The following is a 144,179-nucleotide window of genomic DNA, read 5'->3' as shown; positions in this document are numbered from 1 at the left end:
AGAAGAAATGGGCAGGACACATGATGCGACTCAACGAGAACCGGTGGACACACATCCTTACGGCATGGGACCCAAGGATTGGCAAACGCAACGCTGGAAGTCAGAAGACAGGTGGGCAGACGAACTTAGATCAAGATTCGGCCATCTGTGGTCAAGAACAGCGAAAGTCCGACAACAATGGAAGCTCAGCACAAAGTGACTTGCAACCCAAACAGTGGACCCTTCAATGTTAACCCAGACAGCATCCCGAACTATTACATGCAAAAGTGACCATCATTCCAGGAGTGGCTAATCGGGAATTGCTTGACAAGCCATCCTGCATAATCGGGAGGCCCTTGCACTTCGCGGGATTTCGTGGCTAATTCTTAGTTCTTATTCTTAACTTAAATTAAAAGAGACTATGTTTTTTTTTTACCAAACTAGCTTGAAACTGCTTGCGATGACTTTGTAGTAGTTTTTGTCTTCTAGGGCAGGCATTTCTTCAAAGCACTGTCGAATTTTACTTTCATCTGATGCTTTGATGATCGGTCCAATTCATCGGAGTCTTCTTTATTTAATTTTGCCTATAGTGTCTGACTCATATATTTGGAAAACTTCATTTTTTAACATTCTTCCTTCTTGTGTTAGAGGATCTTTAATGCTCCAGAAATATTTTTTAATATTTTTCTTTCAAATATTTCAAGCTTTTGACTCACGAACTTAAGTTAAGGTTGGCATGACTGATGATTTGATAAGTATAATTTACTTTTAGTAGCTCAATTTGCAAAATGCTAACTTACGACAAGCGCAGACCTGAGTTCAAATTTCGGAGATGGCGGAGTTACTGTATTTGTGTGTATTTTCCAGTTCTACCGTTTTTACTTCGTCACAAAAAATAGGATACCACTTATGTTTACGTGACGCCGAATCGATCGCCGGCCATGTAGGATGTTTCTCGGAGTTTATCAAGAGACTGATAGATGGTAGAGGTAATGGATTCTAGACAACTCATAAATCTGCATAACAATCAATACTATTGACATCTACCAATTTTTGAACAAATTGAAAGAGGCATACACCAGCGCCAAGCAAACACAAATGGTGCCATATTTTTTCAGGCGTTAGTAGTCAAGAGAGAGTTGTGGAGAATGTTTCTGGAATGACGGATGAAAAAGGGAGAATTTTCGAGAAAAACTCCCACAACCGTAAGTAAGAGCTCCTACATCTGCTCTATCAAGGCGATTTGTTATCAGGATTGCTTAGACAAGGAAAACTTGTCTTCATTATTACGGTACATGCACCTTTTATTACCATACAAATGCAGCGGAAAGTACTTTTCAACAACTCTAAAAGAAAGTACTTCAGGTGGCAGTAATTTTGGAACTCCCGGTATATATACACTAAGAAAACAATGAAATTTAATTTAAATTACACTGTAAGTGTTCTGGAAGCTATTTCGTTTGCTATTTATATTACGAATTGGTCACAACTTCATGCTCAAATTCTTCTTGTTCCAAGCTTCACAGACTACAATTTTGTCATTTGTCATTAAGTGTGGGAAATGCTGCATCCACCGATGGAATAAGGGTATTTTCGTACTTTCTTCTTTACGAACTGAACGATGGCAATGAAATACACAAAGTATTATTTTCCTCTCCATAGGGGGCTGTCTTGATAAAACATGCTAAATTCTGTTTTCGACTGGAGACAAATTTGCGTTAACGCTTATCAACCGTCCATAATAATGGTCGCGTGAAACGTTTACAATTTACTAAATACTGTACAGACAGAGCCAAAAATATTCCTAGACCCGTTACAGTAAATACAAGAAATTCCTCTTAGCGAAGCAGTATTTCTTGGTTCTATAACACTTTAAATTTGAATTTAATTACCAATGAAAGGTAGGCTATGAGCACAATATTATTTTAGTTGTATGTTCAGTGAAAAAGTATTGTATCGAAAACACGAAGTCTAGCAATTATCGCCGAACAACAAGAATTTTGCTCTGACTTAAAACAATGTGTCCCTTATGGTTTGATGTGCACTTAATCCGAAAATGTATGTCTTTTCTTTGTATCACATAATGTTTTTAAAATCTACTATGATTTCACTTCTCAATAAGCGCTCCTCCACGAAACATCTGGTGCGGGTTGGGGATTGTAAACCAAAACAAAAGCTAATGCATTTTATGAATTTATGATTTATTTCCAATTTCTTATGATTGTTGGCATGTTATTTTGTATTTCTAATAAATAAACAGATATTGGTCCCTTCTACAGTATTCAATACATTTCATAACAGTTTAAAGTGAGGTCTACGCAATGAACAAACAAGGGCGTGGTTTTCAATATTTAAAAGAAAAGTTTACCAGTTTGAGTGAAGGCAGATTAAAAGAGGGCATTTTCATCGGTCCACAAATTAACAAAGTTATGGCTGACTCTTGGTTTGAGGAAAACCTTTCCGTTGCTGAAAAAAATGGCATGGCGCGCCTTCAAAGATGTTTGCTCAAATTTCCTTGGAAAGTCTAGAGAAAATGGGATGTAATATGTCTCTCAAAATACATTTTTACATTTTCATTTGGATTTCTTTTCTCCTAAACTTCGAGCGGTAAACGACGAGCATGGGGAAAGATTTCATCAAGAGATATCTGAAATGGAAAGGCGTTATAAAGGAAGATTATCATCCAGCATGCTTGCAGACTATTGTTGGTTCCTTGCAAAATACAGTCCCGGGTCTAGTTATAAACAGAAGTCATTCAGAAAATTCCTTTAAATGGTAGTTCAAATTCCGGGATTTCTCTCATTATACGCATGAAATAGTTTTATTTTTGTTGTGTTTTAAACAATGTAACATAAGTTTTGCATCCAGTACACATTTTTCCAGTATTATGAGGCAATTTGAATCCATAGTGTGTTGTAATTTTATCAGTAACAGTGAAAAATTAAAACAAAAATATTTTCTTTCATAAACAATTAAATTCATTTTCCCTGGAAAATGGTACGTGATGGGGCAATTTGGGTTTTTAATTAAGATTTAGGGCACACATATTAGTATTATTCACCTATTTTTATTTCGGAGCAAGACAAAAAGTAAGAATTTGTTGTTCAATGTTATTAGTGAAGGACCACAGTTTAAAAATTGAAGTAAATAAAACGTGAACATCACTGAGGAACAAATCTATTAAATAATTTATTTCATTTTCTACAACCCTACCCACATTATAACTTAGTAACACATGATCGCCACGGTGGCTTAGTGCTAGAGTGCTGGGTGCTTAAGCCAGGGGCCCCAGTCAAATCCTAGTTTATCTCTCTTGAATTTATAACTTGTATTGGGCAAACCAGTGGTCCAGGCTATACAGGTATTTTCACCGGGTACTCCGGTTCTCCTGTGATATCCCAATAATTCTTCACCATCATTATCAAGACCATTATTCATTACCATGTGTAATGCAGATACAACGTCTATCTATAGTGCACTCTACGTAATGTCTGACAAACTAAGTGGTCTATGCTTCTCAGAACAATTTTATTATTTATTTTATTGGGTTATTTTACGACGCTGTATCAACAACTAGGTTATTTAGCGTCTGAATGATACGAAGGTGATAATGCCGGTGAAATGAGTCCGGGGTCCAGCACCGAAAGTTACCCAGCATTTGCTCGTATTGGGTTGAGGAAAAACCCCGGAAAAAACCTCAACCAGGTAACTTGCCCCGACCGGGATTCGAACCCGGGCCACCTAGTTTCGCAGCCAGACGCGCTGACCGTTACTCCACAGGTGTGGACCTTCTCAGAACAAGAGACATCTCTGAGCCATGCTCGTAGATCCGTGGCGAATATCGGAAATTTAAGGACCCTACCACGGGGGGGGGGGGAAAGGTACAGGCTGAACCGTGAGTAATGTCATAATTTCAGGGGTTTATTCTTTGATATATAATAATAATAATAATAATAATAATAATAATAATAATAATAATAATAATAATAATAATAATAAATTTTAGCTGACAGAGTTAAGGCCGTAGTTACTTATGAATTAAGCCGTAAAATACTATGAACTATTAATTAAACAATGAAATACAAACTGTGAAGCAGAATTAAACTAAAATACATGGAGACAACGCTCAAGTATACAAACATGCCAGAGGAAGATGCAAAGAAAAATACTGGGCACCACGCTACGAGACAGAATGACAAACGAAACACTACAAAGACTGACGAACACTACTGACGCAGCAGAACGAGCCACGGCAACAAAGTGGACCTGGGGGGGGGGGGGGACATGCGGCGAGACTACATCAGACAAGATGGACCCATGCAGTCACGATGTGGGACCCCTATGTCGGAAAGAGAGGACAGGGAAGACCACGGCTCAGATGGTCTGACATGTTTACCAAAGAGGCGGGGAAACAATGGTCGAGGACAGCAAAGAACAGAGTTTTGTGTAAAGAACTAGGGAAGGTCACTGTAAATAGATAACGTAATCAGTGTTAAGATATTGTAAATAGTAAAGTCAGTATTAGTGAAAGTGTAAGATAAGTTTTCTAAATAGTAAAGTCAGTGTTGAGAAAGTGTCAGGTAAATAGTGTAAATAGCAATCAGTGTTTGTCAAAGTGCCGATGTCAGTATAATGTGTGTAGTGCAAAAAAAAATGAACAAAGAACAGAGTGCTGAGACTAGTTAAAGTTGAACAGGGTTATTAACCATGTCACAAAAGTAGTATACACGACAAGCTCGCCTGGATTGGCTCACCAAGCGAGTACACTTCAGCCATCCCTATCGAGGGGGTTCTAACCCCATCACAGCAGGCCTGTGCCCGACATGGGTCATCATGGCTAACATTCATTCATTCATTCATTCATTCTTCATTCATCCTTCCATTCATTCATTCATTCATTCATTCATTCATTCATTCATTCATTCACATAGAATGTTAAGATATTTCAAATAATGTTGGATAATAGGAAGAGATTATTGAAAGACAATTTTGAAAATACAGGATGCATGTCTAAAGAAAGAAGTTGCCATATAGTCAGTGACCGTTAAGTCAGTAATAATTAGACTGAATTGTTAAGAAGGTTATCCTTTAAGCTATTTTTAAAAGTGATTATTGTCTTGTCGCGAGGTGGATACTGTAAAAGATGATGAATAACAAGATGTTCTATGAAGAGATATTATTATTATTATTATTATTATTATTATTATTATTATTATTATTATATTGGGTTATTTTACGACGCTGTATCAACATCTAGGTTATTTAGCGTCTAAATGAAATGAAGGTGATAATGTCGGTGAAATGAGTCCGGGGTTCCAGCGCCGAAAGTTACCCAGCATTTGCTCGTATTGGGTTGAGGTAAAACCCCGAAAAAAACCTTAACCAGGTAACTTTCCCCGACCGGAATTCGAACCCGGGCCACCTGGTTTCGCGGCCAGACGCGCTGACCGTTACTCCACAGGTGTGGACATGAAGAGATATACTTAGCGTGCCACAGTTAAGTGATCTGGTATTTACGTCGTGGTTAGAGTATATTGTAGATAAGAGACATTTCAAACAAACAAACAAATTGATAAAATTTTGCTCGTTTTTGCTTTTGTTATTATGATAACACATGCCTGAAAGAATTTTAGTTTTGTCCTTTAAATGTGCAGAAATTTTATCCGAACAAATGTAACTTTTTGTCATGCAAAGAAATTTTTCAATACTACATTTGTTCGGGTCAAATTTCAAAGCAAAAACGAGCCAAATTATATTAAACATTTTCGTTTGAAATATCTCTAATAATATCCCCCAGAAATTAATGATATTACTTACGGTTTACCCTGTATATTATGTCTACTGAAATATAATATAATCTAACACTTTACACTTATAGGGGAGAGTCGGGTAGTATCGGACATCGGGTAATATCGGATAGTGAGTTTCTTTCATCTACCACACGACGATAGTACCTGATTGACATGGTTACGTTTCTGTGTTGTCGCATAGAAAAACGTAACCATGTCATTTAGGTATTACCATATGGTGGTAGATGAAAGAAATGCACTGTCCGATATTACCCGATGTCCGATACTACCCGACTCTCCCCTAAGTATACGTAACTAATTAATCAGCCCAAATGGGATTGGAAACCAAGCCCGACATAGCCTTTATCAGGAGAAAAGATTCTTATCCCTGAGCAGTGTCGGTGGTCTCGATAGTGGTAGTGGTGGCAATGGTGGTGGTGAAGATGGCGACGAAAATGACAATCGTTTGATAACTGGATAATTGAAAGATAACGTTAACTTTATTTATAATGGTATAGGCCTACCACAGTTTCTAACAACAAACATAACTAACCCAGATAAATTTCATCACGCAAATCTCAAGTAACTTTCCACTGTATATTTACACAGGCCTATTATTCATAAAACAGTGACTTTACGGAAATTCGCACCCAGCGAGTTGAGTGAAGGTTAATTAAAATTGTAGCTCGCATGAAGTACGGTCTTGGCTCTAGAGCGTGGAGAAGACTTAAGTTGGCTAATTTGTATGAATTTTTCATAACTGTACTTTAGGTAATACCTCACGATTTTCAACTTGAAGATTGTTTCTTTATTACTGTGAACTACAAAGGGAAAGTAGTGAAGCTATCTCAAGAGATCAGGTTTTCATGGTGTAATTTACACGATTTCTAAAGATCCTACGTTGTTTTACTGTTTAATTTATTGGGGCCTTCAAGTGCAAAGATTATCCAGTAAGAAAATTCAACGTGGGCGAAAATAGTTGACAAGTTATTCTTGAAGTCCTCTATCAGGAACATGGTTCTTGAACGGATCTGTCAGCATCAGGTCCTCACGGAGGAAGCCATGGATGGATGGATTTGGAGTAGAGGATAGGTATTAGAGATGAACAACGATCGAGAAATCAAGACTAACAGCGCCCGCAAAGCCGAAAACCCGCACGACAATGTTGTATACGTCGCGTCGTTGACGTAAAGACTGCTTGTGACTGTTTCGAGACGTCGAGATTGATCACTCTAGAAGTCCCGAACGTCAAGCAGCCTTGAATCGTCACAGTTCTTTATAACTGACTGAACATTTAGCCTATCTACTTTGGCAACTGTTATATATGTATAAACAATCAAGTAGCCTGCAAATCTGGCTTTTAGGTAGAAGCTCACTGTGAAGCAGGCTTGAATAATTTCAAGGGACAAAAATTGTTCCGGAGCAGAGTATCGATCCCGGGACCCTTCGCTTAGCGCACTAATGCTCTACCGACTGAGTTACCCGAGGAACTATACACGACACCGTCACAATTCTTCATTTTATATCCACACAACCCAAATGGACTGACAAGATGCCAGAAACCCAACTCTGAGTGCACACAATTCTGTGCGACTTAAATTGTCGCTTTCTGTTAACGTACCTACAGTAACGAATATATCATGTAAATCTGGCTTTCAGGTAGAAGCTCCCTGTGAAGCATTTCATTTGAGAAATCTTATAGTAACCTGCGTCTTCGGGTAGAGTTACTCGCTATGTGGACACCACAGCAGAAAGTATTTTGTGTGCTATCATCAGCAGAACAAAAATCTGTGATTCGTGTGTAGCGTCAGTACAACCTTAGAGCGAGGGAAGCCGTTCCCACGTACGTATTGGTATCAATAATGAAATGGAATAGGCAACTCAGGGAAACGGTAAGTTTGTTATCCAAAGGAGGTAAACATTCCAAGCGTAAAGTGTCTGAGAAAAATGTCGAGCGCATTCCTGAGGCATTTCAGAGAAGCCCACGGTATCCATACGACGGTAGTGTCCAGCTGAACATCCCACAACAGTGCATACAGTGCTCCACAAAAGATTGCGTTTGCGAGCGTACAAGCTCCAACTTCACCAGAACTTTACGCAGAATGATAGACGGGAACGAAAACGCTTTGCGGAAACAATGTTGGCACAAGTGGAAGATGACGATACATTCCTAACTCGAATGCGCTTCTCAGATAAGGCAACCTTCCAAGTTAATGGAAAAGTAAACAGACACAATTGTCGCATCTGGTGGTCGGAAAATCCGCGTGTCGCAATTGAATACGAACGGGATTCCCCTAAATGAAATTTTTGGTGTGGGATCATGTGTGACAGAATCATCGGTCTCTATTTTTTTGTTGAGAAGACGGTCACTGTAAACACATACGTGGATATATTGCAACTGTATGCTGTGCCTCAACTCCCTGGTGGAACAATTTTTCAGCAAGATGTTGCTTCACCTCACTTTGCCAAAGTAGTTCGCACATTCTTAGATGAACACTTCCCTGCAAGATGGATCGGAAGAGGATCGTATGGCCTGCCAGATCACCAGACCTAACACCACCTGATATTTTCCTGTGAGGACTTGTTAAGGACTAGGTCTACAGGACACCAGTATGCGATTTGGCAAACTTACAGGAAAGAATTTATGCTGCTGTCAACATTGTCACACCGCAGATGCTTCATAACACATGGCTCGAGGTAGAATACCGATTGACATTTTCCATGCCACTAATGGAAGCCAGTCAATAATTCGTATTGGTTCAGAAGTTATAGCTATCTCTTTTATTATACTTATAAGCGGCTTCTGCTTATCACTTGTCTTTTCAACTTGTGCAATCTCAAATTATTAGTACAAATTCAGTATTTCAATAAAAATCTTGAGCATCGTATTAAACAGTTATAGGTCATGACTTTGATATAAAAATAAACAACCCAACATACAATTTAATGAATTAATTCAATATTATGTTTTTTACGCATAAAGTAATACTATTTCTATACTATTACTCATTCATAGAATTTGACTCTTTTCTAAACGTATATTTTTACTGAAAAAAAAAATGATTACTCCCGTATCTACGCAGTTTGTAGAAGTAAAAATACAACAGAAATCATTGCTATTCTACCTGTGCCTTCTTGTGTAACGCAACTGAATCGATTACATAAGAAATGCTTATATAACAAAATGGCTCCTCGTGATGAATTGATTCGGTGCGCGCGTTTGATTATTCATCGACTCGAGCTAACTGCCATGACGCCAGCTGTTCTATTCGTATATTTGATGACTCGTGGCAAGGACTTCACACTTTTCGTTATCTTTATTATGGTTGCCAGATGATTTTTGTAAAATCTAGATAAGTTTCAGAGTTTTTTAAAATAAACATTTCATTTTAGATATTTTAAATTTATCACATTATTTATTCAACCGAATAAGGTTATTCATAAAATTAATGTCCTACAAAATGAAAAGAAAAACTAAATTATTATGAAACTTAATGCTAGGTTTCATAAAGAAAGATTATTTTCAAATTTAGCTATCTGAGGATCCAGTATCTCTCAACCGTAACATATCATTCTTCACAACATAAAAATCTTAGTTACGAAAGTCAGCTTTAACGGCTGGGAGGATCGTCGTGCTAACCGCACAATAACTCCATCCTGATGGATTATCGTCCACCTCTGCTTCGGCATGTTTCCGTGAGGCCAGCAGTCGGTTGATCGGTCTGGGTCCTTAATGGGCTATAGGTAATGATGATGATGATGATGATAATAATAATAATAATAATAATAATAATAATAATAGTAGTCACCATCATCATCCAAACAAGTACAGTCTAAGGCCCATGACCTATTACGGACTCAGCGTATTATTTCTCGGTCCACCTTTTTTTTGGACTACCCAAAGATTTCTTCCCTGGGAACGGTATTGAAGGATGGCTTTTGGAAGTCTATTACGATTCCTTCGTTGGACATCGTTTTTCCACTGCATCTGGCACTTGTTTATAAAATATGAGACTAGTTGTAATTGAAGATTTCAGAACCATAGTGGGCCAAGCGCCATTTACTAAATCAGTAGAAAACAAGGGTTAAAATGAAGTTGTTACCATAATTCAATGGAAATATATAACAAGTAATATAAAGTATATACATTAAAACTAAATGATCTGTCAATCTTCATTAAACTATGGTATTCACTTAATTTTAACCCTTGCTTTCTTCGTTTTTAATAAATGGCGCTTGGCCACTATGGCTCTGAACCCTTCAATTGGAGTTCTTGCATGATATCTTCATTTCTTTTGTGGTCCAAGCAACTATATCTTAGTGTTGTTCTCATAAATTTCATTTCAAAAGCTGTTATTCTGCTGATATCAGCACTTCTCGTTGTCCATGCTTCGCTTCCGTAACATACTGTAATACAGGCCTAGCTAAGGTTTCATACAAACGTATACTTGTGTGTCGCTGTAATAGGAAGGGCTGCATAATTTTATTATTCCCATTTTCTATTGTATTTGTAAATTTTAGAATCTGTATCCGTTTCAACAAAAAACGTTAAATTATAGCCAAGATAATATGTAAACTCCTTTACTCTTTCTATTAATTTGTTGTTTAAGCAAATAATAATAGTAATTATAACCGAAAGAGTTGGCTCAGTCGGTAGTGTTTGATAGTTGCAATCGGAAGGTTCCGGGTTCAAACCCGTGGTCGACCAATCTGACCGGAGCTTTTCATTATTTCCCCTCAGTCACAAATCTACATGTCATGATTCATCACCGCCTCAATCATCAATATCATAAACATTAATCAAAATCTACAATCAGTTACATGAACACAAGCCATCTACAACACACAATAGAAACAGGAGGTCAACAGTAGTAAAAAACGGCCTACTGGCATACCCATAGATCCTAAACACGCGAAGTCCATACCTATAGAGTAACGGTTAGCGCGTCTGAACGCGGAACCATGTGGCCCGGGTTCGAATCCCTGTCGGGACAAGTTACCTGGTTGAGGTTTATTCCGGGGGTTTCCCTCAACCCAATACGAGCAAATGCTGAGTAACTTTCGGTGCTGGACCCTGGACTCATTTCACAGGCATCATCACCTTCATTTCATTCAGACGCTAAATAACGTCGTAAAATAACCCAAATAAATAAATGAACACGCGATATACTACAGATGTTAAAGCGTGTACAAATAAACTTAAAAAAATAATAGTAGTAGTAGTTGTAGTAGTAGGCTACTAGTAAAAGTAGTAGTAGTAGTAATAATAATAATAATAATAATAATAATAATAATAATAATATGCGTACATCAGTTATTCATAGATTTCAAAAAGGCATACTACTCGGTTAAGAGAGAAGTTTTATATAATATTCTTATTGAATTTGGTATTCCCAAGAAACTAGTTCGATTAATTAAAATGTGTCTCAGTGAAACTTACAGCAGGGTCCGTATAGGCAAGTTTCTATCTGATGCTTTCTCAATTCACTGCGGGCTAAAGCAAGGAGATGCACCATCACCTTTACTTTTTAACTTCGCTCTAGAATATGCCATTAGGAAAGTTCAGGATAACAGAGAAGGTTTGAAATTGAACGGGTTGCATCAGCTTCTTGTCTATGCGGATGAAGTGAATATGTTAGGAGAAAATCCACTAACGATTAGGGAAAACACGGAAATTTTACTTGAAACAAATAAAGCGATAGGTTTGGAAGTAAATCCCGAAATGACAAAGTATATCATTATGTCTCGTGACGAGAATATTGTACGAAATGGAAATATTAAAATTGGAGATTTATCCTTCGAAGAGGTGGAAAAATTCAAATATCTTGGAGCAACAATAACAAATATAAATGGAACTCGGGAGGAAATTAAACGCAGAATAAATATGGGGAATATCTGTTATTATTCGGTTGAGAAGTTTTTGTCATCTAGTCTGCTATTAAAAAATCTGAAAGTTAGAATTTACAAAACAGTTATATTACCGGTTGTTCTGTATGGTTGTGAAACTTGGACTTTCACTTTGAGAGAGGAACAGAGATTAAAAGTGTTTGCGAATAAGGTTCTTAGGAAAATATTTGGTACTAAGAGGGATGAAGTTACAGGAGAATGGAGAAAGTTACACAACGCAGAACTGCACGCATTGTATTCTTCACCTGACGTAATTAGGAACATTAAATCCAGACGTTTGAGATGGGTAGGGCATATAGCACGTATGGGAGAATCCAGAAATGCATAATAGTGTGTTAGTTGGGAGATCTGAGGGAAAAAGATCTTTGGGAAGGCCGAGACATAGATGGGAGGATAATATTAAAATAGATTTGAGAGAGTTGAGACATGATAGAAACTAGATTAATCTTGCACAGGATAGGGATCGATGGAGGGCTTATGTGAGAGCGGTAATGAACCTGTGGGTTCCTTAAGTCATTTGTAAGTAAGTAAGTAAATAAATAATAAAAAATGAACAACAATACATAAGAATATTATTCGTTAGTTAAGGAAAGAAGATTTTAAACTTCAACAAGTTCTTTATTTTATGATTGTCAACCTGTTGTAATATTAAATAATAGTATAAAAATGAGAAAAATATATATCGTATAATAGTACAAAGATAAAGGCATCCCTATGATAGGCTATGGAAGCTCATGTTTCGGGCCCCATCTTTTCTGTTCCTACAATAGGCCTATAATTAATACACATTCAGAATCCAAGTGTTTAAAATGAATATCCGTGCTGTGGCAGTCTATTCTTCAGGACAGCGTGGGGATTGCATTCTGAAATAGGTCACGGCCGACTCTTTCCAAACGACATTGTGGCTTGCAACTGTCAGCTGAGAGTTGTAAGCAGATAATTAACATCGAAGGGCTCAGACATGGAGCATGCCCGAATCGCAGGAAACATTGTTCAAAGACGCGACGCGACGCTCACGCGACCAACAATACTGCTTGGTTCCGGTCCCTCGCCTCCATTTCCTATCTTCTTCCTTCCCCCTCTCGTGTTCCGCCTCTTTTTTCCCCATTAAATTCTTTCCTTTCCTGTCCCCTTTCTTATACTTCCTATCCTTCTTTTATTCTCACTCATTTCTTTTTCCCCCTTTCTTCTTCTTTCACTTCTCATTTCTATTCATCCATTACTTATTCATTCATTTCTACTCTTAACAATTCTCTTCGCTTCTCCACTCTTCTCGCCCTAGAGTATCGCCTTGCTCTCCCCTCCAATCCTCATTCCATTTTAACGAATTCTTTCTTTGCTCTCAAGGAAACTAATTTGCGTTAACTCAAGTTTTCTCTCTTCTGTGAAGCACTTGTGAAAAGTAACGCGCAAGCCTCAAGACTTGAAGATAGAGAAACATTTTAAACATTAGAAGGCGAGAATAAACTGATTTGTGGAGGCACAACTCATTAAAACACACAGGTACAAGCTGTAAGTTCACTAAGAGTCCTCAGAATAATTACGCCACGGGACGTACAGAAACATTGCCTCTCACAGTGCGCTTGTACTACGCGCCGAATTTCAATTGCATTTGTCGAGAGTTACACGAGTGCAGTTCACCTCAGTATGTTTACGCTACTGAAGGTTTACTCATTTGTGCGTAATGTAGTGCAAGCTATTGTATTTTTTAACATGAAATGTTTATGGGTGTGATATTCGAGAAATCTGGTCACATTATCTGTTAATACGGTGACGTCATCCTTAAAACACGAAAAAAGAGAAATGCAAATATAAATACAAGATATATACCTATCAAGCTAGGTAACGTAAGCGATGAGAGCCACACTGTGCAACTCAGGCTGAGAAATGTATGGTAAATATTAACGTTTAACGAAATATTCAACTTAATTTTAATTCAATAAAAAATTATTCGTATACAAATGTCGGTGGTATTAACTTCCAAATAAAACAAATTCTGTGTACTTCACATTACTCATTACCAGACCTAGGATCTGGGACACTTCAGCAACCAATGTACGTACAACTTGACTAGAGTTCCTTGAATATAGTAGACAGACATACTGTGAATGTAAATAACGACGTCAATGTGCTGCGTTATACTATTCCACTGTTAATAGTACAATTTAGTGACGGTGGAAAATGAAATAGGATACATACCTCACAAGTTTTTATGTCCCTCGACGACGTTGAAGGCGTTAGAGTTACAATGAACAACCATATAGGCCTACATACTTGCAACTAGTTCGAAAAAACTGTTCACTATGAATAATTGCAAAAGTACTGTGATGGCCTGAGTTCGTTTCATAGGGAGAGCCGGAAGAATACTGTACCTCTGATCACGAACCGGATTGTAAACTAACGCACAGGTAAACAAACGTCAACACGCCACCTACTCCACTGCACTGTAACTTCACTTCATTCTTAAGTTGTCTCGGATCCTAAGCCTGCTCATTATAATTTCAAAAACTCACGGGTGTTATATTGAGTGAATCGTTTCGAATATCAATTGCATTGTTGTCTAGAGCAGAGTTTTCCAACCTTTTTCAACATGTGGCACACTAAAGGTATAATTTAAAATCCAGCGGCACCCTCATATAATCTAAACTAATGGTGCCCAACCAGGGGATAATTTTGAGAGTTTAGGAGGGCACGTGTTTACTGAATGTTGATTTTTGTAGACGCATTTTTTATTACTATTTTATTCTTCCAATTTTGCTACGACAGCCTTTACTGTATTCATTTTCTCGCGGCACACCAGTTGAAAATTACTGGTGGTCTAGAGGGTAGGCCTCATTGAGTGAGGAAAACAATATGAAATAATTAATGAGAAGGCTCCTGCTTGTTACATTTAAATGCGAGGAGTGTGAATACAGAAATGAAAATAAATATCCAAATTTTATTTAAAATCCCAAACATCGTTACAATCCAAACCATGCTCACAAAAACAATCACGAACATCATAAACGGTTCACGCGATTATAGGTTTTTAACGAATCCCCTGTCACTTTTTCTAATACTTTTTTGATAAATACTGAAGGAACTACACATTCGTGAGTAGTGTAGTCCAAGCTATTGTGTTTTCTAATAGTTTGAAAACAATGAAGGGATTAATATTCACGTATAATGTAATGCAAGCTATTGTCAATTTTTAATTGTTTGATAACACTCAAAGCATTACTCATTCGTATGTAATATAGTGCAAGCTACTATGCTTTTCTAATTGTATGACAGCACTGAAGGGATTACTCATTCGTGTGTAGTCTAGTTGAAGGTGCGATGTGAATTACATATTACAAAATGGGCAATACTTCCAGCATATACTGTGGGGAGGGTGAGTACCGAATGTTATTAATGTGACATGAAATTTTAATGCGGTGAAGCGCCGTGACTTCGCGGATGCAAGCACCGGAGGTAACGGGAGGGACCTGTCGCTGGTAGGCAGACAAAAACACCAGGAACGATCGCTGAGATTCACTATACTACCACAAGCAGGTTGAGTATCCTCCTATCCAGGAAATGACGAGAGAAGTAACTAAAAGGTACGCAATCGTGCGTCGTTGCAAGGAAATTTGGGGCTGTGGCGGAGAATCTACAGTATGTGAGCTCCAAGCCTGTTGGCCACTTATCTCACTTCGTTTTTCATCGTTATGTTGAAGGAGTTTAAGAAAATAGCTGTAATATAAGAAAAAGATCGTGTGATGGTATAAACCTCGTGGCACATTAAACAGAGCGAGAGAAAACTACGAGGCACAAAGTTCATCTTACACTTCAGTTTCCATGCTACCACAAGTGACGGCAGAGTAAACCTTTCATGTCAAACATAATTTTTCTCTCTTGTAGATACATAGGTCGAATTTAGCCGTTTCACGCCAAAGCTGGAGAGTTATTCTTTTGCTTAGTGGCTGCTTCACAGATCTATAGGATTTCATAGTAATTGCACATTCATTTGAAATCGCGCCGTACAAGTGTATTTAAATGAATATCGTTAATTCCATTTTCACAGCATGGTACTATATTATCCAAACTCCTTATAAAGAAAAGTAGAAAAATGATTATGTATATGTTGATGGTGGCATTGGTGTATCTTTATCTGTGACTGTAATTCTTTCTGCAATTCAGTTGTGAATCATGGGCACAAACATGCACACCTGCGGGATAACATACAATAGTGTAAAGACGGTCATAAATTCAGACGAAACTAAGCTCGCAGCTGTGTTCTGGGATATGCAGTCCGCAAGAGGATTAACATACCCGCGATTTGTAATTATGATATACGTTTGCATTGCACCACCGAGTAAATTCCAAGAAATGGAGAATGGAGGTAGCGGCAGTTCTTTAATTGAACGGCCGTGTGGAACTACAAACAGTATTTAGAGTCGATGCGGGGATGTTGTAGAAATACGGTAATGGAATGAAATGGTGGCGGAAACCCTCTCTTTAACAGCTTCAACTTACACAAATCCCACAGGAACTATCGAACCCCAGTCTGTTCAGAAGCGTCAGAAAAGTAATACGCTTAAATTCGCCTAAGGTTTATGTCCTATCGATCATATACTAAATGAAAAGCATTTACTTTGTGTTACATATAACTTCAAATGTTTTACTGAAATATAATTAAGTTTTCCCAATACTAAAACAAAAATATAGCTCTCTAAGGTCGCCTGTCTGATATAATCCATCGGGAAACTTTTCTTTGGACACAAAGTGTCCAAAAATATATTTTTCTCATACATATTATCCAATTTTGGCGTAGTGTTGGGATTGAGCCATTCTGTCCAGTATAACGATAAGTCCCGCTAGTTGAGAATGTATAATTTTATCCCTTACTCATACTTGTGAGGATATAACAAGCTCAAAGCACATGATAATGATGATGACGGATTATGAAGATACTAAAAGATGATGACACAACGATGTTGAAGGATGATGAAACAACAATGCTGAAGAATCATGTAACACAACATGATAAACTATTTTGTCACAACGATGCTGAGGGATAATGTGACAAGACGATGCTTAAGGAACATGTGCCACAATGATACAGAATGATCGAGATATAAAGTTACTGAAACTCATATGATACTATGATGTTAAAGAATATGACACGAGGATGCTGAAGGATCATATGTCACGACTATTCTGAGTGACAATTTGACACGACTGTGCAGGATCTACGACACGACGATGCTGAACGATCATGTAACACGACGTTGCCGAAGATTCATGTATCAAGATGGTGTAGAATTATCATGTGACACAAACTTGCTGAAGAATCATGCATGTGACACGACGATGCTCAAAAATGTGAAACGATGATGCTGAAGAACAATATGATAGAACGAATCTGAGTGATCATGTGACACGACGATCCCGTAGGATCATGTGGCAAAACTAGGCTGAAGGACCAGTATCACGATAATGCTCAAGAATCATGTCACACGACGATGCTGAAAGATCGTGGGACGCGACGATCCTGAAGGATCATGTGAGCCGTTCAGAGAAGAAGTGGTGTAAGTCAAGAATGAATAATGAGGGTTAAAGTAAACATTCTGTAATATACAGCGCAAAGTAGCAATTAATATTCTTTTTTTTAACGCTTAGTAGTCAGCGGATAGCAAGAAGGACATATTAACTGCTACTTTGCGCTATATTTTACAGAATTTTTGCTTTAAACCTCATTACCCAATTTTGACTTACACCACTTTTGCTCTGAACGGTTCATGTAACGCGACGATGCTAAAGGATCATGTGATGCAACGATGCTGTAGGATCAAGGGACGCGACGATGCTGTAGGATCATGGTACGCGACGATGCTGAAGGATCATTTGAGATATCGAAGCGCAAAGATCATGTGACACGTCGATGTTGGAGGATCCTGTGACACATCGATGCAGAATTATCATGCAACACGAAGATGCAGATTTATCATGTGACACGACGATGCCGAAGGATAATTTACCAAGACGATTCAGGATGATATAACAAAAAGATGCTGAAGAATCAATTATGTAACACGAGATTCTCAAAAATGTGACACGACGAAGATGAAAGATCGCATGACACGATGCTGAAGTTTTATGTATAACTACAATGCATAAGGTTAACCCGACAAAGCAATGCTGCATGATCATGTGACAAAGCGATGCTGAAGGTTCATGTGACATTGCGATGCTGAAGAATGAAGTCACACGGCGATGCTGAAGGATCAAGTTACGGATACGGTCATGAAGTATCATGTGACACGGTGATGCTGCAAAATGGTGATACCATGAAGTAACATATCGAATGTAAAATACAGCCAAAATGTAAAAATATGATTTTGTAATGTAGACAGGACTGTAACAAATAACGTAGGAATTTTATTTGCTTCGTAATGAATAAGTGAATAATTAGAAGTATGTGTAATCTTCTAATTTGATAAATACTGAAGGATTACACATTCGTGCGTAGTATAGTCCAAGCTATTGTGTTTTTCTAATAGTTTGAGAACACTGAAATGATTAATCATTCATGCATAATGCAGTGCAAGCTACTGTGCATTTTTAATTGTTTGAGAACGCTCAAGACATTACTCATTTGTAAGTAATGTAGTGTATTTTCACTGAAATGTTAATTTATTTAATACTTCTGTGGTTTTAGTCAAAACGTCACACATAATTCAATTGTCTTACTTCATTAAAGATATCGTCCTGTAATAGGCAACTATTTTGATGTAATTTTTTGTTATAACAATTTTACGGTATTTCTTTTTGTTATTAAAGATCCGTGGAATCCAATTCCTGGTATCTAAAACACTGCGATATTCTCACTCCAAACAAAATAAATATATAGAACTCATGCTCGGGATTACAGGTTGAAGACGGGTAGAGGAAGTATTTTTAGGCAATTCTTCTAGAGCGAGATTCCAATATTGCATTTTTCAACCCTACGGAGTCTGGCTGGTAACATCTGCCAGCAGGACATACTCATAAATTTCAGGAGGAAACACGTGGAAGAAAATATACTTTTGAATGCTGAATTGTACACCTAATAGAGAATATATTCATATTAAAATTTAAAAAACAAGTGAATGGGTGAATATTAAATATTGAGCATTCTAAATGGTTAGTATTCTTACAATGATTATATAAAGTGATCAGTTTAAGCTGAGTTCATAATCTGTCTATGGAGAAAAGTTAAAAGAACCACGAAAACTAAAAATAATGTCCTCAAGTCACTAAGTTACCAATTACAGCGGCTCGTAGAGCTATACCTGTCTTAAAGATCTGACGACTCTTCTCCTGAATCATATGACGCAAATTTTCATAAAATTTCGTATTGAGCAGAATGTGAAGTGACGTGATACGCATTAACATGTTCGACCTGATTAAGAAACTTCAAATCTCAATACTTTCAATTATCCCGGAGATAAATTGCATTAATATAAAAATCAATTTTAATTTTTAACGATGCGCGTTATTAAATTTCAGACACATATTCTTGATTAAAATCTCAGTTATGTGCGTGTGTGTTTGTGTTAATATGTTTAAGTATCGGATTAAACCTGCAGCCACAGTAATTCGAATACTGGTTAACAAAATATGTTTTCGTTACTCACGTAGGCTAATTACCCATATTTTAATCTTGCATTGAACCAGAACATATTAAGTAATGAGTCATTCATTAATTCGTTAGTTTTCTGTCCAAGGGCAGACTTCACTGCAAACCCAGTATTCTTCAATCTTCCCACTTTTTCGTCTTCCTCCTAATCTCCGCAGATCCACATTTCATATGTTTCTAGTCGTTTCTCTTAACTTTGTCGTAATATGCTCGTTCCTACCTCATTCAGATTCGCACTTTACACAAAGTACTTATCTAGTCTCTTCCTTAGTTCGTTTTCTAAAGGTTCGCAAAAGGTGCACCTTCTTCTATTAAATGCTTCCTTTCCATTGCTATCCTCGTTTTGACTTACTGGCAGCAGCTCATGTTATTGCTTATAGAACATCCCAAGTATTTGAAGCTGTCCACTTGCACTACTGCCTCATTTAGAATTCGCAAGTTTATCTTCTTTATTTTCTTGCAATGACCATGGTCTTCGTTTTGTTTGTGTTTATCTTCATCCCATACTGCTCACAGCTGTCATTTAGCTCCATTAGCATATTCCCCTTCCTCCTCCTCCTCCTCCTCCTCCTCCTCCTCCTCTTCTGCTAACAACGCCATATCAGCAAATTGTATTGTACTTTATTATTTTTGCTCTTACTAACATTCCTCTTATGTTATAAAAACAGTTTTTCACTAAATCCTTCAAGTAGATATTGAACAGGGTAAGTGATAAAGGGCATCCTTATCATATTCCTCTCCATATTTCACTTCCCTCTGACATTTCTTCTCCAATCCTGACTTTGACTCTTAAGCCATGATAAATTTATATCATATTCTTGAAGAGATATTTTATGAAAACACCAATATTCCAACAATATTAAAAAATTATGTTTTGTACTACTCTTGGCAAGTATGAAAGAAAGTATAACGATTACTTTGGTGTAATAAATCAAATTGTACTGTACCAAAATTCTTCAAATTCCGCAATTGTCCGCCGAAAGATTTTGTTTCAAGGTTGAATATGGGCATAGCATAGTAGGGTGTATTAATTATTTATAGGGCAATCATCTGATTCCAAATATTTGCTAGTTGCTAGTTGCTGCTGTCTTTGTAAACACGCATCTTGTAATTGCTTACTGGTCAGTCAGTGAATGTTGTGAATGGACAGTATCGTAACGGAAATGCTTTGTAATGCTACAATAACACTTCCTGTAGATCTAGCAATAGTGCGAAATGTCAGGCTACATGAGAGTACTTCTATCAATCACGTTCATTGAGCGTAGAAAACATAATACTCGTACAAGTCCAAATTTGTAAAAATTCAGAGCTTTGGTCAGAAAACAGGTTGTTCTCAGGTAGATGTTGTTGGTCTTCTATTGTTAGGCCTATAGATCGAAAGCAATTGCAGAGAAAATAGTGTGTACATTTCCCCTGGATCGAGTGTGGGAAAGTTTTGTATTGCGTAGTTAGGCACATAACATAGATTGAAGCGAAGTTCATGGTTAGAGCATTAGTATACAGCTGACTGCCATTCAGTGCAGATTAGTTTATTTCGTGATAATGCAGTAGGCCTACACATTAAAACAGATAATTTTCATTTATGGTACGTGTATTATGAATAGGGGTCGGAAGTTGATGACCTAAAATTCACAGAAAATGACCTATAAAATGACCTCAAATTTCTGAAAATATAACATTAAAAATTAGAAAAGACAAAGATTTTAATAATAATAATAATAATAATAATAATAATAATAATAATAATAATGTCACTATATTATTATTACTGTTATTATTATTATTATTATTATTATTATTATTACTGTTATTATTATTATTATTACTGTTATTATTATTATTATTACTGTTATTATTACTGTTATTATTATTATTATTACTGTTATTATTATTATTATTATTATTACTGTTATTATTATTATTATTACTGTTATTATTATTACTGTTATTATTATTATTATTATTATTATTACTATTATTAAATGTCTCGAAATCACGTCAATGCACATTTAAATACTAGGAGGGATTGAAATTCCCAAACATACCTCTTATTCAGCACTGCAGTAAAGAGTCATCGCCATTCGTAGGATCTCGGGTTTGAAGGCTCATCGGTTGCTTTACTTTCGGAATTTTTAAGTCGACACTTGCGGGCATTGCGGCTGCAATATTTGTTGTATTGCGCTGAATTGGGGGAACCACGTAACACATGTGATCAAGAATCAAGGCAACATAAGGAAAATTTCTGCATGATGCAATCGAGTTGCATAAAGAAACTGCAGTGGGTTCTCGAATATAGACGACTACACCGTGAAAAAAGTCCGTTCAAAACCAGAAAAGGATAAAAATAGTATGAAAAGTAGAATATTTCCTAAAAAAAAAAGACCAATAGATAATAAATTACCGAAAAATGCAAAATAAAAGTAGGCTATATTGGTTCATGTTGAAATCAAGTTGTATTGCATCCTGCATTGGCTGTGATGTCTCAGAAAAAATATATGTCATCAACTTCCGAGCCCTAATTATGAAGATTTAAGATTTATTATTATTATTATTATTATTATTATTATTATTATTATTATTATTATTATTATTGTTGTTGTAAAAATACAAAATTGTAACATTCCTCTGACCCGTACTCAGGGAAGCATTCAATACTAATAAAATTTCATAGATAAATTACAATAAATATCTTCAATATATAAATTGTCGTGCTATATATTTCTACGGATATAACCCGGAATTTAACAACCATTTAATTAAATAATCCAGAACTTAGAGAAAGAGAGAAAAAAGCTGGCTCATTTTATTAGAACTACAACATGCATAAATGACGTTCTAAAAAGAGGGGGGGAACTGGAAGACTTAGACTATAATTTCAAGGGAAAAATTGTTCCGGGGCCGGGTATCGATCCCGGAACAATTTTTCCCTTGAAATTATTCAAATCTGCTTTACAGGGAGCTTCACCTGAAAGACTAGATTTGCATAACTTAGACTATAGTTAGACTGTTGCTGTTCTTTCGTGCTCCTCTTTTGCTAATGTGATGGCTATTATGTTACGTCCATTTCCGGATTTCCCCTTTAAAATCATTCTATGGAACAGGGAAAATCGGAGTGAGACAGGTGACCAACAGGCTTGGAGCTCACACTGACATTTCTTCTCCGTCCCAATTTCCCTTGAAAGGACGCGTTTCGTGAATTTTTTTAATGTTTGATGCTATAGGTTAGAACAATCCCACAGGAAATCGTTAAGAAGGTTAGGTCAGCAGGAGGCCGGTGTATCCAAGACTTCAGCTTGGAAAGCGATGAAACTGTTAAAACTAAAGCTTGTAAGACAACAGTGGTTCATAAATTGAATGAAATGTATGTGTCTAGAATTAAATAATTCTATAGACGGAGACGAAATCCATTGTACTAAGGGAAACCTGTTTCCAAGCGTAACTCCGATTTCATAAATGGTTTAGAAAAAAATATGATTTTATAAAAAATAGTTACATGGCATAGGTACAATATTTGTTAATAGACCACAAGTAAATATAAACACATTTTTCTTTTATACAATTATTTTCTTTATGAATACATAGACTACCTTGTCTGAGATGCTCGTGTGGAGCTTCCGTGACTGGAATAAGCCCACCAGACCATACATTATAAATCCTGTAATACTTGACAACATCCACTAAAGGGTCGCCCACAGAATTGACTTTAATCAAACTTGAAACGAGAATCCTGAAAATTTAATTCACCAGGTGACGTACACACTTGTTTGCTGCCATAGGCATAACATTCCATAAGTCTGACGTATCAGAAATTTCATTGCAGAGAATAATCTTTCATTTCAGACATAATGAGCTATAAAATTAATTCACAAGTGGAAAATATGATAATTGTGTCTATAGTACAAACTTTTCTTGGTATATAAAAAATATCTGGAGATCTATGCATACTTAATTAAAAGATATAAATATAAATGTCTGTTATCCGATTTCATCGAACACTTAAAAATAGTACTAAGTCCAGACAAGGAGACATATACTATAGTCGGCAGTTTTTTTATTTCTGACAAAATTTGAGAATAGAAAGATATAAACACATCTCGAAATGTAAATGATCTAAATTATCGAACAAAATTAAATTAGTATTGAATCTGAATCAGTTTTTACAAGAATTCTTATTTCAATCACTTGTAAAATAAAATTTAATACCTGTGCTTGTTACTTCAGATACCTTTTTAAACGAATTATGTCAACCACCACCACCACCACCACCACCACCACCACCACCACCACCACCACCACCACCACCACCACCACCACCACCACCACCACCACCACCACCACCACCACCACCACCACCGCGCCCGAATGCAACTCCGAATCGGAAGGCAAGCGCCTTAGCTGACTGAGCTGCACCGGTGGCTGATACTCAATGTTCAGTAGCAATTAAGAAGTACTTGCAGTGGCGGCAATACCTCTGCTAATAGATGTACAGTATGTGAAGTATTGTGAATAGTCACTTGATCCCTTCTTCTATACAACCAGGGGCAATAGTTTGAGATTAATATTTACACAATATTAAATAAATTGATCTAAAATTGGATTAAACTAACGAAGCTTCCCGCCTGTTAAGCGAAGGAATTAAGCTAGATTCCCCGCTAAAGGGATGAATTTTTTTTTGCCGCTAAGCTAAACATAAAAAAAGCTAGATTTAGCTTGAAAAAAGCTAAATTGGCAACACTGCCAGTCAGGTGACAGCTACGCACATACATGGAAAGATGATGAAACAGGGGATTTACTGCATGCCATCATCACATCGGCATTACTCCTCGCCACATGACGAGCTGCATCATCACGCGCAACGTACTGCCAATATGATCCAGATGAAAAAAAAATAAAAACCATAAAACTCATTAAAATATGCCATATAGGCACTAAAATATTGAAATATTATGCATTTATCAAAATCACGAAAATATGCAGTTATATGTACCATAAATCATGTTTAAATAACTGAAAATTCCATAATTCGTGCACATAATGCATAAGCATATATTTTTAACCCCTAAGAAAAAAACATGTAAATGCATCAACTTCCGGATCCTAGTAATCATCATAACACCCTGGGCATTCAGACTGGGAACAAGGAAATTCCATATTTATCGTCAGTTGTCTTTGAAGGTCAAGTGAAATCACACATGGACATGAAATTACATGAAATGTAATGTCTGCAAAGCTTCAGATCAATGTAGAACATGGAATCAACGCTAAGCGGGCGTATAGGGACCGATGGGTGTGTTTTGTTTTGTTGAACAATTCTAATTAAAACAACAGTTGAACGTAAGGTACATGAAGAAATATTTTATTTTCGGTGCCTAATCTTCTCAGCTGCTTTAAATTGAGTTAACCCTGGCAGGCATTTTGTCTAAGATCATTAATTCATGTAAGTGACACTATGTAAAAATTCATCTTTAGAGATGAGCGAAAGCTTAGTAAAGACAATTTGTTTTGGTTTTCTATAATTCAGTTGCCAACATCTCCGAAAAGTATAACAATCAGTTTAATTAAAAACCAAAAGGAAAAAAAGAAAACCGATCGGTTCTTTCAGCTAGTACGTGACATAAACACGATCTTCATAAGCCATCAGCCTCCGTAACATGTTTTCAGATAAGTGTACACTACGTGTAATTACAAAAGTGTTTTTAGTTCTCTAGCTTTAGAAATAAAATAAAACTGTTAACAGGCACTAGAAAGTAACTTTAAATTTGCTCTAAAAGTTACTTCTACATTTATATGATTTTCAAATCTGTAAATTAATTTTTGTTGTCTAGGCAGTATTTTTTCCTTAAGTGCACTATATTTAACTTGTATGCTGCAAGCGTGTATATGTTTATTACATATCTAGGTATAATCCAGTTGCTTTTGTACTAGAATTGATGAACATTCTAATCTAATCGAACATCTACACATTTTTTATACATACTTTATTCTTAATTTTGGCATTGATTATTTCGGTGTGTTCCAAGCATAATGTCTAGTATTATTTAACAGAAGTGTTTAAAGAGTTGGCTATATCGCCTTTGAAACAATGAGAGGGAGTGACACGAAGAACACATCTTAGCGACTCAGTTTCGATCCCATTGAATAAATGTGGGCGATGAAGTGTATATACTCGCTAATGTTATCTTTTACAGAAGCGTGACTGCAGATTCAGAATCAATATCTGGGAGCACAGCAGTCGTTCGTTGTCTTTTTGAAATTTGATCTATCACATTTGTATATGAGTCCAAAGTATCTAAAAGGTAAAGGTTGTCAGCGAACGAAGCATAACAATATTTTGTGCAATCTGAATTACTTTTAACCTAATATATGATTAGCAGGTATTTCCTCTTTTCTCAATATTATAATTTAATTTCATAATCTTCATCATTATCATCATTCTTTCTCTCTCTCTCTCTCTATGCTCTTCTACCTAATCCTTTGAGGATCAACACTAGTTATTAACTAACATAAGGATTCCTAGATCGTATATCGGGAATTTAGCAAGGACATAACTAAATTGAACATAGAACGAACACAAGGTGAGAAATTAGATGAACCTCTATTCGCTTGCTTCGAATCTAACTCAGGTAAACTAATAGAATAGATAAGCTCCGGACTGAGAAGCCGTGGCCTACTGAAAAAGGTGGGTCCAGACGTTTCGTCTACAACTGCGGTAGACTAAAGTCATAACCATGAATGCTATTTCTTGAGCCATAGCTCATGAGATTTTAATAGTTCTTGAAATGTAAATGTTCACTCGAACAATATATTTAAATGAAGTTAGGTGATTTTATTATTGACGTAACCTGTTTCCTTGGGAACCTCTGTTAGGAAATGCCAAGATATTGTTCCACGTTTATAATGTAAGTTTACTTTAGCAGTAAATACAGCGCTTTGCGTTTGGCATACACTTTAAAACAGTGTGTTATAACTCAACAAACTCGACAAATTAAAATAAATTTGAAGTACGAGTATACGTAGATGTTTACTGGGCAGTGATATTGGAAGGATAAACAGTTCTCTCAGTAAACGGTACAATTTCTTCTGGCGTCTTCCAATGCCTTTACTCCTCAGTTAAATTCAAAGAAAATGATATGTCGAAAGTATAACTTTTTTTTCACTTGACACTTCACAGCCCATACTTAACCAAAACGTTCTTAAAAATTTATAAATTCAATATCTATTGAACAACACAATATTATGAAATTAAAATAAGTGACACATTACAAACAAATATCTTACAAATGTCAAAGTGCAATGGAAATCAAAATCCTGTATGTACAAACTAGTTCTTTTGTTTAAAAATGAAATTTTAAATAAATTGTCACATAATAATAATAATAATAATAATAATAATAATAATAATAATAATAATAATAATAATAATAATAATAATAATAATAATAATAATAATAATAATAACTCAGAGATTAGATTTAGTGTATATTAAATATAACATACTGTTATCTAAAACTTATTTATTTAATATTAATCTTATTATTTAAAGACAAGTTTTTTTCTCAACCATTAAGAGCAAATGCTGGGTAACTTTCGGTCTTGGACTCTGGATTCATTTCGCTGGCATTATCACCTTCGCCTCATTCAGACGCTAGATGACCATAGAAGGTGATCGTAAAATAATCCAATTAAAAAAGGGAAACAAATGCATGTCCTGATATTCTGGTAATAAATTATTATTCATTCATTTCATTCATTCATTCAGTGTTCTGCGCAAGGGCAGCTCTTTCACTGCAAACGTAGCATTCTCCAATCCTTCCTATTTTCTGCCTTCTTCTTTGTCTCCTCTTATGATCCACATATCTTAATGTCATCATCATTTGATATGTTCTTCCGCCCCGAATTCTCCTCCCGTTCACCATTCCTTCCAAATTTATTATTATTAATTTGCTACCACCACCACCACCACCACCACCACCACGACTACAAAGTGTCTTTGTAAATAGTACTGCTCAATATAACAGTTCATAGAACTAAGAAAAATGTTATTTTTCTACGCCTGAAAAACGATAATACATTATATTCTATCAGACATAATATTTATGTTTGTCCTCCAAGCGAAGGTTTATTTTTTCCCTTGTTGGGTCTGGTATTACGTAAGCATATTACAACACCTCCATCCAACTGACATGATATGTGTACGAGGACAGAGGACTATCTTGCCAGTTGCTTTGCAAACACTGTTCTATTGTGTGTGTACATAACTTAAGAGATAATTGGCCGGTTTCACCAAGCTTCTTTAAATCAGCACAAACGACTTGTCAACAAATGGATCGTTTAATTTTAACGGAATCTTTAAAAGTTGACTATTTCACCAAGCCTCGTATCTTTAAAATTAACAGGCGTTTACTAACGAGGGGATTTTGTACTTGTATCTTGCATGTTTTGTTTTTCATACGACCATGGCTTCGAAATCGCGAATTTCATTGGTTACATATGATCATGGCTAACTTTGTTTGGCATGAGGAAACAATCATAGGCAAACGGGTAAGAGGCAGTAATTTTAATAACATCTTCCTAAATACAGTATGTTGTCATACAGCAATTAAAAAAAAAAGACAGCTGCTTCCAAATGTAAATAATAGGAATATAGAGCAGTTAAATTGTAGCTTCTAAAGGAAATCTGAGAACATTTAGCGGACTACAAGGTCGACAGCTTCAAAATTGATGCCACAATTAATTATATACAAAGCATTCTAAGCAGTTATATTAGGCCTAAATTTAGGACGGGAAATCGCCTCTTTCATAAATTGCATACTACTTTTCCACTGTATTTCATGCAGATTTATTAGTACCCTGTAACAATTTTGCCATACTTGTGTGGCAGGATTCAGGAGAGATGTCATTAAATTGGATTTTAAGGGGTATCCATTGTCTCCTAAAAGAAAATCTCTTTGCACCCTTTTCATTTAAAAGGCATCCTCCTTTGGAATGTTGTGCTATCCGTGTAGACCGTAACATTATCTTAAACCGAGACGAATCTGTAGGAGAGGCGTTAAGTGGGTGATTCCTATCTGTCGTATTCTAACCTATTACAATTTCAATAAACTAGCGCTGAGGTAGTTCTGAGGTAGAAGTGAAAATCGTTGAACTTATAAGGGATTTTTTTTGTGGTAATGCAGTTGATCGTATATGCAAGGCATAACAAAAAATTAAACTAATCAAACATAACCTGTCACAGATTCGTATGTGCAAGGTGTAGGCTATAAGCAAAGTACGAAGGAAACTACCTCAGCGCTAGTTTAGCACAATTTTTCTATGCGGAGTGTTACATAGGCCTATGAAATTGTTTGAATATTGAAGGAAAAATAGGATCTTCTATTGCAGAATCTTTTGGCTATATTACTGCCAGGATATACGATTGGAACATGTACACAATCTATGTTGTCTATGACAACATAAAATTTAGCTATAAGCTTATTAGGCCTATAGAAATAATGACTATTGTAATGTTGGTAGTACGTCTGATAATTTATTCACATATCTAGACAATACAGCTTTTGATACCCCGTTCATATCATCAATTACTATTTCAAAACTTCCCGCAACATTATTTTAAAACGAGAAGAATCTGTTGAAGAGGCGTTAAGTGGGTGATTTCTGTCGTATTCTAACCTATACAGTATACTGGTATTCAGTTTCTTCTAGAACATTCTTACTACTTATTTCCTTAATGTGTAGCTTTCGTGGAATTCTTTATCACTTAAATCTTCGAAATGATTATTCCGAGTGTTATTACAACATATAAGTTCGTCGTTATGTTGAAGTTCTAAATAAAGAACTTCATCATCGAATAATTACGTCCGCCATGTTGTTGACTTCTTAACGCATCGTTACTGTTTTAACGCGACGAATAGGTCCTAATAAATTAACGATGAATTTAAAGATGCGTTAGCAATAATGATACTTGGTGAAACACAAAAACTGACTAACGTGTCATTAAATTATTTAACGAGACGTTATAATGATAACGAAGGTTGATGAAACCGGCCAAATGTGTCTCAACTTCGAAGTATAGTGATAACTAGTCTAAGTATATAACTATGAATTACGGAAACAATGGAGTAGGCTAATGCAAATATTCGTTTTTATTATAAGTAAACCTATATTAAAAAGATTATTACACTCTTACTACGTCATACTACTTTTGACCAATAAAATGGTACGAAAGGACGTCTTTCAACCAATCATGGCTGCTTATCGTACAATTTTATCACTTCCCTAGCATTTGTTTATTTTATAGCTTTCCTAGCATTTGTTTACTTTTATCACTTCCCTAACATTTGTTTTTTGTTTGCCAACATTTCAAACTGCAAGTTCTTTACGGTACTACAAAACATACTTTGCGATCGTCATTTGTTTACCGCATAGACAGTCGACTGAAAATGGCGACTCCGTTCAAATGATATGATGAAGCTAACATTAGTGAAATAGAATTTTAGTAAGTCAATTAATATATATTTTATTGTATTAGAATACTTTATTTCTTCTAATCTTTATATACTTTCTTCTAATTGTGTAATAGTCAATTAAATCCCACTCGAGTTTTGATTTTCTCTAGACAAATCAAAACCTCTAGTGAGATTACCACAGTCTAGTATATACAGTCACGAAGCTCAATACGTAGGAAATATGCATCCATAGATAGTTGCTAACCACTATGCAAAATAGTACCGGCACAGTCAATTGTTCCTAGTACCCTCACAACTCAAGCTTCGGGACTGTATATACTAGACTGTGAGATTACTGTTGATAAAAATATGGAAATTTAATTAAATGTACAAGTATGGAAGTGCTATTCCATAAAAATAAATTTATAGCTCGTACTTGATACTGAAGAAATTGATTATGATTATTTCTGAGTATTTATAACTAGGTTATGATATTCCTCATTCATTTGTATAGACACAGTTCAATATCCCTTGCATTCTAAATAATTTCGTAGCATTCTAAGCACGAAACAATTGCAAATCATCAACTATAAAAAAGTGACAATAACAAATCGACAATATTGCAGTGCTAGACGGATTTAATTGGTTGAAATCCAACTGACCTTACACTCCATTGGCAAATTAATGCATGAGCGAAATTAATTTGCCATTTAAATGCCGAAACATGTTAAAAGTTTAAGATGACACTTCAGTGTTTCAAAGCGTGAGTTCTATATTTAAATTATTTTAATAAGGATAATAACCCCGGATGTTAGGCAAAATGCCTTTTTTATACTGAGTGTATGTATGAAAGATCTATTAGAGATAAACACGTTTTCACACATTTGGGGCCGACAGGCCCAATTTTCATTTTACCTTTTTTGCCTGTTTTAGCTCCTCTTGCCTATTTTAAGGTTAAATGCCTTTTCTAGCCTTCCGTTATTGTACATTTTCTATATTTTTAATGCATTTAAAATAAACCGCACATAAATTATATAAAAAAAACAAAAAAGAACGGTTGTACAAATTAAAAATATATATATTCACCTTAACAAATATTTGTTGAGGATCTTATTCTTCAGCAATATATATGTTTCCAAGAAGTCGTAAACTTTTCTCCCCTACCGATTCCATCTTTTATGTCACTTATCAAATATGTTTGAACAGTATAACCCTCAGTGTTCAGGTCACTTCGGGGTTTACCAACGAAAGAAAGGAGATGAGGGAAGTATTAAAAGCAAGTCTCCAGGTCCCGTTACTGTTGTCGCTTGCACGCACAAGTCACGCGTACTTTGAAGTCTCTAATCCCTTTTCACACCCCACTTTTTTGAGACACTACATAGCAGGTTTTTCCCGATCTCTGAAAGAAATTAGAGACAGTCCTTCTGAAATAAGTTGTTTTAAGTTTACTCCAATCACTTCAGTAGAAGTAGAAAGATTTTTTCCACCACGAAAAACGTTCTGTCTGACAGGCGGCTCACTATGACAGTTGACAACTTAAAAGCACATTTGTTGTGACATGTAACCAAGAAAAGTGAGTACCGTATACGATAGTTCATTAAGTATTTGTCTATTTTTGTCTGTTTCCATGAATAATAAATGCCTATTTCACTGCCTATTTTTACTATTTTAGTGCCTATATGCCTGCCTATTTTAACCAAAATAAATGCCTAAACATCCGGGCTCTAGTAATAAGTCATGTGAGATTTAAAAAATCCATTTCCATTAAAAAAAAAAGTATTTTTACCATTCATACTTATTTGTTACGTTAATTGGAATTAATGATGTGCGATTATCAGGTCTATAATTCCGTCTATAGGCCAATTAGTTTCGTGTAACTCGTCAAACGATATTTAATCTCTAAAAATCAAGTTTGAGCCAATACAGTTGCAGCTTCACGTGCCGCTACTTGCTGCGTGACCCAGTGGAGATGCAAATGTACCGCCACACATGCAATATTCACTTCACTTCCTGTAATTACGATTCAACGTTTCCTGTGTCGCTAATGTGTATATGCTAATCCACTTGCACCCCAAACTGTGGCACGCACAGCTGGATATGTGTTAGTGCCTCGTTTCTCACAATGGAATAGCTCAATTCGAGGGTTACAAAGTTTATTGCCCAGTTATTGTGTTTATTGCGTGTTTCAACACGATTTATTTGATCCATGTGACATTCTAACAGATCTTATGAAACTTTAAACAAAACCTATACTATTATTAGAAGGAATTTTGGAAAATTTATGTCCACGAATGCATTGTTGAGGTTATATAGAATTATATCCTTAAAAATACTGCTTCCTTGTTCTGAAATTTGAGCTATACAAAAGAGAAAATATATAAAACGTTAGAAACATAACAAAAGCCCCATAGGAATATATACAATTATAGGCACATGAGATTATCCGAAAAAGACATACCCTATTTATTTACTTATTTATTTTATTTATTTAAAAATAACATTCATCTTTGATTGAGGTTCTGGCTGATATGTGTATCTATTATCAGGCAGTATATCTCACTTGACAATATGTGTCAAAGGAAGAACAATTGAAGGGTTCAAAACCATAGTGGGCTAAGCGCCATTTACTAAAGCCGTAGAAAACAAGGGTTAGAATGAAGTTATTACCGTAATTCAATGGAAACATAATATAGCAAGTAAAATAAAGCATATACATTAAAACTAAATTATATGTCAATCTTCATTAAACTATGGTATTCACTTAACTTTAATCCTTGCTTTCTCCGTTTTTAATAAATGGCGCTTGGCCCACTATGGCTCTGAACCCTTCAATAGTTTGTATGGATCTGATGTCTGATTAGTGGAATAGGGCTATGTACAGCTCTTGTATTTTGTCAAGACACTCGCGATGCGCAATAGGGGAACAACGTTTCTATGGAGGGGATAGGAGTAGATGGGAAGGTCGGGCGTGTGTTACCGAGTTCAAGGCAAAGGCTAATCCACTGCCCTATAATTCGTAAGTAGACTCATCCGATCTCGTGCGCAGCTCTGTAGGAAGAGTGGGGGAGTGTCTTGACATAATGCACGAGCTTTAGCTAATCGGCGATGTATACATTGGAGGGGGAAAGGAACTGACCACCCTACCCCATTATCTCCTGGCCTAGTTCCCTCATGAGTGATGCGTTATTGGTGTTACTTATGAGGTTCAAACCTGTCTTCGGACAGGTGACTAAACAACAACAATATTAACATAGGATTCATAAAAGCGCTACATGAAAGTACCCCGAAAGAGCAAAGCTCGTGTTCGGGAACAGTTCCGTTTTGATAAAATAGACTTGAAAATAACATAACATTATACATAATTTACAAACATACATATATTTTTAAATTAAATTTTAAGATTCTGATACCAGAGTATTACACAGATGTAATTCACAAAAATGAAAGTCTCAGTTGTTTCTAAAATAACATTTAAAATTCTTATAACTTATTAGAATGTATTCGATGAGCAATTTATTTCCCGACCGAAAAGCGGCAACTTTGGCTATCGACGAGCGCGCTGTTATACGCTGATTACAGAGACAGTGCTGTTTTATTTTAACTGCATACATTTAATAATATTTTCCATTAACAGTTTGTGTTTGTCGAATCACCGATACTGCGTTGTCTCCGTAACTAGTGTATGGAAGCTCACAAGCTCACCTGTCGATAGCCAGAACTGCCGCTTTCCAGGCAGGAGATAAATTGTTCACCAAGTACATTCTACATATTTCGAATGAATTCAGTTCCTTCATGATCTCCCTTTCTCTCAAGTTTTTCTTGATGCGTCTTTCAAGAAACATAAATAAAATCTTTCACTAGCAACTTAATAGAATAAACTTCAGTTTTCTGGATTGCAAACAGAAGGCACTCTTTACAATCTTAAAAAATAACAAAACTCACTTCGTCTATACATTTTACAGTTTCAGTGTATACAAGGTGAAACGATAAATGTGTACAAAATTGAACAGGAAATAGGGGATGTTCTACAGAATATTTTGAGGTAGACAACTTGGGGTCTGCGAATTATAAATGTAAATACTGAGTAATATTGATAGCCATCATTTCGATCAACTGTTTTTACTGTAGGTACTGTACAAAATGGTATGTTGTTAACACAGATATGAAGATTATTTCAAATGTAAATAAGTGTAAGTAAATATAAATAATAATTATAAATACAAATGAATAATAATTATAAATAAATGTAAGTAACAACTGTAAATGAATGTAACAATTGTAAATGAAATTAAGTAATGAATAATCAATGTAGATAATACGGAAAACAATAAGCTATAACGGTAGGCATGTAGTTTAAGCTCATATTTCTTTCGCAGACCCCAAGCTCCATATCTCAAAATGTTCTGTAGAAAATCCCATATTTCCTTTTTAATTTTTGAACGCTTTTACTAAATCATCCTGTAGGGTAGCCTTTATAATCATTATATTATATTTTTTCCCGGATTTCACCAAGATATCGTACATCATCTGACCGATGCTTCGCGAATAGGTGACAGGTCTGTCGCGGATGATAGTTTGTGACAAGTAGGACTATATAAGAAGTTATAGTGAACGGTTATATAAGCCTGTCAGGCGAGTCATCTGCTCCTTCTTTACACGAGGTTATGTAACCCTCAAATTCCCATTTAATTCTCTAAACACAGTACTCTTAACCATATGAAGAGTCCACTGCAAGAATGATGGATGTCACTTTCTTGTCGAAAATGAACCAAGACTGTCAATGCATAGCTTAAGACATATAGAATGTACATAGAGAGTTATATGGCATTAACACTGATAGTCATTGTCCAGTAATGATCGGAAAATCACAGTTAAGCTTTGAGCGCTAAGCATTTCAAACTTTCAATTGCTTCTCCTGCAAGATGTATTCCAAATGACATCCATCATTCTTGCAGTGGACTCTTCATATCTTAAATGCAAAAGGAAGGAATGTGCTGTCATACTAGACAAGGTGATTAAGGCGTGCAGCTAATAGTGATTTGCGGGTTCGGATTTTACACTATGTACAGTTTGAAACTTAATGCTGGACTGTTTTAATAAAATTTGGGAACCTCTAATCTTCTACATATTTCCTCCTCATAGAATCTGTGTCAGCATAATACATTATTGATTTGTCGGTATAATACAACCCATCACAGGTGCTTACTTCATTACCGTTTTAAAACGAAGTAATTGTCTAATATTAACTGGTGCTAACTTATCTTGGAAACGAAATGGAAGAAGAGTTGCCTATTTTCAATTGAGGAATTACACTGGAGGTATAGAAGTACAGCAGAGGAGGCAAGACCTGTCCTGTGACCTTATCGTGTACTGTGGCTGTATCACAAACGGGTATGGAGAGAAAAACAGGTTTTAGTGTGACAAGCAAACATTCTCATGTGGGCAGATAAAAAAGTTATTTTTTTTTTCTTCCACCATGTTAATAATGTCAAAACAAGTGCTTATACAAATTTTGGCCACTCGAGTGCAATTACGAGGGATGCCAGAAAATAAGTTTATCTGGGCCGTTTACAGAAAGAAAACACAATTTCACGGAAAGAGTTATAGGAACAGATACATATATTGTTGAAGTATTTTTCAACATATTCTCACGTCAAATGAGACTTTGTCATACAGTGGGATAAACTTTTGTATCCTTGTGTCGTAGAAGTATGCCGCGTGGGATCGGAACCAGTGTGAGACAGCCGTCTGCACCTCTCTGTTGATCACACGGTATGACAAATGTCTCAATTCTGGTGAAGAATATGTTGAAAAACAGATCAACAATTGCAGTATCTGTACCAATAAATCTTTCCATGAAATTATGTTCCCTTTCCGTAAACGGCCCCAAGGAAATTTACTTTCTGGAGGGGCCCTCGTAATTGCGCTCGAGTGGCCAAAATTTGTATAAGCAGTTGTTTCGACGGTGGAAAAAAAAATTAATTCTTTGTTCTGTCCCCGTGAGAATGTTTGCTTGTGAGATGAAATTTCCGTGTCGGTAGATTCGTGTAATATTAATCATCATGAAACAAACTTTCTTCCTGATAATAATTCATTCTTTCCACTCTCGCACAGCTCACATGCCAGCTCTCGCCTTCTCAACTATACCAAACCTAACTTGCAGTTGGAACTCAGAGAAACAGGTATAGTAATTTCGAGGGTTTTGTATAAAATTTAGGATTACATAAAACTTAATAGTAAGGGGAAATTGTATCACTCTGTAGAATTGGGAAAGAGGCAGGCCCTTGTATAAGTTTGCCATAGGGAGGGAGCTATACATTTCTGCATCTTATTGCTTGTATGCGGGACATCTTTACAGGTATGTAAATAGAGGTAATGGAAAAAAAAAGCTAACTCTAGACTAGAGCATCTTCATGTTACACATCGATAAATGCACGATGTTCTGCATTCATAACCTACATATACGACAAGATAGCAGTCAATAAACAAACATATTTCACTTTTCGTCATTAGGATGAGTATATCACAGGCGGCAGTCTTGGGAAACGCGCTAATCCTCTTCCGAAATACGAGCAGAAATGGAAGAGGTCTGGAATCTTCTCCAACGTCACATTACGTTAACGTAAGACACTGCGCCTGCAGGAGAGAGATATTCTGTCCGCCTGCCTCCGCTAAGATGACACCGATTCGAATTGTGAGTGGAGTTCACGAAACAGATACAACAGTTTCTAAGTTGATTACTGCTAAGCTATGTTTACATTATGTACATTTGTCGAAAACAAACGTTCAAAACATTGTAGGCTATTAATTTGAAATATAGCACTTCCTTTTGAACACTTTGTCTTGGATTTATTACAAACTTTACAATATAAATTAATCGAAAACTTCTTTCGTTGTGTGGATTAGCTCTAACAGATGGAGGCGTTGGACAAGACATTTCTAAAGTGCAATAGACAAAGGCGATGGATACACATTTCTAAAGTGAAACTTCTTTAGGCAAGGTATAGATAAAGGCGTTGGATACACATTTCTGAAGCGAAAATTCTTTAGGCAGAGTATAGACAAAGCATCGGATAACAGATTTCTAAAGTGAAATTTCTTTAGGCAGAGTATAGAGAAAGGCGTTGGGTACGCATTTCTAAAGTGATACTTCTTTAGGCAAGGTATAGACAAAAGCGTTGGATACATATTTCTAAAGTGAAATTTCTTTAAGCAGGGTATAGGCAAAGGTGTTGGACATACATTTATAAAGTGAAACTACTTTAGGCAGAGTATAGATAATGCGTCGGATAACAGATTTTTAAAATTAAGTTTCTTTAGGCAGGGTACGAGTCGAAAGCTGTGAAACAAAATTCTGTGACGAACATTTTATGAGGTCTTTACATGTTGTTACTACGGAGTTTATATACTTTATTATGTTACCACGTAAATAAATTTGTTGTTGTTTGCAGTTTTCCACCAATATGCATACATTAATGGGGGTGGGGCTGCTGCCAGGCAGTGCATTTTCTGGAAGTGTTGTGACGTTGTACAAAGCCAGTGAGTGAAATTATGTTTATGAGAAGCTTTCTGCTAAAAAATACGCCGAAGTCAGGGACTGAACTAACGAGAGCGTGGCGTGGAAGAAAGCGTGCAAATGAATCGCGAAAAATTGACTCAATATAAAAAAGAACATACTTAAACGAGCACGAAAATGCAAGGCAAGGGAAGAGGCATTTTCTATTATATATTCTTCTGCAGTTCATGATTTTCCGGTAATATTTTAACCAGGATTGACGGATATTTAAGATCTGAGGATAAACACTTCAATTGCTTGATGTAATGGTGCGTATCGTTTGATTATTTATAAATAATTAAAATAAATACGTCAATAAAGAGAGTTATTAAAGCAATATCATCTGAGGGGCAAAATACTGCCTGATTAACTTGAAAGGTGGACAATCGTTACAAAGACATTGGTATTTTGGTAACTGTAATTAAAGATAAACCGAGGTGAAATTTCAATTTTCTAAATTATTAAAAGTAGAGATCTGAAAATTTGTACAGTTATCATGCTACATTTAAATAGTCTCCGTACAACAATTTCATCCAATTCGGTTAAGAAAAGTATGAATATTATTAGTATTTTTGAAATTTAAGTGACATTTTAAAAAACTGCTATTCTCTTCCAGAAATTAAACAAAATTATCGTTTGAAATTTTGTATACATATCTGTTCAACTCTTATAAATCACATTTGCTGTCGAGGGTTTCCATTCCATTTACTCAAAAAATGAAAGAAGGTATTTAATTTAGTCGATTATACGAGTACAATTTGTAAAAAAAATTCAAGTGTTCTAAATAAAAATATATATAATATATAACACATATAATACGAGATATAAAAGAAGTCTTGATAGCAATGTTATTAAGCACACATTCAAGTATTCCACAAAAAAATCATGTATCTACTACAACATTTGTAGGGAGAGTAATATTTTAGTAAAGGGAAATGTATAAAAAATCTAAGCAGAGAAAAATGAGAATTTAAATGAGTTAAAAAGTTTGCAACTGTAGATATGAAAGTAAACAAATATAAATTTTTCTCACTGTAACAGGTGATTGGATAGCTCTATGGGCATGGAAATTAGTGGAGAGTTATTTTAAACCTTAAGCAATTTGTTAATGATAAAAACGGAAAACCGTCAATTTTGACCGAAAGTAACAAACTTTCACTTCGGGGTACTCTTGGATGAGAAAATATACAAGAAATATATTTACGTATTGATTCAAAATTTCGTCCTCTAGCATCACTTAAAGTAAATGCTCTCAAAGCCCTTAAAACCTATATGTATTTTTTCTCTACCCCTGTCATATGGTCTGTTTTTGTTCATATTCTTTGTTACAAACTTCCTCTTACTTTCATCTAATTCGTTAGGTTTCTGTGAATCCCGCCTGCATTTTATTTCTGAATTTCTTTCTATTAATTCATTGTATAGCCTACTTCTTAAATATTACACCACGCAGAAATAAATGCTGCCGCAGCCAACTAAATAATCTGCTGATATTGCAGCTTCGGCCCTATTCGCATGACGCTGCATTTTTCATTGAAACCGACTGAAATTCCAATTTTCATATAATTATAACGATTATAGTCTTTTTGTTGCTGAATGTTCTGTAGTATCCGTATTGTCTTAATTTTATAAACAGAGATAAAACTTTATCATATTGGATATAGAACATGTCTAGTTACTACTGTACTTACTTCGAAATATAGGTGTAAGTCTGCAAAAGGCGTTTTTAGGGGGAGATAAAAACGTATTTTTCTGGTTTAAATCGATTGCAACATCATTTAATCACATCATCAGTTAAGAAATAGTGCAAGACATCCCAAGAATAATGTACTAGTGCCAGAAGTTATCTACTACGTTAATGAATATAGATTATGAACACACAAATTATATCCTCCTGAGAGTATAGTATACTATAGCATACTTCATTCATGATTATGATACAAGATAAGATATATGTGCAGAGAATTGAAGTATACTCTAATATACCTGCAGATTTTTTCAGCATTTTTCTTCATGTTAGTGATTTTTTTTTGAAGTGTAGAATTATATTCAAATTGAAAAATAAAACAACAAATGTCCCAGGACTCAGGACGATAAGAATTTAATTCTTCTGCGTTATGTTAATAGTGCATTAGTTTTTAAAAATTAATACTTGTTAAATATGTAGCTAGTCGATGATGCGTGGAATGGAGGGGGAAAGGAACTGGCCACCCCACCCCATTATCTCCTGGCCTATTTGCCTCATAGGTGGTTCCTTCTTGGTATCACTTGTGAGGTTCATATGTCTTTGGACAGTTGACTAAACAACAGCAACAAGAACAACAACAATAACAGTACAGTTTGCATTTCACGAGAATATCCGAGCAAGGAATGCGAGTTTCTCCCCTACTCTTATAACCTACCTCCGAACGGAACCGGCTGGCCATTAACTGAGTCTTGTCTGTCCCAGCCGGCCAATGACACGACTCCTATCCACCTGCTCCTTCAAGAAAGCTGAATTACTGGCTCACTCTCTCTTCTTGTAAGAGGTTACGTCCAATTTCGGCTTCCCCTTCAAAATTTTCTAGAGCTCCTTCATTGGAGCAGCGTAACCCGGAGTGAGACTAGTGGCCAACAGGCTTGGAGCTCACATATTTAATTTTGTACAGCCCCCAACTCCTTGCAAGGATGCGTTTTGCGTACCTTTTAAATTTGTCCTCCCAATTCTCTTTCGATTTTTCGATTTCTTCTTACCCCGCAAGGACCACAGTTCCCTCGCAGAGATCCTCTCGTAAAATTTGGACAGTACTTGTTATCATGAAACAATTATTTGCAGAGTTTCTTCGTGTAATGATTCCTATATTGCCGTTTTTGATCCCCACTCTACGAGCTTAGCTCACAGATGTCTCTAATTCCTGAAAGTACAAACCACCTAGTTCGTCAAAAACTGTCCAGAGTGCACCACAGGTGGTGGGTCTTCATTACATTAGTAATGAATGTATAATGATGATGATGATGAATTTGTGTGATGTCACAGGGGAACCGGAGTACCTGGAGAAAATCTGTGCTGCCTGGACCTCTGACTTGCCCAACACAAGTTATAAATTCAGGGTGAATCGACCGGGACTTCAACCCAGACTCCCTGGCTCATACACTCAACGCATAGCGGTATAGTGGTGCTATTACATAAATTCCCTGAAAGCCACGTAAAATCCCTATTTTATATGAAACGTTTTTGTCGATATAACATTAGCAGCGAACTCTATTAATCAATGGAGAAAGCTCTTTATGTCCATTAATGTATTACTGAACTAGAAAACAGGAAAAAAATAAATACCACATCAACATCATGCCGTCCTGACTATACATTATAGGAAAAATAGATAACATGTATGTGATTATGTATCAGATTGTCATTAGACTGCTTCTTCAATAATGAAGTTCAAAAACATCGCCAATATCAATAACAGTATAATTCATTTTATTTTTGTGGTCATTTTAATACAGAGAATGTCCCACGTGTACGTTTCCATACATCGGCCGGAATTTCAAGAGAAATTTCCTCTCCCTTGAGGACTCGAAACAGTGCTCATTCCATAACGCGAGTCCTAGGAAATGATGACTTAAGATACTTGTATACGATCAAATTTTTGTTCAAATTCAATGCTTTAGAAGAAAACTTGTCAAAGACTGATTAACATTGAAAGAAATTAATCAAATACTGTTTCATATTGTTAAAGATTTGACGAGATTTTAAAACATGTGTTTCAAGTTTATTATAACCTACGTAAGCCTACTTACCAAATACTGCAATATAAATAATCTGTAAATTATTTGGAGAATAAATAGGCTGTACAGAACAATATTTGTATTACGTGTTTGCACGGAAACCAAAAACGAATAATATTACGATTGCATATTGTTATAAAACAATATCTTTACGGTTAGTATTTGTCTAGGATATAAGCCCAGTCACATATTGCTAAGTCTTTATAGGCTTTGACGGGAACAACTTTTACCAATTTCACTATGCTGCCATCTAGCTACTGCATAAGAAATCACGTTACAACTCTCATTTGAATTGCATGGAACAACTGTACTTCCATCTAGCGGTCATTCCCAATCGACATTGGCGATCCTGATGGTTGTTCTCTTTCACATGTTACCGTGTTTAACATCGGGATAGCCAATCTATTATATAATCAGGGATATAGGTTAGAGTTGTGGTTCTCAAAGTGGGGTCCGCGGACCTCCAGAAATCCACGAAGCTCATTCTGGAGGTCCACGAATAGCCTATGCTTCGCTCCATAATATTTGACAGGAGAAGCAAACATTGCTGGAAGAGGAGGAAAGAAATATAATTGCTATTCAACCAATGGCAGAGATTTCATTTCACGCTTGTCTTGAAGTTGGACGGGGAGAGAACGCTTCAGATTTCCCAACTTCAAGTCAAGTGTGGAATGAGACCTCTGCCAATGATGCAATAGCAATAATTCTCTCCTCCTCTGCCAGCAATGTTTACATCTGCTGTCAGACATTATGGAACGAAGTATAGATAGGCAAGTTTTTCTTCAGGAGAAAAATGTTTATCTTTCTTTAATGTGTAATTATTGTCAGAAGCCCATTAGTGTTTGTTAGTACAAATCATAAATTCTTTAAATTAATTAAATTGGAATTTTTATGTAAAAATAATATCTCAAGCTTATTTGGCATTTGTTGATACAGCTTATAAATTTGTTAGATTGTTATTTACAGCCCAGATCACATACAGATTGCTCATTCCTATGTTAAAATCGGTTGCATTTTGAAGAGAACAACCGCCAGGATTGCCACCCGTCCGCCGTAAACGAACACGAAATGGCAGTACAGTCACTAATGCAATTCAAATGAGAGTTATGATGTGACTTCTTATGTAACAACTAGATGGCAGCATAGTAAACCTGACAAAAGTTGTTACCGTCAAAACCTATAACGCCGAGCAATCTGGGTATTTAATATGATGTAGGTTTACAGTCTTCGTGTGTTAATGACGTTATTAAGGCCTAAACACTGTAAGACTGTTTAAACACAATAACAACAAACATTTTATAAGTTTTTGTCCACAATGGGTAGTTGGCTTAAAAGTCATCATTGTACGGATGAAGATGAAATCAGATATTGTTTTCTGGTTCCTGATACTAACAATATGTGGATTTATTCCCTTTATTAGAAATTAAGTTTTATTTAACGACGCTCGCAACTACAGGGGTTATATCAGCGTCGTCGGTGTGCCGGAATTTTGTTCCGCAGGAGTTCTTTTACATGCCAGTAAATCTACTGACATGAGCCTGTCACATTTAAACACACTTAAATGCCATCGACCTGGTCCGGGACCGAACCCGAAACCTCGAGCACAGAAGGCCAGCGCTATACCAATTACACTACCGAGGTCGACTTTATTCCCTTTATCAGCATGGAGAATCAATCTCACAAAAAAGGAAGATGATCTATTTGTTCAGTTACCGTATGCTTGGGAAAATGTCAGCCTTTTTATTTCTGGCTGTAAGCTCACGCTAAACAAAATTTCAGAACGAAGCTTGAAACATTTAATACCGTCTCCCACGACTTAGTTTGTTTGAGGAAGTATTTTCTGCTCTTTCCTTTATCAGAACAGTTAAAAGGAAACGAGTGAAGATAATTAACATTGAGCCTAAATTTTAAGATATTTTAAGCACAAAAAAAAAAGAATCAGTTCCATCATTCTGTCCACACCTGTGGAGTAACAGTCAGCGCATCTGGCTGTGAGACCAGGTGGCCCGGGTTCGAATCCCGGTCGGGGCAAGTTACCTGGTTGAGGTTTTTTCCGGGGTTTTCCCTCAACCCAATACGAGCAAATGCTAGGCAACTTTTGGTGCTGAACCCCGGACTCATTTCACCGGCATTATCACCTTCATATCATTCAGACGCTAAATAACCTAGATGTTGATACAGCGTCGTAAAATAACCCAATAAAATAAATAAATCCATCATTCTCACTGAAGTAGGTAAACTTGTAAAAATAAAGACCTAATTGATTTCTTTTTCAATACAATAATATTATGCAAAGAATGCATTGAAACTATATTCTTGTATTCTTTTGCTTTACTGTTTTCAATATTAGCTCTGTTTTAAAATGATAATGAAGGCGCCATCTACTTTTTTCAAGACAGTATTATATTATTTACGTTTTAACTCAAATATACAGTAAATATTGATTTAATTTAGGAAAATATAACAGAAATATCACAACTCATATTCAAATATTAATCCAAATTCTAACCTAACCATTATTCCATTGACTTTGAAGGAGTCCGCGAAAATACTGATCTATGAGAAGAGGGTCCGCAGTTCTAACAAGTTTGAGGACCACTGGGTTAGATTTTTCTTCATTCAGAACATAAATGTATTGATACATAACTCGAAATATCTGCCTTGCAATTTCCTCATTCGTATGATCTCTCTTCGTTTTATTGTGGTATTCCAAAGAAACCTGGCGCATAGGCAAAGTTTCAATTCGTATAATTTAATTAAACATCTTTTCTCGGCCAGGATAACATGTTTTTTTTGTGATTATTGGCGCCACAATATTTTCGAATCTCATTGGTCAAGTCCTTAAAACAATTGTGAAGTATTTGTTCAGTGAAGAACATGTTCTTATTTACTCTAAATGAAATCGAAGACTTTTAAGATAATAATAATAATAATAATAATAATAATAATAATAATAATAATAATAATAATAATAATAATAATAATAATAACGATTTATTTAACCTGGCAGAGTTAAGGCCATACGGCCTTCTCTAACACTCAACCAGGTACTGTGAGTGATTGACAATAGCCTAAAACTTGTAAAATATTGAAAGGTCTTGAAAACTGAGTATTGAGTATATTCAGTACAGTCAGTGAATAGAAATTTGTGTAATTGACAAAGTCAAGTAATACATATAAAATAAACAACAAATACATAAAAAAACAATACAATAATTGTATCAGAAACACTGAACAACATTAACATTAAAAAACTCATTAATATCATAAAAGGTTTGTTGATTAACCAACCAGAGACAAGTCTGTTAAAATACTTCCTTTCCTGATTGAAAACATGTGTCTGAAATTTATTTGCAATTTTTAAAGACATAATAAAATAATTATTCATTGTTTTGGTTAGCCTACACTTAGGTGTATCAAAAAAGGTCGCGGTTTCTGGTGTTATATAGGTGAACATCATTCCTATGTGTCAACATTCGTGAGTTATCTTTGACAAAATTTAGGGCTTGATAAATATACAGTGATTTTAGTCATTTTTTCATTCAGAAATAACGGTCTGCAGTGTGCCTTCATTGATGAATTTGTTATAATTCTAATATCTTTTTTTTTGTAACATAAGAACCTTATGAGTATTATTATCCCATAAAAGTAGTCCGTCAGAAAGTATACTATGAAAATAAGAAAAATAGACAACTCTAATGTAATTCTTTGGAACATACATTTTCAAATTTCGCAGAAGAAATATTACTCCTGACAATTTTTTTACAAATAAAATCAACATGGTCTGCCCAGGTAAATGTGCTGTCCACAATAATACCAAGAAGTTTTAAGTTATTATTTTCAATGACTGTACTACTAAATAACAAAGATGCAGTTTTACTTTCATTTAAAAGAAATTTATTGGAACTAAACCATTTCTTGGCTTCATTAAAAAAATGAATTAGAGTTTTCAATTCATTAATATCACTATGACTTATCAAAAAATTGGCATCATTAGCGAACACCACAGAATAAACAGAGACATTGCACATCAAATCATTAACCATTAACCATTGTGAAGTGTTGAATAAGTCGAAAACTTAATCGAGCACAAGGAAATTTAGACTCCTTAGACTTATGCCATGATGCTGCGTCGCGGGATCTAGTAACACGTAATGGAATAAATTTTATTTCCCGTTGTAGAAGAAAAAAAAACATATTTTATTAGAATTTAAACTTATAAATTTACAAATATTTGTCTATACTTAGTGAAAAAACCCAAACCAATTTCATTAAGAAATTTGTTCTCTGCTATTGTTTCAACACAGAAGAGGGTGAAATGTAAATACCACAAACACGTCAAACTGGGTAACATTACGACTCCTTATCGCTTCCACAAAGCTCCGAGTTTACGGTGGAGTCGCTAGACACTTCAATAAAAGGAGAGTAACTCTGGTGGAGGTAAGCATATCTGACAGCTGAATGGCGTAAACAAACAATTACTGCTGGATGACAAAAGATGTCTGCCTTGCGCATATTCGATCATGTGACAGGCGTCTGTTTCGACTCAGGCAACACGATTTAATCACGTGACCAATATCTACTATTTAGGGCGTTAGGGCGTATGTCGTGCAGCACATCCAGGGTATTCTTTTAAATCCATCAACCCTCTTGATTTCGTGCGCCGAGTCAATGATCCGCCCGTGCTGCCGATTCTCAGAGGTCGATGAAGTCGAAAGAAAGCATCGTACTCGGCTCAGCCAGCTGACATTTTCTTAAACTAAACATGTCACATTACTGCCGGAATGTTTATAGTACTCTTTACTATTTCCGTTAACTTTGTATTCCTAACCTGGAATACAAGATATTGCCTCCAAATGTTGATTTTTTTAGAGGTTATAAATATATAACGTAGCTGAGATTATTCAATTTATTATTATTATTTTTGTTTATTTAACGACGCTGTATCAACTACTAGATTATTTAGCGTCGATGAGATTGGTGATAGCAAGGTGGTATTTGGCGATATGAGGCCGAGGATTCGCCATAGATTACCTGACATTCACCTTACGGTTGGGGAAAGCTCGAAAAAACCCACCAGGTAATCAGTCCAAGGGGGGATCGAACCCAAGCCCGAGCGCAACTTCAGACCGGCAGGCAAGCGCTTTAACCGACTGAGCCACGTCGGTGGCTTATTATTATAAATTATTATTATATTATTATTATTATTATTATTATTATTATTATTATTATTATTATTATTATTATTATTATTATCCTTCGAAGAGGTAGAAAAATTCAAATATCTTGAAGCAACAATAACAAGTATATATGACACTCGAGAGGAAATTAAACACAGAATAAATATGGAAAATGCCTGTTATTACTCGGTTGAAAAGCTTTTGTAATTTTTAGTGGAGTATCCCCTAAAATAATCCTTTAAAAATAGGGGGGGGGGACCTGTTTACCTCAGTCCTGGGGAACAACGGTGACCTCTATGAAGTCCAGAAGTTCTACTGTACCTGCGTGCAACAGTTCGAGGAGCAGCCCTATATAGTTAAAATTACCTTAATATCTGAAATGATCTTAACCACCAATATCAGTCCATTAAAACAACTTAACTCATAATAAGATAATAATAGCGAGAAATACTCTGGCCAACAAAACATCTTAAGAACCATATTAACGAAACCGAGCATAATTCATGTGTGATACATGGTACATTCATTTTCTACCCTTTCACACATATTTAAGTCCAAATTTCATAATTAATACTACGGATGGACAATGAAAAAATAGTTTTTTCGTCTCCTGTAAAATTTATAATTTGGCGGATAGCCATCGATATAATGTTACTAAAAATTACAATGTTGGAATTAAAGTATAATAATGTGTTTAAAATTGGAAACGGCCATAGTAAAAAAAATGAATACTTACGACTAATGCGCTGATGTTCGCTGAGATGCGACGCTGGTGTGGGTAGAGGACTGAATGCGGCGCATAAAACTGACGTTGGTGGCGTGTTATGACTAAGCTGGTCAAATTGAAAAGTAATACTCAGATTAATGAGAATATATTTTTATTTCATTGGGTTATTTTACGACGCTGTATCAACATCTAGATTATTTAGCGTCTGAATGAAATGAAGGTGATAACGCCGGTGAAATGAGTCCGGGGTCCAGCACCGAAAGTTACCCAGCATTTGCTCGTATTGGGTTGAGGGAAAACCCCGGAAAAAACCTCAACCAGGTAACTTGCCCCGACCGGGATTCGAACCCGTGCCACCTGGTTTCGCAGCCAGACGCGCTGACCGTTACTGCACAGGTGTGGACTTAATGAGAATATTATTGTTAATTGGAGCTTTATCATTTAAATTATTTTTATTTGTAATTTTGTCTTTATAAATCTCTATGGATTCTAGAATGTTTAAAGTTTGACCTTTACTTTGTACATGCAGGATAGTCATATCTGATTCCATGTTCGTAAAGAAATGTTGATTGTTATAAATGTGTTCATTGAACGCTGATTGAACCCTATTACTGTGTGAAATTTGTCTATGTTCTTTATATCTTGTAACAAATGTTCTGCCAATTTGACCTATATATACGATATATATATATATATATATATATATATATATATATATGGCTTCGCAATCAGGAAATTGACATTTTAATTTATAAACGCTGGAAGTATTGAATTTATTAAAGTTCTGGTCAAAATACTATCATACTCTTTTTTGCAATGCATTATCTGTTCTGTACGCTATATTATATCTAAAGTTCTTAAACGTATTTGTAATTATATAAGTGAAGCTGTTGCAATAAGTGAATGTAAAAAAAATTGCTTTCTTTTGTTTGAGATAGTGTGCTATTGTCTTTAATGAATTTCTTTTGTTTTGTACGTTTCATCAAAATATCTATTGTTTTTTTCTATCCATTTTTGGAAGCAATTAATTGTATAAATTAATATTCCTAATTTATTATTGTACTCCTGTTTTTTCATGGGAATGTTTTTGCAAGGCTACTTACTAGGCAGTTAAGGCCAACTATTTTATGTTGAAATGGGTGGTTCGAATGCGAAGGAATTAAATGTGTTGTTTGTGTTGGTTTTCTAAGAATTTTTAAATGGAAGAATAGCTTGTAGTATCGTACTCATTCTATGTACAAAAATATATATTACTCTTCCATTAATTTAACCAAAGTATAATACCAAATCTTGTCTGACGCATAGCTCTAATTTCGGCCCAAGACTGTACAATTGTTTTATTGATAATTACCCTCACCTAGCATTAATGAATAATTTCGATTTTAAAAGGAAGTGTACAAATTATTTTTAAAACTTTTATCTAATAGCAAAATGGATTCTTAAGAATATTTCCTGCATTTTTACACTATTGTTGTTTAGTAAACTGTCCTAAGACAGGTTTTAACCTCATACGAAACACCAATAAGGCATCACTCACGAGACAACTAGGCCAGGAGATAATGGGGTAGGCCAGTTACTTTCCCGCCCCAGTGCATACATCGCCGATTAGCTACATTTTCCATTCACTTTTATATTTAGAAGAAGAATGCTCCCGAACACAAGCTTTGGCTTTTTCTGGAATTTTATAACGAATTTTCTTTAATATAAATATTCAATTTATGTTGGCTTAACTTGCACTTACAGTAAGATCTATAGAATTCAATAAATTAAAATAAGAATAGAAAAATGAGTTATGGTTTCTCCAATTTAAAAATTTTATCACAAAAATATGCAATAATAATATTTTTAAATTTGTTACAATAATCCTAATGTATTTGTTTTTGATAACCTAAATCTAAATTACATTTTACATAAACTTGATAAAATAATACGAGACATAATTTAGTACGTACGCGCGACGATCGCCTACGGTTGACAAAATATATTTATTTAATAGACTGGTGGAAAGAATGGAGAAGCTCCATGTATAATATGTATTAAAAAAAAAGAACACGTTTTAACTATATAAATGGAACAATAGATGAATACAAAAAATAAATAATCACGCAGTTAGTAAAGCATTTCGTATATTACAGTTCAATAGAACTATTTGCCTGCAACTGAACATGTATAATCTATTTCGTGCATCACTCCGCATGTGAAACATCTGATGCATTACAAGATTACATATAAACAATTCATGGCGAACATGAATGCATATTTCCAGAGGCGAAGCATTTATTAAGACTGCTAGACTGCTGGGTATGTCAGAGTTATTGAATCACATGACAGGCATTTGTTGCAATGAATATCATACATAGAATGTTCGCAGATGTCCCGATCGAGAATGAAACGTGTTTTCCTTAATTATGACGACAGAGTGCAAGAGCGACGTATGTCAGTCCGATAATTGGGTTAGAAAGATGCTGTGGTTTCCAGAGATGTGTGAAAATACGAGATCTCCGCTGCAGGGAGATGTTTTTATATTTAATCCCAAGAATAATATCGCTATTGTTCTTGAAGTGTTACATAATTTTTTTTTGTAACTTATATTATACTTGGGTAATCCAAATAACTGAACAAAGGAAGGTTCAAGGACGGTTCAACTGAAAATTGTATAACATTTATTATAGTAGACAAAAGTATACTTTCCCATTAATTGAGCCTAAATGTCATACAAGTGTAGCACTTAAACATGGAGCTAGTTTCGACCCAAGACTTTATAATAAAATTAAAAATCATTTTCCAAATTTGAAATATTTTAAAATTGAAACTTTTAAATAAGAAATTTATAAAATTATTCATGATATATAATATTAAAAAATGTGTGTGTTTTTTACCTTTTATTTCTGTCGACTATATCCAGTGTTTTTATTGAATATCACTGCCTTCTGTCTTTCTCACTTTTTCTCTTTCTTCTTCTTTTTTTTGCTCTTGTGTGTTACTTATCGGTTTGAATTAAGTTACTTACTGTATTTAATAAACTGTCCTTGTAAATTTTATGTTATATTATTGGCTAAGACCACACCGTACACGAGCCTGGCTCTTACGGTAGGGGCTAGAAACATTTTTGTTTTATAAATTTAATTTGTACTCACTTTGCTAGCTAAATTAATAAATAACAAATACTGAAAAATGACTACGTTCTGAACTCTAATCAATGAAAGTCGGAATTCATATTATTTACCTGAGTAGATTGAATGCACACATACGTTTAATCGTTTCCAAATATTTATAATTCTGTTATTTCTATTTCTTTTTTTTTCCATTGTTTATCTACCATTTATTTATTAAAACAATTTTATGGTAAGCTTTCTCTTGTAGGCAGCCTCAGCTTGGAGAAAGCTGAATAAATAAAAGTTTATTCAAAATAAATATGTTGGTGATATCTGATATATGAGACCAAAAATATTTCTTTTGAAGTTATCGTGAGTCGGAAATGATTCCTTGCGATGTTGCAAGCTTTAAAATATTTGCACAGTCTAGTATATAGTCACGAATCTCAATACTTAGTAAATTTGCATCCATAGATAGTTGCTAACCACTAGGATCGCTAATATCGCCCCATTACAGACAATGAGAAATAGTACCGGCACAGTCTATTGTTCCTAGCACCCTCACAACTCAAGCTTCGTGACTGTATATACTAGACTGTGGTATTTGTATGCAATTTTGTAGTTAATGACAACTAGAATGCGGAAGTTTATGTACTAAAAATAGAAAAATATGCAAGTGTTTATGCATTTAAAACTGTTTAAATATGTACTAAAATTAAATCATATTCAGTAAAAATTAGTATTTACCCAAATTATTTCATCAGTTGCTGCCTTACTCTCACCAAATATGAAATGTTTTATAATATAAATGTAATATAGACAATATTAAATCATAACATGAAGCAATATTGATGGCAATATAATTTCCATGTAAGGTGCGCAAAAACATGACAACTAATACAATAAAAAACAAAAATACTTAGAAAACGATCAGAGAAAACACAACATAGCCCTGAGACTGAGAAAAATTAATGTTTAAGCCAACAGCTATACATGCTACATTTACACTCATTTCACCTCTAACATACATTATTTACTATCACGTGACATAGTGTAGAAACAAATAAGCAAAAATTAATAACTTCTTCAAATGAGTGATTTTAAATGCATATTGCACACTGTAATATAACGTGGCATGTAGAATAAAAAAAAACGTCGTTTTTTCTACCGGTGATATAATGTGTCTAAGAACAACCTTTTAATCATTTCTGTAATAAATATGGCCAATTAATTTCAGGTCATTTAAGAAACCAATTTTTATAAAATTCAGTTTTTTTGTTCATTAAAATTCTGTATAGTTTTTTTCAGATTTCCCATTGGAATAAGAATTAAAAAAATCACTGTACAACTAACCTTTTAAGCTATAGATGCGAAGATGGTCAAGAGCGTCGGCTCCTGTGCTGGTGACCTGAGTCCGCAGAAAATGCTACTTTTCCTATTAAAAACTTCCTTGGCCATTGCTATCTTCCTTCTGACTTCCTAACAGCAGCTCATGTTACTGATTATAGAACACCCCAACTATTTGAAGCTGTCCACTTGTTCTATTGCTAATTTGGAATTCTCAAGTTTATCTTCTGTATTTTTCTTCCTATGACCATGCTCTTCGTCTTATTTGCATTTATCTTCATCCCATACTACTCACAGCTGTCCTTTAGCTCCAGTAGCATATCCTTTAGTAATCATTTCCTCTTACGATAACAACGCCATATCATCAGTAAATCTTATGCACTTTATTATTCTTCCTCCTACTATCACTCCTCCCATGTTCTGAAAACAGTTCTTTACTAAATCCTCCAAGTAGATGTTGAACAGGGTAGATGATAAAGGATATCCTTGACGTATTATTATTATTATTATTATTATTATCATTATTATTATTATTGTATTGAAATGTGTCCATACCTGGGGAGTAACGGTTAGCGCCTCTGATCGCAAAACCAGGTGACCCGGATTCGAATTCCGGTCGAGGCAAGTTACCTGGTTGAGGTTTCTTCCCGGGGTTTTCCGTCAACCCAATACGAGAAATGCTGTGTAACTTTGGTGCTGGACCCCGGACTCTTTTCACTGGCATTATCATCTTCATTTCATTCAGACGCTAAATAACCTGAGATGTTGATACAGCGTAGTAAAATAACCCAATTATGTATGTGAGGAATCATTTTGTACATTTCAAAGAATTTACAACCTGTTCAAATTTTGAAAATTCAACACATGTTTAAATTTAGTGAACTCAGAAGTTTAAAAATTCATTCTAAGTGTATTTATAGTCTTGTACACTACTTATCTCTTGACATTCTTTAATTTTAGCTCTAATTCCATAATTTAACATATGATATTCGTACAGAAAAGACATGTAATATTAAAACAAAATTATGAAAAGTAGCCATTCTTTTACTAGTCCGTAAATACAGGATTTTGGACGTCTAGTACAAGGTCAATAAGGGGCAAGTTCTCACAGTCAGATCAGGATGTCCCGCACAATATAGGACGCTGGCTATTCTAGTTATGGACTGCAGTAGTCAAGTGTAAAGTTTAGCAAGTATAGTTGCGGTTTTTTAATATGTTATCAGAGCGAAATGATGGAGAATTATTAATGTGCTTCAGGTAATATCGTTTAAATTGACGAAGGGAATTCTTTTAGCAATCTCCGCCAAAGAGACAAATAATGACAGCTAGGCGTTGCATTTTTGGTACAGGGGAAATAACTCTTTTAAAAAAAATACTCACAGTGATTTGCGATATACGTAGTAGCATATCTCTGAGTATCATCTTCTTTTCTGCTAACAACGCCATATCATGAGAAAATCTTATACATTTTATTCTTCTTCCTCCTACTATAACTCCTCCCATGTTCTGAAAACAGTTCTTCACTAAATCCTCCAAGTAGATTTTGAACAAAGTAGGTGATAAAGGGTATACTTGACGTATTCCTTTCCCTATTTCGCTTCCTTCTGGCATTTCTTCTCCTATCCTGACTTTGACTCGTTATTTAATATAAATGTTACTGAACAGCATCCTCTTTCATAATAAGCCGAAATTTCTGAGAAAATCACAATAGTTTTTTCGATCGCAAATTTCAAAGATATTTCGAATGTCTGACCCCTATACCTTTTTTGTTGAAATGACGACAATCTGGGACAACATACAATAACACGAGTAATTTACCCACTGGAATTTCATAGTATCGCAAGCAGCAAGAGAGTAACGTTACTTGTGTCATTTTTCGACAAACCTGGACTGATAGGCGTTGAGTGGAAATGAAATTGTGGCAGCAAAAAATAGAGAGTTCATGCTTGTGTGCACCCTCCGGTCAGCTTTCATGCCATTGTTATGGCTGGACACTGCAACATTGATCGGAAGGGAAAATTGAATCCCATAGAGCGAACCAGGACCTTCATTCATCCGTTGATGCGGTGCGCTCTGAACGGCGCCACCATTTTGTTATTTCATAGATATAAAAATTTCCACCGTGTAATATTCGACTGTGACTTCTCGGCTTTTGTTAAGAATTCTATTTCTGAGTCTGCAACAGGATGCGAGGTTCTGAGGTAATTTTGACGTGAGAAATGCTCTCTCTTTCAAGGGCAATGTTTTCTTCTCCAGTTCATGAACCATCATTATAAGACACCCTAATATTCTAACCTTATGAAATAATCAGTTCCATTTCATTTCATTTAATGTTCTGCCCAAGGGCAGGTCTTTCACTGCAAACCCAGCTTTCTTCAATCTTTCCTATTTTCTGCCTTCCTTTTCGTATCCTCATATGATCCATATATCTTAATGTCGTCTATGATCTGACATCTTCTTCTACCCCGAACTCTTCTCCCGTTCATCATTCCTTCCAGTGCATACTTCAGCAGGCAGTTTCTTCTCAGCCAGTCACCCAACCAATTCCTTTTCCTCTTCTTGATCAGTTTCAGTATCATTCTTTCTTCACCCACTCTTTCCAACACAGCTTCACTTCTTACTCTTTCTCTCCACTTCACACGTTCATTCTTCTCCTTATCCACATTTCAAATACTTCTATTCGCTTCTCTTCACTTCGTCTTAATTTCGATATTTCTGCTCCATACAAAGCACTTGACTAGTCTCTTCCTTAGTTCTTTTTGCAGAGGTCTGCAGAAAATGCTCTATTAAAAGCTTCCTTGGCCATTGCTATCCTCCTTTTGACTTCCTCACAGCAGCTCATGTTATTACTGCTAACAACGCCATATCATCAGCAAATCTTATGCATTTTATTCTTCTTCCTCCTACTATCACTCCTCTCGTGTTCTGAAAACACTTCTTTACTAAATCCTTCAACTAGATGTTGAACAGGGTAGGTGATAAAGGACATCCTTGACGTGCTCCTCTCCCAATTTCAATTCCTTCTGACATTTCTTCTCCTATCCTGAATTTGACTCGTTTGTTTCATATAAAGATTAATGAACAGTCTTCTCTCTTTCCAATCCACATCAATTTTCTTTAGGATTCCTATCAGTTTATTTCAATCCACTCTGACAGAAGCCTTTTTTTAGGTCCTCAAATACTATATATACACTTCTTTATTCTTTCTTCTCTAGGTACTTTTCGCCGATTGTCCGTAGCAGTCCAATTGCATCTCTCGTGCCTTTTCCCTTCCTGAAGCCAAACTGCTCTTCTTCCAACTGTTCTTCTATTTTAGAATATAAACGTCGATTCAGTATTCGCAAGAGAATATTCGGCGGGTGCGATATTAGACTGATAGTCCTTAACTCCTTACATTTCTTGGCATTATTTTTCTTCGGTATTGGAATCAACACTGTCTCCGTAAAATCTTCAGGCCATTCGCCTTTCTCATATATTTCGTTGCATAATAATAGAATTTGCTTCTTGTTTGACATAGTTTCTCATTCTCTGTTTTATGCTTTTCACAATAAAACGAATTCATGTTACCAAATAGATTTCAGTTTGTAGTTTATTTTCTTGAACTCTCATTTGCAATAAATGCAAAAATGAGAAATATGGCCCAAATTGTACGCTTTAAGTTATACAGGGTGAAATAATCATGCAAATTGAAGGAAACGGTAGAGCACATTGAAAGAATAAAAACGTAAAATACGTTCTGTGATTAAATGCACTGTTAATTAGAATATTAAGTTGAAAGTTTTGCATTTCTGGCAACATTGTCTCTAATCTCTGTAACTCACGATTGCGAGAACCTGATACTACACTGGCGGTATCACGGACACGCTGACACCGATAAATGCCTGGTTTTGGCACATTTGTCTCCGGATATCGTTTTGCATAAATCCTTTGAGCTGCACGGGAACTACATCTTGTTTCGCCGTAAATTAATACTACATCGAGATATTTCGTGTTCGTAAATTTCGGCATTGCGATACCCGATACAAACCCACAATGAGTATCAACAATCGGTATGAAGGCTGTCAAGTCATTAACACACACTGTAGGCTACTGGCTCTCCTCGTAATACTTGCGCAAGAGGGAAATGAACTCTGGCCTGTCAGGCAATACGGTAAACTTCTGCCCCACTCCCTCTGCAACGTTCAACTTCTTAGCATTGTAGACCAAATTCAAATGTTGAATATTCAAATAAAATTTACACGAAAACCGTCCATTCTATTGAAATACGCCAAAGGATAAATAATTCTTTATTAGATTTTCTATCGACAAAAATCACGATCCTACTCGCAATAGTTACCGAATTAGGGGGTCTTAAACATTTTGGAAAAAGATTGAGAAAATTACGAATTTCTCACCAACAGGTCCATGATATTAGACTTTTTTATTATATATAACATAGGAATTCGCTCTGAAAATTTGCATGTTTATTTCACTTTCACTCTGTATATGTAATTAATTCTGCGCAAACCCACTGAAATTGTTTTGCATATATTTTATTCGCTACCAATACGGAAATCAGTAATTACTAGAGGCCGGATTTCCATGCAAATGTATGTTTTTATATAGCCTAATCTAGTTACACTTTTCAAACTTTGTATGTTATATTTGTTTTATGACTTATTGATTCCAAATAACCGCACTTTTTCCGTACATGTTTGCATGTTTTGACTATTTTTGGGAGTAAATTCATGCATAATGCATATTTGGAAGATTTTTATATTTAATAGCACATTTATATTGCTTATTATGTTCGTTTTTCTTGCTTTTGTGCATATATTACGTTAACTTGCATAATAGTACCTTTTATGAATGTTGCTTCTTAGAATCTGGTATTTCCATGTCATTTGTCTATTGATGAAAAAATTAAAGAAAGCTACCGGTAATATGGTTTCGTGGCATCCTACCTGATGTAAAGCAGCGTGTCATACTCGAATTTACTTCAGAAAGATACTTGACACCAACAGACACTCTATTATGTCACTGGTAGCTCTAACATGGGTAGATTTGTGTACTAGCGAGTGATATAAACTATGCATGGACAGTAGCCACAGGGTCTGGTGATGAGAGGATGAAGGTGGAATTGTCTTCAAGTATTCATGTCTCCTGTCACTTGACTGCACACTGCTGTATCAATTGAGCCGATTCTATAGCACACAGCAGCTGCCTTGGCGAGTAGCATTCATTTGCCACGGAAGGACATTTCACTTCAATACTGTTACAAATATCTAGACTGTGATTGAATTTTGAAAGTAATCTCTCCAACTATGATTAACATCTTCCAGCCTCGGTATTATACAGCATATTAACGGATTTAATTATTTGCATAAAGAGAGTTCCTTTGTTTGGAAATACGAGGGTTGGGGTAGAAGTCATGACAACTATTATTTTTTGTGAGAATGCGGGCGTGATTCGAAATTTTGAAATATATTGTATCCAATCACTTACGAGATTCGCGTTCCATATATTGTGGATAGATGGCAGGACTGTGACCCATTTTCAAGTTACACACCACTTGGGCTCGCCACGGGAGAGTTATATCGTGTACTAGGATGAGTATATGTGTAAGTGTTCGTATAAGTGTAGTCTAAGGAATGGGGGAGGACGATGATGAAGATGAGGAAGGGAGAAGGGAAAACTGGTGCCGGCACGTAGCCTATTCCTGTCGAATAGCAGCAAGAGGACAGTCATATTTAACGTCCCCATCCGACGGACGAATCACTATCAACAGTGACATATGCCTTGCCTTCATATGCATTGCGGAGTGATTTGAGATTTAATCCGCGCATATTGATGCACAACCCAGTGATTAGAAGTTATGCACAGCCACCTCTCCTAGTCCCGAGGTAGAAATTTTACATGAAAATTTCTCATCCCGCTGGGAATCGAGCCTCGACCGGCTAGTCTGGAGATAGAAACGCTACAACAGAGCTAACTCGGCGGAAAAATGTTGAAATATACCAATGAAAAGGCAGGATATGTGTACTAGTAGGGTAGGCTAGGGTAGGGATCAAACATATATAAACGACACAGCATAAAGTTGTGTGAAAGGTCAGGGAATATGTGTGCGCTACTTGAAAGGACAATATAATTATTGGCGAGGTAGGTAGGATTGTAATAGCACTACAGTACACATTAAGAACCCAACGGGTCACATTTATTCTGCAAGGTGATCAACTAACAATGTTATTGCATTACGCATAATTAGCGTAATATATATATCTCTCTCTCTCTCTCTCTGTGCGATAACAATAGGCCGATCACACTGTCATCCTCCTAGTGATGCGACTACATACTCATATACTATGGAAGCACGGTGGTTGACTTACAAATGAGTTCACATCGCTCTTTGTGATACCTAGGGCTCGGAAGTTGGTAACCTAAAAAATTACAGCAACATTACTTAAAAATTACCTTAAATATTTGAAAATACGACATGATAATAAAAACATGTCCATGATCATGATGATAATAATAATAATAATAATAATAATAATAATAATAATAATAATAATAATATTGAATATCTTCAAAATCACGCCAATACACATTTAAATATTAGGAGGAATTGAAATATTCCCGGACATAGATACCTCTTATTCAGCATTGCAGTAAAGAGCTTTCGCCATTCGTAGAATCTAGGGGTGCTAGTCATGACATTTCGCTAGCCCGCGCTACGAGCGTACTAAACTAGCCCCGTCTATCGACTGCTTACTTGTACAGGATTCATATCATATCATATCGCTAACACTGGTTTACGAATACGAAAAGCGTTAGTTCGCTGATCATCCACCGGAAGCCCGCGATAAGAATGTCTATGAATACGGCCCTAGGGTTTTAAGAATAGCCGGTTGCTTTACTTTCAGAGTTTTCCCGTCTTCACTTGTGAGATACAATATGCTGACTACGGGCATTGCGATTGCAGTATTTCTTTTGTAGATTTGAATTGGGAGAAGCGCGTAACACACGTGATGAGTCAAGGTTGCTGCAAGCATAAGGAAAATTCCTGTATGACGCAATCCAATTGCATAAGAAATCTGCAGTAGGTACAGACCGAGCTGTCAGGACTAAATAAAGTCCTGACAGCTCGACGACGCGAAAGAGGGGAAGTAATAGGAGTACTGGGGAGAGCTCCGGAATAGAGATAGGGGAGAGCAGTCAGTAAAGGAATACAGTACAGCTTAACTGTACTAGAAACATACTGCTCTACACTGCACGCATGGCATTCGGTCGCTCTGAAGGCAAGCGACTGACTAACCCAAACACCCCTTGGCGCAACTAAATGAACTCGCCTGACCCAGGCGCACATCTCCGGCGATTGTCAGGACTAAAAATCGTACTGTACTCGAATATAGACTACGATTACTCCGTATAAAAAAACCGTTGGAAAGCAGAAAAGGGCAAAAATGCAACGTAAAGTAGAACATTTTCTAAAAAATGACCGATAATAAAAGACCGAAAAAAAATACAAAGTGAAAGTAGGCTATATTGATTCGTGTTGAAATGAAACGAGTTTATACTGTATCCTACATTGTCTGTGATGTCTCAGAAAAAAATATATTTTATCAACCTTCGAGTCCTAGTGATAACCATACATCTAGTGATGCGACCACATAATATTATGGATACCATAAGACACATCGTGAAACTATCGGTTGACTTTGAAAGAAAATAGTCGCCATGACTAACGCCCCTTTCGTATTATTAATTATTATTTTATTATCATAATTGTTATTGCTATAACCATTGTAATCTTTTTTTTCCAATTCTGATGTGTCTTCTGTATGTATAGTTAAATAAGTTTGTGACAGACTATAGTCCCGGCGTCAGCTCTGTGAGAGACTTCTTCCTGGGTTTATTCTTGTCATGTTCATGATCATTAATAGTTCCATTTATACCAGTTTTTCATTAACACTTCCCATAATTTTGAAAATTCACCTTCTGTAAATCTACGAAAAATGTACTGTAGTGGCTGATTTATGACTGTCCTTTTTCCAATAAGTGGTTTTAGGTAAAATATATAAGATCTATTGATTAATTATATATAGAGGAAGATATGGCCTAAGTCATATTAAGCTTACTATCATTAGGTTAGTGATAGGAGCGAGAGAGACCATTCCAAAAAGAGTGAAACAGTTTTGTACCAGCTGAGGTCTTAACACAGAACTATTACATTACAATTGCAACGTTAAGAGTAAGTTATCTATTTTCATATCAGAAATCATTTATACACACAATTTCAAAATAAAAGTGTTTCTTTTTTCACTCTTATCATTAGATCTAGTTATTCTCTCACAAAACATTTCTTCTTTTCTTTTAAATTCAGACCTTTCTCATTTGCTCTTATTTATACTTCGCCTTTAGGGAAACCCCTCATTAGAGGAAATCGTTTCAACTCAATGTTTTATTTCATAATTTACAGAAACATTCACCTTTCGCTAACTAAAATAAAAATCTAACAAAAATTTAATTTACACATGACTTCAACACATTTTGTTGGTGTGATATCACAGCATACGTACTAGTTCTCCTTTTTACCACAAATGGGATGGTCTGCAACCAATCTGAAGTATTGAAATAAAAAATGTTAGCCCATTTTGCGTCCCATGTACAGAAATTATACAAGTAGTTCAGAGGCAATTATGAACTTCCATAGTCTGGTTGGTTTAATCCCTTTATATTCTGGGGAACCAACGAGCAGTTTATAAGCTAATTACACATTACACTTAGCTTCATCCAGTTCAGGACACTGGAACGGGATGTGTGAAGAAGTTTCTTCTTCCCTACTACAAAGCCTGCACGCGGTATCATTAGTTTTCACATTCTTATTTCAGAAAGTACTGCGCTGCTACAAAAATCGTTTTTTAGAGATTCCTCTGGTTCCTGTATTTCTGGTTTCGAAAATGTGGGTCTGGAAATGAAGTCTGTCTATCTGTTCTCTGTTTACAGCGATTTATTCTAAACTATTGGTCGAATTTTGTTCATATCCAGTATCTACGATTCACTTATTAGAATTCATACATATGCATTGCAATAATTTTAATAAAACAGGACTTTGTTTGCAATCAGAATACAAAATGTCCATGAATTCAAAATTTGTCCTATCGATTCCCATTTAATATTGAATAATGTTTATCTGCGAGCCTGCACTAACATCGTTAAATGTTAATAACTCAGTACCTGTAACAGAAATATAACACAAACTGTATGTAAATTCAATATTAAGTAGAGAGATTTCCGTTTATGTAATTTATTTTATTCCGTAATGACTATTTTACAAATTGTTAACCATAATTACTGAAAACGCATTTTCTTTGGCTTACTCTCCATCTTCAATCGCTTGCTACGTCCAAAGTGCAGAATATGGTATAATCCATATTGCAAGTGAAATACGTAAGTAAACAAGAGCTTTTCAAAACCGTATTCAGATTTTTGCTAGCTTTTATAGTTCAAGAGTTTTTGTACAATTTGTTAATAAAGCTTTATTTTATTTGAAGGAAAGTGTTGCGTAATCCGCTATATCTGCGCGAAACAAACTGCCTAGCATATACCCGAATTAGTGGCGAAGATCTTAAGAAGCTTTCGAGGCCTAGCCTACCCGAAAAATTTGATTCATTATACCTAGTAACAATATGTCTATAAATTCGTAATAATGTTGTATCGTAACACTTGGTTTCACTCCGATCGTTCTGTATATTAGGCCTAAGTTCACTGTTGGCAGTCATTCCAGGATGGAGAGTTCAGTAGGAAAGGGTTTTGGCAGAAGTCTCTAAAGGCAAGGTACGACCTTGACTCGCAAGTTTGAGGGGGCCTAAGAGGGGGTATCGATTCGCTACATCTATGTGCTAAACGAGGCTAACCTCAACAATGATACGTTGCGCTATATTGGATTTCTGTGAATGAGTTGTGTTGTTGAGTGTTATTTTAATCGAAAGAGCATGCGTGTGTGTGTTACATATTAATATTGTGTAAAATAGCTCATATTGAGACAGCATTGAGATCATTATTTGTACAATTAAAATATAAACCGTTGGACGTAAGAAACCAAATGTGCTTACAAAGACAGAACATTGGTTATCATAGAAAACCCATATCTTAATAATTTTAATGTGTTCATGTATATTACATTTCTCACTAACATCCTAAGCTCTGCGTGCAATCTTTGTGTTTACTGTACACCATTATGTAAGAAAGTTTTCTAATGACTATATCTGAAAACACATACTGTTAAATTGTAATACAACAACATAAGCTTCACTTTCAAAATATTGCTTACGATCCGCAGAAGCAATCTATCAAAGTCTGTATAAACATGCACATATAATTCAACGTTCTTTCACAGTCTAATCATAACTAGGATCCGGAAGTTCATGCGTTTGCTTATATCCAGGAGCTATACATGTTAAATTATCTACACGAACTATCAATGTATAAGTTAATTAAACGTGGTCTTATGTTGCATGTAAGTACATAATATATTATCTTCCTGTTTCTTATAAAGAAATACTTGCACTCTGTTAACGTTTATATGGCATTTTAAGAAGAGAAGCACTTTTTATTTCGTATTATTGAACTAAATCCTTTTTACGAACGCGCAAACACAATGTAAGGGTAGACAGAATGTAAACACCAAAATAGCCAGTATAAGATTGAATTGTTGACTCGCCAATATGACTTACAGGGTCAACGACTCTCCAATGTATCTCACAGAGTAGACTATTCGCCAATGTGTTCCACGGGAAGGAGGACTCGCTAATGTGTTCCACAGGGTCGAGGATTCACCAATGTGTCCTACATGGTCGAGGACCCGTCAATGTGTTCTTCAGAGTCGAAGACTCGCCAATGTGCTCTATGTACAAGGTTAAGGACTCGACAATATGTTCCATAGGGTGGAGGGCTCTCCAATGTGTTCTATATGGTCAAGGATTTGCCAATGTGTTCCACAGCATCGATTACTTGCTATATTCCACAAAGTCGGGAATTCGTCAATGTGTTCCACAGGATTGAGGACATGCCAATGTGTCTCACTGGGTGAAGGACTAGTTATAATTTTCATTACTAAGTTATACTTACTATTTCGTTTATATGACGTCATTCCATTTTCGACCAATGAAGTGTGATGAAATTTTGAATTCCAACCTATCACAGTCATATATCGCGATAATTTTTGGAATTCGATTTATCACAATCAATTTATCGCATGGGCTTTCTTTTGTTTAGTCAGTATCGCCAACTATTTCCCCGTAAATAGATGAGCATGAATCCATTAACCTCCTGAATCCTGAGAGTGTAGCATACTATCCTATATCATACTTAATACATAATCATGATATAAGATGTGTAAACAGAGACCCGAATACAGTATAATATACCTACATTTGTATCCTAACTGTAACCTGCAGAATTTTTTCAGCATTTTTCCTGATGTCAGTGACTTTTGTTTGAAGTGTAGAAATTATATTGAACTTCAAAAATAAACCAACAAATGTCTCAGGACTCAGGAAGTTAATGTAACGATAACGTAACAACCAGCAATCGTAAGTCAAAATGGAGGGCATTCCAAAACGTAGAACTTTCACATCTACATCTTCGTCTTCGTCTTCAAATGTCATGTCCATTGTATCTAAGAAAATGACACCCCTTCATTCAGATTTGATAACTGCGTTTTCAGCAATTGTTCATTCAATTAATGTATTAATCAGGTTATTTATAATTATATTATAAAATGTTTAAATTAAATTATAATTTCAGCAGACAAAGAAAATATATTTGTTATACTGTTCTCCAACCAGGAGATCAACCGTGAAAAGAATGTGTTTACTATTGCGTCATCTATTGGAGCGAAGTAGATAGATAATATTACCGTTATAACGTCAGTTTAAAAACCATGCGCTCTCCTGAATATGTTATTTCCTGTATGGAGGGATTAAAAGATCAGGAGATTAACAGTGATCTAATTTTGTAACTAGGGTAGTGTAAATATGTGTGTACCAATGTTATTGTTTGTGCTGTGAGAGCTAGCCAATAGAGATACGAGTACCCATGTGTGTGACCTTATGACATCTTATGACATCAACATTCATTCACAGCATTACCCCGCTTCGTCTCATTCTGCAAAGACTTTCCCGTGGTTGGAGTACAGTAATAATAAGAGAAAGGCGCAGTACATATAATTAACATTGTTAAGCCTGTATTTCGCTTTTCTGAATTGGCATTACTGGATAACATCCAATTTCTTTTCTCTTTTTTTTTAGTAGGTATTTTACGACGCTGTATCAACATCTCAGGTTATTTAGCGTCTGAATGAAATAAAGGTGATAATGCCGGTGAAATGAGTCCGGGGTCCAGCACCGAAAGTTACCCAGCATTTGCTCATATTGGGTTGAGGAAAAACCCCGGAAAAAACCTCAACCAGGTAACTTGCCCCGATCGGGATTCGAATCCGGGCCACCTGGTTTCACGGCCAGACGCGCTGTTACTTCACAGGTGTGGACTCCAATTTCTTTATTGCAGTAATCCATATTAACAAATTTTAACGTCACAATGCCAGAATAGGTTAAGTATTCATAAATATACAATTATTAACATTTTGTGGGCGAATTTTAGGGATATCTTATTTAAATTTTTATTTTATTCACGAAATAGCCCTAATAAATGTTATTCGAGGTCTGAGATTTCCCAGATAAATCTCAGACCTCTTGTGACATTACTATAGATTCATATTCTGCAAATGAACTACTGTAGCCTAATCAGATTTCAAAATACTCTAAATATAAAGGAAAGTTAGAAATCTGAGATATTCGCGAAGGTGAATCATTGTATCAGAAGACCTACTTTTCTCTCTCTTGACCCATTAACGTTATTTAGATACATCCAAACAATATTATGTCATGGAAAAAAACTCCTTCACGATACAAAATCATGTCGACGTGTAGCAGTCAATCTGTTGACTATCAACTGAAATTCATAGCCGATTTTTATACAAGAAGAACAATTTTGCTACAACCTACAGAAGGGATAAATGTAACTTTATACTAACTCAGTATTTGTGTTATTACAAAAAGAAATGTAATTTTTTAGATTTATTAGAGCTTATGTAGATATTTTACCGTACTTTAAACTTTTTAAGGTTACGATTGCATGTACAAGTATGTTTCATAGTTCTTAAAAATGAACTTTCTAGTACTTGACATTAAATTCATATTAAAGTAGGTAAAGAATCTTTAACTAAAATGAGGTAAGTTTATGTTCCCTTAATGCATATTTTATTAGTAGAAGGTCAAAGCTTTATTACACGTTCATATATCAGAACAATCCCAGCTAGTTACGTTTCCAAGGCTGAATCTATGAATCTATCTTCACCATCAAAAGGAGGGAGAGGATTATTGACTAATCCAATTAACTGCCGTACTAAGAAATTTCTTAAGTTGAATAAGAACGGTCGTTGTCGTTGAAACTAACGGAAAATATGAAAAATACTCATGTGTAAATTTCGAGAGTTCGGCTAGGAAATCTCATTGTACTGTAGGAACGGTTGAGAATTCAAGTGTTGTGTGCAGAAGTCGAGAAGAAACTTCGTTCTTTTTTTCTCTCTCCAAAGAATGCTTTCTTCCAAATAGCGGAAAATCCTGAAAAACTCGTGACCTATTTTCTAGTGGTTGGAGTCACATAACAGGAATTTTCTTATGACTTTGGCTAATTGGACGAAAGGTACATGTGCATATCTGCAATTTTAGTATCTGCAACAGATGATTGGGCTTCTGTTTGGTAAAATTTACAATCATATAAATCTGTAGTTCTCGGGAAAAATGGCACAAGTCAAAAATGTTAATTTTACAGAAGAAGGAAAAAAACTGTCTTCACACTGGTTTATGTCGATTTGATTTTCTTCTGTATGAATTATTCTAATTTTGAGAACTACTTAAGTCTCTTTTCCCAAGCGAGCAAATGTTCCGTAAGTTGTCAATAAATAAAAAATGTTTATGGAAACGGACTTATGCTACTTTTCCCAATAATAATAATAATAATAATAATAATAATAATAATAATAATAATAATAATAATAATAATAATGCATTAAAACAAACAGTACTGTTAAGAGGACAAATAAATAACTTTTTTAGAGCTATAGACAATTAACAATTAACTGGGATTCTGTAACTAACTAATCATCATGAGGATAATATCACGTAAATGTTACTGTTATATGTCTTTCTCGGTTATGCATTTTTAAATATTAAGATACACATTACTCTGAAACTATAATTGCCTACGAGATAAACTTCTCAGAAAATGTTTATAAGACTATACTTAATAAATTACTGAACGAGGAATTACAGTGTTATTGAAAGTTTTGCACATTGTATGGTTAGAAATAGATTTTTAAAAACAAAAATTAAAATTCTGAATTATATACAAGTTTCAGTTCAATTATATTCATCCTTCGTTCATTATCAGTACTGTGTTAAGTGCTAATTTATAGAATTAAAAAAAATGTATTTCACAGCATATATCAATAGAAGAGTGTAATTCAGAAACTAAACATGTAAATTCATATACAGGGTATTAAAAATTATCAGATATTTTAGGAGGTGCTAGTATGCATCAGAACAAGAAAATAATGTCTAATAAACATGAGTCCTACAACACATACTTTCTGAGAACTGAACACTTGTTCATAGGAGGTGCTCAATGTGACGTCCGTTTATGGCAATGCATTCCTCTGCCCTTCGGCATAAAGAATCACGCACTCTTTGAAATTTGTTTTAATATGTTAATAAGAAACTCCTGATAACGATCCCCAGTTAATGTCTGTGGTAGCACGTATGGTCTTATTAATCTATCACCAAGAACGCCTGCCTATAAGTTGATTGAGAATCGGTGCTGATGCCTCGTTTCTTCAATTGCATGGGGATTCTTCATCAGTCCACACATGGTGATTACGAAAATTCACAACATCATCTCTGCTGAACCCCACTCATATCCACAACCAGACTTTTGTTTTCAGTATTCCTTGCGACGTATCAGTATTCCTTGCCAGGGGTGTCAACTACGGTATGATTATCTGGTAGTCTGCTGTATTGTAGGGCAGAGATGCATTGCCATGAATGGACGTCACATTGAGCACCTTCTATGAACAAGTGTTCAGATCTCAGGAAGTATGTGTTGTAGGACCCATGTTTATTAGACATTATTTCCTTGTTTTGATGCATACTATCACCTCCTAGAATATTGGAAACTTTTTAACACCCTGTATAAAAATTGTTATATATACTCTATTTGGACAGCGCTGTCGACAATACCACATACTCACCTTCCAAGCAAGAGAAAACTCCATGAAGTTCTGCGCGAATGATGAACACTTTGAACGATATATTATTTAAACTCTGTACACAGTGTGTTCAATAAAATCTATATCATATTATAAAAAAATCAAAATGTTCTTTGCTCAGAAGAATCAATGTGCTATACTATATTAAGTTATACAGAAAACTGTCGTAGTAATGAATTATTAAAAACAACGTTATGTTTTGTGAGACATTACCCCTTCAACAAATTATATTATTACATAATATGTCAGAATTATTGATTGACATGGCAGTGTATTTATTGACTTATTACAAAGAACAGCTCTTTCTTTCTCTCCTTGTCTGGGTATCGCTTGTGTTAATACCATTTATCTGTTTTCAATTTTCTCTCGACATGTTTACTAATATTATTGTTTATTTACGAACGTACTCTCGTCATGTTTGCTTAAATTTAATATTCCTCAGCTAAGATATCACATTCATAATAATATTATGATTTTATAGAGTCATAAAAGTTACCAAACCTGCACGTGGACATTTTCTTCGGTTTACGTTTCATTATAATTATGAAGTAGGCCTATAAAGAAAGTGTTACGATGACTCAAAATATCTAACTCGCGATTTTTGTGGAAAAACATATAGCCTAGTATTTAAAAAAAATCACTGGTAACGGAAATGGTATCTAAATATATAGTTTATTTGTTTTTCAGTGTACAATAATTTCTTCTAAGCAATTGATTGGATTTTGTTCACATTCAGGTCTAGGAGTCATTTTATTCGGAAATGATGTAACCTGTACGAATATATTCACTTTAGTTACACATTCGTGGACCTTTAAGTTAAATAAACTGCAAAATAATGATTTATTCGAAATTGGTTCTAACGACGCATCTTTTAATGGAACTGATGAGGAAATAGTGTGAACATTTTCCTTCAATCGAGAATGGAAAAAATTTGTGTTACTTAATATTGACAGATAACACAAGGTGAAGGAACAGCAAGATTATAGCTTTGGCATACAGCTGATTTCCATTCAGTGCAGTTCAATTTAATTTGTGACAATACATTATACAGGGTGGAAGGTAAGGTAGTACATTAATTGACAGGTGCCATAGATATCATTATTTGAAGTAAGCTTTGTCAAATAAAACAAATTATAGGACTTACGGATAGTGAGATAATTACAAGTGGTTCGAAAGCGCTGACGGCAATTGCAAGATGTGTCAACGCCGCATAAGTAATACCCCACACCCCAAGAGGTCAGCGACTTGAAGGGGGTGGGTTAAGTTCAACTACCTTTCACCGTGTACCTTGCAGCAGCTGAGGGGGAGGGCGGCAGCAAACAAATGTACTGAGCTTCGGTGCAATACATCGCGAGCTTATCTGGGGATAAATCTTCGCACAAAAATGACCTACGTAAACTCCGGATAGAGACGTAACTGTTATTTGTTTAGTTTGTGTAATTTAATGTCGGAAAATGTAAATTAATAACCCGAATGAATAAAATAGCTCGCTTTCGGACGCAGTTCAACAATGAATACAGAATTAGCAACTTACAATGCAATACACTAAAAATTCAGTACTAGTATGGCGTAATAATTTTAATGTAAGCAATAAATACGTACAGTATTAAAAATAAATAACGTGAAAATCAGGAAATTATGTCCAAATTAGTGAAAACACTTAGGATTGAAGTTTCAGTTACAATTAATGAAAAAATGAAACTGATGTAACTTTGTGAACAAGATGTAATTAACATTACAGTTTGTTGTTTTACGAGTCACTAATTCTGGGCGTTAATAATAAAATAAAGAGTAATAAACTCTGTAAACCACATTCCATTCACATCTTACAGGTACTGTTCAAAATGTCCACCATCAGCGTGCGTGCAGCTTTCACATCTTCTAGTCCAATTATGACGAACTCTGACTAGCAGTCCTTCACTGTTCCGAATTTCTTCCGCGTCCTGGATCATGTCGATTTGTGAACTCTGGCATCTCGTAGTTTTGAAATAAACTAAACTGTAGCGCTGTACGTCCAACTGCACACTAATGCAATGTAAACATCACAACAGCTGATCAGTTGCGAATACTAGGGAACTGTCTGCCGTGCGGACAGTGACGCCAGATTTTTAGACCTTCTGTACGTGACTCGACAATCAATGTTTCCAATGTTTCTTCAATCGATTAATTCGAAATCTGTGAATTTTCTAATTAAAATACTGCTGCAACGTAAACATAACAAACGTTGTCTTAATTGTTATACAAGAAATTAAACCATATTTCAAACAGTATTCATATGATTCGAGATCGAAATGTCGGCATAAAAGCATTATTTCTTCAAAAACCTATCAAAAAAAACGAGCAAAATGGTATTAGGCTTTCTTGTTCGTTATATTTTTAGGAATCACATCCTACAATTAATATACTACTTCAACTTCCACTCTGTATATTAGGACAACGAATCTTCATTTATGATACCTCAATTACTAGGAAATCATACAAAAATTGTCTTGCTATATTTCTCCTAAGCAATTGGTTGGATTTTGTCCACATTCAGGTCTAGGAGTCATTTTATCTGAGAATGATGTAACCTGTACGAATATATACATTTTAGTTACACATTCGTGGACCTTTATGTGAAATAAAAAGCAAAATAATGGTTTATTCGAAATTGGTTCTAACGATGCATTTTTAAATGAAACTGATGAGGAAATAGTGTGACCATTTTCCTTCAGTCGAGAATGGAAACATTTTGTGTTGCGTAATATTGACAGATAACACAAGGTGAAGGAACAGCAAGATTATAGTTTTAGCATACAGCTGACTTCCATTCAGTGCAGTTCAATTTAATTTGTGACAATACGGTATACAAAACCATCTCAATCAACATTCAAGAGTTTAGTGAAAAAGTGAGGTAAACTGGCTTTTTTTTAAATAAAAAGTTAATCGCGTTCTAACGATTATAGGCTGGAACAGTCTCTCACGAACCAACAGGCAGGTGTATCCAACATATCAACTTGGATGACTGAAATTACTGAAACTAAAGCCTTATAAGACAACAATGGTTCTTGAATTAAATGGAACGAACCATATGCCTAGTGTTCAATTCCATCGACAGAGATGAAATCTATCGTGTGTCTAAAAATCTTTTCAAAAGATTAGAAATGTGCATTAGAGAGGATGGTCGACGTTCCAACACTTAGGGTAAGCCATGAATCGATAGGTGCATTAACAACATTAGTCTAAAAAAGTAAATTTTATAGGAGAGACATAAAACAATTTTTCATTTAAACTGTGAATGCATGGTGTCTTCAATTGGAGTAAAACTGACCTTCCATATTGGACTACTTCAAGCATACTATTCAAGATGGTACATTTTATTGCTATTTTTCTGCAATTGTTTTTAATTTTGTGGACTCTTGTTATTACAAAATAGCATTTTTAAAGCAAAAAATGATATAAATGCATACATCAATAGGATTCATTATTATTACCCTTGTTAATAATCTGTTCATTACAAATACACTTATTTTCGATTCATTATTATTAGTCTGTTTATTATAATTAAACTTTTTAATTTTTTATTTATTACTATTGTTATTACCCTTGTTAATATTCTGTTTATTCTAATTATTAAACTTATTTTTGGTTCATTATTATTACTCTTGTTAATATTCTGTTTATTGTAATTCAACTTTCTAATTTTTCGTTTATTCTTATTACTTACCTACTTGTGGCTTTTAGAGAATCCGGAGGTTCATTGCCGTCTTCACATAAGCCCTCCATCGATCCCTATCCTGAGAAAGATTAATCCAGTCTCTACCATCATATCCCATCTCACTGAAATCCATTTTAATATTCTCTTCCCATTTACATCTCGGCCTCCCCAAAGATCTTTTTCCCTCCGGCCCTCCCAACTAATATTATTTTGCATTTCTGAATTCGCCCATACGTGGAACATGGTTTGTTCTTATTATCCTCGTTAATATTCTGTTTATTTTAATTACAATTATTTTGGTTCATTATCATCCTTGTTAATATTGTTTATTATAATTACGCTTATTTTTTTGCTCACTATTACTGCACGTTTTAGTATTCAGTCCATTAGGCCTATAAACCTTGTTAATATTCTGTCTTTTTATAAATTACATTTATTTTTTGTTCATTATCATTACCATTGTTAATATTTTGTTTGTTATGATTAAATTTATTTCTGATTCATTATTCTTACACTTCTTAATATTCTGTTAATCGTAATTAAGCTTTTTAAAATTTTTGTTACACTTTTTAATATTATATTTTAGTTACTCTTTTCACTTTTGTTTTATTTTTATCATTATTATTACTCTTGTTAATATTCTGTTTATTATAATTACACTTATTTTTGATTCATTATTATTACATTTGTTAATATTGTTTATTATAATTAAGCTTTTTATAATTATTAGTCGATTATTATTACCCTTGTCAATATTCTGTTTATTATAATTACACTTATTTTTAATCATTTTTATTACACTTCTTAATATTAATTACACTTATTTTTTAATCATTATTATTACACTTCTTAACATTCTGTTTATTATAATTAAGCATTTAAAATTTTTACCCTTGTTAATATTATGTTTATTATAATTATCCCCATTCATTTTTGGTTTATTATCGTTATTATTATTCATCAGTTTATTATTATTACCTTGTTATTCTTTAGTTTATTATTGTTACCAACATTACTTCCTGGTTACCATTATTACGTATTCTTATTACTATTTAGTTTATTGTAGTTATAATTATTACTCCTTTGTTTATTGTTCTATTTATTACTCTTAATTATTACTATTAAATTTATTGCTCTTTTGTATATTAATATTACTTCGTTACACTTTGCTTTATTATTGTTATCGATATTAGACTCTTGTGTAATATTATTACTCTCATTACTATTTGGCTTATTTTTGTTCCTTAAATTACTATTTTGCTTATTTTTGTTACTCTTATTACTATTTGGCTTACTTTTGTTACTCGTTTTACTATTTAACATTTTTGTTACTCTTTTTACTATTTAACTTATTTTTGTTATACTTATTAGTTACTATTTGGCTTATTTTTTTACTCTTATTACTATTTGGCTTCTTTTTGTTGCTCTTATTACTATTTGGCTTATTTTTGTTACTTTTATTACTATTTGGCTCGTTTTTTGTTACTCTTATTGCTATTTAGCTTATTTTTATTACTGTCATTGAAATTTGCCTAATTTTTGTTATTGTTATTGCAATTTGCCTTCTTTTTTTACTGATTATTTTTTGGTTTAATTTTGTTACTCTTATTACCATTTGGTTTATTTTTATTACCCTTCTTATTATTTGGTTTATTTTTGTTACTATTATTACTATTTAGGGAGAAAGGAACTGAAATTTTTGTTACTGTTATTCCTGTTTGGCTTATATTTGTTACTATTATTACTATTTGATTTATTTCCAGTACTCGTACTACTATTTGGCTATTTTTGTTACTCTTATTACTATCCGACTTATTTTTGTTACTCTTATTATTATTTGGCTAATTTTGTTACTCTTATTACTTGTTGGTTTATTTTGTTGCTCTTATTAGTATTTGCTTTATTTTTCTTACTCTTAATACTTTTTCCTTTATTATTGTTACCTATATTAGTCTCTGGTTTAATATGATTACTCTTATTATCCTTTGGTTAATTTTTTGCTCTTAATAATAATAATAATAAATCAAGAATTAATAAAGTTGGTAATAATAATAATGTAATCATAATATTATTAATTAATATAAATACAATAATATTTATTATTATTATTATTATCATTATTATTATTATTAATATTATTATCATTACCAACTTTATTAATTCTTGATTTATTATTACGTGTGTACAAGTGTATTAGTCTTATTACACTTCGGTTTATTATTACTCTTCGGTTTATTATTACATTTATTCTTTGTTTTATTATTACCCTCTTTATTATTATTATTATTATTATTATTATTATTATTATTATTATTATTATTATTATTATTACCCTTACTATTATTTTGTTTATTGTTACCCTTATTACTCTTTCTCTTATTATTAACCTTATTACTCTTTCTTTCATTACTAATCTTATTACTTAATTTATTGTTACCTTCATTACTTCATCTTTTATTATTACCTTTATTACTCTTGCCTTTATTACTAACCTTATTACTCTTTCTTTTATTATTACCCTTATTACTTTATCGTTTATTATTATTCTTATTACTTTATCTTTTTATTGTTACCTTTATTTCTCTTGCCTTTATTATTAACCTTATTACTGTTTCTTTTATTACTAACCTTATTACTCTTTCTTTTCTTACTGCACTTATTACATGTTATTATTACCCTTCTTACTATATCGTTTTCTGTTACCTTATTTATTCTTTTCTTTATTCTTACCTTCATTACTCTTTTGCTTATTTTTATTTCATTACTCTTCAGTTTACTACTCTTATTACTCTTCGGTTTCTTAATTCTCTTACCTTTATTATTACTCTTATTATTCTTTAACAATACTATTAGATTTTTTTATTATTCCTATTTCTGTAAGCATTATCATTATTATTGCTTTTTAATTTTTTATGAAGATGATAATGATGATTATTATTGTTATTGTTGTTGTTCTTGTTAATCTTAGTTCTTTTGGTTTATTGTTATTACTCTTTGCATTATTACTCTTTGCATTATTATTATTATTATTATTATTATTATTATTATTATTATTATTATTATTATTATTTCTTGTAGCAGTAGCAGTAGTAATATCAGCAGCAATAATAGCTGTATTAGGCCTAATAATACTTATTGGAGCAGTACTATATTATGGGCCCTAAAGTTTACAAGCCAACAATTTTTTCAATGACAAACAAAGCCATATTGTCCTATTATTTCATATTTCGGCAAACATTTCCACCAAGATAAAGACTAAGCAGTTTCTTTCCCAAAATGTATCTTAAACAGGGGAACATGTTAGAAGGTGGTTTGGAGCAGTTCGAACTGACGGCGAATGTGGGTTTCCCTAGCACCAAGAGACACGCGATGTGGTGATTTGGAGTATTAATCTCCATGTATTCTTATGGAAGAGGACCGAGTTATTGATTCCCACACTGCTTTCAGTTCTTATCAGTTTCCTCAGTTGTAGAACGCCTCCGACGTTACCAATATTTGAAGAAAGAAAAAAAAAAGTGTCATAGTTTCGTTGGCGAAATTCTTTGAATATACGAATGTGAAGGTCTCGCGTGTTGTCATATAAATTAGTTACAGAAAGTATACTTCAGAAATAGACATGTTCACTTCTTTATTTCATTTAATATTCAGTCAGTAAAACTGTTTTTATTGATTTTGTGATTCGATGAGTTTTATTTAAATGAGTTACTTGAATTTGCACTCTTCAGACAGCTTCAAAGCTTTTAGTCTGTGTGATAGTCAAAGATTCTTAAAAATGTTCTTCTTCATATTAGTATTTCGGTCAGTTCCAATGTTTGCCTTCATATATCAATACATCAGGTTACTGAAACATTTATCGATTTTTTACATTATAATATTTTTAACTCTGTAATTTTTTTTAACCCTTCAGTGCTCGCGCTATAATTGGCGACACCAGTACTCGCGCGCATTACATTTGTAACCCATCTCTTTATTTTTTAAATAAACAATTTTGCAATTCATCTCTTTTTTTTTAATAAACAATTTTTTTACACATATGGATATGTAAAGTTTACAACATATGTATTATAATAGTAACATTATTTTACTGATTTCATTAAAGTGTTTGTGATATAACATTGTAACTCTATTTGAACTTAAATATTTAAATAGGTAATGTCAATAAAATATGAATGATATTATGATGCAAATTACGTAAATAAAAACTTTATGGTTATTATCGTTATTAGCTAGGCTTAATTGTTAGTTATTATAAGCTACATTCTAGAATTATAATTTTCTGCTCCTAAAATTTAAGTCAGTGTTGGGTTCAAATTCATGCCTGCTTCATGTCATTGCTCTGTATTATTTAAACATGTCCACGTAATCATTTATATCTCAGGATAAAAAAAACACTGCAACAATAGAAAATACGTGTAAAAATATCTTATTAACGGGTTATAGGAATAAATCACATTACAAATAAGAAAATCGAAAATATGCGCTTGTTTTCTCACCTGTGAAAACACTAGCTTCGGCACTTGCGCGGATCACATATATTGTAATCCACTCTGAGAATATATACATTACTATACAGAAAAGTCACAATTACATCCAAATACTCCAGACATCTGAGCTAAAGTTTAACAGGAAGGTACTGAAAATTTCATGCTACCAACATTGAAAGGAGAGATGTGATGACTAGGCAGCGCATTTTCGTTCCCAAACGTACAGCGGATCGAGTAGTTTCTTCTGGTAGCTAGATCTATTACATCACGTGGATACGTAAGCAAGGTCGAATTGCAAGCAGGTACGCTTGGAGTCATTAAATAATAATGATGTAATGTATTATAAATATCCCCTTGTAACGTCATATGACGTAGAAACAACATTCTCTTAGTTTAAACAAATTTTATGTGATGTTCGTAAAAGATTTGCATTTCATAACCTCAGAATAGGATGCTTTCGTTCACTGTAACGGGATATATTTTGATAAACGAATTATTTGTATATATGGTGTAAAATGTAACTATTGATAATTTGTATGTTGATTTTTGTTATTATTATTTTGTCCTTGTAACGTCATGTGACGTAGAAAAAACATGTTCTTAGCTTAAACAAATTATTTCTGGCAGTTTTAGTAAAAGATATGAATTTCATAACCTCAGAATACATATGTTTTTGTTCACCGTAACGGAGTTGGTTTCGTTAAATGAATTAATTGAATATATTATATATAGAATGTTTACAGTTAATGTGTATCATGTTTACTAATATATTCTATAATATTGTATACTATTATATACGTAATAAAGAGCAGTGGATTACAAATGTATGCCGCTATATTTCTCATTAGTGGGAATCACGTAATTTGCTATCAATGTTACCATTCCGATATCAGACCAGACATATGAAAACAAGATAACAATTCAGCAAAAACATCATCATCATCATCATCATCAAGTTCATCATCGTCATGTCCTAGGTCACTTGTTGGCGTGTTACGGTCATACTTTTTCAAAAGTATCTTGGTAGGTCTTCCCTGTACAGAAAATTATTTTATATTCACACACATATATTACAGAATTGATAAAACACATACACAAACACTTAAATCTAATTTAAAAATGTCCTCCGTAATTTTATTTCAGCATAAAATAAATGTAAACAACTATAAATGTTGAATCTCAGAATTTATGTATGAAAATAGCAATATTACAATTTTTTCAGCGATTTATTTCGTCCTGTAGTAATAAAATTATTGCACTCTTTGAGAACAGTCTTTCAAATGGTACATTTGTGGTTGGATATTCAAACAACAATGGATTTTTTTCAGTTTAGGGTTATACTTTCAAATTATTTTTAATAAAGAGGTAATTATGATTGTAATTTTTAGTAAAGAATCAATACACCGATTCCTTAGAATCATTCTGAACCATCCTGCGTCATGTTTGAGGAAACAATACAATAAATCGATAGTTCGCGATACTGTCTCGCTTCCTCTCATACCACAATATTATCGCGTTTAAATCTAAATACTGACATCACATAAGCAACCAGTTCTAGACGTAAGACATCCGTAGTACTCTCGCAGGCTCTTGAAGTAAGTGAACAGGTAGTGAGGCGAGTGACCTTCGGACATTCATTCAATACCAAAATACCTCGAAAAGACGAGCATACCTTTCAGTTATTTCTTCTTGTGGATGTTTATGTAGAAAAATTGATGAACGTATGTGATTCTATACAGCGAAAAATCATTTTATTGCACAAGTACCCACTTAAGAAGGAAGATGTGAGACGAGACTATCCAGACGAGTTGATTTGTATCCTGGAGATAACACATACTTTTTACAGATTCCTAACGGTCATTAGATTAAAATTATGTACTTGTTTCGGTATCACTCAGAGAAATGCATCTCGTTCATAATGTGATGGACAATATTCTTATTGCTAGATAAATATATCGAGATATTTAAAAGATTGTAAAATAGGAAAAATAATATGATGATGTAACGGTATGTTTTATGAATGAGTGATAGAATTATATAATCTTTGCCATAATTGATAAATTTGGTATTGAAAAGTATCCTTATCTGGATTCTCCTGTGCGTTTGCGCACGCATCCTTTTGGTAATAATTTACCCAGCGGTGTTAAGACTTTGACTCTCATTCACCTGGCGTCTTGAGTAGCGACAGGTTGCATTATCAAGGTGAGGTAACGAAATGTGTTTGAAATATGTAGGGACTCCACCTGAAATAGGTATCGGTAGAACTTTCTGGATCCTGTTTATCTCGGTCTGTTCTTCTAAATTTATAAAGCTTAAACCTTTTATTATTGTGTCGATTACCAGATACTTAAACGTATTTTGATAAGGGAACTTTCAATGTGATGTAATTAAAAAGGAAGGATAACTTTAGAGGAGACGATCTTGTTAACATTGTCTACTTTTTCTCTTTCTTTATGTGATTTATTGCAGAAAATAACTGTTATGTTGGTAAAAAAAATTATGAACTAATAAGAGAAAGGTTGCAGGATTTAGTGAAGAACTGTTTTCAGAACATGAGAGCGGTAATAGTAGGAGGAAGAAGAATAAAGTGCACTAAGATATGGCGTTGTTAGCAGAGGAGATGATACTAAGGAATATGCTACTGGAGCTAAACGACAACTGTGAGTAGTATGGGAAGACGATGAATGGAAACAAGACGAATACCATGATTACCGAAAGAGAAATAAAGAAGGTAAGCGTGCGAATTCGAAATATGACAGTAGAACAAGTGGACAGCTTCAAAGAGTTGGGGTACACTATAAATAGTAACATGAGCTGCTGCCAGGAAATAAAAAGGAGGATAGCAATGGCAAAGGAAGCTTTAAAAAAATGAGCATTTTTGCGGAGCCCTGAGAATGGAAGCATTTGAAATGTGGATATGGAAAAGAATGCAACCTGTGAAATGGACAGACAGAATAAGAAATGAAGCTATACTAGAAAGAGTGGATAGAGAAAGAATGATGCTGAAACTGATCAGAAAGAGAACTTGTCTACTGAAGGATGCTGTGGAAGGAATGGTGAACGGGAGAAAATTTCAGGATAGAAGAAGATAAAATATGATCAACAACTAAGAGGAAGGCGGAAAATAGGGAATAGTGGAGATCAGGGTGCGAATTAACGGGGGAGGGATGGGGGGATTCCCCCCCCCCGTTGGAAAGTTCTCCCCCTCTCATAAATTCATATTAACATCCCTGCCAGGGATAACTTCTATAACCCCCTCACAAAATATAATTGTTTTAATACGATTATATGTACTTTATAAAGTACAAAGTAAGCAAAAAAAATAATATTTCTGTATTATCATTACCGGCAAGCTGACAACAAACAGTAACTTAGGAATTACACATCTTATCTTAAGCCTGTTCACGGATGTAATTATTATTATAATCAAGATGCAAGACAAGCAACTCGGTGCGACCAAGCGTTGAGCCGTATCGAATGAGGATAATAATCATTTTATGTATGGTATTCTCCATCTAGGATTCTATCTCCCCCTCATCAGAAATCTTAATTCGCACTCAGGTGGAAATTGCTGGGTTTGCAGTAAAAGACTTGCCTTTGGGCACAAAACTATGAATTAATGAAAAGAGAAAGGTGTTATTAAGGATAAAGTCCCGTGTAAATAGTACGTTCAAAATCTTGAAAACATTATATTTTAATGGAATTCACACCAAGTTTAGGATTTGCATGGTAGACTCTAACACACACCTATTTGTGTCGAAACAATCCGTCCATCCATTTTTGACTGGTTACACATGGAAAGAAGTTTATAATAAAACTCGTGACTTCTTCCATTTACAATGGACATTACAATTCTTCGATGACATGAAAAAATCTAATGAACTCATTTCTATCCGAGTTAAGATAAAAAATGAAACCCGAATGGAAGCTGTCCGATGAATTTTACTAGAGTTACATTACACTATCATGCAGGAGGTCTGTGTAGCGGCAACCAGCTTTGCCTCGACAATAAGCTGCTGACGACATCCTTCATCGAGCAGAAATCGACTGTTGCAGCTATACTGTCCTATAAGATTGTTTTACTCTAAAATATTCTGTGTAAAGTGTCCGTTGAGCCTGTGTTGGAAATCCAGTTCAGAAGTCGATGGGATCAGCACGCAGATCCTAGAAATTATGTTTCTCTTAAATGTAATATAAAAGGACAGGAATTCTATTTTCACACATTCAGACACATGTGTCTTCTTCAGAGGATCTTAGTGCGTTAGTGCATCGATTGCTACACTTATTTTCATATACTCTGCTTTCATTGATATTTTAGCCAGTGTGAACAGGTACAACTTGCCAAAATTGGAGCCTGTGAAGCATATCGGAAAGCGACAGTTGAAAGAAAGCAAGCGCGGTTGCAACACGTTACTTGAAGAGGCTAAGTTAGTAAGTATACTTCGCTTACTAGTTGAAATTACTTTTATGTTGCAATTTGTTAAAATGTAAACCAGTTTTCTTTTGGTGTCCTTGGAAGTTAGCGTGCGGAAATATTGTTAGTGATTATGAATATAAAGATTGGACGCGACGAACTCATATATACACAGTCAGCTAAAATAATTCAAAATGTACATAAAAATATTAAGAGGGGATAAGGACAATGTCATAATTCTCTTGCAAGAACTTCAGCTGCGCTAAACGTGGGTTCAGGTGTGGTAAATCGTATTCAATTCCCATTGTTTTGCTGAGCAGAGCGCTAATTAATTTGTCTACAATGAGGCGGTTTGATTTAAATCAAATTCATGCACTGTTCTTCGAATTACATTGCCGTTAAATTAATCCATTCTGCCTATACACAATTAGGCCTATGTTTTCCTATTTCGAACATTTTTTTTTTACTTGCGTCGAATATTTGCTATATTTAGCGCATATATTTTTTTCAACATTTAGCACGGTACACTCGATTGCATTGATGATCGAATGGTATAAACAAATCCTATCTACCACACCCCCTGTGACTGTTTCCATCTCGAAGTTTCATGGGTACAGCAAAGCTTTCAGTTTGTTGAGCTCAACCCAGTGCAACGGCTCAAAATATTTCACTTATAACTAAAGAAAGTTCAAATGGAGGTTTTATATATTGTGTTTCTCTTTTAAGTGTCAATTAGATTGAAGTATACTTCTCTATTTTTGAACCTACCCTGAAATATAATTCATTATTTTAATCCATATACAATATTAATTATTCATTATTCGGAAACATATAGCCAATAGTATTTCATCACTGACTTCCCTCTTTCGCAGACTTAACACAGAGCTCGCTGCCAAAATCTTACTGGTTGTTCTTGTGCTCGGAGAAGAATAAGAACTTGTTACATCTTTCGACCATCAATGCACTTGAGTGTACTCCTATCCCAGCCATATTTTTGTTACGTGAGTCACAGCAACGCTTAGTTGGTGACACACAACTTTCATTTTTATCATAGTCATCATATTTCGATACATTGATTCTCAAGGACGCCACATGATAACAGCTGGTTTACACTGCAACTAATCCAAACACACAATTTAGTTTCAGCTCATAAGCGAAAAATACTAGGCTAACTAGCCTCTTCTTGAAGTGGTTGATGCAACAGTGCTTGCTATCTTCTTGCTGCCGTGTGCCGATACACTTCATAGGCTCCACCTGGACAGGTGATACCCCATCCCATTGGCTGAAACATGAGTGAACGGATAATAGCAGTACAGAGAAGACAAAGGTATTATTAAAATAAGACTACGAATCAAAATATAGGCCATGTATTTCTACCAGTTTTCATATTGAGAAATAACGAATACAAATAATCACAATCTGTACAAAGTCCACAAGTTCTCAAGATGTTCTAGTGAGTAGCAGAAGCCCGTAATTACTTGTGTTAAAAGTAAACCGGCGCTTTGTTATTTGCACTGCATCTTAGAGAACAACGTACCCAACATTTCGAAGAAAGTTGTTGAAGGTGGAAGTAATTTGCTCCGAAACGTTGCATTTGTCGTTCTCTGCGACACGGTGTAAATACGCACGAACTCCGACCGAATCATGTTCTATCTTCTTCACAGTCCAACAATGCGACTCTGAAAGAAAAGAAGGACAAAGCTCTCAAAAAATGAATTTGGTTATTTTCGGTTCAACAGTAGTTAAGTAGCCACGCCCATAATCTTTAGCCTAATTATTGAACTAATACCGGCTTTAACTGCGATATTCGTCAAGTGTTGACACACAAATCTATATCTTCCTGATATCGTCAAATAATCTACTAATTTGAATCAATAGAAATAACTAGGAAAAGAATATCCCACACAGACTCAGACCATGGTGAAAACAGGAATAAAGAAACAAGAGAACAAATAAAAGAAAGAAAGAAAAAACAAAGAGGATGGAAGAAAGAAACAGAGAAAGAAATATGAAAAGGAGGAGAGAAAGAAAGGAGATAAAGGTAAAAGAGGAAGAAAGAGGGAACAGGAATAAAGAAAGAGGAAGGAAGAACGTAAGAGAAAGATAAAGAACGAGGAAGTAAAATAAAGAAAATGGTAAAAACAAAAGAAAGAGGAAGAAAGATAATTAAAAAGATAGGACGAAAGAAGCAGAGAGAGAAAAAAGACAATGAAAAAAGGAGAACTAGAAAGGAATAGGTACAAAGAGAGATAGAGAAAGACAAAGAGACAGAACAAAAAGAAAAGGAAGAACGAATAGAAGAAAGATAGAGAGAAGGTATGAAAAACAAAGAAAAAGGTAGAATGAAAGAAAGAGGAAGGAAGAGAGAGGAAAAGGAAGAGAAAGAAGTAGGGAGAAAAGAGGAAGAAAGAGGGGAACGAACAAAGGAAGAGGAAACAAAGAGACAGAATAAATGAACAAAAAAGCAGAGAAAATGAAGGGAACAAAGGATGAGCTAAGAAACAGAAAAAATGAACAACGTGACAGGAAGTAGAAACAAAGAACTAGACGAAATGAATAAAGTAATACAAGAACGAACAACGAAACAGAAAAAAAAATGAAGAAAGAGGCAGAAAAACGATCAATTAAACAGAAAGGACGAACAAGGAAGCAAAATAATTATACTAAGTACTGTAATAGAAGAAATGAATATAGAAAAAAAATAATCAATGAAGCAAAGAAAATGAACAAAGAAAAAAGACGAACTAAGAAAAGGAAAAATGAGCAGAGAAAGAAAAAATTAACGATGAGACGAACAAAGAAGCAAAATAAATTAACAACGCAATAGAATAAATGAACATATAAACAGAAAAATTGGTGAAAGAAGTAATAAGAACAAGGAAAGAAACAATAGATTAAACTAGGAAGAGAAAAAATAAAAGCAGAAAGAGGAAAACAAAGAGACAAAAGAAATGGACAAATAAACAAAAGAAATGAATAAAGGAAATGAACAAAAAAACAAAGGAAATGCGTAAAGAAAAAAAGGCAATGAACAGAGAAACACAGGAAATGAACAAAGAAACACGAGAAATTAAGAAAGAAACACGAGAAATTAACAAAGAAACATAGGAAATTAACAAAGAAACACAGGAAATGAAATAAGAAAAAAATGAACAGAGGAAGAAAGGAAATGAACAAAGAAACACAGGAAATGGACAAAGAAAGAATGGCAATGAACAAAGAAAGAAATGAAATGAAAAAGAAACACAGGACATGAACAAAGAAACAGAAGAAATGAAGGAAGAAAGGGAAGAAATAAAGAAAGAAATGAACAAAGAAGCAAAAGAATAATGAACATAGAAATAAAAGAAATGAACAATGAAACAAAAAGAATAATGAACATAGGAAGAAAAGAATAATGAACTTAGGAACAAAAAATAATGAACTTAGGAACAAAAGAATAATGAATATAGAAACAAACGAATAATGAACACATGAACAGAAGAAATGTACAAAAGAACAGAAGAAATGAACATAGAAACAGGGAAAACAAATAAAGGGAAAAAATGAACAAATGCAAAACAAAAAAGACAGAAAAATGAACAAAGAAAAACAAAATATGAGCAAACATAAAAAATTAAAACAGAAAGTTAGAAAAAATGAACAAATAAACAGAAAAAGTGAACAAAGAAACATAAAAGTGAAAGAAGAAACAGAAAATGTGAAAAAAGAAACAAAAAAAATTAATAAAGATGCAGAGAAAATGGGCAAAGAAACAGGAGGGAAGAACAAAGAAATATGTATAACATAAACGTATAAAAATAAAGTTTGTGCCTATATGCTTAAGTAAATAATGTAAAGAAGCGAAGTTAGGTAAGAATGAATGAAAATTAACAATGTTTGATAAGGAAGTAAACATAGATAAGCAACAAAAGTGCCAATTTGATTCGAGGGCTTGTTGTCAGAAGGAACAGTTGACATTCCAACTCAGGAACGTTTCTTCCCCAGAAGGGAGAGTTTTGTAATTAAAGCAGTCTTCAGGTTCAATCACCCTTGGCGAAATCTCTGATAACAGAACTCTACCACGCAGCACAAATTACACCAAAGCTCCCAGCTTGTCATTATCTGAAATTGAATAAGTATGCTAAACAGTTCCGAGAAATGGCAAATTGCGACCACAGCACCAGTCATCGCATCTCTGGTGTTACTAACTTGCTACACTCCACAACGGAGTTGGTTTAAAGCTCAATGAACGGCCCACGCTCAAGCAACTCGCCTTAATTTAAAATTCTTAATGCGATGGTTTTTTAAGATGCAAAAAAGATTCTTGTTCCTTAAATTTCTCCACTTAATCCTAAGGAGATACTCTATAGGTAGTAATATTTTTCAAGGGGACATTTATTTCTTGTTATTATTCTCATTTTCCTAAAAACAATATAACTTACACATTCTCTTCCAAAACAAGCGTTGTAACCAAAGAAATTGTGCGAATTGTAAAAACTTCGAATAAGTATCTACATTTAACTTAAATATAACAGAATTGAACGTGACCTTCCGATAGTTTCACATCTGGATAAACTGTTATCAGCAAAAAGCAAATGGAGTTAAAATTCCAGAATTTTGGAAGAAATAATGTGCCGAGGGAAATATTCTTGATGCACTATCATTTTCTTTGCAACACTTCCGTTTAAGGGGTTAGGTACATTTTATAGCAGTAAAATCTTGGAAATATTGAACATTTTTTCTTCCATTACTGTATCTTATACAATAATGAAAATTAACATGTGTAAAACACTGTCTCTCTGCTATATGAAAAAATATTTTTACGACTTAAAAAATTATTTACATTTTTTTTTTTCAAAATTCAATTCACTGTGCAGTGATGCGTTTCCCACATAACTCAAAACTATTCAACATTCTGTGATGAAATTTTTTTGTGTATTTATGCATGTCATAGGCTACTTTTAATATGATGCAAGATCACTTCTATACATTTGATAGATTGTCTCATAAAAAATAAATTCAGTATCAAATATCAGTATTTTCTTCTAACACAAAATAAAAAAATATTATTTATTCACTTTGAGAGAGGAACATAGGTTAAGGGTGTGTGAGAATAAGGTACTTAGGAAAATATTTGGTGCTAAGAGGGATGAAGTTAGAGGAGAATGGAGAAAGTTACACAACACAGAACTGCACGCATTGTATTCTTCACCTGACATAATTAGGAACATTAAATCCAGACGTTTGAGATGGGCAGGGCATGTAGCACGTATGGGCGAATCCGGAAATGCATATAGTGTTAGTTGGGAGGCCGGAGGGAAAAAGACCTTTAGGGAGGCCGAGACGTAGATGGGAGGGTAATATTAAAATGGATTTGAGGGAGGTGGGATATGATGATAGAGAATGGATTAATCTTGCTCAGGATAGGGACCAATGGCGGGCTTATGTGAGGGCGGCAGTGAACCTCCGGGTTCCTTAAAAGCCAGTAAGTAAGTATTTATTAAGGAATGTAATTGAAAGAGCATATTATTGTAAATATGAGTTTCAGCAATAAAATGAAAGAGAGAGAACATGAAAAAGTTAACAAGTTTATGAGTTATGAGGGAAACGCTTCATCACAGCACAGTAAACTGCCACCGTTTTGAATTTTAAAAAAAGATAATTTTTTTAAGTCTTAATTTTTTTTATATATATAACAGAAGGACAGAGTTTTACACATGCCAATTTTCATTATTGTACAAGGTACAGTAATAGAGGAAAAAAATGTTGAATATTTCAAAAAATTTTACTGCTGTACCTAACCCCTTAAAAACAGTTTCGTGTAGTGGACCTACAATTGGAGCAACAATAAAAAATGAGTGACACTCAAGAGGAAATTAAATGCAGAATAAATATGGGAAATGCCTGTCATTATTCGATTGAGAAGCTTTTGTCATCTAGTATGCTTAATAGAAACCTAAAAGTTAGAATTTATAAAACAGTTATATTAACGGTTGTTCTGTATGGTTGTGAAACTTGGACTCTTATTTTGAGAGAAGAATAGAGGTTAAGACTGTTCGAGTAAAAGGTCCTTAGGAAAATATTTGGGGCTAAGAGGGATGAAGTTATAGGAGAAAAGAGAAAGTTACACAACGCAGAACTGCACGCTTTGTATTCTTGACATAATTTAATTAGGAACATTAAATCTAGACGTTTGAGATGGGCAGGGCATGTAGCACGTATTGTGAACCTAGAAATACATATAGTGTGTTAGTTGGAAGACCTAAGGGAAAAAGATCTTTGAGGAGGCCCAGACGTAGAAGGGAGGATAATACTGATATGGATTTGAGGGAGTTGAGATATGATGACAGAGATTGGTTTAATCTTGCTCAGGATAGGGACCGATGGCGGGCTTATGTGAGGACGGCAATGAACCTCCGGGTTCTCTAAGCGTCATTTTTATGTAAGTAAGATCTACAATAGTATTTAACTTTTTTGACATTTTTGCAGCTTCCTTTTTGGGGAAATTATATTTCACTTTTATTCACGATTCGGACATGGAATTCCGGTCGAATTTCCTCTCAAAAGAGCAGAATATTTTTTCTGCTTTTAATATGTTCATTAGGATACGTTCAATCAGCCAGAAACCGTAACAATGCAGAAAAAAAACTCTCCAAAGTATCAAACATATGGAAATGATAAAAGGAAATTGCAAAATGAAACAAAATGTTTTAACAATATCAAGTTACAGAGTTTCGAGAGTTAACTCGCACAAGTGTGCATTATAAGCATTCAGTCAATACAAAGAAACTGACTTATTAAAAGGTGATGTCTCCAGGTTTTTTGACTGGGCATCAGTTGTAGCTTGTCAGCTTTCCGCATGTAAGATGCAGCATTTGTAAGTAAAAGTAATACATTATCATAGTGTACAGTAGTGGCAAAAAAAAAACGGACCGACCCTTATAGCTGATTTCAGAGCCTTGTTCACTCCAGAGCACGATAGACTGGTAACTAAGACTTTCGTGGTTCGAATCCTGCCTGGGAAGGAAACTTTTTTTTTGTTCCTTATTCAAATTTATTCCCAATACTTTTCGTTTGCTGGTAAAATTCATGTTCTGGGAATAATAAGTTAATTAAGTAGTAAAATATCGCTGCAATCGAAAAGTATTGAGAATAAATTTGAATAAGGAACAAAAAAAAGTTTCCTTCCCAGGCAGGATTCGAACCACGAAAGTCTTAGTTACCAGTCTATCGTTCTCTGGAGTGAACAAAGCTCTGAAATCAGCTACAAGGGTCGATCCGGTTTTTTTTTTGCCACTACTGTACACTATTTTGCCATAGTAACTGCATAGATTCGTCGAATAATCTAGTAATGGTAATATGATTTGTTGCTGTCGTATCTTTCCATGCCAACAAATATGAACATTTGCACATTTCGAGGGGAATCCCAGTTGATGTCATTGACAGAAGATCAAAACACGTGTAGGTTATTTCTCTGGTTACTTTATACTACAGACAAGACATATATATGCAATATGACTTCATAAAGCTATTATGTGCATTCAGCACTAAAATTAAAACGCAACAAACGTAAACTATATGTTTAAATATTAACAGATATGCCATATAAAGGCCTACAGTATTTATATACAGTATATATATATATATATATATATATATATATATATTAAACATATTTACTTTATGCTCGGAATTGAAATAAATTAGCGCAAAAACATAAAAAAGGATTAAAATATATATTTATAAAGAAAATTCCGAAAATCTATTTTACATCATTTTTTCTAAATATAAGTGTTTTTATGTGAAATAAGCTTTCATATTTATGATAGTGGTTCTCCGATCGGAGGTTTAAAATTGGTTGCTCATTAGCGTGCTAAAATACGAAATGTCACGTGAGGGATTCACATCCTTGCAACCAAGTACGTTGAAGTGGAAAAATAAATATTTGTAAACCTACATCAGTATCTTCACGATTTGCAATTAAATTTTAACTAATTACAGTAATTATAGCAAAAAGTCACATTTAAAAATGAGGGGTAAGCCCTTTTACCTAAACATCACCGATATAATTTGATTTTTATTTTTTACATAATGCCATCGTCACCACCATAATACAATTTTATGTAGCGATATTTCGCCAGCATCTTCATGGTGTACACTCAATTTAAATTGTACCAGGTTCTATTTTTTTATGTATGTATTAATCTATTTTGTTTGAAAGATGCTTATATAATTTTTCATTTTAAATTTTATTGTGAGCTATTCTATGTCGCAAGGTAAACCCAAAATATTGGGTCAGACTAATAAATTAAATTAGCCAAAAATGTTCTAATACAAAAATATTTAAATGCATGAATTATGTCATTGTATATTATCTGTGAACATGTCATAATCTTGTTGATGTTGTCCTAGATCATAGACTATATAACCAGATTGTTTAGCCTTATAGGTTTTGACGGTAACAACTTTTGTTAGGTTTACTATGCTGCAATCTAGTTGTTACATAAGGAATCATGTCACAACTCTCATTTGAATTGCATTAGAGGCTGTACTGCCATCTCGTGTTCGTTAACGGCGGACGGGTGGCGATCCGGCGGTTGTTCTCTTCAAAGTGCTACCGATTTTAACATAGAGACGAGAAATCTGTTATATTTATAATCTGGGATGTTATTCATGACTGTTCATTAGATAACGCCCGTCGTTTATTCACTTGCATGTAGATTACGTAACACTCGAGAGATGGCAGCACGCGTATACTCTGGCATGTGCAGCATCTAGCAAAGACTTTTTAAAGTTCGTGTTACGCTAAAAGTGTGACATTTTGTCATCAATTTTACCTCGAACAAAGATGTATTCACATGAAAAACAAAGAAAGAATAATGTGGAGTATGGACATCCTAGTCCAAAATAAATGCTGCCAACTCGGTTGAACTGCAACTGTTATGTATACAACAAGCTTAACTACAAGAATATACAGGGACATCATTTTATTTGTACTTCAATTTTTATTGTACCTGAGTTTTTTAATGTACTTCACTCCCACCCCTTCTACGAATGAAGTTCAACCGTCTTCCACACAGATCCAAGTCATAGTAGCCTTACCGTCACAGTACGTTCCAAAAACATGTTCGCGTTTTCCAATGACGAAAGAGCTTTCAATATTGCATCATTTTCGCAAAGGTACTGTCGTCCATTTGCCTACGTCGCATTCCGGTTTTCCCCACCAGCTTCTATTCGCCTCTCGGTAAAGGCTAGTGGCTGGGCTGTCTTAGCTCTTTTCTGAGAACATTAATTTCTGTTATACCCATACAACTGTTTAAAATAACTTAAATAACAGGCCTCGTTAAGTAATTAACTGTCACATGATTTCCCTCCTTTCTACGATCCTGCGACATAATCACTTGGACGGACAGTAGATAGAATGTCTGAGTAATTTTATCTTTTCGGATCGAACAGAAGTGAAGATTGAATTTACAGTACGTAAGGTACACTTTTATAGAGTAGGTACAGAATTATTTCAACATGAGTTAGGCCTACTAGTACGAAGGACGAAACTGGTAATTGGAATTACATACATTAACCGAAATGAACCGCCACCATTTTGAAAAATGTGTTTAAATATCCATATTATGATTATTTTTCAATTTAACTTCATTCTCTATAGTGTACGCTAATGTGCTATAGACACTCTAATATACACTGCATAATGAATACGTCCGTATGAACAGCTCAGTTCGTGAGTAAAAACACTCATTGTTAATACTGTGCTGTATTCTGATTAAACAAAAACCTAATGAAAATTATCAAACTCAAAAGCGTGATATTTCCTAGTTTACATAAATGAATTACTTTTCTTCCCTCCTATACCTAGTAAAGTGATTTGTTTGTATATTACGCCATCGAACTCCAGTCATGGAAGGGGTTAGCAACCGTTGATTCAAAGGTATAGGCAGGCTAATATCAGAAATGTTAGTAAAAATAAAATGATGTCCCTGTACTTTGGTGTCCACACTTATAATCTGGGTTTGTTCACTCATTAAAACCTGCAGCTTCTCAGGGATTTAATTGAAAAATTGCATTGCATTGTTAGAGCTATATGCAATTGAAGGGGTCAGAGCCATAATGGGCCAAGCGCCATACATTAAAACCGGAGAAAACAAGGGTTAAAATTAAGTGATTACCATAATTCAATGAAACACGTAGCAAATAATATAAAGTGTGCACATTGAAACTAAATTATATGCCAATATTCATTAAATTTTAACTCTTGCTTTCTCCGTTTTTAATAAATGGCGCTTGGCTCACTATGGCTCTGAACTCTTCAATTGTGATAATAATAATAATAATAATAATAATAATAATAATAATAATAATAATAATAATTAGTAATAATAATGCCATTAAATACAAATCAATATTAAATTCATTTTAATACAAATATTTGGCATGGCAGCATAAAAGGAAGTTGAATGTCAGATTTTCTAAAGAGCCATTCTACACGAGCGCTGAAAACATCGGGGACCGTGACAAAACAGAAACCATGCTAATGAATTGTGGTACTCTACACGAGCGCTTTATCTACTTCGTCGTTCGATGTCAGCACAGCGATGCGCTCTCTCAGGCCTATGTATTAGCAATGACGAAGCCAAAACTGCGAACTAAATTATGGGAACGCTTTCGACGTGACACAAAACTGACTGCAAAGTATCGAGATTGGAAGGTGGGGAAGTTGTTGATTGTGTTTCGTGACACCATTCTATAAAAGAAATGTCGTTTGTGAAATGGTGTTAAGGCCAGCGTTGTATGATGTTAAATCGAAAGAACCGTGAAATAAAAGCCAACAGACCCTACTGGAACGAGACTGGTGAAGGTACAGTATATTTCAGAACTTAAATTAACTTTTAATTGCAGATGAAAACAAGACAATTAACAATTGTTTTAACCTTATTGCTAGTGATTAATTGTTTTTATGCAATCTGTGTATAAAGTGAAACTTTTTTTGCACAAATCGTATAAAGGTGCTGAAATTACACGAATAAAAAAGTCCATGTTACACACGTTGCATACTTAGGCCTAATGTTTTCTGCGAGGGTGATTAAAAATTAAGGTAACAATAGCTATTACGAGTATCATATTCAATTTTCCGCCAGGGTCTTTTTTTTTTCCACCAGAAATGTATATTTTTTAAGTACCAAGTCGCAAAATGGACCCATGCCTTTTACAAGACGTATGTAACTTAATACATGATTCAATTAAAAAATACAATTTACATTCAAACACTTTCACCAGGAGTGAAGTGTTTTACAAGAATCCACCAGGGTCGCAGCAGCAGACCACAGCTTTATCTCGCAGCCATTAGATTGGCACATAATATTACGTTGCGTCAGGTCCTCGCATCCTCGCAGTATCAGTTGTAAGATGGCTGCGCGCACAGAAACATGGCCGAAATTCATTGTCAACTTGTTGAGGTATACGGTGTGAATGTCATGTCACAGCTGCGGTAATCTTTTTCAGAGTCAAAAAGGATCAGCGATAAAAAAAAAGTTTGGGAACCACTGCTCTAAGATATACACTTTTGTAGACGTTAATTCGTTCAGCTGGAATAGTGTACGACGGATAATAGAATGAAATAGAATATAATTGAATTTTCGGGAGGGGTAATATGACAAAGCACTGCGACCTTTCACGATCTATTGCGCTAAACCTCAAGCTAGAAGTATTCCCAAACCCACACCGGCTGATTACACTAAGGTTTGCTGCGTACCCAGGTTTCGAGCAGGCAATCCCACTCGTCCCTAGTTCAGCCCCCTTGTGCCTCCAGCCGGCGTTCGGGGAATGCTATGGAATGATGACGAAATGGAGAAATAATGACGGAATGATGTAGATGCATAACATGGGGAAACGAGAGAACTCCGAGAAAAGCTCCAACTACGACCTTGTCCGCCACAAGGGTCACTATGGATTTTTCAATGAAAAATTCCGGGCCTAACCGAGCCTCGTACCAGGACATCCTGCATGACAGGCCGAAATCTGACCACTCACCCACGGCGGGGGACAGTGGGTGCTGGCGAGAAAGGTCTACTGCCACAAGCCTCAGGTTTCAAGTAAATAATGTTGGCAGAGTTGCATGGTTTAGTTTAATGGAGCAGGTTGAATATACCGTACCGAAACAATAAGTTGTACGTGTAGGAGGTTTTGTGCTTTGTGGAGAGTATTCTGTTAACGATAAATAATCCGTGGCGCTACAGCCCGTGAAGGGCCTAGACCGACCAGCCGGCTGCTGGCCTCACACCCACATGCCGAAGCAGAGGTGGACGATCATCCAACCAGAATGGAGGAATAGTGTGGTTATCACGATGATCCCCCCAGCCGTTATAGCTGGTATTCGCAACCGGATTTCGCTACCTATCGTAGCTCCCCAAGTGCATCTCGATGCTGGGTGGGTACCGGTCCCATACACTGGCCGAAATTTCATGAGAAAATTTCTTCCCCCATGAGGACTCGAACCAGGGCGCATTCCGTAACGCGAGTCCTAGGATTCTGTTAACAATAGTACCGATAATATTAAAATACACACGTGTATGTGCGGATAGTAAAGATGACGACAGTACCAGACAATTCGAAAAGTATCACCCGTAGTTTGTGTAAAATATGTACAAAAGCAAACTACACAAATAATTCAGAATATTTACAAATAATTTAAAACTGCAGGCAGTACATTCAATCATATAAGACATTGTTGAACTAACGATAGTACAAAGAAGAGCGGAGAAGTCTACAAATTCTGCGAACATTGCAGGATACCCACGTCAAAATAATAATAATAATAATAAAAATATAGAAACGCATAAACAAAATGTTGATGAAGATTTTGACCATGAGTTGAACAGAAGAAAAATGTGTGAACATTATTAACAAGAGACAGTGCTGCAATGGACAAGATTCTTCCTACACTTTGAAAGAGGGCAGAAACACAGAATACGAATTTCCATATCGCAGAACCACACATCAAGCATACTGACATAAAACGGTTTCGAGTTCTTACAAATGACCAGCATTTTACAAACACGCATGCGCCTTTGAGCTTAAAATTCGTGTAGTACTTACATTTTCACATAAAGGAAATATTTCAACGCAGCATTAATATTTCTCAATAGGCTTTACTGAAGTAGCCATGCAGCAGTAAACTTGCCTCTCCACCCTGCCATTCACATATTATACAGAATCAGTCGGTCGAAATAACTTTGAAGAACATGAATATTAGTATTTTCAACGAGTACATGTAGTTCTGATAGTTTCAAACCAAAAAAGTTTATTTACTATAAACAAACTGTCCCGAGTTTGTATCTATTGCCAAAAAGTTCTTATTGCAGCCGCTAGTAACGCAGAAATTAAAATGGCGGAGCTTCAGCAAAAATCTTTTTGTGTGTTGCAGTGTACCAGGTCACAATCTGTAATCACCGTGCAATGTGAGTTTACAAGAAGATTCAACATTGATCCATTATCTGATAATAACATCCAAATTTTTTGTTGAAATGAATGGTCGAAACGTAGCATGGACATACCAGAAAAATAGGTGTCCCGTCAGTTAAATGAGGACCGTTTAATTACGTTTCCCAGGAAGATGGGTTATCACGACATTTTAATTATGACGTTCGGAGGACTCTAAATGAGATACTCCCATATCGATGGATAGTACGCGCTGGAGATGAAGTTAATCACTGGCCCCCCAGATCCCCGGACCTAACATCTTGCGATTTATTTTTATGTGGCTATCTCAAAATGTTCTGCATGACATCTCCTATTTCCTGTTTAATTTTTGGACGATTTTACTGAATCATCGTGTAGGTATATGAAATACATATAGGCCCTACTTATTTTTAATTGGTCTGTACTACTGACTTAAGTCAAACACTCGCAGAGAGGAAGGCACTTCTTATCTTCCGCCGTCCTCAACAGAGAAGATGAAATCATTGTCTACTGCGCATACCAATGATTTGCGCAGGTCATACAGTTCTAACTAACCTATAGGTTCATTTGAAATATTCTATTAGGAAAAAGTAGAGGATTTACACAAAATCATTTGGATGCAAGGAAAAGTACTAGTAGCCATGACGCATAACGATTGAAAGAAGGGGATGAAAGACGTCGAACAAAGTTGAAAAAAGCTATGAAAAGTATAATTGGACAAAGGAAGATGCAAGACATTGTGAAGTTGGGAAACAAATTCACAACCAAATAAATAAAGAAATAAAATATAAATAAGTTAAACAAACAAAGAAATATATGGATAAATGAATATATAATTAAACAAACGATTGAATAAATAAATAAGTAAAATGAATAAACATCGGAGTAATGATGTTTATAATAATAATAATAATAATAATAATAATAATAATAATAATAAACATAATATACATACCACAGCACGAAAACTTCAAGTCAAGTCGCTACACAAAGTCTCTTCTCTCCCCTCTCTCTTCTACCGCGTGTCATGTACAGAAAGAGGCACATACCTGCAAGGGCAATAATGCGTCAACAAGCCGACATCTCACAGCGTTTTCCGCGCATTAACTTTAATGTGTCTAACTTTCGCCGGCCCACGTGCTGTAACAAGTGTCCGCCATCTTGCTGCTCTCAAGTCAAGATTGAAGATGCTTCTAACTTCACACGTATAAATAAATCTCACTACCACTCGGATCTCTTGTACTGAATTTTGTAGGAGTTTAATTTATCTAATATACAGAACAAGATGCTATTCTAGATCTAGTAATGATCAATAGAGACACTAAAATGGTTGTTTGTTGGATGGTCAATTGTGCGAAGACAGATCTGGAACCCACAGGGTCATGAGGCAACTAGGCCAGAAGATAATGGGACAGGGCGGCCTGTTCCTTTCCCCTTCCATTGTATACATCGCTGACTAGAAACATATTACACTAATCAGACTTCAGATGTATACAAACAATTATTCTTTTCCCCCGACACATACCGTCAAATGAGATGTATTGGTTAGTAATAGATGTAGGCGTACATAATTATCAGCCAACACATCAAATCAGAGGTTACTAAAAGGGTTGTGGATTATCATTACTCGTAAAATTATTAAATAATACACGGAATATTAAAACAGAAAGTTCCTGAGCTTGAAACTATAGAAACAACATTGACAATCAGATGATATTTTCAAAATTGTAGAATCATCATTGATATTTATATTTATTTTCAACAGCAAGTGCTCCATGCAATGGCGGTCCTCACATTTTTGGTATACATTCTACCATTACATTGATTAGGTCTACATTTCGTTGATCACATCTCAACTCATTCATTATGTAAATTTCCATAGTACCTTTATACCTGCTTCTTTTATTGTTGTGATGTACCGAAGTACGTATATTTCCGTGCAGGAATTCTGTATTACTATATGATGAAGGATGGATGGAGCGGAGAAAAATTCTCTCCGACACCGGGTATCGAACCCGGGTTTTCAGCTCTACGTGCTGACGCTTTATCCATTAAGCCACACCGGATTCCAGTTCCGATGCCGGATTGAATCCTCTCCGTTAAAAAAATTATGGTTTATTTAACGACGCTCGCAACTGCAGAGGTTATATCAGCGTTGCCGGTGTGCCGAAATTTTGTCCCGCAGGAGTTCTTGTACATGCCAGTAAATCTACTGACATAAGCCTATCGCATTTAAATACACGTAAATGCCATCGACCTGGGTCGGGATTGAACCCGCAACATTGAGCATAGAAGGCCAGCGCTATACCAACTATGCTACTCAGACTGACCTCTCTCAGTTTTAGTTCCACCTCTTAGTTTCTCTTTACTGGCCAACCCTCAAGCAATGTGTCACAGATGTGTGACAGTGGCACAATGTCCAACATACTATGTGCAGAGGTGCACTCATTACGAGTGACTAAAGGACATTTCATGCAAGTTGAGAGGATGCGAAGACATTTCTTTCCTCTTCTACTTGCCCTGAGTCTGTCAGTAACAGACCGGTAGCTGTTACCTCTTATACCTGCAGCCCCAAGTTGTACACACAAGAAAATAAAATATTAAATAAAGTACATAAGTGGATATAAAATACAGTGACACAGATGTTTGACGATTACATATTTCAGTATATTTTAGTGTCGTTTTTATAATATTTTCAACTAATAATTAATTAAATTAAGGGATTCTAGTTTGTAGTATGAAGTTGGGAGGGGGGGAGGGGAGTGACACAGTGCAGATTGTTCCATTGTATGTGTTGTAGAGTAGTAACTAACGGTGGAGAAAACATTTATCTTCTGCTGTCAGTAGCTTTTTAATGTGCCAGTTGATATAAACAGCAATAAAATGAAATACAAACGCTTACTATAGATTTTCGAAATATAGATTACCGGTAAACATTTTCAATAATAAGAATTTTCACTATGTTCAAAGTCAATTAGTCGAACGTTAGTAAGATAGACAGTAGCATCTTCCCCTTCACGGATGGTAAGAAGAGTGAGTAGAGAGGACAGCCTATCAACCAAACTGAAATGGGGATTAAGTGGCTTAGTGGATAAAGCGTCAGCACATAGAGCTGAAAACTCGGGTTCGAGTCCCGGTGCCGGAGAAAATTTTTTCTGCGCTCCTCCCATCCCTCATTCTTCTTTTAAAGTAAATAGGCTTACCCTTAGGCCTTCTCCGTCACCTGCCATTCTTCACTCCCTTCATCTTATTATTTCATTCCTCAGTTATTATATTGTTCACTTCTCTCTCTATTTTTTCTCACTTTACTCAGTCTACTCTTCATTTACACCCTGTCCTTTTGCTATCCATTACTGTCTACCTTCTTCCCATACCGCTTACTTCTTTCTATTATTCATAACTATTTGCTAGACACTAATTTTCTATATCGAACACTGTCTCCAATAACGTCCACCTCTATAACTCTTTTGTTTTGTTTGTTTAGTCAATTGGCCGAAGCAGGTTTGAATCCCACAAGTGACATAAGTGGCATCACTCATGAGGAAACTAAACCAGGAGATAACAAGTTCCTATGCCTTTAATTTAATTTGTTCTTATTTTTCTTTTACTAATTCATTTCTCATTTATTCAACTACGTTTAATCCTCTCTCATTTTATCCCTGTCTCCTACTACTTCTTATCCATACTACATTGCTCCACATCAGTACTAAATTTAGTTTCGTTTCACTACTTTCTGACCTTTTCAAGATCACTCCTCTACTAGATGATTGTCCGATGATTGTAACTCGTCGCTGTTATTGAGGAACAATCATAAATAGGCCTAGCATTGTATGAATTAAATCAAACTGACAAGAAAATTATTACCAAAAGGCAAAGAGAATGTGAGGCATTATATTAAGGGAGTTAACTGAGATCAAAATAATACCACACGCATAGGCCTATCACTTCACTTATACCGATACGGGTTTGTTTAATCCGTGGCGCTACAGCCCGTGATGGGCCTAGACCGACCAGCCGGGTGCTGGCCTCACGCCCACAGGCCGAAGCAGAGGTGGACGATCATCCAACCAGAATGAAAGTATCATGTGGTTAACACGATGATCCCCCCAGCCGTTATAGCTGGTTCTCGCAACCGGATTTCGCTACCTATCGTAGCTCCTCAAGTGCATCACAATGCTGGGTGGGTACTGGTCCCATAGACTGACCGAAATTTCATGAGAAAATTTCTTCCCCCATGAGGACTCGAACCAGCGCACATTCCGTAACGCGAGACCTAGGCAGGATGCCTTAGACCACTACGCCACGGCGCGGGACATACCGATACTGTACTTACAGAAAAAATCAACGTTACCGGTACTCAAATTGAAAGAAAAGGTAAATTACAGTAAATCAATAGAAATAATTATGTAGTAAAATACTTCAGATATATGTAAGTTAAAAAATTAACGTGAGATAAGAAAATCCAAATGATTCCGTGAATGGTCTACAGTTTTATGCTCCTTTGTTGCTCACGCATGCACTCACGTTAATATTCTGCAAGCGTCTGTTTAGCTTCCATAACAAAGTATTACTAATATACATTACCCTTTCAAAATAATGTAAACACCCCCTCCATATTAATGGTCTCGTCCAAATAATTTATACATATGCATGCACCCATATGTAATAATAGACTCGTCCAGACAGTATTGCGTGTGACATAATCACATGTGGTTAGTGAAAAAGATAGGCTACGGAGCGACGTCACATTCTTTGTCATAACATGGCCAACATTTAACAAGTTTATATATAAATGCATGTTTAACACGAGTTTAATATAGCAATTCCTTCGTTTTTTAGAACTTTCAATATGTAACTTATTTATATTAGGCGATTGTCACCATGGCCATGACTAGATCAAGATAATCATGCGACTCCGATTCGCGCCGTAGCCTGTCTTTCTCGTTAGCTACGTAATCACATCCTGTGAGTGCAAGCGATCTCGAGTAACGTCAGATTTTATTGCAATATTGTAGGCCATGAATTATGTAAGGAAGTGATAGATAATAGTCGTCTGTTTCCATGGGACCACGAGTGACGTCAGAGTTTACAGAAATATCTTTTATGTCAATACATTACTATTTTTTCTCTTTTTTTAGGTCGATTATACCCCGTGTTAAATTTTGAAGGGCGCTTCCGGTACTTGATTCTATATATTTACGTCCATGAGGTCATCATCATGGAGCGAATTTAATCCTGAATGCATAGATAAACGATGTAGGTCATGTCTGGTGTTGATATTGAGTATTGTTCTTTTGCTTTTTATGATGCAGTCGTTTATTAAAAACAAGAAATAAATGTCATCTATGTTAGTAATATAAACAAACTTATTTAATTTTCAAAATATTTATTAAGCGCGAAATTTATGTTATAACATACCATTACAAATTTATTCCTGAAACTTATTTCGCACAGGAGTTTTAGTTGGAGAGCAGTATCGTTGTGATTTTCATAATTGCATGAAAGGATTTTTGGTCAATTGGCCACAATTCCACCAACCTCCTTTACAAGACCTTCTAAGAATTCTTAACAGACAAATTTAATATTTTCCTTTTCATGTAACAAAGTAATAGTACATGTTTTAAAAACATAGTTAAAAATATTAAAATGCTAATTGCAAAACTCAGATATTTGGAAATACCACAAATTATTAATCAGTACAATGGTCAGTCTTTGGTTAGGCTCGGTAAACAAACCTATGATGCCGTAACGTAAAATCATGTGTTGGATGCTCCCATTCAAGATTGAATACCGGTAGAAGTTTCACGTCAAAATTACGTCTGCACGATCACTTCTCACAATGCTGTTTCGTTTGGTTGTGGGCTGCATACTAGAGCAGTGGACGAGACCTGTACCCTATCAATTTATATTGAAACGATATCACTTTTAATAATCCGAATTTCAAAGCTAAATATTCCGGAAACATCAAAAGTGCAAGAGCATAAACAAATTTCTCTCTTTTGTGTACAATTTTGTAACAATTGTTTCATTTTGCGTTTTACTCGTTGTATTAGGTTGATGCAAAGTTCATTGTTTTCCGTGAAAATAGGGCCTTTATATGCATTTGTTTGGGTTTTGTCATTTGCAATTTTAATATCATAATATTGTTACTGCATAACTAACGTCTTCAATTTTCCAATTTTTCAGAAAGTTTGTATATGTAGCTCAGACTTGCATATAATCAGGATGGAGTAATTTTTGGAATAAAATTTTACTATATGAAGTTTTCACGTTTCAATCTATAATATTGAAAACGAGATATTATGAAATGTGCTTGAAGCGCCTGAGACTGACAAATTCAACCCCAAAAAGCGGTGAATTCAATATCACAAGCTCTTTTCAGCTGTAAGAAGCAGATGATTTTGAGACAGCTCTGCGTTGAAGGTCAGACAAATTAGGAAACTTAGAACTTCCTCCAGGGAGCGGATGTGTGTAATTTTAATTTTGAATTTCATTCTTAAGGGAAAAAATACAGAAACGACACATTCGATTATGATGATTTACATTTCACTCCGGAAAGCGTTGGTTCCATTCAGTTACAACACTTCTATATTTGAGCTTCATATTCCACCTACAGGCAAGGTGGGTGTTGTAGTAGACCTGTGTGGGAGGTGAGTAGGTCTCAGAGAGGAAGTCCAGCAATTCAAGTGCCTTCAAGATTCTAATTATAATTCAATTGAAACTTGGTGCACAAGGACTGCTGATTGCGAACAATTGTGAATTTTATGAGATGGCATGTTTAATCCACAAGTTTAATTCAATGTTAATGTGATTAAATACAATGTGATTCCGAAAACTTTTCCAGTAGGTGCTTATAAATATAAATTCACCATAAAATACGAAGTATAGTAAAACAAATAAAAGCACAGGACAAGTTCATCTGATACTATTGGAAAAGAATCAGTGGTTCAATAAAATATTAATTAACTAAATATAATTCATGCATTAATGTACATTTACCATGTGCACAATTATAACAACGTATCAAAAAGTAATAAAGAACAGAGTATTACATTAAAAATCAAAATTAATGCTCATAATCCTCCTATTATAAATTAAATATAATGTACAATTAATAAAATGTTACTTACTTACAAATGGCTTTTAAGGAACTCGCAGTTTCATTGCCGCCCTCACACAAGCCCGCCATCGGTCCCTAACCTAAGCAAGATTAATCAAGTCTCTCATCATATCCCACCTCCCTCAAATCCATTTTAATATTATCCTCCCATCTACGTCACGGCCTCCCCAAAGGTCTTTTTCCCTCCATTCTCCCAACACTCTATATGCATTTCAGGATTCGCTCATACGTGCTACATGCTCTGCCTATCTCAAACGCCTGGATTTAATGTTACTAATTATATCAGGTGAAGAATGCAGTGTGTGCAGCTCTGCGTTGTGTAACTTTCTCCATTCTCCTGTAACTTCATCCCTCTTAGCCCAAAATATTTTCCTAAGAACCTTATTCTCAAACACCCTTAATCTCTGTTCCTTTCTCAAAGTGAGAGTCCAAGTTTCACAACCATACAGAACAACCGGTAATATAACTGTTTTATGAATTCTAATTTTCAGATTTTTTGACAGCAGACTAAAAGACAAAAGCTTCTCAATCGAATAATAACAGGCATTTCCCATATTTAATCTGTGTTTAATTTCCTCCAGAGTGTCACTTACATTTATTACCGTTGCTTCAAGATATTTGAATTTTTCCACCTCTTAACTGCAAAAAATAAAAACGAAGTCAATCAATGGGATTTCGAAATCCTGTCACTTTTAATGTAACAACATTGAAGGAATTTAGAGGTATGTTTTCAAAATAGTCTTTAAAAATTTACAAGAAGAAGAAAAACCACTTCCTCCGACAGCATGTAATATCTAATTTTCTCTTACGAGGGAAGTAAATAGCCTTGAAGTGGCTTTTCTATTGTTAACGGCACCCACTGCCACACTTCTGTTAACGGCCTGGGAGGGCTCTCACGGAATCACCCGGGGTGCGCGCAATGAGGCCTAAATTAACTTCTTGACTTAACGCGAGCTCGGCTTCCACATTCTCTTTGAGAATTTCTGAAATAAGTAAAAACTAAATTCCTCGCGTTTATGAAAAGAATTAACTACTAATTAACATCAGAAAAGTACTGTATTATTAAGTAGACTAATTTCAGTCCCAAATTTTTCTGGCAGTGTATTAAAAGAGACAAAACTGACTGAAGGAAATATATTTTAATGAATTCGAAATGTCCTGATTATTTATTTACGTAAGGAAAAATTAGTAATAAAAAATAAGATTAAGGAGCATCTTGAAAGCCAGTGAAAATATTTAGATTCTTACCAGGATGTTGTACATCACCATTACTTTTTATAAAATATTATACTGATGTATGCCTTAGGAACTGGACTGGTCCGGGAAGTTAAACTCTAGATCACATAATATGTAACAGATAACTCATTGCTATGTTAAAATCGGCAGCACTTTGAAGAGAACGACCGCCAGGATCGCCACCCGTTCGCTGTAAACGAACACGAGATGGCAGTATAGGCGCTAATGCAATTCAAATGGGAATTATGACGTGACTCCTTATGTAACAACTAGATGGCAGCGTAGTAAACCTGACAAAAGTTGTTAACGTCAAAGTCTATAAGGCCGACCTATCTGTTACATATATGATCTAGGATGAAACACAATGGGTATTCCAATTAACGAACAATATTTTTCTGCGCATGAGCAAGTTGTTACTTTGGACATTGAAAATGCGGTATCTCGCGAATTCGTAACCGGTGCTTTCGCCAATGATATGTTTCGTCAGGGCCATTCCGTCACGGACTTTTTCGTCTTATGGGCATGTTTTGTCACAGATTGCATTTCGTCATACGTACCTTTGCGCCACAGTGGATATGTTTCGTGGCGATATTGAATGTAGTACACAATATTACTTTCACTATTATTTAATGAATAACCATCAATTTTTATACACATTTTTAATCGAAGTTGGTGCATATATTCAAAATAAGTAATTTACCAAAGTGTCCAGCGACACCATGCCCAAATGCTCGAAGGCAACCTAGGACATTCTCATCGGATTTATATTCCTGATATCTTTCTACAATTCGTGATAATCTTGTATCGAGATCTGTATATTTTTTTCTTTTTGCGTGGTGGCGAAACATTGCCCGAGATGAAATAAACAACAGGTCAGCTTCGCTTGTGGAAACGTATTTGAAATTACGGCCATTACGGTTGCCTCGTAATCAGTCGATATGAAGTGCGGCAACAACTGTTTTTGTAATCTGTTATTTACCTTCTCTTTAAGCATATTAAATACAAGTTCATAAGATCTCCTTCATTTTCTTTCCATAAGAGTTAACACGACCGGAAGTCACTGCCCATACACGTTAACATGTACTGCATACGTGAAAATTGTTAATTTTCATCTAAAAAAAACTTATTCCATAACCTTGGTAACGTATAATAATATATCGTAATCAATTACTAATTGTTGCAATTAAACTTTGAGTAAAGAAACTTAAAATGAAGTGTGTCAGAAACTAATGTGTGACATCGCAGGCCTGTGACAAAAGTGTAATGCGTGACAAAAGACGATGTGACGAAAATGTAAAGTGTGAGGAAACGCACCTATGTCAAAAAAGTGTGACAAAAACACATAAACCCGAAAATGCATCGTATGCACCGTATGAGAAGGACACTGGTGGAAGAGTATAAAAATGGCGGGTGAATATGAATTATATGAAAACCGAATATATGAGTATAACTCTGAAGAAAGAAGATGAAGAAAAGCTAAAGATTGAAAACGAAGAAATCAGAACGGTCAAAAATGCTTTGGGTGAATTTTACAAGTGAATGGGAAGAAAGTAGCTGAAATTGAAAAAGAAATAAAGCGAAGGAAGGAGTATAATTGACGTGTTGAACTCAGTTCTTTGGAGTAGGAACATTTTAAATAAAACAAAAACTCTCATTTATAAGTCGTTGGTACAAAGTGTTATATTATACCTTGCAGAATCTTGGACATTAGACAGAATGCACGAAAACAAATTATTGGCTATTGAAATAGATTTTTGTGGACAGCAGCAAGGAAATAAATCAAGAAGGGAAAAAATTAGAAATGAAAGAAGTACAAAAATTATCGAGGTATAAAAGTTATTGAAGTAATCAAAAGAAGATTAAAGTGGTATAAAAGATGAAAAATGGAAGAATACCAAAGATGATGCTAGAGTGAACTGCGGAGGGAAGGAGAAAAAAAATGAAAACTAAGAAAACAATCAAATGGATTTATGGCATAAACTAGAGTATGACTAGAAGAGATTTTACTGAAGGAGATACTGAGGATAGAGATTTGAGGAGAAGCAAAATGTCTTTCGTGAAGGATAACTACTGTAGTGTAGAAAAATGCTAATGAAAATACAGGGCCCACAGAGAAGCGCATTGCTTAGGATCGGTAATTCATGAAGTAGTTGTACATTTTTCTTCCCAAGATATATAGCTACATATACAATATACAAAGAGTTCCTATGCAGACCGATTCCAGACAGTAATGTTCCGTCAGCTTAGTGACTGTAGTGTGGAGCGCCTGTCCCGAGGAAACTAAGCAGCAAAGGCTGGTCCACGATAAACCGAGAACGGAAACGAGAACTAGAACGGAAATATTGTTAAAGTAAATGTATTTCCGTTCTCGTCCTCGTTGTCGTTTCCGTTCCCGGTTTATTGTGAACTAACTATTGTGAATGCTCACATTTAAATACGTTTATTTTAAAACTTCCGTTCTCGTTGTCGTTTCCGTTCCCGGTTTATTGTGAATCAGTCTTAAGAGGTGGAGTGGGACCGGTCTACATAGGGAAGCATGAACGGACATGCCCGCGCCGAAGTACAACCACTCACTGCCCGACACCAGAGGTTGAAGTGGGATCAGTCTGCATAGGAACTCCTTACTAGATATACAGTTTATAGTAAATTAATTATAGCCTACGAACTACCATTTTTTTAACTACACAGTCTTATGTTTTACAAACCTACATAGCTGCATAAATTCACATTTATGATAAAATCGTCATATTTTCAAACTTAATATTTTTATAAAATATGAAGATAAGTAAATTTTATTCATTTTATGGGAACTCAATAAGACAGCTAGACAGATGGAACATGTGAATTCCCGAAGTTAATTTTGAAGCCAACACTCGAGCATTGCACGGTGATTACAGATTGTGGTCAGGTATACTGGGGAAAAAAAAAAAAAAAAAGATTTTTGCTGAAGCGCCGCCATTTTACTTCTGCTATTCACTGCGCTACTAGCAAAATTGTATTAAAAGTACAGTATTTGTTTGTACTCTTGTTGGTTCAACAAGATCTTATATGATTGAATTTACAACCTGAAATTTTAAAGTATTTGTAAATATTCTGAATTATATGTGCAGCTTGATTTTGTACAGATTTTACGCAAACTACGGATCATATTTCTCGGATTGTCTGGTACTGTCGCCATCTTTACTATCGGCACTTACAAGTGTCTATTTTAATATTATCGGTACTATTGTTAACAGAATACATTTGTTCGGGTCAAATTTCTGCACATTTAAAGGAAAAAGTGAAAATCCTTTCATTATTTTTTTATCATAATACACTGCTCTCTTAAAAGGACTGAGCATATTGGGAATTAAATCAATAGCTTTCCCAAAACACGCTATGAAATGTTTAATATGAAACAATTTTCATCTCGAAAAGGAAGCAAAAACGAGAAAAATTGTATTAAACTTTCTTGTTTGAAATATAACTAAGAATAACCACCTGAAATTGATGACATTACTTACGGTTCATCCTGTATAACCATGTTTCTTAATTCGGCTATTTAACGACACTTTATCAAGTACTAGTCTATTTGGCGTCAATGGAATGGGTGATAACGAATTAGTATTTGGGAAGATAAGATCGAAGATACCCCAAGAATTACTTAACATTCGCCTTACAGTTCTGGAAAACCTTGGAAAAATCTCAACCAGATAATCAGCCCAAGCGGGAATGGAACCCACAGCAGAACGCAACACCGGATCAGCACGCAAATACTTTACCGCCTGAGCTACGCCGGTAGCATCCAACCATATTTGAATCAATAATAATTAAGAGCTACTTTCTGTGTTTTTAATATTCTCTAATATGGTCTAAAATAAATACTCGCCCAATGAAAGCCACTTCGTATGTTCGTGGTTTAAAGTAACAAGCAATTAGTTCAAAATAACCGTGTTTAATTAAAACTTGTGTCAACTTAATTAGAATTTGGGTGAATTAAAACACTTCACTTCATTTACGCTCCGAAAAAAAAAAATGAAGTTAGTCCTCCATTGTGGTTAACGCGAATAGCGCTTGCCCTTCCTAACCAAGCTGTCCGAGGTTCTACTTCAGACGTGGGCAATTAAATGTATTTTCCGTTCATGGGACTGAGTATTCGTCCGTCGTCCTGTGATTGTCCTGTGGTGTCTCAACGGTAGATCTCCTTATACCGATCTCCTGACTAGAGAGGTCCGCATTTGTGAGATGTCTAGCGTACGATCTATAAATCTCCCTTCCATACCCGCAGTGGTGTGCAAGTCGGATGAAAGGGAAAAATTTTAATTAGGTTTATTTTACGGCGCTTTATCAACTACTATGGTTATCTAGCGTCTGAGTAATATGAAGGTGATAATGCCTGCGAAATGAGTCCAGAGTCCAGCGCCGAAAGTTACTCAGCATTTGCTCTTAATGGGTTGAGGGAAAACCCCGGAAAAATCTCAACCAGATAACTTGTTCTAACCAGGATTTCAACCCGGGCTCACTAGTTTCACGATGAGGGAACGGGGAAGTTAAACAGAGTAAGGCTCAATTGTAACATCGCGGGATAAATTTTCAATAACTATTCGTGGAATAGCCTAACTATAGAATAAATTAATTATTGTGTTGCATGACGTTTGTTTATTTCAAGGTTATCTATTACATAGTTAGCTAAATTGGAATATAGGTTGGCAATATTTGTGTTTTGTTTGTAAAGTACATTTACAATGTCAATGTTTTATTCGACCTGAAGATGCCAATATAATTGGCGAAAACGTTTGTCGTTAATATATATGTAATGTTACTTTTTGGTATAACATAAATTTTAATGTATTTTTTTCTTTGTTAAGTATTGACTGAATTAAATTCTTCTGTTAATTGATATTGTACTTAACGGATCAATATGCCATTGAAATCAATAAATAGTGATAATAACATACTCGTATGTTCAGAAATATTTTAACATTATTGTTGAAATATTTTGAACATAATTATTATCATTATTTTGTCTGCTGAGTTTATTATATAAAATGAGTAAATTAAAACGAATTACGACAGAAAGGCAGGTAGACAGGGTATACGTAGAAATCAAAGTCATCCGGAATTTTCGTCACCGATTTTGCGTCACCGGTGATTTCGTCACATATTTTTCCACTGCGACATTTTGTCACTATTTCACTTTTGTTGCCACCACATTTTGTCACCAATTTAATTTCCTCATCATTATTCGCCACCACAATTTTTCCCCCCTTCGTGTCGCGTCCCTTGATGATGCCTACATAAAATGATACGTAATATAAATCCTTCTACTTCATTGTGTTCATATTGTTAATTTCGTCTCCAAGGATACATTGATTTTTTGGTTTCCAAATCTTCAAGTTACAGGATTCATTGTGTTCATCTTGTTCATTTCATTTCCAAGGATTTACAGGATTTTTTGGTTTCAAAATCTTCGAGTTAAAGTAGGCAGAATTGTTTAGATTCGTAAAACGTAATGCAGCAAGAGATAAATTAATCTATAATGGACATATGTATACAAAGCACAAAGTTACTAAGACCGGGATTGTACGGAGGTGTGATCAGCGCAACATTTTCTAATTCACTGATGACTATTTCCTCAGATAAGAAAACCATTATAAAAGAACCTACAGAGCATTCAAACTACTCAGCAAATTGGGGTAGAACTGGAGCTGCGGAATGTGTATAAGCAATGAAAAGTGAAGCTGGAACTTCAGCGGAAGCTACGTCATCTATTTTACAACGATATACAATTATTATTTTGGTGACGAAATCCCCTTCAGTTTAAAAAATGATGACAAGATGTATATGATGACGACATATCTTCGGTGACAAACTCTCCTCAGTGACAAAAAAACATGACAAAATGCATTTGATGACCAAAAGACTAATGATGAAAATTAGGTGACAAACAATAACGGTGACGAAATTTCCGGTTATGAAATGCCTTAGACCCGAAATCAAAACTATAACACAGACGGTACATTTAAGATAGTAGTAGATATATTGAGTGCGATAAGAGAGTGCTAGAAAAGAAAAAAAAACAGATGTCATTACTTCTAATCAAAATTTAAGAGCTTGGGAGTCAACAACTTGGTTACTTAATATTCAGACAACTACCTGCAGGAATTCAGAACATAATACTTATATTACATTATAATACTGCCGAATGAATTTACATCAAATTTAATTTTAATTATTTAAAAAAATTACAATTTCTTTACAATGATGACAATGTGAGCTATTTTTGCCTGCCTGTCATGAATGCAAATTTAACACTACTTAATTCCAGGACACTTAAAACGGTGTCTTTTTTTTTTTTTTAGTACCGGTACGTATCTTGTTAGAAGTACTCCATCGTTATGCTCATTTGTATATCAGATCTGTACCTTATTTTCTTTTGTTTCCGCGTTATCAAAAACACATTAAACTTATATAGTGATTCATCACCACCATCAGAATGATTCATATCTAGTAATGCTGCAATTTTATGATTTATTCTTTAGATAGCAATTCAACAGCTACTGAAAGCACGGTATAGCTTATTCGGAAGATATCGTCTGAATAATGCGCTATTTTGAGTTCGTACAACACATTGCTCTCGTAATCATGGAATTAATTTTAACAGGACTTCATTCAGTGTTCGTACAACTGAACCTAAGAAATAAGGAAGAATTAAGTTTATGGTTATTTAGATAAGAGTCTATATTGTTTAGGATGTACTGGTAGAATTTCTTTGCCCTAGGGAAAAAATAAGTTTTAAAAGTTTTAACTAATTCGTTAACTCTTGAACCAATTTTTATATATTTTTAAAGTTAAGTCTGTTTTGCAAAAAAGGCAGTCTCACAATTGACCTGCGCATTTGTACAGCTGACCTGCACAAATTGACGAGTGGGCAGCGTCATTTGATTACAGCGTGACACGTTACAAGTGAATCAGCAGCCAAACTGCGTGTTACGACGTCATGTCATGTCACATCGTTGTGGGCAAAAAGTAAACACCGCATCCCCACATGACAGCAAATTATAATTATTCCACACCAGCAATGAGCGAATACATATAATGTTACAGACGTACAAAAAATATTTCATTCATAACATCATTTGGCTAAAGCCTAAGATGCAGGTTGAAGTTACGGCATTTCTCTTTAGGCATGACAAAATTATTTACAACTGAGTTCTTAGTTGTGAAAAATAAAACCACTCGAGAACAGCAATATTTTATCCGTATTCTGAAGAGCATACTCGGCTTTATCAGTCGCGCATATTGAAATATTTACAACAACTGTGTTCATATTAATTTGCACACTACTGTATTTATATGTATACAAAATCTAAAATCTTCCAGATCTTCAGAGACGAGACGATGAAGTCAAAATATTTACAAAAAGTCGGAGGTTATAGATTTCAGTACACTGTTAAAATACATAATTTTTTATAATACAATCACAGCGAAAATCCTAAATATTTTCCGATAATAAAAAAGCTCAAATTTTGCAGTAATCGCTTAAATTTAATATTATTTCTGACGTTCTGACGTACATAAGCCTATATAGAAACTTTGTAGAGATGTAACGATTATTATGTTTTTTATTTTATTTTAATAAAACGTGTAAAAGCATAATATTGCAGTTCTCTGAAAAACAGATTTCGAGATATATGGACGAAAATAATGTTTTCGGTAAATTTAATAATACTATCAGTCTATACAATGATTTCTCCTAGAGTGTTATACGCATTTCCTTTACATTCAGCAGTTTAACTCAACCAGAAATGATTTACATGAAATACAGCATTTTATTTAATGAAAATAAATGGACACTTAATTTAAAAATACAAACAAAGTGGAGGTGTATTTAAAGTCGATTTCAAATATTTTAGCCTAAGTTTCTTAATTAAAATAATTTGATCAAAAATGATTTGTATATTATTTCCCTAAAAATACTGTACTTGTAAAAATGAATTAATAATTTCTGTACCTTTACATTTCGAAAGAAAATTCAGACAAATTGTTGAGATTTGAAGATGTATATGCGAATGACTGTTTAAAATTAACTTAATTCCAGTCGTTACGGCAAGAAAGCGAATAAAAAAAAATATGTTCGTATTTAAGATGTTTTTATATAGGCTAATTCTAGAAATGCAATTTAAAATAATTTCTTACCACAAATAACTTAATCTTTAGGTAGGGCAACATAGCACTTCAAAGTCGCTTCGACTTAAACGATTTAGTAATAATTTCCAAAATCTTTCTTACTTTCAGGTTAGAACCTCGCCAATCCTACAATAACTTCCTCAATCTGCCTTATTTTAAATTTAAAAACCTGGCAATTCCACTACAGTGTAATGTATAACACAAAGGACTTGTATTCGTTAATGATAAATGGAAAGAGTTCATTTAAGTATTCTGTACAACATTTTTAGCTATATTTAAAATACATTTTCCGTATCTTATAGCTTCTATTTGCAGCTACATTAATTCAGATCACCAGGCAGCGCGTTTCTGTTCTCAAAGGTACAGCGGATAGAGTACTTTCTTCTGGTACATTATTACGTCACTGGATTCATAAGCAGGGTAGAATAGCAAGCAGGTACGCATGGGGTCATTAAATAACAATGTTGTAATGTATTATAAATATGCCCCTATGCCCCTGTAACGTCATATGACGTAGAAAGAACATTCTCTTATTTTAAACAAATTTTATTTGATGTTCGTAAAAGATTTGCATTTCATAATCTCAGAATATACGAGTAGGCTATATTTTCGTTCACTACAAAGGAGTTGGTTTTGATAAATGAATTATTTGTACATATTGCGTACGATGTAAATATTGATCATTTTATATTGATTTTTGTTGTTATTATTATTATTATTATTATTATTATTATTATTATTATTATTATTATTATTCTTATTATTATTATTATTTTGTCCTATAACGTCAGGTGACGTAGGAAGAACATTTCTTAACTTAAACAAATTTTTACTGGCAGTTGTAGTAAAATATAATGAATTTCATTATCTCAGAATATATGTTTTTGTTCACCGTAACGGAGTTGATTTCGAGGTTGAGGTTTTTTTCCAGGGTTTTCCCTCAACCCAATGTGAGCAAATGCTGGGTAACTTTCGGTGCTGGACCCCGGACTCATTTCACCGGCATTATCACCTTCATCTCATTCAGACGCTAAATAACCTGAGATGTTGATAAAGCGTCGTAAAATAACCTACTAAAATAAAAAAGTTGATTTCGTTAAATGAATTAATTATATATAGATTATTTACAGTCAATGTGTATCATCTTTACTATTATGTCCTATAATATATATTGTATATACTAGTTCAGTTTTATTATCGATCTAATAATATTTTCTGTCATATACACTAATATTTTGTACAGAGCTAGTTTCGCAGTGTTAGTACGTTTATATGGTTAAAAAGTAGCTGGACAGACCTTTTCAATTTAGTAGCAATCCCACTTACAGTTGTCATGCTCCATTATTATTATGTACAGAATTAGGTTATACCTTTCGTAGCGTGCTAACGTAAGCATTTAGGGTCAGAGTTTAACCCTAAAACTCCAGGATATACTAACCGATAACTTCTTAACTTGTTTGGGAACGAAAATGCGCTGCCTGCAGATCACGTATTTCTTTACGATATTTATCCGTGTATGAAACTTTGAAGCGGGTTTCAAAATAATTATGTGGAAGGATTATTCATAAGATGAAAGTTCTGCGTCATGTTGTATGTTATTAATTTTTCACAAAGTTACATAAAATAACTATGTGTACAAATTTAATATATCATTTTTCTGTTTACGAAAATTATAATGTAAAAGTTGCCTGAATGTTGGCTTTGGTTAATTGCCGTATAATAAATATGTTTATGAAAATCGATCCTAATCATATTAGTATCACCTGAAATACATTACGGCTTCCTTCACTAAGGGTAATGGCTAAATCGCTTATTCATACTAAAACTACTTTGAATTGGAATATTTGAAAAATACAAATAAAAACAATTCTGGATTTAATAATTACTACATAACACAGACCTTTAAGACCGAGTTGTATAAACATCACTAACTACAGGCCTGAGTTATTTTTGACTTAGGCTACTATTAGAAATAACTCGAGGTTAGTTCCTGCAGCTATATGTTGTATAAAATTAACTTATGAACATGTAAATTAGACTTATTATTAGAGCCCGGATTTTATGTAATATGAAAATGAAAATATGTACATAAATATGTACCTAAAATTGCAAAATATATAGATAAATATGTAAAGTAAAGTAAATCCATGGCGCTATAGCCCATGAAGGGCCAAGACCGACCCGCCGGCTGATGGCCTCACGTCCACATGCCGAAGAAGAGGTGGACGATCATCCAACCAGAATGGAGGTATCGTGTGGTTAGCACGATGATCCCCCCCAGCCGTTATAGCTAATATATACAAAATATGCAACTTAAAATCTAAGCTTTAGTAGATGTATTTTTGCACACTGATACGAGAACAGAACTGAAAAAAATTATAGATGCACATGTGATTCAACCTCATTTAATTACTGCTTGGAGCCGCAATTAATTAATAAATATTTTTAAGTATTTTCTGCCATAATCAATTGCTTTCTGTCTGTCAGAATGTTCTTACAAATGGAAAACGATCTCTCAACTTCTCACGAAGTAACTGGCGCATATTTCTAATGAGGAATGATACTCGGAACAATGTTCTCAGGGATTTGCTCACACTTACCTTTAAGTATTTTTTGCATACAACGGAAAAAGCTGTATATCCGGGGTTCTTTTTCAATACATAATTAAATTTTACTGAAACACGCACACTGATTACTCCCAGCACAACACTCTGTTTATTGGTTGCATCTTCCACTATCGATAAAGATTCATGAAGGGCCAGTCCAAAAGTTTGCAACTTTCTAAAATAGAGGGAAAATGGGTGAAAAAAGTATATTCCTTTAAAATATGCAATATCCTTAAAAATATATAAAATATATAATATATACCTAAATATTTATTATGCACCAAAATAAAAAAAAGCTTTTGATACTGTAAGTCATCATTTATTATTAAAGAAATTAAATTGTGTTGGAATTAAAAATAATGCTTTTAATTTATTAAAATCTTCTTTAAATGATAGAGTTCAAGCTACTAAAATTGACAATGAATTAAATTAATTTATTAAAATTAAAATAGGACTTCCGCAAGGAACAGTCCTTGGACCGATTTTATTTTTAATAATAATAATAATAATAATAATAATAATAATAATAATAATAATAATAATAATTTAATATATATTAATGACCTTTTAATTTAATGATAGATCTTAAAGAATATGAAGGTGATTTATATTCGTATGTTGATGATTCTGTTTTACTTTTTAGTGGAAAAACTTTGACTGAAGCTTATTATAATGCAAATTGCTGCTTAAAATTAATCAAAAAATGGTTCGATTTAAATTCACTTGTAATTAATAAAGATAAAACAACAGGTATCCCATTTTCTTTGAATAATAAAGGTAATAAACCAATTTCATCTACATTAAAAATTAAAATGTATAATTTTGACTGTTCCGATATAAATTGCAATTGTTCAGTTATTAATGAAGTTAATGAGGTTAAATACTTAGGTATAATTATTGATAATCATTTAAAATAGAATAATCATATTCATTATATTTGTAATAAATTACGTAAAACATTATATTAATTTGTTGTTCTAAGAAATATTTTGTCAATTAAGTGTTTACGTATAATTTATTTAACATTATTTCAATGTATATTTATGTAGGGTATTATAGGTTGGGGTGGAACTTATAAATCCAACCTTTATCCGTTAATTTTACTTCAGAAAAGAAGTATTACAAATTGGTTTAAAAAAGCAGAAAGATTACTTCATTGAATTGTTGTTTAAACATTTCAAAGTTTTCGACATTAAACAAATTTATTATTTTATTTATTAAAATATTTTCCCAGAAATCTTAATAATTTTGAAAGGTATATACATAAATATAGAACTAAAAATATGAATTCTCTGCGTTTATCTGAACCTAAATGTAAAACCAATGCAGCTTTTTATCATAGCATGAGTCAAGGTATCAGATTAAACAAATTTTATTAGAATATTATTTTAACTACGAAGCCTCTCCAAATTAATAAAAATTAAAAAAAAATATATATATATATATATATATATTGGATATATAGTTTGGTTTTAAACACATTAAACATTTTTAATCTTTATTCACTCTCAATTTTAATTTTATTTTTGTCTGTATTGAAATCCCCTCCTGAACACTAGTCTTACTCATTCAGGAGTGGTCTAGTTTATCTTACATTGTATTAACTTGTATTCATTTCAAACTTACTAGCAATAAAAATAAATAAATAAATAAATAATAATAATAATAATGATTTATTTAACCTGGCAGAGTTAGGGCCATACGGCCTTCTCTAACACTCAATCAGGAGTAAAGACTGCGTTACAAAAACACTACAAATTTACAAATTACACTACAATTTTACACACAAAACTGAATAAGATAATAATAATAATAAAAATATAAACAACAAATAAGAAGAAATCAGACATAATATATAACATACAGAAAGAAAGAAAAAAGCATAATAATATGTGAACAGCAGGTCAAAATAAATGAGGCATACAAAAAAAGACAATTATTCATAATAATAATAATAATAATAATAATAATAAATAAGAATAGTAATAATGATAATAATAATAATAATAATAATAATACTAATAGTAGTAATAAAATAGTGCAGTACAAAGTATACAGTGAATACAATATTTCTAAGTACACACAATAAGAAAAATTAAGATTATATATAGCTCAACTTATCACATTAGCGATATAACATTATCGGAAAATATGAAAACAAAAATATAAAATAAGTTGAATATCATTAGAACATAAAAAAATGTGAATACGTGGAAACATGCAATACAACACTTGTCATAATAGTAAGTTAGTTTGGCAACTCGTCATAAGATAATTTTCTAACTTGGATTTGAAAGAATTCCATGTTCGGCAGCCCTTGACTTCAGGCGGCAGAGAGTTCCAGTGACGAGAGGTAGCAACAGTGAAGGATGAGGAATACAGAGACGATGCGTGAAGTGGAATTTCTAGCGTGTTATCGCGTTGTGATCGAGTATTAATATTATGAGAGCGAGAGAGAGTATGAAATCGAGCGAATAAATAATAGGGGAATGAAGAGTGCATAATTCGATATAAGAGAGAAAGTGAGTGCAGATTTCTCCTCTCATGTAACCTAAGCCATGATAACTTCTTGAAAGAAGGTGAGATATGATCATAGTATCGAACATTACAAATGAAGCGGACGCACGCGTTATGAACACGCTGTAGTTTCTGAGCGGAATCAATCCTGAGATCACTGAACAAAACGTCGCAATAATCGAAGTGAGGTAGAATGAGTGTCTGTACCAGCGTCTGTTTTAATTTAGATGGATAATGATACAATCTTTTTAGTGAATGGAGAATAGAGAATGCCTTCTTACATGTATATTTAACATGCGTATCCCAATTGAGATTAGATTCGAAATGTACTCCGAGATTTTTTACGGTAGAGCTAAACGGGATGATTGTTTTATTCAGTTTCACAGGTGGAATATTCAGGTCGTTAACTTCAGGAATTAATCTACGGTTCGCGAACAGAATAGCCTGTGATTTACATGCGTTTAGGTTAAGCCCAAATTGTTGAGACGAGGAAGAGATGGAATCAAGATCTTCATTCAGACTATTAATGCAATCGTTTAGTGCGTCGGGACGGGCTGAAATATACAATTGAACGTCGTCTGCATATATTTGATATCTGCAGTGCTTAAATGAGTTGGAAATTCCATTTATATAAATAGAGAAGAGCAAGGGGCCTAATACTGATCCCTGAGGAACTCCTGTGTCTACAGTACGCCAGGATGAGAAACGATTATTAGATATGACACGCTGCTGACGGCCAGTAAGGTAGGAGTACATCCAGGTGATAGCACTATCAGAAAGGTGTAGCGTTTGTAGTTTAGTCAATAGTAGATCGAAATCAACAGAATCAAAGGCTTTGCTATAGTCCAATAAAACTAGTACAGTAGCCTGTCGTTTATCCATGGCTGCGCGTATGTCCTCAGTAACATTCAACAGAGCAGTAGAAGTGCTATGGCCATTTCTGAATCCTGATTGTAAAGGGTCTAAAAGATTAAATTCTAAGTAAATAAGTAAGTAAATAAATAAATAAATAAATAAATAAATAAATAAATAAATAAATAAATAAATAAATAAATAAATAAATAAATAAATAAATAAATAAATAAATAAATAAATAAATAAATAAATAAATAAATAAATAAATAAATAAATAAATAAATAAATAAATAAAATAAATGTAAAAATATGTAACTCAAAACTTCGGAATAATGATTCTTTTGGTATATTTCGCCGACATTTTAGCTTTTTTTTTTTATAAACTGTTTGTCACCGAATTCAATTGCTGGATTTCCTCGCTCGCTGAAAACACAGGGAGCACGGCACTATCCAATATCATCATCAAATGAGATATCAGAATAATCAGAAAACAGGAAATATGTTAATTTGCAATGTAACAAACTTTTTTTTGAAGTGTGAATAACATCTTTTCACCACTATCGAAACTTAAAAATTAACAAAAGTCTGTCTAAATACAATAAAAATAAATTTCACTCACTATTTTGCTAACTTTTCTCTTTTATTTCAGAAATATTTTCTGTAAACTTTAGTCAATATTATTAACTTGAGAAGATTCGACATTTATAAGCAACTTTAAGTTAAGACAAAATAATCTAAAGTTAGTATTTATACAACCAAAAATCCGCAGTTTCGTATAACTGAAACTTAATTTGATGTCTTCTTAATCAATCATTTGTACAACTGGCTCTAAGGATATGATGCGCTACTTATTCAATTTATTTCTTGATTTTATACAAGAAAATATTTTAAGACATCTTTATTTGATAACGACTTTATGTTTTCCATTTCAAATGAAGTACTATTAATAATTAATTATTACTAAAATAAAATATGTCCTGTCCATCACTCCCGGACAAATTAAATCATAGGGACTGAATATGACAAAATACATCTAATCCGTAAAGCCTTGCTTTTTCTGAACCGGCGCATGCGAGTTGCGAGGTGCATGACCAGCTTCGCACTAATCCGGAGTATACGAGAGATAGTGAGAGTGGTTTCTATAACTGTGAGGTACGCAGACCTCGCACCTCGCAGTCACAGAAACCGCTCACTATCCTTCGTGTAGTCCGGATTTGTGCGGCTGGCCTCGCACCTCCAACTCGCATGCGTCGGTTCAGAAAAACCAAGGCTTTACGCGACAGTCCATGAAGGGCAGAAATCGACCACCCGACTGTTGATCTCACATCCACATTTCTCACCAGAGATAAACTTTCATCCAAACAGAACGGAGTTAATGTGTGGTCAGCACGAGGATCCCCGCAACCATCATTGTTGGAGTTCGAAATCGGATTTCGCTACTTATCATGAATATCCAAATTCATCAAGATGCTGGGTGGACACCGGACCCATACAATAGCCAAAATTTTACGAGAAAAATCCCAACTTCTGCTTCCAATAGTGTCAAATATGTTCAGTTCTGTGGAAAAGGCGTTGCCATAATGTAGTTCCAAAATGAAACGAGTATTTTGCAACAGCAAGTACTGGGTCATTCAATAATTAGTGGCAACATTTGAATTAACAAGAAACAAAACATTTTTGGAACAGTCACATTGTTGCAGTGCTCAGAAGTAATCTCCTCCAACATGAAGAATCCGCCTCCACACCTCAGGGAGACGACGGATGCCTTCCATAGCGTCTTGTTGTACTAATTTTCGAACAGACTACTCTACTGCTGCTATAATTGCCTGTCTGGTTCTAAAGCGAACTCCTCTAAATGGTAATGCATGTTTCCACCTAACCACGGTACGATATGGTGAAGTTTCTCTACTACAAGCTTCCAGTAATGTTGTATGGCATTGTCGAGCATTTTTGTCTCGTGCAATCTGAATTTTAATTAAGCATCTTTGTTCGTATTTGCTAAACATTTCAGAGCACTACAGGTAACAGTCTACAAATTGAACTCACTACAAATATCTTATAAATGAGATTATTGTCTTCAAACTCATAGATAACACATATCAGATGCTCTTCTTTCTCATTGTTATCAGCTTGCATTATTTACCGCTGATAGCGCCACATACACACATTGTTGCCACTAATTATTGAATGACCCATGTATTTTGTATTAGTTCAGAACGACACTGATATTTTGGAACGTAATATTACAAGGTGCTGTTACTTTTAGGAACAGTTACAAGCAAGGAACTTTTTCGTTATTTCCCCCCCCCCCCCACTTCTAGAGGGTATTACTCTCATACTGACAGGAGAACTTTCCATAGTGTCAGGTCAGAAACACTTTTGAGAATTCGCACACGAATAACTATTGTTAAGGAAACGTAGATTGCAAGAATATAGCTGTCAATATATAGGGGTTAGATTTAAATTTTAATTATAGCATAAAATATCTAATCCCACTAGAATTCGAATAATTTAACAAGTCAAGCTAGATCCGTCATAACAGTCCCGTACACTATAGCGGACGCAGATTGATGTAAATTGTAAATCTCAATTTAACTAGATTAATATCTACTTTGAACTGTATGTTGTGCCATTAATACTCTCCCCTATTGCGTGGTCTACACCATCAGCCCGTCACGCAGGTGACCCAGCTTCGAGTTCTTGTGAGGACTAGAACTTTTCACTGAAAAATCCACAGTGACACTTGTGGCCAAGTATGCAGTTGGGGTTTTTCTCGAAGTTCTAGCATTTCCCCAATATAGGCATCGACATCATATTGTCAACAAATTTTCATATCAATTTTTTATTCGGTTATTTAAATACGCTATACCAACTACTTACTGGGTTATTTACGTGGATGGAATTGACGTTTGAGAAATGGTGTTTGGCCAAATAGGACCTAGGATTACCTTACTTTCGCCTTACAGTTGGGGAAAAAACCTAATCATGTATTCAGCCCAAGCAGGAATTGAAACCACGCCCAAGCGCAATAATTCTAGAACAGCAGACAAAAGCACTACCGCCTCAACTATGCAATTCCGTTCTCATATTCGTCAATCATCACCATTTTCTGATCACCGTCGGCGACGTGCAGAGGCTGGTCCAGGGATATGTAAGGTTACATGCATGGATTCTAGGTCTGGGGACACAGCGAACCTATGCTATTTTTTGTAAGTCAAGTCACCCATATCTTTTCAAGCAGTAATGCAGAAAAGATCAAAATTGTATTTCAAATTAATCAATTGAATTTTAGGAAATATCAAATGTAATTCAGATTTTTAATTGTAATCCAGAAACACATATAATAAATTTAAATACTATTAAACTTTAATTTCCATAACTTTTAACTTTCTCATGTTGACATTTTTATAATAAATTATCACAGAAACAAAACTAGTTGTTATGACTACCGAATAATTATCTATATATCATTTGAACTGGTAATGGAAATTACGGGGAAAACGGCTGAAAGGATTTTAATGACACCTCATTTCGAAGCTTGGAACCCAAAGTTTTTCAGAAATTTAGTAGTTTTCAGTGAAATGTTAATTTTCCAAAATCCATCTTTCATCAGTTTTGAGAACTAATTAATTGCATTTCAGTATAAAACAAAACACACACTACAATAAACAATAGGCTATTACACGAAGGTCATGACCTGCAGGATTGCTGACATATTTAGAGCTCAAATTCAATTGGTTATTAAAAAGTTCAAGTCTTGCTAAAAATAATTTACAGGTCTGGTTCTGCGGTGTGTAATTTTCTGAGTACAGCTGTGTATTGGATATTAAAATCCACAAAACTTGAGGTGGTTTGATGACATTATTACTTATTACCCTTAGAAATGAAATATTATTATAGTTAATGCCATGATGTGACTATTTTTCATTAATTATACATATTAAAGCTATATAGATGATTATGAAAGTGAAACGTTTTGGTGTTATGTAGGGAATATCTTAAATTAGATCTTCGTTACTGAGTGGCGGCTATTATATATATATATATAACACTACAAAACTTATATAAGATAATAATATTTTTATACTGTAGTTATTAATCAAGTGGGATCGGGTCTTTTTCATATACTTAATGGCGGTGTGGTGTAGATATTTATATGCGTCATTCTCTTCAGTATTGGCTCGAGAGAGCGCAAAAATTACAGCTCCTAAGGAAAGCCCAAAAGGTATTACTTACTGATAAAATAAGAGGCCTACAAAATTTTGTAGTCTCCCGATCATTTCAACAAGATCTCTTAGCAGGATAAAATGATTTTACCCTCTACACTTCAAGCTCTACATGCAGCAGCTATACCAAGATGCTATGTCTATTGTTCGAAAGCATAGCAAACCTGACTTTTTTTTTTTTTACTTTCACCTACAATCCACAATGACTTGAAATAGCTATTACTTTACCCCCACATGAAAAACCCACTGATCTTCCTGACATTGTTACTTGGGTTTTCGCGTTGAAACTCAAAAATTGAAAGTGGATAAGTTCAAGAAAAAGTATTTGGCATAAAAAAAACCATTCAGAGGGAGTATGTTTCATTATTATGGAAGCACATAACTTTCAAAATATCTGGTATTCTTCATTGAAAATAAATCTGAAAAAGTTTTTGTTTGAACGTCTAATGAACTTAGTTTGCACCACTTGCTGCACAAGCCACTGGTCTCTTTATAATTTCAATTTTATTGTATAATTTCAATAAAATTTCAATAATTAATTAATCTCAATTACAATTAATTGATGTTTTCCGAATTACTACATCTAAAGCTTTCTGAATTACAATTGACTTTTCTTAAATACAATTCAACTTTTCTGAATTTCAGTTGCACAATCTGAAATAGATATGACCTTATTCTGAAATTAATTTGGTTAATCCTACTCAAATCGCCTTTTAAAGCGGTAGATGGGTTCTTTCAAGTGAAATTTCAAGACAATGTTACAGCTCTTCTTCTCATAAACTCGAGAATTCCACAAGGAGAGATCTTGGAGCAATGCTGCATATCTTATATAATGTTGTTCTGTCGACTAGTTTAGATAGATCTTAGCCACATTTGCAGACGACACAGCTATTTAAGTAGTGTACAATAATCCGAGTATTGCGTCACAAATGAACAAGAATATTTGATCCAACTAGAAAGCTGGCTTAAAAATGGAGAGTTAAAAATCAATGAAACCAAAAGTCAACATGTCATATTTAAACTATAAAGATATTCCTGTTCATCCGTACAACTCATCAATCAAAGTATACCCGAACTGAAGATGTAAAACATTTAGGAATGCATCCACATCGTCGGTTAACTTGGAAGAAACATATCTTAACTAAACTAAAACAACTACATCTAAATTAAATTCAGCAAATTATGTTGATTAATCAACCGTAAATCATAAAATGAGCAGCAAGTAAATTAACCCTCTATAAAGACATTCTAAAACTTGTAAGGATGTTGGGACATACATAATTCAATTTTGGGGCACTGTGAGCAACTGTAACAAGGAGGTACTGGAACGTTTCCAATCAAAGATATTGGCAACATCTCTTAGTATATCAACGACAAATACATTTTTCGTCATTTTTGCATCCCAACAGTAAAACAAAGAAATAGCAAATTATAGTCTCACGTATCAAAAACGTTTCAATAAATACCCAAATTCACTAACAGTGAATTTATTGGACAGAAGTACCCTTCACATAAACAGACTTAACATGCTTTTTAGATTTAGTCTGCAGATTCAAACCCAAATTTTAATTTTAAAAGTGATTTGTATACCACTGGACTTCATTTTGCAACACTACCGAGATTCTTTTATCATATTGTTACTTATTGTTCACATTTCTGAACAGATTGTTATTTTGCTCACGAGCTAAAGAGAAAAAAACTTGATTATCTGAAATACAATTGACGCTTTCTGAATTACTATTGATCTTTTGTGAATTACAGCTGGGAAAGATGTAGAAATAATGTCTGGGATATAATACAAAAACTTTTTTATCTAGAAACAAACCATTAATATAAATATGACAAAATCGAGATCTTCTAAAAACACAACTATTTCTATTTGTTCTTTTCTTACACAGATTATCGAAATAAAATTACGTTAAATCGTACTGTTAGAGATGTTTGGATCAGTAATTTAATTAGTGCGAGATAAACTACATAAAAATAGAAAATTTATACAGACGAAAGGTTTAAGGAAAGGTAGAAGACTAAAACGACCAAAAATGACAATTTTCAATTTTAATTCAATTAAATTCGCCGCTTTTTTCTGAATAAGAATATATATTACTTTATTAAAGTTATAATTTATTCCCTAAAAAATGGTATGTTTTTAAGCATGTTAGATTAAACAGTACCAATAAAAAAATTTATCTTTGTCACTATTTTTTCTTAAAACGAATTCCTTTTCTGAGAAACTATAAGTCCAATTTGATTAAAAATTTGCACAGATGCTTATTGTTCTATATTACATCAAGTACCAAACAATCATATTGATATGTCGTAAGACTCATTAATACAACATGTTAAAAATTCTGAACACAAATTTTTTCGGTTGGAAACGTTGTTGAGCATTACAAAAGATACTTTTTATACTATGGTAATGAAGATATGATATTCTGCGTTTCTTTTAACATATGTGAAAAAAGATATACAGCTTTTGAGAAAAGATTTTTTGGAAAATTTGGACATTGTTTTTTTATTCTTTGATTGCTTTATTTTACGACGCTTTATCAACTGTTATGGTTATCTAGCGTCTGAATGAAGAGCATTTACTCTTAATGGGTTGAGGGAAAACCCTGAAAAACTTCAACTAGATAACTTGTCTCAAGTAGGATTTGAACCCAGGCCTGCTCATTTCACGATCAGACATGCTGAATATTATTCCAGAGCGGTGGACGTTGAACATTATTAGCTGAGTAGTTTCCAAGATAAAAAAATTTTGGTCACTTCAGGCTTAAGAATAAAGGACAGTTTGTAAGATTTAAGTAGAGACAGTCGCTCAAGAGACAGCGAGAGTGAGGCAAGGGCGCCGCTCACCTGGCATCCTCGACCGCGCACCTCCTGGCCCGGCGTCTCCTGCGGTCCCGCTCGGACCCACAGCGGCAGTCGCAGTACATGACGCACAGCACCACCGAAGTGGCCAGCGTCACGATGAAGGGCACGGCGAAGTAATGGATGATGATGGCGACGTGCTCCTCCCTGTCGTAGTGTATGAGCACCACGGTTCGATTCTCTCGCGAGTAGTAACAGGGGAACTCTGCATTCACTTTGCCGTACATGGTGGTGAAGTTGTCGCAGTCGACCTCAGGGGGGTAGCCGCACCCCTTGATGTTCACCAGCAGCACGGCGTCCTCCGTGAAGTTCTCCCCCGGCGAAGGCGTCGTCGTAGTCGTCGTCGTCGTCGTCGATGTCGATGGGGATGTTGATGTTGACGTCCAATTCCCGTCGTCGTCGTCAGTGTAGTAGGGTGCCGTGGTGTACATGACGTAGATGTGGGTACAGCTGTACATGTCGCTTGTACAGCCTTCTCGACAAGAGCTCCAGGTGCAGTTGAGAATGCCGCAGAGTTCTTCCCGTCGAGTGGTCACACATTTCACTGGCTCTGGGGCGAAGTCCGCCGCCAAGGTGGAGATTGCCGGGTCCACGTACAGGGGCACCAGGAACAAGAGCGATGACCCCCCGCCCACAGCAGTCATCGCCAGGAACGACGTGGTGTAGAACCAGATCCGCTCTCGACATGTCCTTTTGGGCGGTTTCTTCTTAGGCTGAGCCAGCTCAAGCAGTTTGCGCTTTCTGAGTTCCTGCTGCTGGTCCAGAAGGAGCTCCGAGCTGCTGCTCCTCATGGTCGAGTCAGAGAATCCTTGCTTCGATCCCCGAAGAAGAGTCTCCCATGTCCCGCGAGGACATCACCTCACCGCAAAGTCCCCAGTAAGGCGGCGAGCGAGATATCAACAAATTTGGAGCTGTTGATTACGTCCAGTCGACAAATCTGTGAAGAAGGTACTTCACAAAACTTATATCGACTTTATCGAAACTTCGCCGTTATTGTCACGGCGAGTAAACAGGTGCAACTGAGGAAAATCTGAGCTGTCGGGCGTTCGAACTGAAGCCACACCCTACAAAACAAAGAATGCGGAAGTTATCAGGCACTCCGGAATCGTGTGTCAGCACGTATGGATCTGAGTGCCACAGAGACGTGTCCTTGAACTGTGATTATCTGTAAGCAAGCGGTGAGGCTCCCATTCATGCGTCGCTCGCGGTTGTGAATGGCGCTATCGGAACGGAGGGTGCGGCGGCTGTGATTGAGCCTGTGCCAACTGGAATGTCGCCATCACCCTGCTACGGGGATACTCGCAGACGTCGCCGCCACCGCCCGCCGAACAGCTGACAACTGACTGGAACGTCCCGTCGCCTCGCGCCGCACCCTCGCGAGCATGGGGCGCAAGCGTGCTGCCGCCGCCACCCCCACCATCCCGACAGGTGCGAGTTGGATTGAAATCACACCCGACAGTCTAGGCTTTCTCGGGGCGGTCCAGTTCCCAATCTCATTTTTACATGGATTGCGATAGTGGTAATCTAGTTATAAATCGAAGTAACAAACGCGTGAAACAATCTAACACTGTAGACAGGCAATAAGAGATTTCCCCATCACCATTTCATAGTATCTATTATTATAGACATTAGGCCTAATAAAGACAACAGAGACGTAGGCCTACATACTTATGCTTTCATCACCCACTTAAGTAACACATTAAACTAGTTGGCACTGTACTTCGATGACATAAGATTGTATTGTATTGTATTTATTAACATTCCATGGTATTCATACATTGTTTCACAGCTACAATATGGAACAAGTCAAAATTATAAAGTCTTAATTTATAGTCACAGTCTAGATGAAATATGTATAGACGAGGTTTACAATATAGTCTACTAGCACAACACAAAGTTTTAGTATCAATTTCATGAAGCGTTGTTGAATGTCATGAATTCATCTACAGAATAGAAGGCGTGAGAAATTAGGTACTTCTTTAATTTGGCCCTAAATAATCTTATGTTTTGAGTTTCATTTTTTATATCCATAGGGAGGCTATTAACAATTTTTACTGCCATATAACGCACTCTTTTTTGATAGCTCGATAGACTTGTCGATGGAGTATGAAAGTCATTTTTGACGTGTATTTATGCTATGAACTGTTGAATTAATTACAAAGTTTTCACGATTACATATATACGAGGAAGATTATTAATGAAAAAAATATACTGACAAATCTAATAGCAAAACATGCTGAATTTAGTTTGGGGGTAATTTCTTTAATATAATTTTTTTCAATTTAACACATCGATTTTAAGCCAAGAAATTTGGTTGTTATTGTTTCTAATAGGGATCTATTATTAATTATTGCGATTGAAATTTGCGAGGTTGAATTTGGACAGGATTTAAATTGAATTATGTTAGTTTTGTTACAATTTAATACTAATTTATTGACTGAGAATGAGTCACATATTTTGAAGAGAATTTCCTCTGTTGAAGTTTGGAATGTGTTGGAGTTATTGGCTCGTTCGGGACATGTTTCATTATTTTATCTAATTGTTCCTTCTTCTTTAGCCACAATTTCACACTTTCTATCAAAGTCGCATTCTTTCAAGAAAACAGACATCATATTTTTGAGTTTCTACTGTAATTATCTAGAAGTTGATCTATCTGATATGTATTTTACAAACGTCATTTAAGTGTTCTGGATTCTCCTGTCAACGATTCCTATTTTCTATCATTAATAAAAGAACCAAACGCACATACTTGATCTGTCATTTTAACGACATGCCACGAGAAAATTTGATCTATGTAGGATATATAAATGTTCCGGTTCCTCCTGTCAACAAGTCATAGTTCCTATCATAGTCATTAAGCAAGGAAAATGACACTCCTACGTGAACTTTCAAATTAATTAATCGCTACGAGAATGTTTCATCCATTCGCGATATATTTCACATATTTACTCTGAGTGTTCCGGGTTCTGCGTCAACAAATCATTGTTCCTATCAATATTTCCGTTATGCAAGGAAGTAGATGTATATAGTCTCTGTGATATCTTCGTAATTAGACACCACGGAGAGAGTTTCATCTATCCGCAACATATTATACAAATTTTCTCACTTTCGTATGTCAAAAATTGACATTGTTATCGTAACCCATCTAAGCAGCGAATGCTTAAGTCGAATTGTTATTGCAATCCAACACAATGCGAAGTTCCGCGATGTAAGTCTATGTATTTGTGTACGCAATGTATGCATATGCACGAGACATATTTTCAACAGTCTTCCAGTTTCAATTTTGAAGAAATCAGGACGACAACGAGAGGATGGAGAGACAGTGAGAAAAATGGCTAGGATGAGGAGTAGAAAGGGAAAAAGAAAGAATAAAGAGGAAGGGAAGTGCTGGAAAAAGATGGATGGCGGGTAGAATTAGAATGAAAATAAGAAGCAGAAACGTGAGAATATCGAAGAGTAGGACGAGGCACAGAAAAGGAAAAAAAAGAAGAAGAATTTCAAGAATGAGAGGGAAAAAGAACCAAGAAAAAAAAAGCTATAATGTTTTCAAAAACTAATTTATTATGCTATACAAGCCTCCATAAAATGTGAACACAATTAAAACTTAGTACTGATATGAACTTTATGATTTAAAGTTCTGATTTCGTTTAGAATCGATTGATCAAGTTAAGAAGGAAATACGTAAGAGCAGCGGCTGTCATTTAATAGAGTAACTATTAATTAATATACCAGTTATTTACAACTACAGGCTTGGGTTAAAATTCTCTATGAGGAAAAGTGACGGCAAAAGTACATGAACTAAGTTTTGAAGTTATGTGGGCGGGCAACACTGCAATTTAGAATGGAAGTGAAGCAGAAGTCGTTAAGGAAAAAGACAAAGGGTGCAGGAGAGATGCTACTGCGGCTGTCCTGACACTTGTTTTACTTTCCTCGTTGCTTCATAATATGTTACACGATCAATCCTGCCTTTCTTGACAGATGATAGATTACATTAATAGTAGATATACAACACATATAGGCCTATACTATAGATAGACACATACGAGAAGGACAGGAAAAACGGGTGACAGAAATATATAGACATAGACGACACAGAGAGTTATAGAAATGTATAGATATATAGAGACACATAGAGAGATGTAAATATATAAAGAAATATAAAGATACAAAGAGACATAGAGACATCTAGGGATACTGAGATGATGATAATAATAATAATAATAATAATAATAATAATAATAATAATAATAATAATAATAATAACAATAATAATAATAATAATAATAATAATAATATCTGGCAAAGTTAACCCTTAAATTCACAAAGTATCCTATAGGACATAACAGGTTAACAGGCTATATGCTGTAATTTTAATAGAACAATACTCACTTACTTACTGGCTTTTAAGGAACCCGGAAGTTCATTGCCGTCCTCATATAAGCCACTTGGTCCCTATTCTGAACAAGATTAATCCAGTCTCTACCATCATATCCCACCTCCCTCAAATCCATTTTAATATTATCTTCCCATCTACGTCTCGGCATCCTCAAAGGTCTTTTTCCCTCCGGCATCTAACACTCTATATGAATTTCTGGATTCGACCATACGTGCTATATTCCCTGCCCATCTCAAACGTCTGGATTTAATGTCCCTAATTATGTCAGAGGAAGAATATAATGTGTGCAGTTCTGTGTTGTGTAACTTTCACCATTCTCCTGCAATTTCATCCCTTTTAGCCCCAAATATTTTCCTAAGCACCTTATTTTCAAACACCCTTAACCTATGTTCCTATCTCAAAGTGAGAGTCTAAGTTTCACAACCATAAAGAACAACCAGTAATATAACTGTTTTTTAAATTCTAACTTTCAGATTTTTTGACAGCAGACTGGATGATAAAAGCTTCTCAACCGAATAATAACAGGAATTTCCCATATTTATTCTGTTTTTAATTTTTTCCCGAGTATCATTTATATTTGTTACCGTTGATCCCAGGTATTTGAATTGTTCCACCTCTTCAAAGGATAAATTTCCAATTTTCATATTTCCATTTCGTACAATATTCTCGTCACAAAACATAATCATATACTTTGTCTTTTCGGAATTTACTTCCAAACCTACCTTTTTACTTGCTTCAAGTAAAATTCCCGTATTTTCCCTAATCGTTTGTCGATTTTCTCCTAACATATTCACGTCATCCGCATAGACAAGCAGCTGATGTAACCCGTTCAATTCCAAACCCTCTCTGTTATCCTGGACTTTCCTAATGGCATACTCTAGAGCAGTGGTCGTCAGCACTCGCTGAAATGTGCAAAGGGTACGCGGTGCTGTCCCGTGTGCAGTGTCGTGCAACAGGGAGAGAGAGAGAGCATACCCGCTAGCAGCTACGGAGTGCACCCTAGTGCACTGCGTTTTCCGCGGATAAGAGAGACTAGCCCCAGCGTGCTCTGTGCTGACGACCCCTGCTCTAGAGCAAAGGTAAAAAGTAAAGGTGATAGTGCATCTCCTTGCTTTAGCCCACAGTGAATTGGAAACGCACCTGACAGAAACTGACCTATACGGACTCTGCTGTATGTTTCACTGAGACACATTTTAATTAATCGAACTAGTTTCTTGGGAATACCAAACTCAATAAGAATATCATATAAAACGTCTCTCTTAACCGAGTCATATGCCTTTTTGAAATCTATGAATAACTAATGCACTGTACCCTTATACTCCCATTTTTTCTCCATTATCTGTCGAATACAAAGTATCAGATCAATAGTTGATCTATTACGCCTAAAACCACACTGGTGATCCCCAATAATTTCATCTACATATGGAGTTAATCTTCTCAAAAGAATATTCGACAAAATTTTGTACGACGTCAATAAATGTGATATTCCTCGAAAGTTACTACAGTTAGTCTTGTCCCCCTTCTTAAAGATAGGTACGATTATGGACTCCTTCCATAGCTCTGGTACAAGTTCCTTTTCCCAAATAGCAAGTACAAGCTTATAAATTTCGCTAGATAATGCGCTTTCACTCTCTTGTATTAATTCTGCTGGAATTTGATCGATATCTGGAGACTTGTACTTTTTCAGATTTTCTATCGCAATTTCGACTTCTGAAAGTGTGGGTTCGGGTATAAGTGGCTCAGCAGTTTGTATTTCAATTCCGTCACGATCATTCCTATTTGACCTATGTATATTTAGTAGTTGCCCAAAATATTTTTTCCATCTGTTCAGGATTGAATGAGAGTCTGCAAGCAAGTCACCATTCTCATCCTTAATCACGTTTACCCTTGCCTGATATACATTCTTAAATTCCTTTGTACCCTTATTTAAATCTCTAATGTTTTCATTTTTACTATTTGTTTCTATCTCATTCGGTTTTTCCTTCAAGTAATCTCTCTTTTTATCGCTAACTGTACGATTTTCTTCCCGTCTATTATTGAAATAATTAACTCTATTCGCCCAATTGGATCCTGTAAGAATTTCAATTTTGCCTGTTTCCTTCTTTCTACTACAATGCAACAATCTTCATCAAACCACGGTTTCTTTTTCTTAGTTTCATAATAGCCTATACTCTGCTCAGCTGCAATTTTGATATTATCTCAGATATTTTCCCACACCTATTAACATCTAACTCTTCCTAAACTTTGTCGGAACTTGCTAATACGGCAAACCTATTTGAAATTTCGACCTGATAATGTTGCTTAGTTATCTCGTCCTTTAATTTCGGAATATTCAATCTTCTAATATTAACTTGTTGCTCTACTCGCTTGGCTACTGATAGTCTTTCTCTTAGTTCTCCAATTACCAAATAATGGTCGGAATTACAGTCTGTCCTCCTGAAGGTACAATAGAAAAAAATTGGTAGGAAAATCAAATTTAACCAAAATTTAACAATACTATACTATTGTATAGCATATAAAATATGGACATTGCGATAGGTGTTTTCTTTACAGTCCGACACGTTTAATAAATTAGTGTGAGAAGTGAAGTTTTGCCAATTTAAGTGTTAAAGTTATAGGATTTCTTCAAAGTTAACCAAGAGTAAAACTTCGATACAAAAAACATTAAAAGTATACCAAATAAGATACACAAAAACTAAGAGATTATGATAATAATGTAAACAATGAGTCAACAGAGCCACCACGGTGGTCTAGTGGCTAAAGCGCTGGATTTACAGTCTCTTAGACCCGGTTTTGATCCCCGGCGTATCCCCGATTTGTAACTTATGTAGGGCAAGCCCATTGTCCACGTAACATGAGTTTTCTTCGGACTTCTATGTGGCCATGTGGTCTGATTGCCTGATTGGGTTTTTCCGAGGTTTTCTCCAACCATAAGGCAAAGGCCAGGTAATCTGTGGCGAATCCTCGGCTTCATCGCATCTCACTACATCTCGCCAAATAATTGTAAGCTAATATTGTAAAATTTTGACTTGTTCCACATCTTAAAGCTTCAATGCTAATGCAATATCTATGGAATACAATAAATGCAATGAAAAAAAATGGAATACATCTCATGTAGTGTAGACCAACCTCTTACGGCACACCCTGGGCCACGACTCTGTCGGCATATTGGTCTACACCAGTAGTATTCAACCGGGAGTACGCGAAGAATGATTAAAATTTAAGGTAAGCATAAATATTGTTTTAATACGGAGGAGGGACCCGAAGGCTTACACTGCAGCCTGAGGCTTATTGTGCTTTGTCACTTCTATTCTGTCAATGACTGGGTAGCGGAACGACCGCGCTCTTGCACAAGTACAGCACGCCGTACCATGAACTTAACCCTGGCTATGGTATGGATGATAATGGTATGTGAATTAATGATGGCGAAATGAGTGCGAAGTCCAACTCCGAAAGTATTTTATAGATGTTTTATTTTTTATCGACTGCGTTAATAAAGGGAATATTGTGATTTTTTTTTCAGCTCTGAATATAGTGGAAAAAATGAAGTTAGTATTGCTGATAGGGTTTTATAAATAATCAAATGCCACCTAGAAACTCTCAGGATACAGTTTTTGAAATAAATTCCAGAAACTGGGAAGGAAGATAACACAAGACTGGATTACAAGTCCATTTTCCACCACATCATCCGTTCCTCTGAACTTTCCTGAAAATTGAAAGAAAGTCTGCTAGAAATGTCCGTTGATAGGTCACCGACAATAAAATTCGAAAACTTGTCAATTTGTGACTTTTGGTGTTATGCTGCAAAGAGTATAGAAAACTTAGTGACATTGCCATTTCACACCTTCTGCCATTCCCCTCAACTTGTTTGTGTGAGCAGTGTTTATCTGCATTGACACAATCAAAACGAAATACAAAAATCGATTGAATCCAAATTCACCTCTGACATTCGCATTCACGAAGATCCTGCCAAGAATCGTGGAGCTGGCATGCAGAAAACATCTCAGATATCTCATTAATAGGGCAGAACCACTTAAAAGTTAATAATGCAAGATATTTTTTATATTCTAAAATGTATGTAACTCTTTCCTTTAATTATATTTATTTAATAGCACGATTCTTTTCTTTTCTTTTTTTTTTGTAATTTAAAACTGAATGATTTAATAATAAAATTAATTGATAAATTATTATTGAGTTTAATTTAGTTTAGATATAGTTATGTATAATTTCAAATAAGCATAACAACTTTGGGGATACAAGCTTGAGTGGAAAAGTGTCTCTAGGGATACAGGGAGATAAAAGTTTGAATAGCACTGGTCTACACAACTGGCTTCATATGGGTGAATGACGAACAGTCAAATACATGGCATTAGTAAAAAAAAATAAATCAATAAATCATTAAAAATGAGACATATAGAACATACAGAATGAACGGAAGAAAAAAAAGAAAGAAGTATAATAAAATATAAACAGTAAGAAATATAGAGAGGAACGGAGGTGTAGAGCAGCCGTGGCGAAAATGTGATCGTGCGCCGAGCCACGTGCATAGCACCTACGGAGGGAGGCGGACATCCGAAGGGGAAGTGAAGCAACTGCCTGACTTATTAACGGATTTTCATTTTCCTTACGTTAAGCACTTAAATATAATTTTATACAGTATAAGGTTACAAACTAATGTTTAGTACGTGTAACGAAGAAAGAAATGAATAAGAAAACATAAGACACATTATCACAACCTAAAATTAATTTTCTTCAGAATGTCTCTGCGACAGAGTTTCAAAATGAGGAATTATGTCACTTACTGCAAGTCGTAGTTGATCATGAAAGTGTTTGTCTGTTAGTCGTGATCTAAATTTAGTTTTTACTATTCCCATTGTTGAAAATAATTTTTCACAAACGTAACTTGTAACGAATATGGCTTCAACAGAGCAAGCGAAAGAACGAAGCTTCGGATATATTTTATTTTTTGGCAAAGATTTGAAAAGTACAAAGATTTCACCCAAAAATAACAAAATAACTTCAAAAAAACCTTTAACTACTTTAACTAAAACGATTCACTCATACAACATTTGTCAAGTCCTTACATCTAGCTTTCATTTAACATGACATTGTAAATCTGTGAGTATAAATTGAAGATCTAACCGCATTATTCATACATCTGCTGAAAAAGGATCGACGTACAGAGATAATAATAATAATAATAATAATAATAATAATAATAATAATAATAATAATAATAATAATAACAACAACACATAACCTTTTAATGTTTCATGAGTGACATATAATGCTGTTTTATGTTATACAACCGTTTTCCTCGTAATAATTGTGAACAAATCATACATTTTATATTCTCATATATTGGCAGCAAAAAATGGTCCTCCCATCCTACTTGCAACTTTAGTTTTTGTAGAGGTACATGGCTTCGAGAGAGATATTGTGACGATACGCCATTCACAGGTCAGAGACAAATACAAATGGAACGGAGTAGACTCCAGTGAATGAGAGGGTGGGAATTGGGGGAGGTAGGAAGCAAGAGAAATACATAGCTATCATTGCAAGCCACAATGTGCTCTTGAGACATATTTTCGCCATGGCTGGCGTAGAGAGACACAGTTATACTGATAGATATAAAAAAACAGGTATACAGGGTGTAAGGGATGTAAGTACCTTATTTTAACTGATGATTATTCATGTCATAAGGAAGAAAAAACATCCTTCCCTACAATTTTTTCTAATTGTAATATTTAACTAATTATTAAAGTTCACAATAATAGACGTTTTGAAACATTGCTGGATGGGGAGGAGGGAGTTTAGACTACACAGTACAGCTCAAACAGGGAGGAGGGGGTTTAGAAGTACACAGTACAGCTCAAGCGAGTGCAGACATACCGGTACAAAACAGAATAATGCTCTGTTCTAATGCAGGAACGACCATGATAATACTGTTGTTTACATAAAACGAGCAGAAAATACAAACTTTCAATCTCATTAATAGAACATTATGGTAAATTTACATTATATGTAACAATATTGCTCCATTTTTAATTGTACGTCTAAAGCAGCGCCGGGCATGAGAGAGGTTCCGTATTGCCGGCCAGAGCTGCTCTCGCTCCGCAGGCTCTTCAATTCCAAGCCAGAGCAGAACGCTCACGCAGTGGCGGACTCACATTGCAACTATCTTCCCTGCATTAATATAACAAGAGCCACGGTTGTTCTATTCATTCTCTCAGTACATAATAGTTTATAAGGGTATTACATCAATCCACTGTACAGTACAGATTTTATAACACTCTTATTAATTTAATGAAATAAACTTCGCTCTACACACACACATAAACAAACGCACGCACACACAGACAAATCATTAGGCTTATTTACACAATCTTTATGTACACTGCTTTAACAATTATATAATGGTATTAATAATATAAACATGTGAAATAATGGTTTTCAAACAGTAACACAAGAAGAAAATTATTAATAAACATTCTCTTACACTTTTCTTTTGCATTAATAAACTATTGAAACAAAATCTTACTTCTATCGATCTGAAATCAATAAATTTTCTATTCAAACAAAACTATTTGAAACTATGTGGTTGTTTTCTGAGACTTATGAGGTCGTTTCATTTGCAGAAGCCGTTCAATGTTTGGAACAAATGAATTAGCCATGTTCAATCTCAAAATATAATTTAGATTTTGGTCTGACTTACTGCTTCTCAGGCATATGCAATTTCAAAGTTCGCCATCCTACTGCATTATCAACCACTGCAATGACAGCGAGTGACGTGCAGTATACAAACGTCACACCGCTCGGGAGAATTGCTCTTCAAAGTAAACAGCGCTCATTTCTCAGAATCACGTAATGTCCCCAGCCCTGGTTTCAAGAATAAATAATAATGGTTTTCTGCACAAAATCACAAAAACTTTTTTTGTAGTGCAACAGTTCAATCTGTTCCGCTTCCGTAAAAAGTAACATTTTTAAACAAATTTCTGGTTGTGTGATTGTCGAAAGGAGGTAAACTTCTAGTTTCTACGAGGCGCATCCAGAAAGTAAGTTTCCCTATTAAAAAAAAAACACACTTTCAGGAAAACATTTATTGGCAACAGGTACAGCAATGTTTCAGCTATTTTTCAACATAGCTACCATCAGAATTGAGACACTTGTCGTATCGTGGGATCAACTTTTGTATCCCTCTGTCGTAGAACTCTACCGCCTGTGAATGGAACCAGCGTGTGACAGACGTCTTCAGCTCTTCGTCGTTGCCAAAACGCTCATCGGAGGACAGGAATTTCTTGAGGTGCAAGAAAACGTGAAAATCGCTGGGAGCAAGATCAGGACTGTAGAGTGGATGATGAAACAACTCCCAGCCAAATTCCGTCAAAACAGCTGCTGTGCGCCGAGCCGTATGTGGACGAGCATTGTTATGGAGGAGCACAACACTTGCAGTAAGCATTCCACGCCTCTTGTTTTGAATGGCACGCCGCAATTTTCGCAATGTTTCACAGTAACGGTCAGCGTTCATTGTTTCACCTCTTGGAAGGAAGTCAATGAGCAGAATGCCCTTCCTGTCCCAGAACACCGTGCACATCACTTTCCGTACCGACAGCGTCTGTTTGAATTTCGTCCTGGCCGGAGATCCACTATGCCGCCAATGCATTGACTGCTGCTTAGTTTCCTCATCGCCCGTGACAATCATGTCGAGGAACTCGTCGCCGTCATCGTGATACCGTTGCAGAAATGTCAGTGCTGCTCCTAAACGTTGCACCTGACACACACTTTTTTGAACAGCAGGTGCTTAGTGACAATCTCATGCAACAAGGATCGCGATATCTGCGGAAAATGGCTGCTCAGCTCCGTAATCGTGAAGCGACGGTTCTCCATGATGTACTGCCTCAACAGCTCAACACGATCATCATTGATGAGGGACGGTCGCCCACTGCGCTCTTCATCATGGACACTTTGACGACCTTCGGAAAACTGCCTACACCAGCGACGAACCATCTGCTTACTCATGATGTTCGGCCCATAGACCTGACAGAGCTGCCGATGAATTTCAATTGGCGCAATGCTTTGTGCATTAAAGAACTTTATCACCGACCAAACCTCGCAGGCGGTAGGAGAAGGAATAAGAGCTTCCATTTCGGACCACTGCTGCCACGCTACTGGCACCAGGCGGGACCTGTCCGGCTAGCATATGATTGATACGTTATAGATCTGTTACGCGTGCGCAATTGACACGGCTAATTACGTTTACTTTCAAGGGGAAAAAATCGGGAAACTTACTTTCTGGATGCGCCTCGTAATAATCGTTGAGAAAATGCTACAAAGGGTCGCCGATTAGGTAACCTTCTTTGAGGAAAACGTTGACGGTACATCTTTCTTGCCTCGCTTGAATTACGACGACTTTCTCCATAAATTAATAACATATGATAGTCATAAACTGAGAATGACATTGTAAGTTGTTTATCGAATACCCTGTACTGAACTTCCATCCGCTCAGCAGTAAGGTATGGACAGGGAGCTTGAACTCAGCCGACTCGTACTTACGTCTGTGCAGAGTACTGCCTGCTGAACGTTGTCACGTCTCTCACGCCAGAATATTAAAAAATTTAAGCATGCAATTTTATTTAATTTTACGAAAACTTAATAGAACACACAAATATGTATTTAAACTAATATTAACTCTTTACTAGATATACCTACTGATGTAATTGTTTTCGTAATTTTACTAACGATATAAGCAGTATAACGCAAATAAAATAAGAAAAGAAATATTTTTTCTGGGAAAACTATCAAGTTTTGACCCTATTTTGTAATGGAAATTTTTTGAACCTGTAGACCGTACCCGACGACGGTGAAAAGAACGGCACTTATACCCCTTACACTCTGTATAATTTACATCCAACATGGCTAAGCTGAAGAATTTTCCATCTTAACCTCTTCTTTATTTATAACTTCCAAAAACTATCGTCGATTAAGGATAACAAAGCACTCTCGGTGAGTAATTGCGAATGGGTTCCGCTTTGAGACGAACATGCACGTACAACTCAGGTTAACGATTCCTCCTTCATGTCATAGTCCGCCAGATTCCAATTTAAAACGCATGCGCAACCACGAGGCCCACATACACACACGTGCAAACTTTGCTGTAATTAAACACAGGAAACATAACTCGTCGAGATGTGACGTCACGATAAGGTGATGGAATCCCAAACGAGGCTATCACAGAGATAATGTTCCAGATAGAGCCTGCTAATTAAAACATCTCGGCTGAATTATTCACGGCTTGAAAATAAGCGCCGGCCTTTACGACTTGCAGCCCTACTTCGAGCCCAAATTCTGGTTTTATAACTACCAGAGGAATTAGTGCTGCATAAAGTTACAAATAGACCCATATACAGCTCAGAGCAAGTGTAGCGATACTGCAAACGTGGCCTTCAGACTGAAAGATATGTAGTCTGCGTCTATGAAATTTTCTATTTTAAAACTATTTCTTTTTAACTTTGGGATGAATTTTGTACAGTATCATTACAGAGTTGATTTTTTTTTTATTTGAAGTACCAGTAGTATAATTTTATGAGCGAAGTGGCATTAAAATGGGTTTTTATACAACAATCGATTCGGAATTAAATTATGACTTTAAAGGTCGATTCACATTATACGGAACGTCAACGTCACATCACGGACCAGCAGCGTTACATCGAAACGTTGTACAACGCATTTTATATGGTAGCGTTCACATATACGGGCAACGTCACAGACCGTCAACGGCACGGACCGTCTGGGATTCTCTAGGACAGTGGTAGTCATCACTCGCTGAAATGTGAAAAGCGTAAGCGGAGCCGTCCCGTGTGCCCCGACGTGCAGCAGGAAGAGGTAGAGAGCATACCCGCTAGCAGCTACAAGTGCACTATGGTGCTCTGTGTTTTCCGCATGTAAGGGACGCTAGCCTCAGGGTGCACTACGCTGAGGACCGCTGCTCTAGGAGAATGTTTTGACGTGACGTGGACGGTTTGTTCTGCTAGACTCTAGCAGCACCGTTAAACATTAACATGTCGTACTCCTATGAGAGACAATCAATTGCACTGTAAATTTTAGGATTCATATATAAATGTCTAAGGAAAGCATAGAAAAAATTTGCAGTCACCACCTTTTGATTGTATCTAACCCTTAAATTGGCAAAACTTCATTTCTCGCACTAGTTTATTAAACCGTGTCGGACTGTAAAGAAAACAACTATCGTAATGTCCATATTGTACATAATATCATAGTATTGTGAAATTTTAATTTTCCCACTAATTTTTTTTCTATTCTATTAAAACTAGTGGCTTGTGCAGCAAATGCTGCTGCAAACTAAGTTCGTTAGACGTTCAAATAAAAATTTTTCAGATTTATTTTCAATGAAGAATACTTGTCTTTTTTATAGTTATTTGCTTCCACAATAATGAAACATACTCCCTTTGAATGGATTTTTTTAGGCCACATACTTTTTCTTGAACCTATCCAACTTCAGTTTTTTAGTTTCAACGTGAAAACGCAAGTATCAATGTCAGGACGATAGCAGTAGCTATTTCAGGTCATTGTGGATTGTAGGAAAAATAAAAAAAAAAAAAAATGTCAGGTTTGCTAAGCTTTCGAACAATAGCATTTTCGTATAGCTGATGCATGTAGAACTTGGAATGTAGAGCGTAAAATCATTTTATCCTACTAAGAGATCTTGCTGAAATGATCTGGAGACTACAAAATTTTCTAGGCCTCTTATTTTATCAGTAAGTAATACCTTTTGATCTTTCCTTAGCAACTGTAATTTTTGCGCTCTCTCGAGCCAATACTGAAGACAATGACACATATCAATATCTACACTACACCGCCATTAAGTATATGAAAAAGACCCAACCCCACTGGGTTAATAAGTATAAAAATATTTGATTTTTAATAACAATATTATTATTATTATTATTATCTTACTTAAGTTTTGTAGTTATATATAGCAGCCACTCAGTAAATTATAGAAATGAAGATCTAAATTAAGATATTCTTTACATTTACTTACATAACCACAAAAGTTTCACTTTAATGTCATCAATATAGCACCAATATTATGTACAATTAATGAAAAATAGATGCATCATGATATTAACTATAATAATATTTAATTTCTAATGGTAATAATGTCATCAAACCATCTCAAGTTTCGTATATTTGAATATCCAATACACAGCTGTACTCAGAAAATTATACACTGCAGAATCAGTTTTTAATAACAAATTGAATTGAGCTCTAAATATGTCGGCAATCCTGCAGGTCATGGCCTTCGTGTAATAGCCTATTGTTTATTGTAGTGTGTGTTTTGTTCTGAAATTCAATCAAGTCGGCCGTGATTCAATAAAATAGTTCTCAAAACTGACAACAGATGGATTTTGGAAAATAGGAAAATTATGTAGGAAAATTGACATTTCACTGAAAACTACTACTTTTCCGAAAAACTTTGGATGCCAGGCATGAAAATGAGGGGTCACTCATTAAAATCCGTTCAGCCGTTTTCCCGTAATTTCCATTACCAGTTCAAATTATATATATAGATTATAGCATACTAGTGGCTTGTGCAGCAAATGCTGCAAACTAAGTTCCTTAGACGTTCAAATAAAAATTTTTCAGATTTATTTTCAATGAAGAATAGCAGACATTTTGAAAGTTATTTGCTTCCATAATAATAAAACATACTCCCTCTGAATGACTTTTTATGCCTAATATTTTTTCTTGAACCTATTTACCTTCACTTTTTGAGTTTCAACGCGAAAACGCAAGTAACAATGTCAGAATGATCAGTGGGTTTTTCATGTGGGAGTAAAGCAATAGCTATTTCAGATCAATGTGGATTGTAGGTGAAAGTTAAAAAAAATATGGTTTGCTATGCTTTCGAACAATAGACATAGCATCTTGGTATAGCTGCTGCATGTTTCGTGAACTACCTTGAAATGTATCCTGCTAAGGGATCTTGCTGAAATGATCGAGAGACTACAAAATTTTGCAGGCCTCTTATTTTATCAATAATAACTTTTGGTCTTTCCTTATTAACTGTAATTTTTGCGCTCTCTCGAGCCAATACTAAAGAGAATGACTCATACAAATATCTACACCACACCGCCATTAAGTATATGAAAAAGACTCAACTCCACTTCATTAATAACTATAAAAATATTTTATTTTTAATAACAATATTATTATCTTATGTAAGTTTTACATATATACTATATTCTATGTAGCCGCTACTCAGTAAATTATAGAAATTAAGATTTAATTTAACATATTCTCTACATCTACTTACATATCCCTAAAACGTTTCACTTTCATATCATCAATATAACATTAATAATATGTATAATTAATGAAAAATAGTCACATCATGGCAATAACTATAATAATATTTCATTTCTAATGGTAATAATGTCATCAAACCACCTCAAGTTTTGTAGATTTTAATATCCAATACACAGTTGTACACAAAAAATTATGTACATACCGCAGAATCAGACCTGTAAATTATTTAAGCAAGTTTTGAAGATTTAATAACCAATTGAATTTGAGCTCTAATTATGTCAGCAAACCTGTAGCAGATTAAAATAGCAGCAATAACAGAAACAAAAAAGAAACTAAAAGGCACAACTGAAACAAAAAACTATATAATCATATATAATGGTGTTAATAAGCAGACAAGAGCACAGGCCGGAGTAATGATTTGGATTCATAAATCAATAAAAAACAAAATAAACAATTATACATATTGGAATGAAAGAATATTAGAAGTACAACTCCAGATAGGAAGAGGCAAACTAACTTTCTTTAGTCTTTATGCTCCAGAGGAAGGAAGAGTTGAAGAAACTGAATTGTTTTATGCCCAGTTGCAAGAAATTTTGAATAAAGTAAATAAAAATAATTACATATTATTAGCTGGAGATTTAAACGGTAGAATAGGCAACATCGAAATAAAAAATACCATAGGAAAATTTGGAGAACCTACCATAAACAATAATGGAGAAAAAGTAAGAGATTTTGTATTATACAATGAAATGAAAATCATGAATTCATTTTACAACCATAAGGATATTCATACGTATACATGGTCAGCACGTGGCTCAAAATCTATCATAGATTATTTTATAGCAAATAGAAAATTATCCGAATTGTTTTTAGATGTCAAGGTCTTCAGAGGAAGTGACATTGGATCAGATCATTACCTTGTATTAGCAAAAGTGAGATATACACCAAGATGGCTACATTTAACAAAGATAAATTCCCCCAAAAAAGAATTAATGCGTTACAAAATTAGATTAATCCATGACGACAGTGTACGCTGGCTTTATCAAAAAAGACTTGAACAAAAAATGTTAGAAATACCTGAAGATGAAGACATTCACAAAGAATGGGAAAATATTAAAACTCAAATATCACAGGCAGCCACGGAGAGCATCGGAAAATATAAGGCTTTCACACAAAAGAAAAAATTAAGATCATGGGATGATGAAATTAAGGAGATCATAAAAAATAAAAATATAGCTTATAGAAAATACCTTCAAACAAAATCCGTTAATGATGAAATAGATTATAAACATAAAAGGGCGATAGCTAACAGAGAAATTAGAAAACGATACAGGCAATCATGGAAAGAGTTTATATCTTTTTTAGAAACTGACATTTATAAAATGAAACCCAATACATATAAAATTTTAAAATACATGAACAGAGACATAAAGGAATCCGCCAAGATAAACCCTTGCCCCAAAATAGAAACATTCCTAGACTTTTACAAAAACTTATGGAACAATCCTATTTTTGATTCAAAATTCTGGGACACAAAAAACCCAGATGAACAATGCATTACCAAAGAAGAACTACAAGAAGGATTAAAGAAGACGAAAAATAGTAAATCGCCTGGAGAAGATAACCTAAATTCAGAATTGTATAAATATGCAGGAGATCTATTTCAAGAAAGATTATTAAGATTTCTAAACAGAATATATCTGACTGCCACTTTACCGGAAGAATGGAAAAATAGTGTAATTATTCCCATATATAAAACAGGAGATAAACAGAATGTTGAAAACTATAGAGGGATTAGTATCCTCAACACTTGTTATAAGATATTTAGTAGGATTTTAAATGAAAAATTAAAAAAAAAAAACATGCTGAAACTTTCCTTCTGGAGTGTCAAAATGGCTTTAGAAAAGGAAGATCATGTGTAGATCCATTATTTAGTATGAAACTATTGTTAGAAAAAAGAAGAGAATTGAATTTAGAAACCCATATAGCTTTTATTGATTTTGTGAAAGCTTTTGATAAAGTCCGAAGAGACCTTTTATTCGACATATTACAAGAAAAAAATATTCCAAATTTGCTATTGCAAAATATAATAGAAATCTACACAGACAGCAAAATAAGTGTCAAAATAAATAACTGTATATCCGAAAGAAAATTAGTTAATAATGGAGTTCGACAAGGCTGTCCACTATCACCAACTTTATTTAATATTTATATAAATGAAATTATTTTAAAATGGAACCAAATCTACACATCAGGAATCAAAATAACCAGTGCTCTAACATTAAATACCTTACTCTATGCCGATGATCAAGTCATAACTTCCAATTCAGAGGATAATTTACAAAGAGGATTGTATACATTAAATAAAATATTAAAAGATTTTGGGATGGAAATTTCAGCACAAAAATCAAAAGTAATGGCATTTTTAGGACAAGATCCAGTCAGAAGTAAGATAAAAAGACATGAACAGAATCAAAGCAACGGAAATGAAATTTTTGAGGAGGACAGCAGGATATACTCTTTTAGACCGAAAAAGGAATGAAGAAATTTTAGAACAATTAGAAGTAGAGTCAGTAGAAGAAAAAATCAGCAGATACAAATTCAATTGGCTAGATCATGTAAGAAGAATGTAAAATTCAAGAATCCTAAAAATTATGATGCAATATAAACCTAGAGGACATCGTCGACCAGGAAGACCTTTAAGAAGACTGCTAGATGGGGCCGAAACAGGTCTACAGAGGCCTAATTCGTGAAGGATGATGATGACCTGCAGGTCTTGGCCTTCGTGTAGTGGCCTATTGTTTATTGTAGTGTGTGTTTTGTTTTATTCTAAAATGTGCTAAAATGCAATTAGTTCTCAAAACTGACGACAGATGGATTTTGGAAAATAGGAAAATGATGTAGTAAAATTGACACTTCACTGAAAACTACTATTTTTCTTAAAAACGCTGGGTTCCAAGCTTCAAAATGAGGATTCATTTATTAAAATTCGTTCAGCCGTTTTTCAGTAATTTCCATTACCAGTTCAGATTATATATATATATATATATATATATATATATATATATAGCTAGCCTATTAACCTGTTGTATATTATAAGATACTTTGCGAATTTGAGGGCTAATGCAGTACAGTTCAAGATAACTACTTTTAAAATCAAAATTGAAATCTTATAAACTGAATTACATCTCTAATTAAATGACTGAGCTTATCTAAACTTTATTTTTTTGTTTTATTTACGTAATTGAAGTCAGTTTTTTAAATTTACATCCTTCAGTTGAGTTTCCAATTCTTAATATGTACTGCTACATTTGCTCACGAAATTCGTCGTGACACGAACCTGTAATTATAGAAAAATGTTGCCAATTTCAGTCCGAATCTTGTTCTTCGAATCTTGCATATTAATCAGTGCATAAGAAAATACTCCTTCTTTGAAATGTTCACATAAGAAATAAATCTGCAACTGTCAAATCGGGTGAACGCAAAGGTCACACAATGTCACCAAACCGGGAGATGATGCAACCAGGAGAGAACCTGCGCAAAGTACGAGTATACAGTCAGTACCGCGATGAGCAGCTGTCCCATACTGTATAAATCACATATTTTTCGGCTGGATGCTGTCGTTCTTCTTAAGTGATTTATTATCGTAGGACCTATGACATGATAATGTTTAACGGTGTGGCAAATAGATTCCTCGTCTGGTAGCTCGGCAACGAAAGAACAAAAATGGCGAACGATACTGCCTACCTAGACTTTATAGAGCCTTCACTTCCTAAAGTGTAAGCGTAGAGGAGGAGTCAAGCCGGGAATAACAGCGTCGCGACTATAAAAATATTGATAACCATGACCGCAACATGAAGTACGGTAAAACACTAAATGAATATATTTGTTATGCAGTATACGGCACTGAATAATTTTATCGTGCAATTCGGTATAATCTGAATTATTACATAAATTAGTTTTATTTATTTATTTTGTTTTTATGTTAAAATTAATTTGTTGTTTTTGTATATGTTGCGCACTTATCTGCCAAAATAGTAAATTAGTAATAATCATACAATAAAAATTATTCCAAATATCAAAACATAGACAATACTGAAATAAATAATAGCCTATACTCTGAAAATCAAGATAAGTCAATACAACATGCGAGGTGACGTAAGACTGATCTCGTACGACGGAACTTCTCGACAACAGATAACATTGTTATACTAGTTGGTGCGGCATTGTTAAATTACTCCTGGTAGGCTACTGCTCTTTAACGTGGCGCAAGCTCGGTCCAGTCTGGCGCCCCGACCGGAAATAATACTCGACAATAAATACCTTCTCCTCTGTTCTGAAAACCATAATACTTGCAGCACTAACCTCAACACTGAATATTCAGTATGTCAGACTATCATACGAAATAAACAAATACTTGGTTGCTGGGGAAACATGGACACCAGATGAGCGATAATTTCAGTATTGGTTGTTTTGCTGCTCATCTCGAGTTAACTGGATTTTGTAGGAGTGAAATCTCAAGTCAAAATGCAGATTTTTTTCCAAGACTTCTTAACACGTTAGAGCGTGCCGCCGTGTTCCTCGACTAGGACTGCGCCCTACCGCAACTCTTACCCGTTCGATGTTTCTGCAGTTCTTATTGTCTTCGTGCGAGGGTGAGGTTTGTTTAGAACACTTTCTCTTTCACGGCAGTTACTTATCCTCCTTTGCGTGGCTGGTCTTCGGATTCTCTCCGGAATACTCGATGAATCTCTATAATTGACTCCGACTTTATAAACTGTTCCACTACTGAATTGGTCAGCGTTCGATTTCAAACTAAATCGAACATCGTAAGGCAATTGTTGATACCTTCATTCTTTTTCGTAATGTCAATAATTATTGAATAATTGTATTAAAACTACTTCGCTTAAATTACCCCACCTTTTATGAAGAGCGACGCATATGACACGTGTTCGTGAACGGCAAGAAGAAATCAGGCGTAAGTATAGTGAAATCTTACACTATATTTGAA

At 34.9% G+C, this 144,179-nt stretch overlaps 1 protein-coding gene across 2 annotated transcripts; it reads right to left on the bottom strand.

Annotated features, from left to right (window-relative positions):
* Positions 1-80,750: 80,750 nt before the first annotated feature.
* Positions 80,751-123,779, bottom strand: LOC138710652 (protein tipE-like). Of its 2 annotated transcripts, XR_011335283.1 has the most exons (3): positions 122,431-123,779; positions 93,801-93,894; positions 80,751-81,072 (listed from the first exon to the last, which is right to left on the bottom strand). XR_011335283.1 is itself a non-coding variant. In XM_069841694.1 (2 exons), the coding sequence occupies exons 1-2, from the start codon at positions 123,234-123,236 to the stop codon at positions 81,036-81,038; spliced, it is 843 nt and encodes a 280-aa protein (XP_069697795.1). In that variant the 5' UTR covers positions 123,237-123,779; the 3' UTR covers positions 80,751-81,035. The 2 variants fall into 2 exon arrangements, 1 of the variants encoding a protein (XP_069697795.1); XM_069841694.1 differs by lacking the exon at positions 93,801-93,894.
* Positions 123,780-144,179: the final 20,400 nt, after the last annotated feature.

The sequence above is a fragment of the Periplaneta americana genome, chromosome 12 (assembly GCF_040183065.1).
Source record: "Periplaneta americana isolate PAMFEO1 chromosome 12, P.americana_PAMFEO1_priV1, whole genome shotgun sequence".
Taxonomy (NCBI): Eukaryota; Metazoa; Arthropoda; class Insecta; order Blattodea; family Blattidae; genus Periplaneta; species Periplaneta americana.
This window is presented reverse-complemented; position numbering and strand designations above follow the sequence as displayed.

Bases quoted from the DNA above. Each gene is read 5' to 3' on its own strand.
- LOC138710652 (XM_069841694.1), bottom strand. From the start codon at position 123,236: ATGAGGAGCAGCAGCTCGGAGCTCCTTCTGGACCAGCAGCAGGAACTC. The intron at 81,073-122,430 runs GTGAGCGGCGCC...CTTTTCTTTCAG, and splicing joins TGCGCGGTCGAGGATGCCAG to AGTCGCATTGTTGGACTGTG.